The sequence below is a fragment of the Eschrichtius robustus genome, chromosome 14 (assembly GCF_028021215.1).
Source record: "Eschrichtius robustus isolate mEscRob2 chromosome 14, mEscRob2.pri, whole genome shotgun sequence".
NCBI lineage: Eukaryota > Metazoa > Chordata > Mammalia > Artiodactyla > Eschrichtiidae > Eschrichtius > Eschrichtius robustus.
The window spans coordinates 15966230-16088125 of record NC_090837.1 but is presented as its reverse complement, the minus strand read 5'-3'; the positions used below and the strand labels follow the sequence as shown (position 1 = coordinate 16088125).

The window sequence follows — 121896 nt, the reverse complement described above, 5'->3', positions numbered from 1 at the left end:
TAAAGAAGAGTGTTTCCTTAATTTCTCTTTCAGATTTTTCATCTTTAGTTTATAGGAATGCAAGAGATTTCTGTGCATTAATTTTGTATCCTGCTACTTTACCAAATTCATTCTCTCTAGTAGTTTTCTGGTAGCATCTTTAGGATTCTCTACATATAGTATCATGTCATCTGCAAACAGTGACAGCTTTACTTCTTCTTTCCGATTTGGATTCCTTTTCTTTCTTTTTCTTCTCTGATTGCTGTGGCTAAAACTTCCAAAACTATGTTGAATAATAGTGGTGATAGTGGGCAACCTTGTCGTGTTCCTGATCTTAGAGGAAATGGTTTCAGTTTTTCACCATTGAGAACGATGTTGGTGGTGGGTTTGTCATATATGGCCTTTATTATGTTCAGGTAGGTTCCCTCTATGCCTGCTTTCTGGAGGGTTTTTATCATAAATTGGTGTTGAATTTTGTAGAAAGCTTTTTCTGCATCTATTGAGATTATCATATGGTTTTTATCCTTCAACTTGTTAATATGGTATATCACATTGACTGAATCATTGCGTTCCTGGGATAAACTCCCCTTCATCATGGTGTATGGTCCTTTTAATGTGCTGTTGGATTCTGTTTGCTAGTATTTTGTTGAGGATTTTTGCATCTATGTTCATCAGTGATATTGCCCTGTAGTTTTTTTTTGTGTGTGACATCTTTGTCTGGTTTTGGTATCAGGGTGATGCCGGCCTCATAGGGTGAGTTTAGGAGTGTTCCTCCCTCTGCTATATTTTGGAAGAGTTTGAGAAGGATAAGTGTTAGCACTTCTCTAAACGTTTGATAGAATTCGCCTGTGAAGCCATCTGGTCCTGGGCTTTTGTTTGTTGGAAGATTTTTTTTTAAATTTATTTATTTAATTAATTTATTTTTGGCTGCATTGGGTCTTCGTTGCTGTGTGCGGGCTTTCTCTAGTTGCAGTGGGCGGGGGCTACTCTTCGTTTCAGTGTGTGGGCTTCTCATTTCATTGGCTTCTCTTGTTGTGGAGCGCGGGCTCTAGGCACGTGGGCTTCAGTAGCTGTGGCATGTGGGCTCAGTAGTTGTGGCTCACAGGCTCTAGAGTGCAGCCTCAGTAGTTGTGGCACACGGGCTTAGTTGCTCCACAGCATGTGGGATCTTCCCAGACCAGGGCTCGAACCCGTGTCCCCTGCATTGGCAGCCGGATTCTTAACCACTGCGCCACCAGGGAAGCCCTGTCGGATTTTTAATCACAGTTCTAATTTTAGTGCTTGTGATTGGTCTGTTTATATTTTCTGTTTCTTCCTGGTTCAGTCTCTGAAGGTTGTGCTTTTCTAAGAATTTGTCCATTTCTTCCACGTTGTCCATTTTATTGGCATATAGTTGCTTGTAGTAATCTTTCATGAACCTTGGTATTTCTGCAGTGTCAGTTGTTACTTCTTTTTCATTTCTAATTCTGTTGATTTGAGTCTTCTCCCTTTTTTTCTTCGTGAGTCTGGCTAATGGTTTATCAATTTTGTTTATCTTCTCAAAGAACCAGCTTTTAGTTTTTTTGATCTTTGCTACTGTTTCCTTCATTTCTTTTCCATTTATTTCTGATCTGATCTTTATGATTTCTTTCCTTCTGCTAACTTTGGGGTTTTTTTGTTCTTCTTTTTCTAATCGCTTTAGGTGTAAGGTTAGATTGTTTATTTGAGATTTTTCTTGTTTCTTGAGGTAGGATTGTATTGCTATAAAGTTCCCTCTTAGAGCTGCTTTTGCTGCATCCCGTAGGTTTTGGGTCATCGTGTTTTCATTGTCATTTGTTTCTAGGTATTTTTTGATTTCCTCTTTGATTTCTTCAGTGATCTCTTGGTTATTTAGTAGCATATTGTTTAGCCTCCATGTGTTTGTATTTTTTACAGTTTTTTTCCGGTAATTGATATCTAGTCTCATAGCGTTGTGGTCAGAAAAGATGCTTGATACGATTTCAATTTTCTTAAATTTACCAAGGCTTGATTTGTGACCCAAGATATGATCTATCCTGGAGAATGTTCCATGAGCACTTGGGAAGATGGTGTATTCTGTTGTTTTTGGATGGAATGTCCTATAAATTTCAATTAAGTCCATCTTGTTTAATGTGTCATTTAAAGCTTGTGTTTCCTTATTTATTTTCATTTTGGATGATCTGTCTGTTGGTGAAAGTGGGGTGTTAAAGTCCCCTACTATTATTGTGTTACTGTCAATTTCCCCTTTTATGGCTGTTAGCATTTGCCCTATGTATTGAAGTGCTCCTATGTTGGGTGCATAAATATTTACAATTGTTATATCTTCTTCTTGGATTGATTCCTTCATCATGCTGTAGTGTCCTTCTTTGTCTCTTGTAATAGTCTTTATTTTAAAGTCTATTTTGTCTGATATGAGATTTGCTACTCCAGCTTTCTTTTGATTTCCATTTGCATGGAATATCTTTTTCCATCCGGTCACTTTCAGTCTGTATGTGTCCCTAGGTCTGAAGTGGGTCTCTTGTAGACAGCATATATACGGGTCTTGTTTTTGTATCCATTCAGCCAGTCTATGTCTTCTGACTGGAGCATTTAATCCATTTTCATTTAAGGTAATTATTGATATGTATGTTCCTATTACCATTTTCTTAATTGTTTTGGGTTTGTTTTTGTAGGTCTTTTCCTTCTCTTGTGCTTCCTGATGAGAGAAGTTCCTTTAGCATTTGTTTTAAAGCTGGTTTGTTGTTGCTGAATTCTCTTAACTTTTGTTTGTCTGTAAAGGCTTTAATTTCTCCCTCGAATCTGAATGAGATCCTTGCTGGGTAGAGTAATCTTGGTTGTAGGTTTTTCCCTTTCATCACTTTAAATATGTCCTGCCACTCCCTTCTGGCTTGCAGAGTTTCTGCTGAAAGATCAGCTGTTAACCTTATGGGGATTCTCTTGTATGTTATTTGTTGCTTTTCCCTTGCTGCTTTTAATATTTTTTCTTGTATTTAATTTTTGATGGTTTGAATAATATGTATCATGGCATGTTTCTCCTTGGATTTATCCTGTATGGGACTCTCTGTGCTTCGTGGAATTGATTGACTATTTCCTTTCCCATATTAGGGAAGTTTTCAAGTCTAATCTCTTCAAATATTTTCTCAGACCCTTTCTTTTTCTATTCTTCTGCGACCCCTATAATTCGAATGTTGGTGCATTTATGTTGTCCCAGAGGTCTCTGAGACTGTCCTCAGTTCTTTTCATTTTTTTTTTTCTTTATTCTGCTCTGTGGTAGTTATTTCCACTATTTTATCTTCCAGGTCACTTATCCGTTCTTCTGCCTCCGTTATTCTGCTATTGATTCCAGCTAGAGCATTTTTAATTTCATGTATTGTGTTGTTCATCATTGTTTGTTTGCTCTTTAGTTCTTCTAGGTCCTTGTTAAACATTTTTTGTATTTTCTCCACTCTATTTCCAAAATTTTGGATCATCTTTACTATCATTACTTTGAATTCTTTTTCAGGTAGACTGCCTATTTCCTCTTCATTTGTTTGGTCTGGTGGGTTTTTATCTTGCTCCTTCATCTACTGCATATTTCTCTGTCTTCTCATTTTGTTTAACTTACTGTGTTTGGGTTCTCCTTTTCTCAGGCTGTAGGTTCATAGTTCCCGTTGTTTTTGGTGTCTGCTCCCATTGGGTGAGGTTGGTTCAGTGGCTTGTTTAGGCTTCCTGGTGGAGGGGACTGGTGCCTGTGTTCTGGTGGGTGGGGCTGGATCTTGTCTTTCTGGTGGGCAGGGCCGTGTCCGGTGGTGTGTTTTGGGGTGTCTGTGAACTTAGTATGATTTTAGGCAGCCTCTCTGCTAATGGGTGGGGTCGTGTTCCTGTCTTGCTAGTTGTTTCGTAGGGGGTGTCCAGCACTGGAGCTTGCTGGCCATTGGGCGGAGCTGGGTCTTAGCGTTGAGACAGAGATCTCTGGGAGAGCTTTCATCATTTGATATTACATGGGACCAGGAGGTCTCTGGTGGTACAGTGTCCTGAACTCAGCTCTCCCACCTCAGAGGCTCAGGCCTGACCCCCGGCAGCAGCACCAAGGCCCTGTCAGCCGCACGGCTGTGAATGGGGCAGTCTCCATTCTGAAGTCAGATTATGAGGGTCTACAGTAGCTGTTCAGCTATAAGAGGATGACTTGGGAGCCCTTTGTCTACAGGGCTGTCTGCAGCAGCCGGTGGCTAAAAGAGTAGGTCTCCGCATGTGCTGCCAGAATCTTAAATGTTCATATAGAGATCTTCACTGGGTTCAGTCACGGATTTGGTACAGATGGCCTCAAGAACACCCTACTCTCTCAAGGCTGTGTGCTTGAAACAGCTCCTAAGCCTGAGGGTCTACAAGCTGCAGGAAGACGAGACCGCCCAGGGCGGCCTGCAAGCTGTGATTCTTGCCACGAACCCTCCTCCCTAAATGTTAATATTAAGGTCAACATAGTGGTTCACTCCCTCACTCAATTTTCTCATAAGGAAGTTCATGCAAACACCATCAAAAAAAACCAAAACCAAAACCAAAACAACAACAACAACAAAAACACCCTGCAAATAACTTGGATATCTACTAGCATAGAAATTGACTAAATAGTGAACATCCATACTATGGAATATTATGTAGATATGGAAAAGACTGGGTTACATCTCAGTGTTCTGTCCAGAATGGGTGCATCGGCCGAATGTGGTTATTGAGAACTGGAAATGTAGCCAGTTCACACTGAGATTTTACACATTGGCTGTAAGTGTAAAATACACACTGGACTTCAAAGGTTTAACAAGAAAAAAGAAGGTAAAATAACTCAATTTTTAATATTTATTAGTTATATGTAGAATGATATTATTCTGATATATTGGGTTAAATAAACATATTTTTCAAATTAATTTCACTTGTTTCTTTTTACTTTTTTTTTTTTTTTAAACATCTTTATTGAAGTATAATTGCCTTACAATGGTGTGTTAGCTTCTGCTTTATAACAAAGTGAATCTCTTTTTACTTTTTAAAAGTGTGAATACTGGACGTCCCTGGTGGCGCAGTGGTTAAGAATCCACCTGCCAATGCAGGGGACACGGGTTCGAGCTCTGGTCCGGGAAGATCCTACATGCCGCGGAGCAACTAAGCCCGTGTGCCACAACTACTGAGCCTGTGCTCTAGAGCCCACAAGCCACAACTACTATGCCCGTGTGCCACAACTACTGAAGCCCATGCGCCTAAAGCCCGTGCTCTGCAACAAGAGAAGCTACCACAATGAGAAGCCTGCGCGCCACAAGGGTAGTCCCCGCTCGCCGCAACTAGAGAAAAGCGCATGCGCAGCAACGAGGACCCAGTGCAGCCAAAAATAAATAAATAAATTTATTTAAAAAAAAAAGTGGGGCTTCCCTGGTGGCGCAGTGGTTGAGAATCTGCCTGCCAATGCAGGGGACATGGGTTTGAGCCCTGGTCTGGGAAGATCCCACATGCTGCGGAGCGACTAGGCCCGTGAGCCACAATTACTGAGCCTGCGCGTCTGGAGCCTGTGCTCCGCAACGAGAGAGGCCACGATAGTGAGAGGCCCGTGCACCGCGATGAAGAGTGGCCCCCGCTTGCCACAACTGGAGAAAGCCCTCGCACAGAAACGAAGACCCAACACAGCCATAAATAAATAAATAAATAAATAAAATTTAAAAAAAAAAAAAAGAGTGAATACTAGAATCTTTAAAATTACATGTATGGGGGCTTCCCTGGTGGCGCAGTGGTTGAGAGTCTGCCTGCTAATGCAGGGGACGCGGGTTCGAGCCCTGGTCTGGGAAGATCCCGCATGCCGCAGAGCGGCTGGGCCCGTGAGCCACAATTACTGAGCCTGCGCGTCTGGAGCCTGTGCTCCACAGCAAGAGAGGCCGCGATAGTGAGAGGCCCGTGCACCGCGATGAAGAGTGGCCCCTGCTTGCCACAACTGGAGAAAGCCCTCACACAGAAACGAAGACCCAACACAGCCATAAATAAATAAATTAATTAATTTAAAAAAATTACATGTATGACTCACATATTTGTATTGGAAAATCAGTGCTGGTGTAGAGAGATGTTCATTATATTTTAAGAGAAAAAAGTAAATCACAGAGTTTTATTTTTATACATATATACACACATATGTACATATATACACATATGTATGTGTATGTATAATATGTACATATTATGAACCCATAAATATATACACATATTATGACTGCATTAAAAATATCCCTATATATGTTATGTGTTTGAGTTAGCGTGGGTGTGGGATATGTGTGTGTGTTCATATAAGTATAGAGAAAAGTGTGGAAGGATACACACCAAACCATTAACCCTGGTGGGGGTTGGAGAAGGGAGGTTATATACATTGTAGAGCAGGGAAAATTACTGTTTTTATTTGACCTGTTTCAAGGAGCTCGTGTTGTTTTTGTAGCTGAGAGAGAAATTAAAATAAAGTATATCTAACTACCAAATGTAAAATAGATAGCTAGTGGGAAGCAGCCGCATAGCACAGGGAGATCAGCTCGGTGCTTTGTGACCACCTAGAGGGGTGGGATAGGGGGGGTGGGAGGGAGGGAGATGCAAGAGGGAAGAGATATGGGAACATATGTATATGTATAACTGATTCACTTTGTTATAAAGCAGAAACTAACACACCATTGTGAAGCAATTATACTTCAATAAGGATGTTTAAAAAAAAAATAAAGTATATCTAAATAAATATTTCTTAAGCTTGTTATATGCCAGGCCCTGTGCTAGGCTCTGGGCATATAAAGATGAAGACCTCCAGGGAATTCCCAGGGACAGGGTTTCTATTTTATTCTCAGGAAGTAGTCAAATGGTGTGTGCAGTGAATGTTTCCTAGAGGAGCTAGTTGAATTGGAGCTGAATCTTGCATGACACTTAGTTTTCCAGATGGAGACGAGTTTAAAGGGTATTCCAGACAGAAGGAATTAAACTTTGGAAGACAGGTATACAAGAAACAGCCAGAGGCCTTTGGAAACTGCCAGATTATGTGAGGAAGTAGAGGTAAAGGAAACCGAACAGGTAGGCATAGTTCACGTTTAGAAGGGCCTGATGTGTTAACGGAAGGATTTTCATTCAGTGCTAAAGGCTTTGAACTTCCTTCATAGAACAGGACATGACTAGATGTGTATTGTAGAAAGATCATTCTAGCTGCGGAGTGTACAGAACACTGGAGAAACTGGGGAAGCAATGGTTTCTGCACTCAAAAATCTTACAGTTTGGGAATTCCCTGGCGATCCAGTGGTTAGGACTCAGCGCTTTCACTGCCGTGGCCCGGGTTCAATCCCTGGTCAGGGAACTAAGATCCTGCAAGCCTCACAGCACGGGGTGGAGGCTGGGGGAAGCTTACAGTTTACTTTGGAAAAGAGACAAATGATAACCAGCATTTATCACATGCTTGCTTTGCCAGGTACTGTTCTAAGTACTTCACAAACATTAACTCTTTTATTCTTCACAACCTACCCTATGGTGCGTAGCATTTTGATCCCTCCATTTTACAGAGAAGTAAACTGAGACACAGAGGACTCGAGTGACTTACCCAAGGACATCCAGGCAGGCAGGCAGGCTGACCTTTGGAGATTAAGAACTTAATCCTCATGATATTGTGTCTTAGATTTATAATGGAGTGTTCAGTTCTAAGCTAGGATAGCTGTCTTGGGGACCATCTAAGATGGACTGGGAGAATCAGATGATTCTATTCCAGAGGAGGTGACTTCTAGCCTGAGATCAGAGGCATGGACTAGAGTTCATGGGGAGGGGCATCAGAATTCTCCAGGGTAAGGGAGTAGATTGTTTAAAGGCCCTGAGCTGGGAGACAACATGGCTATTGAGAGGAACTGAAAGTTATTCAGCATGGCTGGGTCATAGAGTGGTGGGGAGAGAAGGGACTAGTAAAGTGAGCTGGGACAAGACCAGGTGGTTGTTAAAAATTTTTTTTGACTGCATCCTAAAAGCAATGAAAAGCCATTGAAGGGCTTCCCTGGTGGTGCAGTGGTTAAGAATCCGCCTGCCAGTGCAGGGGACACGGGTTCGAGCCCTGGTCCGGGAAGATCCCACATGCTGCATAGCAATTAAGCCTGTGCACCACAACTACTGAAGTCTGCACGCCTAGAGGCCGTGCTCCGCAACAAGAGAAGCCACTGCAATGAGAAGCCTGCACACCACAACAAAGAGTAGCCCCCACTTGCTGCAACTAGAGAAAGCCCGCGCGCAGCAACGAAGACCCAAAAATAAATAAATAAATAAATTTATTTTAAAAAAAGAAAAGCCATTGAAGTGTTCAATTTAAGGAGCAACTTGTTTTGCATTTTAGATTACTGTGGCTATTATGTGGTGAATGGATTGGAGAGCGCAAGCCTGCAGGCCTAAGATCAGTCAGGATGTTGTTTGGGTCATCTGGGGGGCCAGGCTTCAGGGGAATGGAGAGAAACAGGCCAGGCAACTGCTTGTTGAATACCTATTACCTAAATTAAACTGGCATATATTAAATACAATTTTTGTAAGGATTTTTGGATAACATCAATGCTGAAGCAGTTAGCATACTGTATGAGAATTCTTTGTATAGGAATGAGATGGGGAGCATTGGGAGGAAAAAATGAGGATTTTGGAGCTCTATAGATGTGGGTTTGAACTCTGGCTCTGCCATTTACTAGATCTGTGGCCCTTAATGAGTCACAGGAGCATTCATCACGTAAAAAAGCTCTACCTTCTCACTCTGGTCTGAGCTACCTCATCTCCATCATCTCCAATATTACAGTATTCTGGTATTCTGAACTGGTCTCTGTTTCCAGCCTTGCCCTCTTGATCCAATAACTCAAAGTACCCAAAGTAATACTTTTAAAGCATAGATTATATTCCTTTTCTGCTGAAAATCTTTCAGTGGCTCTCCATTTTACTGTTCATTTAAATAGCCTCTACAACCCCATACCATCTCTACCCCTTTCTCACCTCCTTTCTACTATTCTCTTTACATCTCCTATACCCCTTGCACCTCCTACTGTGCTCCAGCCAGAGACTTCTTCATTTTTCTTCAAATACAGGAGGCAGCCTCCTGCCTCAGGGCCTTTGCACTGGCCTCTCTCTGAGCTTTAAATGTTCTTCCCCTAAATTATTCCCACTGACTGCTCCTTTACTCAAATGTCATCCTTAGTGAAGCCTTCCATAACTAACCTATTTAAAATAATATAAAGGGCTATGGAAAAAAGAAGGGAAATGAGGACCAGAGTATTATCTTGTGTGTTTTATTTATCTTGATTACTGTAGCTCCTCCCATGAGAACACCAGGATTTTTGTCTTTTCAGTTCACTGTTGTATCCCCATAGTCAAAAATCAGTGCCTAGCAGATAGAAGACACTCAGATGTGTCCTTCTAATGATATTTAATACAGCTAATAATCACAAAGCACTTATTAAATAGGCCAGGCCTAGTTCTATACATTTTACGTATTTAATCCTCCCCATAATCCTACGAAGAAAATACAATTACTATTTTCATTTTACAGAAATGAAGGAATGGAGGAAACTGAGGCTCAGAGAAACCAAACAACTTTCCTAAGGTTACACAGCTAGTAAGTGGAGCGACTATTTGTGGAATGAAATGAATGAAATTCGACTTGGCGCAGGAATGGAAATTGACACGGTGGGAGCGGATGCGATCAATTCACGCGACTGCGTGCAACTTGAGCGCGCAATGCACCGCCTGACGCCAAGATCTAAAAGAGGATGAGAGGGTGCTTTGGAAACAGCGCGGAGAAGGCTCCAGTGAGCCACCGAACTGCCATCACCAGCCGCCGCTCAGTCCACGGCGGCATGGAAGCAGGAAGTAGCGGCGGGCGTCGCATGGGATGACGTCACAGAGGCGCCGGCAGCGAAGGGCGGGGGAGGAGGAGGAGCGAACCGGGCTTGGGGGGCGGCTGCACAGTCTCTGGGATCCCCAGGCCTGGAGGGGGGTCTGCGCGCGGCCGGCTGGCTCTGCCCCCCGTCCGGTCCGGAGCGGGCCTCCCTCGGGCCAGCCCGATGTGACCGGGCCCAGCGGAGCCTGAGCTAGGAGCGGGTCCGTCGCGGAGCCGGAGGGCGGGAGGAACATGACATCGCGGAGGTGAGGAGCCCCGAGGGCCCGGCCCGGGCCTCGGCCCGGCCCCCGCCGCTTTCGTTCTGCCCCGCCCGGGAGGGGGCGGCCCGGCTGGGCTTCGGACTCCCGCCCGGGGTCGCGGGGGCAGGCTCCGTCCCAACCCCCTAGACCTCCCGGGCCCGGGGGTCCGGCCCCACCGCGCCCCCACCCCTCGGGTCCCCATTCATTTCCTGCCTCCCCGAGTTCCGGCTCCCGCAGCCCTGGGGATGCCCGTCTGGACGGGTCAGGTAGAACCGCCCGGGGAACCGCGGACGCCAGCGGCCCGGCTCGGCGCCGCATTCCTGACCCATTGCCTCATGAGAATTGCCTCATGGTGATTCCGAAATAACCCCGCTCACTTGGGGAGGCTCCTCGGCCTCGGACGCGGGAGGGGAGAGTAGGGGCCAGTTGCGCGGCGCCAGGCCCCCGACGGTCGAGCCGCTCTGGGTCCCTCTGCCTCTTGCGCGCATTTGGGGGCTTTACTCAGGATCCCTGACCCCTTTATATGTCTCTTTGCATCTCCTTTCCCCCCCACCCCTCACGTGCCAGAAATGGAAAAACTGACTGTATCTGCAGCTATTAGAAGTATTTCCTTCCTCTGCGATCTTCGCTTTGGGAGATGGGAGGGAAGGGAGCTGTATCTCTAGTTATTTAATCCTTCACAACCTTAAAAGTCAGGTAACATTAATCACCCCCGTTTTACGGATGTGGAAACTGAGGCTCAGAAGAAACATGCTAGTAAATGATAGGATTTGAACCTAAGAGTCAGAAGGAAGGTTAGTGAATTAATGAGATCCGGTGAAAGCTCAGGGTAATCATACTACTAATAGCTAACATTTATTTAGGTCTTACTGTATGCCAAACAAGTTTAATCCTTACTATAAGTCTATGAGGTAGGTATTGTTATCCCCCTTCTAAAGATGAGTAAAGTGAGTTTCAGAAGTTAGGCAACCTGGGCTTCCCTGGTGACACAGTGGTTAAGAATCCACCTGCCAATGCAGGGGAAACGGGTTCGGGGTTCGAGCTCTGGTTGGGGAAGATCCCACATGACCCGGAGCAACTAAGCCCTTGCACCACAATTACTGAGCTTGTGCTCTAGAGCCCGCGAGGCACAACTACTGAGCCCATGAGCCACAACTACTGAAGCCCGCACGCCTAGAGCCCGTGCTCTGCAACAAGAGAAGCCCACGCACCACAGCAAAGAGTAGTCCCAGGTCCCCGCAACTAGAGAAAGCTTGTGCGCAGCAACGAAGACCCAATGCAGCCAAAAATAAATAAATAAAATAAATAAATTAAAAAAAAATAAGGCAACTTGCCTAAGGTCACTCAATCAATAAATGATGGAGCCAGAACCCCTCTGTTAATTACCAGGTTACTATTATTTTATAAGTATTGCCAATAATTTGTAAGCCTTAATTTTGTTAAACAGTAGTGTGATCTACTGTTTTCAGATAATGATCCTGCTATTTTGTATTTCCACTCTTTATATACGATTCCTATATAAGACCCATTGTTTAGACTTCATTGTCCTGTTATGGTCACTGTCTTAGACATTTGAGAAACTGTTTCAAGCTGTTGGAGTTATTTGAATGAGAGACTTTTCAAAATATTAGGAATGTCTTCTCAGAAATACACCTGCACATTATTCATTCATGGAATGAAAAGAGAGAGAAAGAAGAAAACTGAAAACTTAGGAAATGAGTGATTTGGACAGGTCTGTTGGCAAGTGCTTACAGATCTGGGTAATATATAATTGCATTTCAGCAGAACAGTGTATAGCCTCAAATGTTCTAATTCCTTAGGGAGCTTTTAAATAAAACAGTTGTCTATTTAATCTGTCAAATAGTCATTGAGCCTTTTGTTCCTTGTGTCTGCTCTTCCAGACAAGTAAGGATCTGCTTCTTTTAGGAGACAAAGACTGGGGGCTGGGAGTGGGGTAGGGGCTGGGTAGTAATAGACCCTACATTGTCCAGCTTGTTAGTTTAGAAGCCAGGAAGTGTGGGTATAGCCAAAGCAGCAAGTGGTAAAGATGACAGTTTGAAATGGAGTAATTCCTCTTCTCCTCCAGCCCTCCCTTACCTATTATGGAAAAGAAATGTGTGCCACCTAAAAAGCAGATTATGAATGTAACACACATAATTGGGGATGATTTATTATTATTTTTCAGATCATAGGTCTATTTTATTATTTTAACCCAGCTTTATTGAGGTATAAATGGCATGCAACAAATTGCATATATTTAAGTGTACAATTTGATAAGTTTTGACACGTGTATACACTCGTGAAACCATCACCACAATCAAGATAATGAACATATCCATCACCCCTTTTGATGGCTCCTCGTGCCCTTTATAATCCCTTCCTTGTTGCCAGGCAAACACTCTTCTGCTTTCTGTTACTATACATTAGTTTGCATTTCCTAGAATTTTATGTAAATGGACTTTTATGTGTGGCTTCTTATGCTCAGCAAAATTATGTTGAAATTCATCCATGTTGTAGTGTGTGTCATATAGTTCCTTACTTTTTATTGATTAGTAATATTCCATTTTATGAATGTACCACCGTTTATTTATCCATCCACCTGTTGATGGATGTTTGGGTTGTTTCAGAGCTTGGCTTCACAAATAAAGCTGCTCTGAATGTTCGTGTACAAGTGTTTGTATGGATGTATACTTTCATTCCTCTTTGGTAAATACCTATCAGTGGTATGGTTGGATCACATAGCAGATGTATATTTAACTTTTTCAGCAATTGCCAAACTTTTTCAAAGTGGTTATACCATTTACATTCCCACTGGCAGCGTATTAGAGTTACGGTTCCTCCACATCCTGGCCAACACTTGGAATGGTCAGTTTTTAAATTTTAGCCATTTAAAGGGTGTGTCATTGTATCTCATTGTAGTTTTTTTCCCCATATCAGCACTTTTTAATTTTTTAATTTTAATTTTACTTACTTAATATTTTAATGGAGGTATAATTGACATAGAACATTATATTAGTTTCAGGTGTACAGCATAATGATTTGATATTTATTCATTGTAGTTTTAATTTGTGTCTTCCCTGGTGACTAATAATGTTGATCATCTTTTCATGTGCTTATTTGCCATCTGTATATCTTCTTTGGTGACACGTCTATTTGATTAAATATTTTCCCTTTTTAAAATTTACTTGTTAAAAAAAATAAAATTTACTTGTTTGTTTTCTTATTGAAATTTGAGAGTTTCTTATTCTGGATACAAGTCTTTGATCAGAATTGCAAATATTTTCTTTTAATCTGTGGCTTGTCTTTTCATTTTTAAAAGTGTCTTAAACAGAGGTTTTTAATTTTGCTGAAGTCCAGTTTATCAATTAAAAAACAAAAGGATCATGCTTGTGGTGTCATTCCTAAGAAATTTTTGCTTAACCCAAAATGTCTCAAATGTTTTCTCTTTGTTTTCTGTAAGTTTTATAGTTTTAGGTTTATGATCCACTTTGAGTTAACTTTTGTATGCGGTATGAGGTGTGGCTGTATCTTCTCTTTTTTGCATATGGGTGTACAGTTGTTCTAGCACCATTTGTTGAAAAGACTGTCCATCTTTATTGAACTTGTACCTTTGTTGAAAATCAGCTGTCCATTTATATGTGGGCCTATTTCTAGACTCTCTTCTGTTCCATTGATCTATTTGTCTTTCCTTATGCCAATACCACATGATCTTGATCATTGTAGCTTTATAACAAGTCTTGAAATCAGAAAGTGTTAGTCTTCGAACTGTGTTCTTTTTCAAATGATTTTTAACCTCAGAATTAATTCATTCAACAAGTAGTTATTGAACCAGGCAGGATGAAGCAATAGAATAGGCAAAGATCGTTGTTCTTATGGCTGAGAGAGAAAGTGGACAAACACATGAATAAATGAGACTATTTCAGGTAGTAATAACTGCTGGGAGGGAAAAAAATAAACCGAATGTGGAGAACGTGGTTAGTTTTGATAATGGGTTTAGGAAAAGTCTCTGAGGAGGTGATCATATGAGCTGACTCCTGAATGACTAATATTCTGAATTTTGTGTTGTTTAATTATCAAAGTAATTCTTTTTGGTTCATGGGTTTAGGGTTTAGAGTTTGTATGCATTTAATAATTACAGTGTCATATATTCAGTATGCTGATACATCTCAACATCACAGGTAAGGAAAGGAAGGTATGAGCAATTATATGATTCTCCCTCCCACCCAGGTAATATAGCAATGCTAGTGCTGAGTTTAGATTTTGAGATTGCTTGGCTGCCCTACTCTGCCTTGTTTAGCTGACAAAACTGGCTGTATTCTTCAGCATCTGGTACATCTTTTGCATTTGCTTTTGTTCCTCTGGAAGGTAGTGTCTGAGGGCTTGAACTGAGAGGGCAGAAAATTTAGCTTGTTCTCAGACTCTAGGCTTTTGATTTATCTGATGCAGGTCAGGTACATTTGTCCCAGGCTCTCCTTAGTGGCCCTGTTTGTTTCTATCCTGTGGGAGTAAATAAACTTGCCTTACTGAAAAATAATAGTTCTACGTCTTTCCAGTTGAAACTGGGTTGTCTTTATTAATGTCCTGCCCCGATGTAAGCTTGGGTTTTTGTCCAGAGCTGCTCAAATGCAGGGGCCACTGCTAAGATCACTTACCCTTCTTGCATGTGGTCAGTATGGCGAATGTTAGAGAGTCGCACAAGAGCTGGAAAAGCAGAGCCAACCCTTGTTTGTAATTGTTACTAGCGGGCCTTGGTGTACTTTGTTAGGCAGCTATGGAACAATAGAAGATACTGTGCTTATTCCTCTTTCCCTTTGGGAAACACAGACAGCACTTGCCCTCCAATGCTGACCTTTTGAAGGAAGGGGAAAGCAAATACTGATGTTTGGCAGGTTCTGTGGCAGTTGTGGCCTGCAACCAACAGTTTGAGACCCTCCCCGAAATGGATTCAAACACCCTAAAATGCAGCCGAGTTCATTACTGAGTTTTGGAGGGTTGTGTGCATTTAGCAAGCTTGTATATGCTGTGGTCCTTGGCAGCACTGAAATATGAAAGATACGATTCATGTTCACAAGGAGCATTGAATTTAGAGAGGGAGACAGACTTGTAGGCCAGCATCAAATGAGTTTGATGAATGTAGTACCAAACTGAAACTGAAATTTGCCATTATAGAGCATACTGTTTAGAATACATACATACTTGTATACTGATATACACATTCATGCACACTGTATATATGTCTGTCTATACGCACATACATATACACACACGCAATACGTTTATTTTAAAAATAGTAGACTGTAGATCCAAGTCTGTGTCATTCCATTGACCCACTCTAATGAAACACTGACCCATTCATTCAAGAACTTGTGATTTAACTTATTTATCGTGGGATTACTAAGTGCGGGGGGCACTGTGCTAGGCATTGGGTGTTCCAGGTTTTAAGGAAACAGCAAGTGCGAGAGTGCTGAGGTAGGGAGTTCTTGGAGTGCTTGAAGGACAGAAGGGAGCACGTGGCGGAGCTGAGACTGGGGCTGTAGGTGGGGACTAGACCACACAGGGATTTTTAAGGTCCTCACTGTCACGTGGACCATGGAGAGGAGTTTGGGTTGTATTTTAAGAGCAATGCAAAACTATAGAAGGATGTGATCAGGGGAGTGGCATGAGCTGATCTATTTAAAAATATCCCTCTAGCTGCTGTGAAGGGAGAATTGTAGGAGGCTGGAGTGGACCCAGGGAGAGCAGACAAGAGAGAGAGAGGCTTTGAACAGGGTAGAAGCCATTTGTGGAAAGACTTTTGGAGGCAGTTTCCATTTATTGTCTTGTCATCAGAGCAGAGATGCTGACCAGTGAAACCCTATGAAAAGATAATGATTTATAAAGACATAGCTATCCACTACCATTAGAAAGCTAGCTGCTTTAACTTTTTTTCTAGCCTCTGTTACCTAGAATGCTTGTCCCTATCGACTGCCCCTCCCTTGTGACTCATCCTTTTCCCATAGAAAATTAAAATTTAATTGGAAAAGAGGAATATTCTTGTAATCTGCAGAAAGTACCAAACTCTAAACTTTCTCCCCAAGGACAGAGAGAATGATTTTTCTGGAGCAGCGGGTAAGAAAGCTATACCCAGTATCACTTTATATTTAGGCAAGAAACTGAAATAAGACTTTGGATCCCTAGTTTAAATTCCCTTCTTAGCATAGCAGCCTTGAGAATAAGTTCCTGAAATTATTGGCCTGCTTGACTGTTTCCCCACATCACTGGGGGAAGGGGACATAGATAAAATATTCAGCATCATTGTATTTTCTTTTTGGTTCATCAGCATTTTTTTTTTTTTTTTAAACTCACTTGACATAAATAAGGTCCTGGTCTCAGTGAGCTAAGCCTTTGCAGAATCTGTATTCACTAATGAGGGATTTAGATTTCTGGTAGGATTTCTGGGCAGATAGTTCGGGTTTGTAAACTCTCTTGGAGGCAGGGATTCTGTTTTTCCTTTCTTCAGGCCCACTCAGCACAGAACTGATTTGTTTTAGACATTGATTTGAGGCTCTTTTTCACAAGTGTTGGTGTTGTGTGTGTGTGTGTATGTGTTTTCAAGCTCGTTCTGTGAGATGGGTGGTACCGACCTGGACCATGTTATGACCTGAGAGTCTTAATAAATAATAGACAGTGCCAGAGGATGACCGATTAGAAGGGATTGTCAAGCTCTGGCAGGTTTGCAGGAGTTAGAATGTGCAAGAGGAGAATGCTCTTCCCCCCCTTCCCTGTGTGACTTTTTCGCTATGCCCTTCCTCTCTCTTTTCTCCTCCCTGGTTTTTCGTCATTCCCCGAAGTTAATTCAGGCAGCAGTCGTTCACCAAGTGCCCACTGTATACATGAGGAAGACTAGAAATTTATCTGTTTTTTCTCATCCTGTATGGACCCACCTTGTTGACAGACCCAAATGTAGATATACTAATTTGCCCTTTTCCGCTCCTTTTAGGTAATACAGATATATTTACATTACTTTTTGGGGAGACTAACCTCTGCTATTTGAATTCACACTAGGTGGGAGATGGGGGCAGGGTTTAGAGATGTACAGCCTCAGTACCTAATATCACCAGTGTAATATTCCTTGAGGCCAGCTCTATAATATCATATTAGTTCTATTAACTCCACTGTTCTTCCTTACCGTCTCTCACTAAGATCTCAGGGGCTGAATGAACTCTAACTGCTCTTGTGTTAGCGATAAGCATGTTGCAAATCACAAAACTGCCAGTAATTGCACTACAAATATTAAACATGTAATTGGGAAAGACTTTTTTGGTAAATACAAAGGCTTTTTGAAAAAAATAGCCAAGAAAGGAGAGTTTACAGTATATCAAAACTCAAGTGGGTGGGTTATGGAATAGAACTTTCAACTTCTAATTATATACTGTTTGAGATAATGTAGGGACAGCCCCTGAGCTGTGAAGTTCAGTTTTTGAAAAGGCAGTGTAACATAAATGATTCATATCTCAAAATGGTCTGTGCGAAACTAACATAATTATGCAGGAGAAGAATCTATCCGCATATCTTCCACCAATAATAATAATGACAACAACAGCGATAACAAATGTTTATTAAGCCCTTACTCTGTCTAGCCTTTGTGCTAAATGCTGGTTACTAAGTTTCCCCTGTAAACATCACTCTCCTGTGTTCACTCTTCTGTGTGTGTGTGTGTGTGTGTCTGTATGTTCACTCTTTTTTTTTTTTTTTTTTTTTTATTTATTTATTTATTTATTTATTTATTTATTTTTGCTGTGTTGGGTCTTCGTTTCTGTGCGAGGGCTTTCTCTAGTTGCGGCAAGTGGGGGCCACTCTTCATCGCGGTGCGCGGGCCTCTCACTATCGCGGCCTCTCTGGCTGCGGAGCACAGGCTCCAGATGCGCAGGCTCAGTAGTTGTGGCTCACGGGCCTAGCCGCTCCGCGGCATGTGGGATCCTCCCAGACCAGGGCTCGAACCCATGTCCTCTGCATTGGCAGGCAGATTCTCAACCACTGCGCCACCTGGGAAGCCCTGTATGTTCACTCTTAATAACATGATAGGTATAATTAGAAGTTGGAAATGAAATAATAATGGTTTATTTAATAAAGGGCTAAAGAGACCACCTGCCTTATCTCCTCTGCCAATCTACCTGATGGGTGCTGGTTGTAGTTACCTAGCGTCACCTTCAGCAGTGGAAGTCACTTTTATAATGTCCCTCAGCATCAGCAGGATACTCTACATAAGTGTTATTTTTGTAAAATATACAAAGGTGAGAACACATGGTTGTGAATGAAGACCATCTACAGTCAGAATTCTGCTTTAGAAATTTTTAGAAATAAATAGCAGAGTGTAATGGTTAAAAGTTTGACTTCTGGAGTCTACTTTGCACACTGGCACATGGCAAACAGTAAATGTAGCTACAATTTTAACCAGCCATAATATATAATGGCCAGTAAATTATTTTTTTCCTTGCTATCAGAGCTAGTTGATAATTGAGGGGAAAAAAAGTATATGTAATAATACAAGCATGGAGAAGTCTTTTCTATTTTATAATTCATAAATTTTTATTAAATATAAAATATTATTAGTAGTAAATAATAATTCTGTCTTCTCTTTGTCTCCATACTCTTTCTTGATGTAAATTCTCATCTCTGTCTTATTTACTTTCTTCTCCCAGTCATCCCTGCTTTTTAGTACCTATTGCAGGGTCCTGTTAAAATCTGTGCCTTTATTGTGTTTTATTCTGACCTAAAACTAAATTCCTAGTTCCAAAGGTGAAACTCCTTGGAGTTTTTTTCTGTGCTAAGCATTTTATGTGTATTAATTTATTTCCATTTCACAACAGTGCTGTGGGTTAAGTTTTTCTAAACATAGCAAGAAACCCAGAAGCCATAAAGGAAAAAGCTGATAAATTTAACCATGCCAAGATGAATTTCTTTGGGGAAAAAAAATAACCACAAGCAAGTAAAAAGGGAAAAAAGCTAAGACAAATATTGTCACATGTATAATAAAGGATCATTTTCTGGTTCTATCAAGAAGAGCCCCTTTAAATCAGTAAGAAAAAAAAAATCCAATAGAAAACAAACAATGACAAGCTGACAACTCACAGAAAAGGAAAAAAAAAAGTGGTCTGAAAGCATGAAAAAGTGCTAGTCTCACATAGAAATGCAAACTAGAATGGTACCATTTTCCATGACTCAGATGAAAAAGTTTGGTAATATACGTAGTATTGGCAAAACTGGGAGAAAACGGGCTTTCACGCTTAATTTGTGGGAGTCAAAACTGGTACCTTCTTTTGAGTGTGGTTTGGCAAATTTGTCAGAGTGAAAAAAAAAACTCTTGTCAAAGCAGTTTTATTTCTAAACTTTTAATTTACAGATATACTTGTAAAAGTGTATAAAGATGATTATAAAGGGTGTGATATGCTGCATTATTTGTAATAACAAAAATCTATGAATAATATAAATGTCCTCTAATAGGAATTAAATTATGGACAGTACATTCTTATAATGGAATAGTGTATAGCCATTAAAAAGAATGCTCGCATGGAAAGATCTTTGCGTTGTAGTAAGTGAAAAAATTGGGGTGTAGATCAGGATTGCATTTGTGTATGTGTGTGTTCCACACAGGCTGGCATAGAGAGAGTAGTGTGTTTGCACACATACACATGTAGGTAAGTAAGTATATGTATGTATATGCACGGGACATTTCTCAAAGATTAGGAAACTGCTAACTGTAGTGACTTCTGACGACGCAAGGGAAGCTTGGGCTTTTTCTCTGAATTTCATACCTATCTGTGCTGTTTTAGTAAATGAATTTTAAAAGGTTTTAGAAAGTTTATCTTTGTGTTCTCAACAAGATTCTAAAGGACAATGAGTCTATAAAAAATTAGAGCTGCCTGAAGTAGTTGGCTGAGATAAGGAAAGATGAAACGGGAATGAAAAACAGGAAGATAAATAAAAAGATCTTGCTAGAAGCAGTAAAGAATGCCCTTGAGGCAGCCCTCCCAGTGGTGAGGTTGTGGACAAACCTGAGAAATTCTTCTAGAATCAATTTTAAAAAAGAAAGAGGAGATAACAGTGGTGACAGTAAGGGAACAGATCCCCCATAGGTGGTGGCGGCCCAGGCTGGATGACCGGTATTTAAAAATGAAGCAACCTCTGAGCCTGCGGTATTTCATTTAATGAAGACCAGTAATGGAGGAAGATGCTGGGAGAGAGCTGTAGAGGGGAGACAGAATGGTTTTTCCCTTTGTTAACTTCATTAACCTGATAATTGTAGGTTTAAGAACTTTTTTTTGAAATACTGCAGTATAACCATTACTATAATTTTAAAATAATTAGAATCTTATTAGAATTAGGAGCAAGGTGTCTGCCTTCCGTATCACTGAAGTAGCTGTCTTTATCTGGTATAGGTATCGGTGTTATATTTGCTTCATGAAAGGAAGTGGTACGTTTTCCTTTCCTTTTGACTGTCTGGAATAATTTATAGAGCAGTGGGATGGTCTGGTCTTTGAAAGTTTGATAGAATTCCATTTTGAAACCATCTGGGCCTGGTGCTTTTCTGTGGGGTAGTTTTAAAATTGCTTTCTCTATTTTTATATAGAAATTGGTTTGCCTAAGTTTTCTCTCTAATGGACTCAGTTTTGGCAGTCTGTATTTCCCTAGATAATTATTCACTTCATCTAGATTTTATAATTTATTTGCACAGCAGTCTGCAAAGTAGTTTCTTTAAAAAATTTTTTTTCTTCTGTTTCATGCTTATTTCCCCCTTGTCATTTCTTGTTTTGTGTATTTGTGATTTTTTTCTTGTTTTTATACTCCTGAATAAGTTAACTAGTGGTTTGTCTATTTTGTTAATTTTAAAAAGCAGGATTTTTATAATTAGATCTACTACTTTTTTGTTTTCTTTTTCTTTGATTTTTGCTTATTTATTTATTTATTTATTTATTAGCTGCGTTGGGTCTTCATTGCTATGCGCGGGCTTTCTCTAGTTCTGGCGAGCGGGGACTGCTCTTCGTTGCAGTGCGCGGGCTTCTCATTGCAGTGGCTTCTCTTGTTGCGGAGCACGGGCCCTAGGCGTGCGGGCTTCAGTAGTTGTGGCTCATTGGGCTCTGGAGTGCAGGCTCAATAGTTGTGGCGCATGGGCTTAGTTGCTCCACAGCATGTGGGATCTTCCCGGACCAGGGCTTGAACCCATGTTCCCTGCATTGGCAGGCGGATTCTTAACCACTGCACCACCAGGGAAGTCCTCTATCTTAATGTTTTATACTTACAGTTGACCCTTGAACAATGCAAGTTTGAACTGCACAGGTCCACTTATGCACGGAGTTTTTTCAATAAATATGTAGTACAGTATGACACAATCTGCCATTGGTTGAAACCATGCAGTTGGAAGCAGAACTGTGGATATAGAGGGCTGACTATAAAGTTATATATGAATTTTCAATTGCGCAAGGATCGGTGCCTCTAAAGCCCATGTTTTTCGTGGGTCAACTGTAGTGTTTCCTTGCATTGTTTCTCACGAGATGTGTGTGTGTAAGTACGTGTGTGTGTGTATGTACATATATAATTTTTTTCTAAGATGTATATTTAAAAATTTTTTGTTGAAAACAGTTTTTTGAGGGGGTATTTAGGAAGGTTTGTATTTTTTTTAATCTAGTACTTACACCTTTTTGAATGTCCTTAGTCCTCTGTTTTGTTATTTAACTTTTATTATCAGGCTTATCAGATTTTTTTCATTATCCTTAAACACCCATCTATTGCCTATTGCCTATACAACAATGAGGTTTTTTCTGTTTTCCTTTTCCCATTTTCTAGTTGTAGTAGTTCTACTGTGTCACAGTATATAACTGTTGTACATTAGTTTTCTACTCTCATTCCCATCTTTGTTTTAGTCTTACATGACATTTATAGATTATTAAATGCTCACCATCGGTTATTTTGTCAATGTTGCTTGTTACCATTTGGTTAGATAAAGTTTATCCTCTAGTAGATTCATCAGGAAAGACTGATAAGTACAGCATTCCCTTAGTTGTTGTATGTTGAAACTTGTTTTTTCTGTAGCTCTGATAGTTGAAGGATAACTTAGCTAGATATAAAATTCTTGGTTTACCCTTTTCTTTCATTGAGTTTTTAAAAAATGCTTGTTCATGTATCAACTTGCTTTATATGTTGGCTTTGAAAAGTCAGATGCTAATCTAATTTGTTATAGTAAGTTATTTGTTTTTCGTGGAGGCCTTGATTTTTTTCCATTTGTCTTTAAAGCGTAATAGTTTCATTAGAATAAGTGTCAGCGATTATTCTGGGCTAATTTTCCCAAGTACCTGGTGGACCCTTCCAATGTATAGATTCACATCTTATTTTATTTGTTTTCTCAGTTTAGGTTTAAATATTAGTTCTGTTCCATTGCATTTCCCCCCTCCCCTTCCCCCAATTATATGTATGTTGTTTCTTCTTCGCTTGTCTTTCATATTAACCATTTTCTTTGTGATCTCTTTTACTTCTTTCTTCATCATATTTTATTCTCTTCATTGTTTTCCTACCTTTCTTTAATGCCACTTATTAGATTTTCATTTGAACTTATTCTCCTTTGGGCGCCTAGTAATTTAGTTTTCATTTCTGAGATGATTTTCTTTTCCTATTTCTTTCTGAGTTTGATCAACTCCCTCTTCATTTTTTCCTACTTTTTGTCCATTTCTGTTTTTAACTTTTAAATTTCTTATTCAGAGTGTTTTTTCATATCCCCGAATCTTGTTTGAGTATACTTAATTCAGATTGGAGTGTTGTCTTATAGTTTTCTTCTGCATCATGGGTGTTTGTCTGGGGTAATTTTCAAAAGCTGACTGATGTGTGACTCTTCTTTTTTGTAGTAACTTTGTATAGACTTATTCACTTTTTTCCTATTTATTTTGTGGCTTTTAAATATTTTAAAGGTTCCTAATTCAATGGCATCTTCTTCTGTCAGTATAGAAAAATCCAGGGTTTTTTTTTTTCGTGGATTTGTGTATGTATTTGTGTTTGTGGTAGGGGAGAGGTTATTTGTCCTCTGGGTTTTTTGCTTGTTTGTTTGCAGGTAAATAAATTTCCCCCTTCTACTTCCTTTCCTTTTTGTCACCTAATTGCCAAATGGATCCTGTCTCTTTTTTGCCTTTTTCTTCCCCAGAGACCATGCGTTTCTAACACTACACCTTAAATCACTCCCCTTTCCTATAAATAGGGCTCTGATTTACAAGAAAACTTTTTCAGTATTTTCACACTCAAGGTGGACTTTCTCTTTCTGGAGGTGGTTTTACAGCAATTTTAGGCCTGCCACTAGCTCCCCTGTTCTCTCTGACATGCAGTTTTTCTCAGAATGCCCTTGGCTTGGCACAGAGGGTTGCAGTAAGAAGATGAGAGATCACTACTGAGATCTGGTATGTCTTCTTTTTTTACTTACAGGTAATTTGGAAGTTTGGGCATTCTCTGTCTTCTACTTATGTTGAGGGCATGGTTAGGTTATTGTGTGGTTTTACTTGTTCTTTTTTAAAAATTCCATATTTTTAAAAAATTTCCCCTTAGTTTTTAATTTTTTAAAATTATTTATTTATTTATTTATTCTGGCCACACTGTGTGGCATGGGGATTGAACCCGCACCCCCTGCATTGGAAGCGTAGAGTCTTAACCACTGGACTGCCAGGGAAGTCCCCCGTATTGTTTTTGAAGGATATGTGGGAAGGTGTGAATTTAGGCAGTCATCATTGTCCTTGGCTACCCTGAAATCCAGGCACTGTTATAGACACTTTATAAATATTAACTCATTTTATCCTCTCAACACCCTATGACACAGTGCTGTTGCTATTCCCATTTTATAGATGAGTTAACAGTTTAAATAACTAGCCTGGGGTCACACAGAGCTGGGATCTGAACCAAAGTAGTCTGGTTCCAGAGTCCGTGCTCCTACCCATAAAGCTTTGCCACCACATGCCAGCGATTCTCAGCTTTTTCACTTCTGGGGTCTCCTCTTTTTTTTTTTTAAACCATAAACCCAGTATTCTAAAGAGAATTGTTTCCTAACCTCTATTCATCATATAATAATTAGTTTTCCCTTTTTGTTGTAGAAGAAAACATATATGCCACTCAGCTTCAGACTATCACACCAAGTAACATAATTGTTTTGTAGCCAAAAGCAAAAGAGATTTGACATTTTAACTAGCTTATACAGATAGACAAATTGAAGATTAATGTAAGATTTTCACTATACTTTTTGAAAAGTTAAAAGTAACTGGAAGTCTTCCGTTATTGCTTTTTGATTCCTTAGGGCTATGGGGACTCAGGTGGGAACCATAGATTAAAGAAGGTGTGGACAAGATTTAAAAAAAAAAAAAAAGGGTAGTTTAGTAATCATACTGTATGCAAAAGTATTGGATGCTGGAATGATAGGTATCTTATAAATTCAGGTTGAGTTTTCCCTGGGCAAAATTCTGCCTCGATCTTCTGACAGGCTCTCAGGGGGAGTAAAAAGCAAACTAATATGTTTTGATCTGAACCCTGTGATTTTTCTCTAGGATAATCAGAATGATGTTTAGATTTTCCCCAAAATGCTAGTAAGATGCTATAGGAAAAATTAAAAAGAAAATAAATTTCAGTTAATGTAAACAACAGGAATGTTGATAGACTATGTCTAGATTCTTGCCTTTTCTGATTATTTCTTGTCAGAACAATCTTATAGTTATTGTTATGATTGTCAGTAATATCTAACCATTAGTGCTTAATATGTACCAGACACTCAGATGATTAAGCATCTCATATTTAACATGTACCAGGGCTTCCTTCCCTGGTGGCGCAGTAGTTAAGAATCCACCTGCCAATGCAGGAGACATGGGTTTGAGCCCTGGTCCAGGAAGATCCCACATGCTGCGGAGCAACTAACCCCGTGCGCCACAACTACTGAGCCTGCACACCTAGAGCCCGTGCTCCACAACAAGAGAAGCCACTGTAATGAGAAGCCCGCGCACCACAACGAAGAGTAGCCCCCACTCGCCGCAGCTAGAGAAAGCCCACGCGTAGCAACAAGACCCAACGCAGCCAAAAATAAAAATTAAAAAATAAATAAATTTTAAAAAAAAAGATTTAACACGTACCAAATCTAACACTTGATTTTTCCTCTCCCCACCCTTTTTCCACATCTCGTACACGGTACCGCGCCAACCTTCCATTTGCCCAGACGTGATACCTAGGAGTTGTTCTTACTCCTTTCTTTCTTTCCCATCTCATATGTAATAAATTAGGAAATCCTGTTGGCTACCCTTAAAATATTCCCAGTTGGACCGTTTATCACTACTCCTTCCACCACCTTGGTCCTTGGTACCATCATCTCTTGCCTGGATTATCACAATAGCTTATTTAACTGATCTGTGTGCTTCTACCCTTGCACGATAGCTTGAAGATGATTTAAAAATATAAGTCAGATCACGCTGCTCCTCTGCCTAAAACCCTCTAGTCCTTTCTCATTTCACAAAAAATAAAAGCTGAAGTTTTTACAGTGTCCTCCGAGGCCCTGCATCATCCGGCTTTTCATTACCTCTCTGGCCTCATCTGCTGCTCTGTCCCTTGCCTGTTCTGCTCCAAGCATACTGGCCTCTTGAGTGCTTGAGCATGTCAAATACGGTCTGCCCCCATGCCCTTGATCTTGTTCCTCCCTCTGCCTGATATGTTCCTTTCCTATATGGCTGCGTATTGCTGCCTCATTTCTTCCAGGTCTGATCAAATGTTACCTTATTGCTAAGGCCCTCCCCACCACCCTATATAAATAGCATCCACCTCAGCCCCAATCCCACTGACCATGCCCCCAGCCCCCTCTACTGTGTTAGCAGGATCTCAAGCCCCTACCATGGGGAAGACGAGGAGGCGGTGACCAAAGAGAGGAAGGGAGAGGGGTTGTGTTGGTGTTCTTATTTGCTACTCTACTAATAAGCATTTTAGCTGTGACGGTGTGGGAAGTAGTGCTGACAGAGTCCTTTATTTTTCATTGGTCTATTTCTCTCTCTCTCAAGATGGTTTCACCCAAATATCACTGGCGTGGAGGCAGAAAACCTACTGTTGACAAGAGGAGTTGATGGCAGTTTTTTGGCAAGGCCCAGTAAAAGTAACCCTGGAGACTTTACACTTTCTGTTAGGTAAGTTGGAAGAAAAAAAGAGAATCCTGAGAGTGTTTTCCAGGGGGGAAATGTTAAGACCACATGTGGACAACTTGCGACCCTCATTTAGAGTCTGAAGGTCTGCCTGCTGCCCTGTGGGTGAGGCCTTGCCAGTGCCCTGGCCCACAGATCAGGTGTGATTCAGGCCTGCTGTGGGGTTCAGGACGTGGCCTCCTGGGAGTGAGAGACTCGGGGAGTCAGCAGAAGGGGCTTGAAGGGGGGCTTTTCTCTCTTGAGAGACCACTGAGGATGAGCTGGAGCATAACATAAGTTCTTAAGGCCTGGGTCGATCCTGGTTCAATCCAAAGCAAGGCTCAATCCTTGTTCCCTGCACTTTTTCTTTCCCGTCTGTTGATTACTGAATGGGAAAAATACTTCCTAAGAGTTTCTTCAAACAGCCTCACAGATGTAGAAAACAAGCTTATGGTTACCAAAGGGGAAGGTGGGGCGGGGGATAAATTAGGAGCTTGGGATGAACAGATACACACTACTATATATAAAATAGATAAACAACAAAGGCCTACTGTATAGCTCAGGGAACTATACTCAATATCCTGTAATAGCCTATAAGGGAAAAGAATCTGAAAAAGTATATAACTGAATCACTTTGCTGTACACCTGAAACTAACACAACATTGTAAATCAATTATACTTTAATTTAAAAAAAAAAGAAAGAAAGAAAGAAAGAAGGAGAAGAGTTTCTTCAGATCACTTTTCTTTTTCAAGAAATAAAACATCACTGAGGAAGTTGTGGTCCCGTTTGTTCCCCTGCCCAGTCCCATTCCCCTCCCTCTTTCCTCAGAGGAAACCACCATCAAGAGGTTGGTATATCTCCTTCCTGAACATGTTTTTATACTTGTACTGCATTTGTACTATGTGTGAATGATATGAGGTTGGTTTGTGTGTTTTTAGAATTCATATCCATGGCTGAGACTACCTTTAAATTTTTTTTGAGTTCTGTGCTGATACATATAGATCTAATTATTAACTTTAATGGCTATATAATATTCGAAGGTGTGCATATACCACAGTTTATCCCATCCTCTATTGTTGGACACTGAGTTGTTTTTAGTTTGTTTAAAATTGTTTTGAACAGTATTGCCAACATCTGTTACATGTCTCTTTGGACACATGTGGGAGAGTTTTTCTAGAAATTGACTTTCTCTTATGTACTTATTCTCCGTTCTCTAGCTCATTCCAGGAGCCAGAACTGAACTGCTCTATGAATTTGCTTTTATTATTATTTTTTTTAAATAAAGAAGTAAGGAAAACATGTTCTGAGGATTTATTTAGGACCCCTTTGGGATTCGGGAAGTCCCTTTTTGGTATCGATTAGTTTCTCAAGGAGCTCACATTGTTGGCTTTTACTTCCGTTTTGCTACAAGGAGAGGGCAGAAGCCTTCATGAATTTTTCCAGGCTTATTCTAGCAGACTTCTAACCTACAGTTGAGTGACATTTGACCTGTAAGAGTTTGGATGGAGATGATATAATAATAACAACAATGATGTTGAGGAGGAGGATGATAACAAACGTTATTGAGGGCTTGACATATTCCAGGCCATCTTGCTAAGCACTCTCCACATATCATTTTATTTAATCTCTCCAACAACCTATGAATAAATACCACTGTTACCTTCATCTTAGGGGTGAGTAAGCTGAAGCACAGAGGTTAATTTACAAAGCTGGTTTCATAGCTAGTAAGTGGCAGAGCCGGGACTACAGAACTGGTGAGGTTTTGTTTTTTTTTTTTCCTCAACTTTTTATCTTGAGAAATTTCAGACCTATAGGAAAGTCAAAAGTTGAGTACAGTGAATACCCACATTCTCTTTACCTGTTAACATTTTGCCATGTTTGCTCTTTTTCTCTGAGTGTGTGTTTGTGTGTATGTATATACTCTCCCCTCCCCCAACCTTTTGAAAATAAGTTGCAGATGTCAGGATGCTTATTTTTACCTCTGCGCACTTCAGTGTGCATGTCCTATGAACAAGGACATCCTGTATAACTACAGTATCATTATTATATTTGAGAAATTTTAAGTGATTCCATAATGTTATCTAACACACAGTCCATATTCAAATTTCTCTCGTCATTTCAATAGTGGATTTTGAAGCCATCCCTTTATTTCACATCAGGAAGCACATAATATCTGTTTGCCCCGTCTTCTGGAGTATCATTGCTTCTAGGCCCTTATAGTAGACAGAGCTGGGAAATACTTATATATTTAAAACCAAATTTTAAATATATCAGTATCAATAAATATATAAATGTATATCAAACAAGTTTGATAGCTCCAGTTCAGCCCAGTTTCCTTACCTTTTCCCATTCCGTATTTGTGTTTCCCTTCTGTAGAGAGAACCGTGTTTCACAGCAGCATCAATGTATGACCTCATTTGCCCAATCTTATAATACAAAGATAGTTTCAGAATTACTATACCATTATCATTTCTAATTACAAACCCATTAAGTAAAGTTCATGATTTATCTGGAGTGTTTCTGTTCACAGCATATATCCCACTAAGGGTGTACGATCTGTACTGTGTTCAAAAGCTACAGGAATTAATTTTCTGTGTAGTTATGAACTTACTGCAAAGTTAAAGTCATTTCTTTCTTTCTGTATTCAGTTTTTTGGTTTTGTACTCATTTTTTTGATCCTTGTTGATTTTATTTTTTGAATATGTGAAACATTTACAAGATTTAAAAGTCAAACTGTATAAAAAGGTATATTCTGACAAATCTTATTCTTATCCCTACCCCGTGTACCTTATTTCCATCCCTGTAGGTAACCAGTTTTATTAATTTATGGTTTATCTTTCTGTGTTTCTTTTCACACGTGAAGTGGAATACTAAATCTATTTCTTTGTAGTTTACTTTTTTAACTTACAGAAATCTTTTAGTGATCTCTCTCATTTTTTAAATTAACTGCATAGCATGTAACTTTATACAATTTCCTAAAAATGGGAATTTAGTTATTTCCAATATTTTACAATGATAAATAATACTGCATTTAATATGATAACATTTTGCATATGTTTTGTGCTTTTGGAAATGTATCTTCAGAGGTGAATTCCCGGGAGTGAGATGACTGGGGCAGAGAGTCAATATATATTGGTATAGTTTTTCCAAATTCCCCTCCACAGTGATTGTACCATTTTGCATTCTCACCAGCAGTGTCTGAGGGTCCCTGTTTTTCCACAGCTTCCAGCTGAGTGTTGTCAAGCTTTTCACTTTCGTCAGCCTGATAGGTGAGAAATGGTATCTCAATGAATTTTAATTTCTCTTATGATTGAAGCTGAACATCTTTTAATAAGGTTAAAGGTCATTTGTATATCTTTTTGTTGAACTGTCTTAGAACCAGTGCTTTTAACAACTCTTAAACTGCCAAGTTTCACTTTATATATGTTTTCTTATGTATATGATGTATATTATAGACACTGAGATGCATGTGTGTGTGTGTGCATGCATAAATGACAAGTTTATTGTTCTAGTTTTCTACAGGTGATCTAATCTTTTTGTTATGTGCCCATGCTGAAAATTTGATGATTTAAGTTGCCTTAGTCAAGGAAGAGCCCCTTTTTTTAATTTTGAGGAAGAAAAATACAGAAAAATACAAAAAATTATGTCCAATTACTCATATTGTATTTATTGCCAGTCATTTTTTTCTTCAAAATAAAATGTAAAAAAAAGCAAAATTTCCATTTTTCACCACCCTTCCTGCTGTTCTTCTCTTTGCCACAGAGACAGCTACTTTCTGAGTTTGGTGTATTTCTTTCTAGTTCGTTAAAAAAAAAGTGCATATAATATAATAAGTAATATAACATAAAAGTAATATAATAATAAAATAGAATATATATGTATGTCTGTGTCATGAATAATGTATAATATTGCTTGTGTGCGTTCTGAAATTTTCATAAATGGTACATGCTGAGCATATCATTCTGCATTGTGCTTCTTTCATGCAATATCATGTTTTATTTTGGCTGCGCTGTATGGCTTGCGGGATCTTAGTTCCTCAACCAGGGATTGAACTTGGGCCCCTGCAGTGAAAGCGCCGAGTCCTAACCACTGGACTGCCAGGGAATTCCCAGTATCATGTTTTTGAGATCCATCTATGTTGCTTTATAGTCCATACCTGAAATATCTGTTTTTGTGATATGTTAAGTCAAGGTTAGAGATAGAAAGCTGAGGTGTTAAAATAGAATCAGGTGTAGCTGGAGGAGAGAGACCCGAAGTGCCTTTTTTACCCACTGGAAAAGACTGTAACCAAAAATTAGAAGTAGGTATTGTTATTAACATTGTAGGACAATTTTTCTTACTTTCCTTCGTTTCCATTTTCCTTTATCTTTAGTAGAAGTGTGTTTATATTTAACAGAGGCTTCATCAATAACACTATAGGGTCAGACTAAAAAATAAATATAGGTCAGTGATTACCATTTTGGGGTTGCCAGACCCCTTGGGTCCACAAAGATGATTATGGGTGTCCTTGAGATGTACTTAGTAGTACAGAAAACCAAATGGAAATCATCAAAGTGCCTAGGCTAACTAAAATACCAAGTTTTAGAAACTTTTGGCCAGTGTTGTCAATTCATTGGGTTGACATACTAGCTATCTCACTTTGGAAACTCCGTTAATTATATGTCTTTAAAATGATTTTTAAAGATACAATTATGTATAGTATCTTAAGTGTATAGTGAGATGAATTTTGACAAATGTGTTTATCAATGCAACCAAAACTCCAATCAAAATCTTGAGTATTTCTATCACCCTAGAAAGTTTCTTGGTGCCGGTTTCTATTCTCCGTCCCCCTAGGAGGCAACCAGTCTTCTCTTTTCTATCCCCATTGACTAGCTTATTCTACAATGTCATATAAATGAAGTCATACAGTATATATTCTTTTGTGTCTGGCTTCTTTCTCTTAACGTAATGTTTTTGAGATTCACCTAAGTTGATTGTATATATCAATGGTCCTCTCTCTCTTTTATTTAAATTCCTGTGTGATATTTCATTGTATGAGTATTTGTGTATCCATTTTGGCCATAAATATTTGACCTTTCAATTTTTTCTACTACAAAAAGGCTGCAATGAATATTCTTGTACAAGGCTTTTGGTAGCCATGCAGTTTCATTCCTTTGGGGCAAAATACTAGGAGTGGGTTTACTGGATTATAAGGTAAATGTACGTTTAATTTTAGTGATATTTGTCTTGATTAATTAATGATGAGAAAAATGATTGTCACTTAATATACGCAGAGCCCTTTGTGTTGAAGTGGTTGACTGTGTGGTTATTTCACTCACTGCATTTGTTTAGGAAAAGCGTAAACTTGTACATTCCTTGGGTTTGTTTCAACGTTTAGGTGAAATCTGATAATGAATATGAGATCCATTTTTACTAGTATAGCTCTTTATTTGTCTTTTCCCCCCACTTTTCTAATGGACTATTTTAGAAGAAATGGAGCTGTCACCCACATCAAGATTCAGAACACTGGTGATTACTATGACTTGTATGGAGGGGAGAAGTTTGCCACTTTGGCTGAATTGGTCCAGTATTACATGGAACATCATGGGCAATTAAAAGAGAAGAATGGAGATGTTATTGAGCTCAAATATCCTCTGAACTGTGCAGATCCTACCTCTGAAAGGTCAGTTACATTTTCGTAACTGCAGAGTCTGCATCTCTCCCGTGCCATAGGTGTGAGGTGAATGCATTATGGGGGTTTGACTTCTGTTTCTCAAACTGTAATCTTAAAAGTGTTACTAAAGTAAGAGTAATAGGATCAGATTATTCTGAGTGGCCTTTTCTTGCAAAAACTTCAGTCAGTGTTACTTACACTCGTTCTACAGAAGTCTCAGACTATTCCTGTATATACTTGATACATGCAGTAATTTTAAGATTATTGAACTTGAGCGTTATTGAACTTTGAGCGTTAGGAGAGGAAAACAAATGATAATGGGAACACCAAAATAGCAGTTCCCTGTAGTAGCTTCTGACCAGCTATTCAGCAGTGCCACCAACAGATGTCAGTTTAAGCTCAGAAGTGGGAAAGCAGAGAACTCGGTCAGATTTTTCATCAGTTCTTTTATGTTATATCCACAAATGTGTGAGAATGACCCTAATTAGAGGGAATTGTATTATTTCAGAGATCTTTCCCCAGTGTTGGAACTAAGCTGATAAAAGCTGGGGCTTGACTTAACTTGCATTGATTTTATTGGTTTTCTGCATTCCCAGTCTCTTCTCTCTGACCCAGTACCAAATCAGGGTCTCTTAATTAGGTTTGAATATTTTCTGTCTTCAAGTAGGTTTCTTCTACTTATACCTTTGTGTCACTGGTATTTTATGCTGATAATAGTTTTCCAGCCAAATTATTAAGCAAAAGGCTGTCAGCCAACTCTGTGCAGTTTATTTAATTTTACTCTGTTCAGGTGAGGGTAGATGAAAAATACCTCGAAGTATATTCCTTTAGTGTTGAGCCATTAGCACTATGTGCTATGATCATGCTTGTTTCCTCACCAAGATCCTGAGGGAAAAAGCCACATTATTAATATGACTATGTTAAGATGTTTTCTATAGTAGCTTAGAGTAGCATTGTCTCAAAGTTTGACCTCAGACGGCCTACGTTAGGACTCTGCTGTGCTGGTTAAAAATGCAGATTGCTGGGCCCCATTCAGACTTAGTGTATTGGTATCTCTGATTGTGAGGCATGGGAATTCACATTTTTAGCAAAATCCCTTGCCTCTACTCCAAGTCTTATGTGCATTAAAATTTGAAATGATAACCCAGTAGATAGTCCAAAGATGTTGACAGCAAACTTGGAGGCTATTGAAGTATAGATTGGAAATCTGGAAAAGCTTGGAATGCTTGAACTAATTTATAATGAAGATCCTTTTTAATGTAGTGTTTGCATGCCAAAGCAAGGGCAAACATTCAAGTGATTCTCTGTCGCTACCATAACTCTCTATTATAACTTCTTTAAATGACTGTGATTAAATAGTTGGTTCTTTTAGGGTTTGGCAGTGGAGAAATGACAAACTGCCTTTTTAAAAGATGGGGGATTTAAAAGAAAATAGGAAAGATTGAGGATATTTGCCTCCAAATGACTGTGGGCTCATTTAAGGAGTTTAATGGTCATTTTTTTTTTTTTTTTGGCCACACCACGTGATTTGTGGGATTTTAGTTCCCTGACCAGGGACTGAACCTGGGCCATGCCAGTGAAAGCCCAGAATCCTAACCACTAGGCCACCAGGGAACTCCCCTAATGGTCACTCTTAATATCTTTGTCATTTTTTTCCTGCCTGCTTGGGATGCAATTCTGGCTTATGTGGAATGGATCAATCTCTTGGAGGAACGTGCCTGTTTTTAATTGTGTTGAGTAGAGGTGACTATGTATGGTAGTTTTGTGAAAGAATGTTGTGAGCCCATGGCAGAACTCAATTGATTTTTCATTTAAAAAAATTTAGGTGGTTTCATGGACATCTGTCTGGGAAAGAAGCAGAGAAATTATTAACCGAGAAAGGGAAACACGGTAGCTTTCTTGTGCGGGAGAGCCAGAGCCACCCTGGAGATTTTGTTCTCTCTGTCCGAACCGGAGATGACAAAGGGGAGAGCAATGACGGCAAGTCTAAAGTGACCCACGTTATGATCCGCTGTCAGGTAAAGCCCGGATTGAACTGTGGGTCTGGCGAAATGTCATCTTTGGGTGGTTTTTCTGCTGGGAGAAGACCGACACCATTACTTCCAAAGTCATTTAGTTAAGGGCTTCTACACTTTTAGTACCTTGTTAATTATAACTGTTTCATCATTTCAGAACTTTATTAAATTACTTATTTCCTCTCTATCTCTGGCAGATTAAGTCATGCCTCAGTACATCACCTTCTGCCCTGCAGTATTTTTTTTTTTCCTTTGGCTGCATCACGCAGCTTATAGGATCTTAGTTCCCTGACCAGGGATTGAACCCAAACCCTCGGCAGTGAAAGCACAGAGTCCTAACCACTGGACCGCCAGGGAATTCCCAGCCCTGTAGTATCTCAATCTGTGCTTGGTTATAGCTGGAGTCTGCCTCTGTCTCAATTTCGAAAGCGATGGCCTCAGCTTCTCCCTTGGGTCAGCACAGTCTAGCCTGTGACTACATGTACTTTCATATTATAGAATTCTGGTTAAGGCTGGGAGAACTGAACTCACCATTTCTTGTTTTTAATGTGATGGCTGGACCAAGGAGGTTGGTTCTTGGTCAACTACATCAAACTTTGTTTTGACATAGTTTCCTAAATAGCAACTGTCTATTCACTTATTGCTTCAGTTTTTCAATAAGATTAAAAAAAAAACCCAAAAAAACCCAGCTTTATTGAGATACAATTCACACACCATACAATTCACCCTTTTAAAGTGGACAATTTGGTGGTTTTTAGTATATTCACAAATTATGCAGCCAACAACATTAATTCCAGAACATTTTCATCACCCCAAAAAGAAACCCTGGGTTCATTACCAGTCCCTTCCCGTTTTTCCCCCTCCCCCCAGCTCTTGGCAACCACTAACCTCTTTGTTTCAATGGATTTGCCTATTTTGTATATTTTATATAGATGGAATCATGTAATATGTGGCCTTTTGTGACTGACTTCTTTTACTTAGCATGTTTTTCAGGGTTTATCCATGTTATAGCATGTGTCAGTAAACTATTGGCAAACATTTTGTTGTATGGATATATACCACATTTTGTTTATCCATTAAAAGATTAATGGGCGTTTTGGCCCATTAATTATTATGAATAATGCTGCTATGAACATTATGTACATTTATGTATTTATCATTTTGTGATATCCTCTATTTGATGAGATATCATGTTCATATTTTCTTTTAATTTATAGTTTCCTTTAGTTCTTTGAATATATTTATACTAGCTGGTTTAAAGTCTTTGTCTGGGCTTTCTCAAGGACAGTTTCTGTTGAATGCTTCCCACCCTTCCCCCCCCACCCCCAAGTATGGATGATATTTTCTTGTTTCTTTGCATGTCTCATAAGTTTTTGTTGGAAACTAGGCATTTTAAATAATATAATATAAATCCTTTGCCCTCCTTTCTGAGACAGTATTATTTGTTGTTGCTACTTTTTATTGTTCCTGTAGTTGTTGTTGCTGTTTGTGTGTTCAGTGACTTTCCTGTCTTTGTCTTGTGTGGCCACTGAAGTCTTTGCTTGGGTAGCTTAGTGATCAATTAATGATTGAACAGAGATTTCCTTAAATGCCTTGAAACATTAAATCTCCCAGCCTTTGCCAGGGAGGCTGTGTGTGTGTGTGTGTGTGTGTGTGTGTGTGTGTGTGTTGGGGCACGACTGCTTTCAGTGCTCTGGCACCTTAAAACTCTGCCTTAGCCTTCACTTCCTGCTTGCACAGAACCTCAGGATCAGCTAGAGGTAAAGATTAGGGCCTTTTTGGATCTTTGCTGGACTTCACACAGCCATGTACATGCACATGCACATGTCCTTCTAGATTCTCAAGGATATGTTGGAGGTCTTCAGAGCCCGCTGTGGACGTTGCCTGGATTTTCCTTTTAAGTTTTTGATCAATCTCTTATTTGCCTTGACTGGTATTGCTGCCTTAGGCCGCTGTGGTATTAAACAATTGCTGCTAATTGTTTTTGGGAGATCCCCTGAAGGCAGGCTGAGTAAGCTGTAAGGCAATCAAATAAAGACAAGCTCTGAAAATAAGGCTTTCCCAGGGATCTGCTAAACAGATCAGATAGTGATAATTGTCTAGGGATAGGTCTGGAAAGAGCTCCAGATCCATCTATCTACCCCAGTTATGCTAAGCTGCTTTGTTTTCACAGCTATTGTGGTTATGAGACTATTGGTTTTCAAGGCTACCAAGAAGCTGGGGAGAGGTAGGTGGGAATAGGGCAAGTTAAAAGGCAACAATTTGTTGTTCTTATCAAGGTTCAATCTTTTTCTTGAATAAATGCTCCTTGAACTTTATTGGTTAATTTTCAGAGTTCTGAAAAAGTTGATGACAATTTTTGTCAGGGTTCTTGTTACTTTTGTGAAAGAGCAGATTTTCAGAGGTCCTTACTCTGTCATTCTGAAAGTGCTTCTTCCCCGCTCGCTCGATTTATTTTTAAATAAAAGGTCATACCCAAATATCTTCATATATCATTTCTAGGGTTTTGTATTTTCTAAGTTTAACCATTTTCCTGTTGTTTTCCTGAAACAGCCTATTCTGGTCTCCTTGTCAGAAAAAATTTCCTGGTCTCTGTTTATAATTTCCCTTTTAAGTTTTCATTAGAAGATGAAAGTAAAGGCTTGTATATTGGGCTTCAATGCTGCCTCACCAGCCTTAGAGTTTGTTGTGTTTCAGAGAGAAGTAGTTATTTATCTTCTGTTCAGCAGCCTTGTGTATAGTCACTTAGCCTAGAGTATAAGTAAACAGTAAATATGGTTTTTCTTTTTTTTTTTTCTAGCTATTTAGTTAACTTATGAGGGAGAAACTTCTTTGTGGCCTAGTTAGTGTTGGATACTTACTTAGAGCTTCTCACACCTCACAATGAACTCTTTTACATTGGATCTGCTTCTCCATTTTCATCATCTTTGTTGCTTCCCTTTCTTTGTGCTCTTACAGCTCTTCAATCTTTCCATTATTGGGGGAGAGTTAGTCTCTGTACTTGAGTTGGGAAAAACAGTAATTTAACATAAAGGCCATGAACATAATTTTTTTTTTTTTGTCTTGAAAGGAACTGAAATATGATGTTGGTGGAGGAGAACGGTTTGACTCTTTGACAGATCTCGTGGAGCATTACAAGAAGAATCCTATGGTAGAAACATTGGGCACAGTACTGCAACTCAAGCAGGTAAGCATTTTGGAAAGCTAAACTCCCCCTCCTTATAGAGTTTAAGTCCGAACATAGAATATTCCAAACAGACAGAAGTAGAATAGTATCGTGAACCTCCATGTACCCATCACCCAGCTTCAATTACGATCAACTCATCAAATCTTGTTTCATTTATTACTCCACTCACTACCTTCTTCTTGTAATATTTGGAAACAAATTCTAGATATTACATCATTTTCATGATTATCTCCATATGTAATTCTAAAAGGCCTTATGGAGTTTTTAAAGCAAAGTTTTTATCACATTTTCATTGTAGATGCCCCTTTGGTTACCTTTAGGTGATCATACCTTTACATTTTGGAGTTACTGCTGTTTCAAAGCTCACACTTATTACTTAGTGGCAAATGATACCATCTCTAACATTGTGGTCTATTTATAAAGAAAAATAGGTTTGAATTTATATCAGCAAAGCGTGTGGAGATTGAAGAAAGATATATTTCCTGAAAGAACAGAAAGGAAAGTGAAACTCTATTTGAAAACTTTTACTGTGAACTTCCTGTCCTTGCCTCTATGAACACCAACATAGAAGTCTTTTTTTTTTTTTTTTTTGCATTAACATTTTTTCTGTAATACTTTCTTCATTTCACACCAACTGCTGAATTTGATTAGCCCCTCAACACAACTCGTATCAATGCTGCTGAAATAGAAAGTCGGGTTCGAGAACTAAGCAAATTAGCTGAGACCACAGATAAAGTCAAACAAGGCTTTTGGGAAGAATTTGAGGTAAGTTATTAAAAAAATTTTTTTACATGATTTATTAAATCCTGTTCTTAATGGAAGAGAAGTTGGTTTCATGTTTGGGATTGGATCTGAAAGACTCGGATCTGCGTCCTTTCTTAATTTGGCCATTGATTGACATGGAACAAGTTGCTGAGGGGGCTTTTTCAAATAGAGTGGCGTTAAGTTCTGGGAGAAGGGAGTTGGCAGTTAATATTAAATGGATGAGCCAATAGCTCCATTTGGGTCTTTTGGTTTGGACTGCTGGCAAAACCCCAGAAAAAGAAAAGAATCTAATTCTTCGGAAGATTTCCAGCATTGGCTGGGGTCTTTAGAAAGAATCTATAGCTTTACTGCAGTGAATAAGTGAAAGACAGTTATCTCATGGTGGCTTTAATCTGGGAGTTGAAATTTATAACTTTGAGAGGTTAAGTGAACTGATTTCTTTCCTGAAACCAGCTTGGGTAGGAGAATGTCTCCAGTGGGAGTGGGCTGTGTTCCTGTTGCACTGAAGTTTGTCACCTGCCAACTCATTGTAATCTTATTCTCTCCGTTATCATCTCTGTGACAGAAAACTTCGTCCAAAACAATTTTTTGTGTGTGTGTGCCATATTTACCTTCATAGTTATTCTTAGCATGTAGCACAGTGCCTGGTACACAGCAGAAACTCCATAAATGTTTGTTGAATGAGTATTTACATTTAGCTAATATTTATGTTATTTTATTAATACTACTCTGTTTATGGGAATGATTATTCCATACTTTTTGTAGGACTTTAGAATTCATAAATATTTGTGGAATGAATGAACAAATGAATGGCCACATGAAGTCCTTTTAACCACAGTATGTCAGATCAACTTGGTGAGATATTATTTCCATTTTACAGACGAGGAGCCTCAGACTCAGGGAGGTTAAATAAATTGTCCAACTTCTGTACCACAAATATTGATTGAATTGCAGCACTGAGGATGTGTACAGAATAGAACAGTCATGGTCATTGCTGAACATTGCTAACCAGGGACTTGACCTCACATTTATTCTTTTATACCAGCATTGGGTTAGTCACCAAGGACACCATGGTGAACAAGATGGACAGGGTTTCGTCTTTAAGGAGCTTTGAGTTGAGAGAGGGATAAGTACAGAAATTTTAGAAATCTTACATCAAAATTTGAATGAAAAGCCTATTTTTAAAAACTTTTTATTATGCAAAATTTCAAATATATACAGAAGCAGAGCAAATTGTATAATTATAGCAATATATACCTATCACTCAGCATTAACAATTTCTGATATCTGGCCAGTCTTTTTATTTATTAATAAATTAATTTAATTAATTAATTTATTTTTGGCTGCGTTGGGTCTTCGTTGCTGCACGTGGGCTTTCTCTAGTTGTGGCGAGCAGGGGCTACTCTTTGTTGCGGTGCGCGGGCTTCTTGTTGCGGTGGCTTCTCTTGTTGAGGAGGAGGGCTCTAGAGCACAGGTTCAGAAGTTGTGGTACATGGGCTTAGTTGCTCCGCAGCATATGGGATCTTCCTGGACCAGGGATCGCACCTGTGTCCCCTGCATTGGCAGGCAGATTCTTAACCACTGCGCCACCAGGGAAGCCCCTGGCCAGTCTTTTTAAACTACACCCCACTTAACTCCCCCAGCCCTGGCTTATCTTGAAGCAAATCCCAGATGTTATTTCATCTGTAACTATTTCATTAAAAAAAATTATAACCAGAATATCATTATCACTCTTAAAACTATTAACAATAATTTCTTAGTATTAACACATATCAGTCACTGTTCACATTTTCTTGATATACACACACACACACACACACACTTGCAGATTGTTTGAATTGGGAAGTGTTTTTTCCCCACTTGATTATGAAAAAAATTTGAATATACAATAGATTTGTATAAAGAACCCCCATGTACCATTATCAGTTTCACCAGTTACCCCAGATATCACATGAAATATCATAAATATTTCAGTATTCATGGAATTCTTAAAAAATTAACCAAAACACTACTACCACATCTAAAAAAATATAATAAAAGTTCATCAAATAGCTAGTCATTGTTCCAATTAAGCTAGTTGTCTTTTTTTTTTAAATTTGTTTGTTGTTGGATCACTTTTCAAATAAGTTCCCCATGGATCTCTGTTTTTAAACTCTGTTCTTTTTGTATCGTTTTGTTTTGTGTTGCCGTGAGGCTTGTGGGATCTTAGTTCCCCAGTCAGGGATCGAACCTGGGCCCTTGGCAGTGAAAGTGCAGAGTCCTAACCACAAGACCGCCAGGGAATTCCCACTGTTTTTAAAATCTTAAGCCTCTTTATATTCTTACTCCCCTTTCAGCCTCTCTATTCCATCCTTTCCCCCTCCCTTCCTTTCTCTTCCACTCCCTTTTCTTCTCTCTCTGTATTAGTCCATTCAGCTGATATAACAAAATACCATAGACTGGGTGGCTTATACACAACTGAAATATATTTCTCAGAATTCTCAGAATTCTGGAGTTCTGGAGGCTGGATCTGAGATCATGGTGCCAGTATGGTCTGGTGAGGGTCCTCTTCCAGATTGGCAACTTCTCATTGTATTCCCTCCTGGCAGAAGAGGTGAGGGAGCTCTGTGGGCCTTCTGTATGAGGGCACTAATCCCATTCATGAGGGCTCCACGCTCATGACCTAATCACTTCCCAAAGGCCTCACCTTCTAATAACCATCACCATGGGCATTAGGATTTCAAGATAGGAATTTTGGGGGGGCACAAACATTCAGACCATAGGACCCTGTTTTTTGTTACTGTTTTTGTTATTGGAGAAAGCAGGTCCTTTGTCCAGAGAGTTACTTATGATCTGGATTTTTCTGAGTGTGTCTCTGTGGTGGATTTTAACACCTTTCTCCCCTGTATTTCTTGTAAGTTGATCTATCTAGACACTTTGTTAGATCCAGTTTTTCTTTGGCAAGACTGCATATGAGATGGTATGTCAGGAGGTGCTTATGTCCTGTTGCTTCTCTTTTTATTTTCTAAGCAGCAACTGGTAATTATTGCCTAGATCCATTCACTTATAAGGTGTGTAAGATCGTGGTATTCTTAACTTTATCATTCGTCATTATTAGCTGGAATATTTCTATAAAGATAAGCTTTTTGTCACCAAGGCAGGATATATGCCTGATTCTTTCCTGTTTACTAAGTAGTTTTCAAAATAGCATTCTCCAAAAAAAATTTTTTTAATCTATATGTACTCATGGATTTTTTAAACATATTTAGTGTGCTTCTATCTATGGCATTTATTATCATTTCTGTTGCTCAAATTATTTTAGCTTTGACCAGTGGGAGCTTCTGCAAGCTGGCTTCTACTCCTTCCTATACAACTCTAGTAGTTTTTGCTAGATTCCTTACTTTCTGGTGTAATAAGTTGTTACAGTGTAATACATTTCCCGTGTCAGAACTGGAATCAGTCATTTCTCCAAGGAGTGAGTTAGCTTTTCTCTCATTTTCCTCCCTTTCTTCCTTCCTTCTTTTTCTTCCTTTCCTGGGAAGTGGTATTTAGAGACTACAGTCTGGGAGCCAGAAGTGTTTATTGTTGTCAGGTTGGTTATTTCCTTCTCAATGGGTGAAGCTAGAAAAAATTGTTTTCTTTAAATAAATTATGAGTCCAAATGGTACTTCCAATTCAAATTTAGGACTCAGACTAATAAGACTTCCGCTACCCCCAATAATATCATTACTGAAAACAGTTTAATTTTTTTTCCAGCTTTTATTTTTTAATCCTTAGGGTAGATCCTTCAGAGATGTATAGTCAAATTACTGTGCTTTCAACTCATTTGTAATAGTCTTATCTATGTGGTTATGTACGAACTGGATATACGACTAGGTTATTTGTTTCATTTTATGTTTGGATTTCAGAAATTTCTTTCTATAAAATTTTATTTACAATTATATAAAATATTGCCTTTGATTCTAAAGTCAAATATAAAAAGTACATTCAAAGAAGTTTATCTTCTATCCCTGTCTTTTCCTCCTTATATTTATAGCCATTTAAAAAAAAGTTGTAGTTCATCATTACCTTTCAAAAAGTATAAGCAAATATATATCTGTAATTTCATAACCCATCCTTTCATGGATAAATAGTAGCATAATTTTACATACTTTTTTCCAACTTCTTTTTTTTATTACATTGGAGATCACTCCACAGTATTATCTACAGATAGTCTTCATTCATTTTTACTGCACAGTACTCCACTGTGTGGATGTACCATAGTTTATTCAACCTATTGATGAGCATTTGGATAGTTTCCAAATATATTACAAAGAAGATACAATGGATAGCCTTGTGCATGCATATTTTTCTCTTTTCGCTGATTATTGTTAATATTAACATTTTTTTGGTATTGTGTGTTAAAAAAAGTGATGATTGTTACTCATCTTTAATTTTTTTTTTTTTTTTGGCTGGGCCATGTGGCTCGCGGGATCTCAGTTCCCGATCAGGGATTGAACCCAGGCCACGGCAGTGAAAGCGCAGAAACCTAACCAACTACACCACCAGGGAACCCCCTACTCATCTTTAATTTTTATTATATATCCTACATGATTTTGGTTAGCATATTTAAAGTCTGAAAAGTATTTTTAATTAAAATTAAAAGATATCAAACCTTTTTGCTAAATATAAGAAGTGAGCTATTTTGTTTTGTTTTTTTAAATTATTATTTATTTATTTATTTTTGGCTGCATTGGGTCTTTGTTGCTGCACGCGGGCTTTCTCTAGTTGCGACGAGCGGGGGCTACTCTTCATTGCGGTGCACGGGCTTCTCATTGCAGTGGCTTCTCTTGTTGCAGAGCACAGGCTCTAGGCGCACGGGCTTCAGTAGTTGTGGCTCGCGGGCTCTAGAGCACAGGCTCAGTAGTTGTGACGCACAGGCTTAGTTGCTTGGCAGCATGTGGGATCTTCCTGGACCAGGGCTCAAACCTGTGTCCCCTGCACTGGCAGGCAGATTCTTAACCACTGCGCCACCAGGGAAGTCCCAGTGAGCTATTTTGTAATCTAGTCCCATTTTTATGTTGCACTTCAAAATAGCTGAGGCCATCATTTGCACAGACCACTTTTCCTATAAAGTGACTATGAACTTTAAGAAAATTACAACAGCAAATTGGGTATCTGGTGCAGTGGTGGATTCTTTAAGTTCACTTAGGCAATGCTTAGAGAAACAAAGTCAAACCTTCCTACAGCTTGTGGCAGTAGGGAGTTTTTTATGATCCCTTTGGTGGGGTCAGGATAGAACTTAGAAGGAAATCCTAGCCTGACTTTTCTGGCCATGGAAAAAGGTTGATTCTAAACGCTGACCTGATGGTTTCAGTCTGTGACATCTGAAATTCAGTTCATCTGTTATACATTATTAGCAACAAAATGGGGGAAAACTGAGTTGGCTTTCAGGGGAAATGGAAAAAAACAAGATCACATCTGTACTCTACTAAGTCCTCTGTAGAGGTCAGGCTGGGGTGATAAATTGTCAGGCACTAAATCAGGGCATTAACGTTTCATTTAAACTGAAGCTAGATCCAAGTAGCTGATGGCCTGCTTTCTAGATCTCTTATGTACCTGCTTCTTAAATCCAGTCAGTTTTCAAAAAATTGCCCTTTAAGGTTGGGGCCAGGGGAATAAGGCTGAGAACAGAATGAACCATTATAGAAGAACTTAGGTATGTGGAAGCAGAGACTCATTAAAATCTGAATCCTCTGAAGCTGAAGTTTGATCCAACAGCAAGGCATTATTATTTTAGTGGTTGTACCTTAGTTGTTTCCCAGAAGGTGATAAATTTGGGATCAGTTCCTTCTTACTGTGTGTTCTGATGGTCTTTAAAGTGAACTAAAGCTCTAAATTGCAATGCCACTGATAATTTAACTCTGATAGCTATGTTTTGTTTGTCTGTATGCCCGGCTTCTGGTTTTCTGTGAAACTCTTTGTGTTCTTTTGGGTAATTCTTCCCTAGAAGACACTTATAAATTACTTCCGATTTTGCTGCATCTTAAAATACAAAGTCTCTTGTGAAGCTCTTTGGTTCTTTTCTCCTTTGCTCCTGAAATAAATTCAGGTTGGTGGTTTTCTTCTAGGATATGTGGTATGGTCAAAACATTGCAAACCCAAGTTTTTAATTTTTCCTATAGAGTCCCCATTTTTTTTCCTTTCTTTCCCCAATTTTTTTTACTGTGGTAAAATGAGATTGTCCTTTTCTGTAAACATCTTTTGTCTCCTGCATATCTCTGCCATGACTGTAAAGAAGTGGAAAGTATTTCTAGGTTTGTTGAAATGAAGTGAAGTTCTGTCAAAATGAGATGGACACTAAACTATTAAACTATGGAATAAGATATCTTTTTTATTTTTTTAATTTTTATTTATTTATTTATGGCTGTGTTGGGTGTTCGTTTCTGTGCGAGGGCTTTCTCTAGTTGCGGCCAGCGGGGGCCACTCTTCATCGCGGTGCGCGGGCCTCTCACTATTGCGGTCTCTCTTGTTGCGGAGCACAGGCTCCAGACGCGCAGGCTCAGTAATTATGGCTCACGGGCCCAGCCGCTCCGCGGCTTGTGGGATCTTCCCAGACCAGGGTTCGAACCCGTGTCCCCCACATTGGCAGGCGGACTCTCAACCACTCCGCCACCAGGGAAGCCCCTGATCAGGCAGGTTTTTTTTTTGTTTTTTTTTTTTTATGGCTGTGTTGGGTCTTCGTTTCTGTGCGAGGGCTTTCTCTAGTTGTGGCAAGCGGGGGCCACTCTTCATCGCGGTGCGCGGGCCTCTCACTATCGTGGCTTCTTTTGTTGCGGAGCACAGGCTCCAGACGCGCAGGCTCAGTAATTGTGGCTCACGGGCCCAGTTGCTCCGCGGCATGTGGGATCTTCCCAGTCCAGGGCTCGAACCCGTGTCCCCTGCATTAGCAGGCAGATTCTCAACCACTGCGCCACCAGGGAAGCCCCCCAGGCAGGTTTTGATCCTGCAGTTTTGTCCCTGCGATGTGCAAGTTACCTGAAACCTGAATTCAGCCCTTGTGTGTCACTGTGAGAGGTGTATCGCATGGCTACATTTATAGGGTATCCGCCCTCTCTGTGCCTGTTCTTCCCTTTTGAGTCTCTAGACCTGAGTTGCCAGGGGGCCCTGTGAGCTGAGCCTGGACATCATCTGACTGCAGGACCCAAGTTGAGGATGGAAATCTTGCTGTTGATAGTTCTTCGGCTGCCAGTCTTTGCCTTCACCCTCCTCTTCCATCTCACTGCCCCCTCTGTATCCAGAACCCCGGCTCTCCACACACCTGCTTCGTTCTTCTTTCCCTGCAGAAGGTTTCTTTGCTTCTTGACTTACGAACTTTACTTCTTACCCCTTTCAGATATTGAAACTAGCAACTTTCAGTCATTGTATCAAAGTCTCAGCGATTTTCACTGGCTCAGACGCCATCCATCTCTGGTCCAAGGACACCATCACATAGAACAAAGACATCTTCGTAGACCACTGTGTTTGGGGAAAAATAGTTCTCAGATGAAGGTTACAGGGAGTTGGGCAGACACCCCCAAAATATCTCCCCCAAACAGTAGCCATTGGTGGTGGCAGTGATTAATTTGTTCATTCATTTAACAAATATTTATTAAGCACAGACTCTATGCTGGAGTCTCTGTTCTAGGTTCTGGGGATGTAGCAGAGAACAAGTCATAGTCTTTATCCTTGTGGAGTCAATTGGGAGAGACAGTAAACAAAGAAGCAGGTAAGTATTCATTATGTGAGATGGTGATAAATGTTGTGAAGAAAATAAAGTAGGGGAAGATAAAAAGAGTGTGCTGATGGGGGCATCACCATTTTACATAGATCTCTCTGACAGAGTGGCATTTGAGTGGAGACCTGACGGAAATAATGGAGCAAGGCATGCAGATAACCTCAGGAAGAACATTCCAGGCAAAGGGAACAGCAAGTGCAAAGGCCCTGAAGTGGGAATGTGCTTAATGCACGTGGTGCACCATCAGCAGACAGGCCAGTACCATCAGAGAAGGGTGAGCAAGAGGGAAGTGTAGGTGGAGCCATAATGGAGGGGTCAGATCCTACGGGGCCCCGTGGTCAGGGTAAAGCCGTTGGCTTTTACTTGGAGTAAGATGGAAAATCTAAGGAGAGTTTTGAGCACAGGAGTGAGGTGATCACTCAGGTTGCCACACGGAGGACAGTCTGCAAGGGGAAGGATAGAAGCAGGGAGATGGGCAGGGAGGCAAATTGCAATAATTTGAACAGAGAAATGATGTTGGCTTTGACCAGGGCAGCAGCAGCGGAGGTGCTTGAGAACTTGAGACTTTTTTGAAGGTAGAATTGTCAGTATTTGAAGGTAGAGTTGACAGATTGTATGGTTAAGACAGAGGTGAGGCAGGATAAGGTGAAAGTTTTTGGCTTGAGCAATTAATTAGTAGGATGGAGTTACCATTTGCTTAGATGAGGAAGAATGGAAGGAATGGGTTTGGGGGAGACTCGGAGGGATGAGTTTTGGGGGAAACTGGGAGGGATGGGTTTTGGGGCAGGTGATCAACTTCCATTTTAGACATGTTAAAGTTTGAACTGCCTATTACATACCTAATGGGAATACGATTCTTCAGCTAATTCAATTGTGTTACAGGTTGGATTGTACTAGAATGTTCTTCCTTCCTCACTTCACCTCGCTAACATCTCTTCACTCTTCAGTTCCCAGCATCAGGGTCATTTGTCATTTTCTCAGGGAAACCTTGATCCCTGTCCCTATGCCTGGGTTGATTCTTCTGTTATATGTGTACATAGCAGCAGATCCTTTCCTTTGTAGAGTTTACCATCCTTGGAATTCATGAATAATTTGTGTAGTTATTGGTTTAATGTTTGTTTCTTGTCACTGTGAATCCATAGAAGCAGATGGCGTTATGAGGTCTGTTGGAATAAGAAGAGGTCTTGTTCAAATGAAACTGTTGGTGAAAAAATAAAGAGACAAACTTTGATCCTGCTGTTTTATGTCTGCTGTGTGCATATTATCTAAAAAAATAGTCCGGGTCAGTTTGTGGGCCTCGCAAGGACAGATAGTCCTGTTTTGTTCACTGTAGCCCCAGAATCCAGCAGAGAGCCTGGCACACAGTAGGCACAAAATAAGTATTTGTGTTGTGTTGAATCTGAGCTGTTTTCCGTAGCAAGAGAGACTTGTATTGGCTTCAGACCCTTTGCTTATATTCAATAGGGAACAGCTTTCTGATGCTTAAAAAGTGTGGAGGAATGTTCCAGGCTTTGCTTTGAGATGTTCCTCTTTATTCTCATGCAGTTTTCATTTGGAGCCCCTGTTTGAGGCTTGGTGAATGCACATTTTAGTCTCTGAGACCCCTCTACACACTTGCTTAAAAGGATGTCATTCAGGGTCTCAGTAATGAATTTCAGGCAGATTTTAGTTTTGAACCCTCTGTTTCTGATTTAGAAAGAAACACGATACACACAGACAAACCTTCCACAACACCTTTTTAACTGGGGTTCTATTTTCTCAGCTCTTTAAAGCTTGTTTTCCTTAGTAATTGGGTTTTTTTTTTAAAGCCCAGCCTCCTCCTGTTATACAAGCCTCTCTTCCCTGTCGTGGTCTGAAGCTGTGCTCCGTTTGCACGGGCATCGCAGGCATTTCTCTGACAGCCACACAGATGTCCTGGATTCCACCAGCAGCTCTGCCAGCCGACAGAGGAGCTAGTGCCTTTCTTCAAACCCACAAATTCTACTTGGAGATGGTTAGGTTGTATGGAGACAAGGCTTTAACTGCACCCCAAAGCTGTGACTCAAAAAATAATTCTTGCTGGTGCTCTCTAGCAGAAATCTTCTGCTTGGTGACTAAGCAAAGCCACATTGAACAACCCCCCCAATCAGGGCTCCAGCCTCATGATTAAAAATGCTCCGGGAGGGCAGCCTTGAGCTGTCACCAGGCTTTTCCATCCAGGCCTGCGCTCCCAGCTGCTTAATAGAAGGGCTGCCACCTTCCGGTGGGCAGAGCATCACAGTGGCTAAGGGGTTTTATTCCACAAGCTCCATTCTGGAGAAATTCCTTTGTTTCCTTTGAACTATTTCTCTTTCAGCCCACTCCCCCCCCCACCCCCCCTTGCTTTTGTTCTGTGCCCCTCCAGTGTCAGGTTTTTCTCTTTAGAGTTGTTTTCATTTGCTGGAGATGCTTGACATCTTTACAGAGAATTGAAGAACCGAAGGTGCTTCCAGGTGCTTTCACATCTCTGCTGTACCTTCCCCTTTGCCTTTGAACAACGTTGCTGCTTTCTGCACTGCGGGCCTGTGCTGCAGCCTCCATTTCTTCTTAGCCCCTTTCTTCTTTAACCTTGGAATGTGACAGCCCCCAGTATACTGAAGTAACACTTTGAGAAGACACCAGTGGCTTTCTTATTAAGATTAAAAAATAGTCTTTTCTCTGGCCCCTTTCTTCCGTGAGCTGCTCTTGAGACAGCTGTCCAGCTCCTCATTGCCACCATTTTCTTGTTTCTCTGACCTGCAGCAGCATGTGCCTGGTTTATTCCTTCCTCCCCTCCCTTGTGCTCTTCTTGCTGTTCGTTGCTTTTTCTTCTCCCAACCAGTTAACTCTGGTGGTTCTCCAAGACGTGGTCTGGGCCCTGTGCTTGTCTTGCTTTAAACTTGCTCTTCTTCCCTGAGGAGCACATCCATTTTCACCCTAGTCTGATTACCACTAAGTTTGTGTTGCTTCCAGGCTCTGGTTCTACCTTTTGAATTGTGCCTTCCATGCTTCTTCTTGGCTGTCATATCTCTTCAAACTCAAGCATTTGAGTTTGAACAACCAGACCTGTTATTTTGTTATTTTCCCCTTCAGACCACGTATCCCCTTTTACTTCTCATCTCTGGTGGTTGTCCTGTGTTTTCTCTGACCCTGTAGGCTGGAATTCTCAGAGCATCCCTTAACACATCTTTCTGTTCTTTCTCCCATACCTTGCCATTCACCAGGTCCGGTTGATTTTTCTTTCCTAGTTGTCTTTGTGGTCTTAGAGGAAGGAAAGAAACTAGCATTTATTGTCTGCTTGATGCTGCATTTTGGGCTAGGGAAATCATCTCACTGCATCCCCAGATCTTATGGGGTAGGTAGATCTTGTGTCCCCGGTGCTCTGAGAGATCAAGGCACCTGCCCAGGACTGCCCAGGTGGGCAGCAGCAGAGACAGGAGTCTCGCCTGCTGCCAGGGGTGCAGGCTCTCATCGCCTCACAAGACACCAGCTGCTCTTTTACTCTCAGCCTCTGCCCTTCCATTCACCCTTCGTGCTAATCTACTCTCCGCATTTCTCCTGTCACTCTTCTGCTCAAGAACCTTCAGTGGCTCCCGATTTCCCACCAGAGGCATAGCATTTTCATTTTGAAGATGAAGACACTGAAGCCCAGAAGAAGGGAGAAAGTTGTCCCCAAGGATGTGGCTAGCAAGTAGTTGGCTGCGCTTGGAACTTCCAGAACTTCTGACTCTAAGTCTACCATGCTGTGCTTCTCAGCCGTTGAAGATCTCCTGCCCAGTTCTCAAGGCCCCCCATCTCCCCACCTCACCTCATTTCCCACCACTGACAGAACACAGCTTCCAGACTCTTTGACCAGTTTCCTTCACCCTAACTCTGAGGCCACTAACTCTGGCCTCTTAGCCACCTTTGCTTATGTCCCTAACTTGCTGGGATGTTTTCCTTTCTTCCTTGCACCCATCTTAGCCCCTCACTTGCCTCAAGCCTCACCTCCTCCCAGAAACCTGCTTCACTTAGTTTTCATGGATCTCACTCCCTAAATTCCACACCACATAATTAATTACACACTTAATCATAGATTATTAATGATAGATTTGTCTTGTACTGTTTGCTGCTGTTGCCTATGTCAGAACCTGTTCTCCTCTGGGGACCATGTCTTCTAGATTTGTTTTTCTACTTCACCTTGTTGGAGGAAGGAGGTGACTTAACTTCAAACAAGCACCTGGAAAGGAACCAAATCTTGGATTGGTTTTGTCCCTCACGGTGCTTTGTAAGTGCTTGTCCATCAGTTGGGACCTTCTCTGGTGATGAGAATCTCCAGCTGCCCTTTCACTCCTGGATGATGCCACGGACTCACTGGGGATGAGCCTCTCCAACTCCACCGCGGGGAAGTGGTGACAGGCCGTGCAGCGTGGCATCTGGAAGTGGGGTCTTTCACCCGCCGGTGGCGCCTGGTGACACCACAGAGTTTGCAGTAAAGAGGACGGAGCGAGAATTCCAGTGTTCCTCTGTGCGGAGGGCAGATGCCAAAGGGAGACAGGAGTTCATGCAGACCGGGAAGAAGGCCCGGTCTGGCACCTGCCTACGTGGTTACTGCTGTCTTATTATTTGTGGCCCCCACACCAGAGAGGCCATCTGCCTGACAGCCATCCTCAGCCCTCTTTCTCTCCTTCAGGTGACCAGCCATGAGTCAGGTAGGGGGAGAGTTAATAGGAGCTTTTACATTTTTATTTTTTGTAATTTATAAAAACCTTTTATTATTGAAGATTGCACACACGCCGAAGTCAAGAAAATAGGACAATGAACCTTCTTTTTCCCAACACTCAGCTGTAACACTTATCAGTGTTTTGTTAATCTTGTCTCCTCCCCTTGTAGCTTTGTTTTTCTGTTTTGTTGTTGTTTGTGGCCACCCCGCGCAGCATGTGGGATCTTAGCTCCCCGGCCAGGGATCAAACCCGTGCTGCCTGCTGTGGAAGCGCGGAGTCTTAACCACTGGACCGCCAGGGAAGTCCCTGTAGCTTTGTTTTTAAAAATACTGTACAGTTTGGTCTGGCCTTAATGGTTAGTGGCGTTATTTTTTTTTCCTTTAGCAATTTGTCCCCATTGCTCAGAGCAGTGCAGGCAAATGGTTCTCAGGCCACTGTCCTGGCACATGGGCCTGCCTGGCTCTACCCATTCATTTGTTGTTTGTCTGTCTTTCTTTGATCCTGTTTCTCCACTTGCATTCGTGACATTCTGGTCAAGAGCCAGTTCCAGTGGTCTTTAATCAGAGGACTTTGGAAGCCTGTGAGGGTCTCTTTCGGTCATCACGGTGACTGGGGATGCCGCTACTGGCATTTAGGCTGGAGGCTGGCAGAGGTCCAGGTGTGGGGAGCACAGATGTTCAACAGCCATAGATGTGAGGGACCGTTCTGCATTGTGAACACCTGTTCCATCCACACTTGGTCATGCTGCTGGGCACGCCTAATGTACAGTGTGGATTGGGGTTTGCCTTTCTCTTCATGCCTTTTATAAAGGCTTAAAAGTTTGATGTAATCCATTTGTTGATCACCGTTGATTCATGTAATCAGGTCCTTTTTGAGGGTTCATCCTTGGTTGCAAACCCTTTGGTTGTTTTACTTGGGAAAATGGGGTATCTTGCAGCCTGTGCCCCAGCTTTCTAGTTGCCTGTCCCACGCCTTATCGCTGGCATCCTGCCAGGCCCAGTGGAGAATGGGGATGGAGACAGTGACATTCAGCTGCAGGTCATTCACAGCTTTTGGTGCCCTGGGGGCAGCTGAGAGGGAGGCTGTGGAAGATCAACCTTGAAGGGATTGTAACCTCCTGGGGGCAGGGCTTGTTGGCTATTCTCCTTTCTCTTCCGGCCATCAGCCTGCTGCTGGGGAGGAAGCGCCCCTTAGCAGGCGGTAGCTGATTATCTCGGGTGCAGTCGGGGAGCCTCTGCAGGCAGAACATGGAAAGTGACAACTTCTGAGTTCTTTTTATTTTCAGTCTCACTCGAGAAGGATGGCAGCCTTCCACTGTGGGAAATGAAATGTGTTCAGGCGACTTGGGCCCCAGGCGCAGATGAGAATGGGCTAATGGGCACTGAGGAAGGAGCGGGGCTGGAGAGGGAGAGGCACACTGTTAGTCATTACTAATACGTGACAGCTGCCAGCCGCCGGCAGTTAGCACCCTACTGCGCCCGGGACACGGTGCCTCTGGGCCTGTCCTTTCTGGAACACTCCAGGGCCCAAACTGTTTCAACTTGTGTGCTGTTCAAACCTCAAATCCGCATGGAAGAAGCAATTGGTAACTTAATGCAGGATGAGGGAAGCCAGAGGCTGAGCTGAGTAGATGGTCCAGCCAACATGCTATGGGTATTGGTGAGGATTTCCCTGGCCTGGAACTCTGGATTATTCTAGAAAAGTGTTCTTGGTGTGTGAGATGATTTTCGGTGGCACCCCATTACAGTAAGATCGAATTAGCGAATGAGGAAGGTTTTTCTCTTTTTAACCCTTACCCATTCCTTTTGACGTGGCTTAGGAGAAGGTCTGAGTACAGTTTTAGTATGCCTCTAACACCTACCTCTAACACCTGCCAGTGTCCCTTTTTCTTTACAGAGTCTCAGGCATGCTACAGTATCCAGGTAGAATTTGACAACATTTTGTTTTTATTATATTCCTTTTTCTGGTTACCTTGCATAAATGGTGAGTGATACTGGTTTTCATGTGTGCTAGTAACATGCAGTTTCTTTTTGAAATACATTTTCTGAAGGGGAAAAAAGAGACTGTTAATTTAAGAAAACAACTGATATAACAGGTGATGTGCTGAGATGGCACAGCATCTTGAAGATGCTTTTCAAATGACTGAAGATCGGGAAATGCTGTTTTAATATTTTGCCTACGTGGTTTTCCTTTACGTTGAAGGCCAGGCCGACAGTGTCAGCATAGGATGCTGTGTGGGCCCTGTAGTGCCGAGGCCATCGCCACGATGGTCTATGGTTTGTATGTCTCCCTCCACCCCCTTCTGTATTTATTTGTTCATTCAGCGGATACATTTTGAGTGCCTACTTTGTGCTCGATGCTGTGCTGTTTGCAGGCAAACAAGGGTGGTCCATGCTCTCTAATAGAAGAGACAGATTGTAAAGACGTAGCTGGGATTCAGTGTGATGAGTGTACTCACGGAGGGAGGTGCTGCAGCCCTCGCACTGGTATCGTGAGCCACAGGGAGGTCGTGCTGAGCGGGTCAGGAGAGCTTCCCAGAGGAGGAGGTATTTGCGGTGGGTCCTAATGAGTAAGTAAAATGTAACCATTCATAGGTACTCAAGGCAGAGAAAGGGAATTCTAGGCAGAGGGGATGGCATGAATAAGAACATGAAGGCCTGAAGAAATATGGTGAGTTCAAGACCCTTGTGTATATTTGGTGTGGCTAGAGTGTAGACAGTGCGCCTTAACTCTTAACACCAACCCTATGGGGTAGGTAATTAGGATTAGCCCCACTTTACACTTGAGAACACTGAGGCACGGACAGGATAGTAACTTGGTGAAGCAGCAGCTGAGGTTAGAGGCAGGCCTCCATTAGCTCACAGAAGGTTTCCTGAGTTGTTCTGAAAAGCGTGCATTTGATCTTGAAGGCAGAAGGAGAAATTGAAGGTGATTAAACAGGGTGGGACTGGGTGAAATTTGCCTTTTCTAGAGAATGCTCTGGCAGTGTGCCCTCCACAAGTGAAGCATCATTTGAAGTTTGTTTCATAAGTGAACACTTGAATGCTTTGCTGTCAAGTTTGTTTTGAATCAAGCACCTAGTTATTTCCTAGCATGTGTCCCGCCCTCCCCCCACCCCGTTGTAGCTTTTGTTGATGTTGTTTCTCTTCACTTGGTTGATGTTTAAGTGATTGATTCAGTTCATAGTGTTTGAACCTCACCTTAATGTCTAATAATCAAGATCAAACTTCTTCCTAACACAGCAATATTGCACCGTAAGGCTGGCTCACAGTTCAGAGGAAATGCCAGCTCCAAGGAGGCAAATGGCTGTAATTACTTAAAGTGAACTCATTTAAGAATTTTGAGTGACTGTTTGATTGTCAGAGTTCTGCATACATTGTATTTTATTTCTGTCCAGGTTTCCACTGGCTAAACACTTTGGTTATGAGCTGTGTGTCAAGGCCAAATATTGCATTTTGAAACTGAGAGTCAAAACTAACAATTTAAACTCCTGACTTTCATACCTGTCTGTGAAATTCAGATAAATGAAATGGAAGTATAACAGGGCTGCTGTGTTATGAAATACTGACTCTGCCTCTCCTTGTAGAGAAATCTCTAAGGGAAAATCATTTTAGCATATATAAATATATTAAAAATATATATAACACTTTTCCCCCCCCCTTTTTAGTCTTCCTTTCACTTTCTTGATTTGCCCCATTTGTAATTTCCCATTCAAATTAGGCTTGTTTGAAACCAAGGGTCCCCTGAAGAGGCACTTCTGGTAATTTTGAAAATGAAACCTACTCCTTGAAAATGCTTCAGCCTGGCTTGTCCACCTTCCTGTCTGCTTCTGCAGCTGGTGCTTCTCACCACGTCCCCACGTCCTCTCTTCCCCTGGGGCCAGCTCCGCTGTGGCTGCCTGGCTTAGGCTCTTGCCCTGATCGCGTTCCCCACCTCCTTTCCCTGCAGAGGTGTCCTTCCTGACCCCTCGCTTTGGGAGCCCGAGAGTTCTCCTCCTCCGCCTCTGGCTGCGGAGAGGATAGGGGCCCCCTCCCCTCAGAGCATAGGGGAGCGGGTGTCTGTGCAGACGCAGGCTGGCTGCCCAGGGCACTGACACGGGTTTGAGGCATAGGAGGACTCTAAAGCCTTGCTAACAAAGCTTGCATGCCCATGATCTAGTGGTACCAGAACTACTTCTACTGTCCCCCAGGATCCAAATTCGAGAACTGACTTTCAGCTTGCTCTGAATTAATCAGTGGTAAAAGGCAGATCATAACATCCTCAAGAACATGGATCACATGTATTATTTGGATGCTGTATACCAATGCTCACTGGCTTTCGTTCTTAATAATTGTTATTTTAAAAGGTTTCTCTTCTTATAAATATTTATTTATTATGCAAATTTAGGCAAAAAACAGTTTAAAAAAAAAAGAAAGAAAAGAAAAAGAAAAAGCATAATCCCACTGCTCTGAAAAAAATAATCCCCGTTACTTTTTTGGTGTATATCCTTCTGCCATTTCTTATATACACAGGTGCATGCAGACATATGGGCTTATGTAAGACACTGTTTTGGAAGTTTGACCTGCTTTTCAGTTAATACTTACTCTGATCATCATTCCAAGGCATTAAATATTCTCTAGGATATCTTTTAAATGTCTGTAGAACATCTTCTGTATGAATGACCGAAAGTGTTTATTTAGGCAGCCCTTTCTGGTTGGACATTTATGTTGTGTCCAGTGTTTCTGCCACTCTTGATATCGCATTAAGGTGAGCTTTCTTGTAGCTATTGCCCACGACTCTTGAACATTTCCTAGGATAAATTCCCTAAAGTGGAAGTGCTGGGTCAAGCTTTTTTTTTTGAAGCTTTTGGTGCATAATAATATTTACTTTTGTTTCTCTCTAGACACTACAACAACAGGAGTGCAAACTTCTCTACAGCCGAAAAGAGGGTCAGAGGCAAGAGAATAAAAACAAAAATAGATATAAAAACATCCTGCCCTGTAAGTATCCTGCCCTGTAATATATTTCTCCATAATAGTCACTCTTGGAGGTTTTGATTCCCAGTGTCTCAGTAACTTTTCTGGGGGCCATGTGCTTTCTCAGCGGATCCAAGGCCTTAGCTTCTTTTAATTGTAAGTAGTTTCCAAAATAATCAGCTGTTTTGGGGATGGATGGCCTCGTTCACTGAGTTCCTGTGATGTTGATTACGGAGTAAAATTGCCACTGGGAGGCTTAGTGTGTGGTTGTTTCCTTCTGTTAATTAATTTTGTCTGCGTAGGAGAGATCATCTCAAGGCTTGCCATCTCCCAGGGTCTCACCATCAGCCTCAAGGGTCCCAGGCTTGTGTCCTTGCTTTGCAGTGCCCAGCCCTTGGGTCTTGGGGACGGCATGCCTCCTCTCTGGGGCTCTGTTCCCTCATCTGGGGAACAGACGAGCTCCTCCTGGGGGTTCTTCCAACTGTTCCCTTCATCTTTTCCGACATCCCTCATCCCTTGAGCTCGAGTTACTGGAGATTCAGGTGCATGCCTATGCTTTGCTCAGACGCAGACCTTGTGATATTCATAGAGCAGTACCTCCTTTAACACCCAGATGCTACCAGGTAGAGCCTGAGTTGAACTGTAGTGAAAAAGAGGCCCAGAAGGATGTAGGCCTTGGGTGAGGATCCCAGAAATGGCAGCACACGGTTGTCATAGCTCACCTCCCCTGAGTGCTGTCTCTGTGCCAGGCTCTGAGTCCATGTCTCACTTAATCCATATCCCATGCACACAAAGCAGGAGTTCTTATTATCCCCATTTTAGGGACCATTTTAGCAAGGTCACAAGTGGGAGTGAGTGGGAGAACTGGTACTGGAGCCCCCAAAGTCACTGCTCTTAGCCCTGGGCTCTCATGCAGGGTCTCCAGAGTGGGCTGGGTAAGACAGTCTGCTATGGGACAGGGAAGGAACATTTAGAACGTCTCTTGATTTACATCCTTTATCTAAAAAAAAAAAAAAAAAAAAGAAAGAAAGAAAATTTTAAATCTGATGTGCAGCCTGATGGCAGAGCGTGCATAATGTTTTTACCCAATTTAAAAATAAGGCTTGGGCTTCCCTGGTGGCGCAGTGGTTGAGAGTCTGCCTGCCAATGCAGGGGACACGGGTTCGAGCCCTGGTCTGGGAGGATCCCACATGCCGCGGAGCAACTGGGCCCGTGAGCCACAATTACTGAGCCTGCGCGTCTGGAGAGGCTGCGATAGTGAGAGGCCCCGCGCACCGCGATGAAGAGTGGCCCCCGCTTGCCACAGCTAGAGAAGGCCCTCGCACAGAGACGGGGACCCAACACAGCCATAAATAAATAAAATAGTGTTTAAAAAAAAAAAAAAAAAAAGCCAGCTTGTATATCACCTGCTCTTTAAAAAAAAAAAATAATAATAAGGCTTGTGTGTATCTATAATTGTATATATATTTCAGTGTTCAAAAACTTTATTATTGAAGTTTATTGGGGAGCATGATCAGATTGGAGAGCACTGCTCTAATGTCTCCTCAGGTCAGAGCTATTTTGTCAGATACTGTAAACCCATCCCATGTGTGCGTGTGTGTGTGGCATAGTCTTTCTGTATACATAGGTGCGCACACACAGTGTATATGTATATCACATCCATATAGATATTTGTAATGTGTGCAGGTGAGGATGGGAGAAAGTGGAGGCATTTCTAATACTGAGGAGAGACAATGAGGAATTTGTAGAGAATCATTTTGAGCCACAGCATGGTCCTAATGACGTTGGGGAAGCATTGCCTCTTTATGTCTTAAGTTTTCATTTCTGCTCAGGAGGTCTAAATGGTACTCATTAGTAAGATGTGGGGATGTAGGAAAAGATGAAGGGAACAGTGGTATGAAGTATCTATTGATAAATAGAATATTATTGCCCTTTCCTCCCTTAAAGATCCCAATCAGATGTTTCTTCTGATTAACATCATATTCTTTAAAGATGGGGAGTCTGAAGCAAAAGAACATTATTCTAGTAAGACATACAACTTTATTACTATTTCTCAGTGTAAAATGTGTTGCTTAGGTAGAACACTCAGATTTTTTTAAAACCAGTAACGTACTTTTGTATAAAATTTGGTCAGTAGATACTATCATCAGAATCCTGTTGTCTAGATACTGTATTTAATTCTATTTAATTTAATTCATTAAAAAGAAAACCCTTTTTATTACAGAAAGTTTAAAATATATTCAAAAGTAGACAGAATAGTATAAAGAACCCACACGTACCTATCACCCAGCTCCAACAGTTGTCAACTCCTGCCCAATCTTGATTCATCTATATTCTGATACACTTCTGTCCCCGAATTATTTTGAAGCAAATCTCAGACATCATGTCATTTACGTGTAGTTTACTCTTCCTCTAAAAAAAACCCAAAAAACCAAAAATACCTTCTGTTTCGAAATAATTTTAGACTCACAAGAAGTTACAGAAATATGTAGAGGGTTCCCATGTACCCTTTACCCAGCTTCTCCCAATGATAATATTCTATATATCCATAGTACATTATCAAAACCAGGGAATTGACATTGCTACTTTATTCTCTTAAAGAAAGCATTATGAGGCATCATATTCAGATTATTGTTTAGGATTTAGTTTTTAATGTTGTTTTATCATGAAATGAACAAAACTTGGACTCGTTGAGGATGAACTGATTTGAACTGATTTGTCCTGAAGAGGTCTCAGTACCTTTGTGACCGTGGTCTCTTTTTCTTCCAGTTGATCACACCAGGGTTGTCCTACACGATGGTGATCCCAATGAGCCTGTTTCAGATTACATCAATGCAAACATTATCATGGTAAACTTTGTTTCTTGTGGTGTTTTCTGACTGTATATTGCTAGCCAGTTTTTGTATTTTAAATCCTTCCTCATGGCCTGAAAGCAGTTTTCAAATGTTTGAAGTATTTTCTTCCTAAATTTCTAGCCTGAATTTGAAACCAAGTGCAACAACTCAAAGCCCAAAAAGAGTTACATTGCCACACAAGGCTGCCTGCAAAACACCGTGAATGACTTTTGGCGGATGGTGTTTCAAGAGAACTCCCGAGTGATTGTCATGACAACAAAAGAAGTGGAGAGAGGAAAGGTATGCTATATACTCTACTTTTTTGAAGTATTGGACATGTCAGGTTGAACATGTTAAGAACTGAATAGGGACTTCCCTGGTGGCGCAGTGGTTAAGAATCCGCCTGCCAATGCAGGGCACACGGGTTCGAGCCCTGGTCCCAGAAGATCCCACATGCCGCAGAGCAACTAAGCCCGTGCGCCACAACTACTGAGCCTGCGTTGTGGAGCCCATGTGCTGCAACTACTGAAGCCCGCGCGCCTAGAGCCCGTGCTCCACAGCAAGAGAAGCCACCACAATGAGAAGCCTGCGCACTGCAATGAAGAGTAGTCCCCGCTCACCGCAACTAGAGAAAGCCCGTGGGTAGCAACGAAGACCCAACACAACCAAAAATAAAATATAAATAAATAAATAAATTTATTAAAAAAAAAAAAAAGCTGAGTAAACACAGTAAGCTTACTCTGACCCTCTGGGAAAAAGGGAGTAGGAGAAATTTGATTATGACGTACTTTGGTGTAGTTTTCTTTATGTTTCTTCTTCTTAGGGTTCATGGAGCTTCTTGGGTCTGTGGGTTTATAGTTTTCTTCAAATTTGAACAATGTTTACTATTTCTTCACATATGAACTGCCAACCCACCCTGTCCTGGGATACCAATTACACACATATTAGGCTGTTTGAAGTTGTCCTGAGACTTTCTTCATTTTTTTTCAGTTCACTTTTTTCCCTCTGTGTCTGGGATAAGTTAGATAAGTTTCTTCTGCTCTACGTGTTTCAGTTAATCTTTTCTTCTGCAGTGTAAGAGTCTGCTGTTCATCCTATCCAGTGTAATTTTCACAGTAGACATTGTCCTTTTCATTTAAGTTTTATTTGAATCTTTTTAATATATTCTATGTCTCTCTTCTTAACATGTCCATCATTTACTGTACCTTTTGAACATATGAAATATATTTATAATAACTTTTTAAATGTCCTTGTTACTAATCCTATTATATATGTCATTTCATTTTTCCATTTTAGTGGTTTAAGGTAGGAGAGTAAATCCAGTCTCTGTTACCCCATTGTGTCCAGAAGCAGAGGTCATAAAGGGAGTGTAAGAAGGCCTGTCTGGTACCTTCAGGGGATTAGAGGACTAATCAATAAACATTGATTTCACTTGTCATGTGAACTATACTCAGGACTTCTAAGCATTTAAAAAATTAATTTGAACTATCCAGACAATATATTCAGATAAACGTTCAAACTCCTTACAATTAAAATTACCTTTGTCACCATCCCTCGTCCACCCAGTTGTTCCCTCCTCCAACATAAACCCTCTTATCAGTTTGATGTGTATTCTTCGACACTGTCTTCTTGGCATTTGCATATGCATGTGTATAATAGGCATTATATACCTACATTTGCACATGTACATGTATTTACATACATACATGCACCTATAGAAGCATATAGTGCTATTTTCTGGCAAGTACTGTATGAAAAAGTGCTGTCATACAGTAACTTTATTGTGTATCTTGGTTTTTTTTCCCCCCAGTAAATATATGTTCTAACTTCTTCTGTTAGTACATATTGGCCTATCTCATTCTTTTTAGTAATCGCATGGTATTCCATGGTATGGATGTACCACCATTTGTTTAACCGTCATATATTAGGCATTTAAATGTTTCAGTTTTTGCTCTTATAAACAGTGCTGAAGTGAACAATCTTGTTCTTGCTTTTGTATGTGGCAAGTGTTTCTCTAGGTTAGATGTCAAGAAGAATTGCTAGGTCATAGGGGATATGCATGTCATAAATTAAAAAAAAAATTTTTTTAATTTTATTTTTCTTTTTTTCTCCTATCTTTTTTCTGTTTTTGAAATTTTTTTGTTTATTTTTTCTTGTTTATTTATTGTTTTTGATTTTGCATGTTGCAAAGTTTAATAAATTCTGCCAACTACCCTCTAGAGTGGTTGTCCCAGTGTACACTCCCCCCAAGCAGCATATGCCTAGTACCCATCTCCCTGCACTCTTCATGACACTTCAGGTTTTTAAAAATTATAACATCCCACACCTATAGAGAAGCAGACAAATCTCACTGAGTGACAGCTGTATGTGTTATCCCAAAGTGAACCCATCCATTGTGGATTTTTTAATATGGAAAGGTTCTCTGTTTTTGTTTGTGTTCTAGTCAAAGTTCTTTTTTTTAGATATACTTTAACTGTTTTATGTAAAAGTTGCATGGAATGTAGCAGTCATACCCTATAAAAAGACAGATGGGTGATTTTGGATTTTAGCCCTTCTAGTGTAATTTTCATACCAGTTGTGAAGGGCAGTGTGATTTTGTAAGATTTTCGTTGTTGTACTGCTAGTTGTTACACTTCTGAATACCTTTGAGGCCAGGTCTGGTCATTGTGAAACAAAGGCTTCTGCTAGCAGCTGCCTGCAGTAACAGTAGATGTTCTTGAATTAACGGACAAGTTAAAATGTCTTCGTAGTTTCTGCTTCAGGTGAGTGTCACCTGCTCTAAGTATGGAAAGGAAAACTGAGCCCTCCGTCCTGCCTGTTGCCTGATTGCAGTTGTAGGAGGCCGCCTGTTCTCAGAGGACTTGGGAGCTGTGAAGAGAGGGTTCTCGGGTCACTTCAGAGGGATCAGGATTGGTCCCTCTCAGAAGAGCTGCCAGAAACTCCTAGAATAGACAGACGTTGGGCCAAGTCACTCTGCCCCCCGCTCCTTACCTCCTTCTCCCGGCCTTTGTCTGTTTTCTCATTCTTCCTCTGTACTCTGCTGCTGGAGAGGAGGACATGATGGGCTTTCATTCTCCCTGCGAGCGTTTCTGGTAACTTGTTCGCTTGTTATCCCCTCCAGTGCACAGAAGAAAAACCAGGCTCTGAATTCCCTTTGATTCCTGGGCTTTAATTTAAGAGCTAAAGTATTAGCACTCACAGTTTAGAATTTGTTTGCCAAGGTTTACATCAGAGTTTGGGAAACTGGGAGGAGGGCACAGTAGATTGCAGATATGCAGAGTCAGCTACAATGTTAGGAGTTGTGATTTAATTTGTCTTCTTTTGAGCGACCAGCAGTCCTCAGAATTGATTGGAGAGTGACAGCATTGCATACATTTAATAGTCAAAGTGTTTATTTGGGGATAATAAAAATTGTGTCAAATCTGTCAAAGAGGTTTTTGGATCTACAGAATCGTGGAGGGAAAGCTGAATTCAGAATAATACATAGAAGACCACATAAGCCATGCCAAGCAGAAAAGTAAACACTGTCCATTAATTCTTCTGTTGACCTTTCCTCCTGCCATGTTTTTTTTCTTTCCCTCAGTCATTGACTTTGGGGATGTCTGCAGCTGCTCTCTGATTTCTTGTTTTATAACAGTGAATTTCTCTGTCTTCCTAATGTACAAGGTAGATTTCTCTTGCTGATATTCGTGTCTTGGTTGTTGTTGAAAGTGAGTGGTGTGGGTGACTGCTCCCAGGAAAAAACAAGACACAAAGGCATTCTCTGCCCAGGACACATCACCAAATATGGGCAGACTCATCTCTCATTGAGCAAAATATCTTCCTCTTTGGCAGCCAGAATGATTCCCTTGGTGCCATATTCTCCAATCTGCCTGCTCTGAAGCCAGCAGCTATTGCAGGCTTGGCGTTCCCAGGCACCCAGTTAAGCGAAGGTGACGTGTGTAGCAGGTATCAGATGGATCTGGATATAGAAAAAGCAGCTGGTTCAAAACCCCATCAGCTGCCTTTCTGTGCTGGAGTTATTCACACTTGGGTTAGGTAAGGCGGGGAGACCTCCTACACCGGCACGGAAATGAACCAGACAGTCTGGCTCATTGGGCAGCCCATCCACCTCCAGAGCCCCTGCTTGCCTTCCCTGCAGAGTGACTGGCAGATCTCCGGAATTCAGGACTGAGCGCATGCTAGACAGCACCTTCACACAGGGTAGTCCCCTTCTTTCTGCCTCTTTGGTTCTTTAGAGAGAAATAAACAAACACTGACTCTCCTTGGACCTGTGGCTTAAATTAGACAATTTTGCAAGCAGCGGCTTTCTCTTCCCACTTCTCCCTGGTTCTCCACACACCTGCTTTTCTTTTTGAATTCTTCTTTCCTTCTTTCACAACCCAACAGTTAGATACCAGACAGGCCATTTTCCATGTTAGTGATCATCAAGGAAGACTTGAACGTTGGTTTTCTTTTGGTTTCGGCTTTCATGTCAGACTTCACAGAGATTAACTGTCTTTTCTCTGATCCCTTCCAGAGTAAATGTGTCAAATACTGGCCTGATGAGTATGCGCTAAAAGAATACGGGGTCATGCGCGTTCGGAACGTCAAAGAAAGTGCTGCTCATGACTATACGTTAAGAGAACTTAAACTTTCGAAGGTTGGACAAGTAAGTATATTGTCGTACTTTAGAGACTTTAGTAACTGCGCGTGGTGTACACTAATCCAGGGTTGTGCGGTTACTCCTGTCTGCATACCTTCAGGCCTTCATTCACTCACTGAATAACATCCATCTATCAGGCGCCTTCTACGTGCCAGGCACCGTCAAGGTACTACTGATACATCGCAAACCAGACCGGCACAGTCCCTGCCCCCACAGAGCCTGGGGAGGTGGAAGGTTAAGGAGTAAATAACCAACTAAGCTTTCCGACTGTGCTCCAGCTGTGAAAGCCACAGGATGGTGTGTTAGAGAGTGACTGGGTACCCGAGATGGAGTAAAGAGGGAGGGCCTCTCTGAGGGGGTGCCACGCAAGCTGAGACCTGAAGGTAGAGCAGCATCCAGGGGGTCAGGAGAGGAGTGTTCTAAGCAGAGGGAGCAGCCAGTGCAAGGGCCCTGGGGCCTATTTAGTGACCAGATTCCATGGCATCAGCTTTTAATTGCTTGTAGTTCAGGTTTGTCCCTGGGGTGACTAACTTGAATCCAACAAGATTTGGATTCATTTTAATTTCATGGTGAGAGGGGCTTACTTTCTCAAGGTCCTTTGGGGACAGAAAGGTAAGCGAAATAGCCTTTGTCCTCAGGGAATTGCAGTCGTGTAGCCGAGAGAAGCCACGTATACAAAGTCCTGTGCTGTCGAGCAGACACCGGCTGTCACACCCGTCTAAGGTGCTGGGGTTCTGCTGAGGCTGGGCTTCCTTCCAGCCGGGGCATCAGGGAGACCGTCTCAGAAGAGGGTGGGCCTTTAGGGCGGGGTCTCTGTGGGAGAAGATGGTGGAGGGAGGGCCTCCCAGATGAAGTGTCGTTGTCAGCCAGGGTTCTGAAGTGCCACCGTCAAGGAAGTGGGGTTTACAGGGAATGAAGGCAAGTGGGGAATTGAGGGAGTAAACTTGGGTTGAGAGAGGTTGGGACCAATTTGGGAAGAGCCTTAACTCTCATGTGAAGAAATGTAAATTTTAGGGACTTCCCTTTTGGTCCAGTGGTTAGGACCCTGTGCTTCCATTGTAGAGGGCCTGGGTTCGATCCCTGGTTGGGGAACTAAGATCCCACATGCCGCAGGCATGGCCAAAAAAAAAAAAAAAAAGAAATGTAAATTTTATTCATTGGCTGGTGTAGGACCCGTGACGGTTCTTGTGCCAAGTGGACACATGTGTGGAGACAGGTGCCAGGAAGGTGTCCTACAGCCCCCCGAGGGAGGAGTGGGATGGGGTGACTCCAGTGGCCAGGACGCCTGTAACCAGGAGGGCTCTGCAGAGGTCTAGGTCTGATGGCCTCTCTCCACGTTTTGCTTCTTTTTCCTTCCTTTGGAAATGAATATGATATAAAATGCCAGAATAAACTCTAGAATAGAGACGCGAGGGATGTGACAGACCCCTTGGGTGGGGGTGAAGTCTGCAGGGTGTGTAGGGATAGTTTGGCTATTGGAGGAGGAGGAGGAATCAGACATCGTGGGGTTTTGAGTCTGAGTGGACGGTGGCACTGTGGCAGAGGTCTGAAAAGCTGGAAGATGTACAGGATGGTAGGGCTTGAATCGTTTGGGTAAAAGATGGTAGGGGCAATGGAAAGAAGGGGACCGACTGGAGATAATTGTGGATGTAAATGTGAAGGGATTTGATGATGGCGTGAATGAGGGGCGAGGGCTGCAGCAGATGTGAGGAGGGAGGGAGGAGGAAGCGCAACCTGCTGGACATGTAAAGTTTGAGACGCCTTTCAGACGTCAAGGCGAGGATGCCAGGGAGGCAAGGGTGGAGGCTGGACGAGGAGGCGGATGGGATCTAGAGCATCGTGGATGGGTTGGTTTTGATCGATGGGGATAGTACTTCTTGGCCACAGGAGGGAAAGAGGAGAAGGTGGCCACAGATACAGGGAGGGGAGCTGACAGGGATTTGCTCTAAATTCTCTATCAGACCTGAGGCAAGGCCATCCTTTGACATTCAAAGGGAATAAGAAGAGGCGAAATGTTTGAGGAAAGTGAGGAAAGGATGAAATAGTCATTGTGTAGCAAGGCAAGAAATCCAGTAAATTTCTGGGCAGTGCTGAGTGCCCATTGAGGTGGTGAAGATGAACATTCAGTGATACCAGTCACCTGGTGTGAGTTTTCTCCAAGGACACTCTGTTCCTTGGGTACAAAACAGGGAAAGTGGGTGGTTTGGTTCATCCAGGCTTGGGGCTTCGCTGGGGCAGGGCGGGGTGTGTGTGTTTGTGTGTGCAGTGGATGGAGAGAGGGTGGAGGGAGTGGACGTCTGTGATGGAGAGTGACTGTCAGGAGATTGCGTGGAATCTGAGCTGGGCACGCCGCCAGCGAGGGCGGGAGGAGGCAGGCGGAGGGTGGAGGAGGGGCTCAGTGGTCTGGTGAGTTCCAGGAGGTGGTCGGGGGACTGAAGTGAGCTGGAAGCCTCGGCAGTTGTGGTCCAGGGTGGGATGTCAACCTTCTGATGTCAGCGGGGGTGCAGTTGTGGGGAGAGGGTGGAGGTTCAATCGATTGCAGAGACTGAGAGAGGAGTCGTCAAGCAGAAATGAGACAGAGATTTAGAGGACATCAGACAAAGATTCCAGATAGGTTTTTCTTCAGGTTTAGTGATAAACTACCCATCTTCTCATCATCAGGTGTTTCTCAGTAGCAGGTGGATTTTTCTTCAGTTTTAGTGATAAACCATCCATCTTCTTGTTATCGGAGATTTGGGAGGAGCAGGTACGGGAAATGTTGGCGTTAGGGTTTGTGTTTTGCACCCTCGGATGCAGGTGCTGACATGGGACCGATCATTTCTCCGGAATTGCTGGTCACAGATTATCTGCTTTTTTGTAGAGCTCGTTCCATGTTTTCTAAAGTGCTATCACATGATCTCATTTAAAGCCTCCTAATTGCCTGGGAAGGAGGGGTGGGAGCAGAGACCTCAGTGGCCATTTACGAAGGAGGAGGAGCAAGGGTGCTCCGGGTGCTGGATCTCTCTCGTTCCCTGTCCTTTCTGTGACCCTGGTAGCCCCCTGAGTTTTAGCTCACTGGTAACATACAGAAAAATCTTTTTCTGACTCAGCAGATTAAATGCACATAATTCAAGAAAGGATCTTGATTGTGGTTCAGATTCCCTGGATGTTCTGAAGGTTACTGGTGGTGGACACTGGTCTAGTTACTCTTTCTCTAAATCCCCTTTAAAAATGTTACTTAGCTTGGATTGTCTCCAGATATGTAGGAAGAAGATGTAGTGACGAATAGTGCTGTTACAGTGATCCAATCTGGGTAGACCCAGAACACGATGCGTTTTGGTTTTTTGTGGTCTTGGTACCCTTGTTGACCTTTATTAATGTCAGTCCTCAGAAGAGCACTGGTGTGCTGAGTCTCTTAACTGTCTGCTGCGCAGTGGCTGTGTGTTTAATTGAGGTTGTTTATTCCTCACGATGGTGTCGTGACTGAGAGAGTCTTATCTCCACCGGCAAATGAAGAAGTTGAGGCTTAGAGATGCCCAGGGGCCGCAGTGAGTGTGAATCCTGAGATTTGGGCCTAAATCCACCCATCTGATTGCAAAGCCTGTCTTCTTATCTGCTTTGCACCAAACAGAGGTTTAAATATATTATAATAAAAGTGTGTGTTGGGGGAGGGGAGGAGGGCCAGGTACAAAAAGACAAAGAGGAACAAGTGCTTGAGGGAATACCCGTTTTCTCATCCGGTGGGAGGAGAGCCCTGAGTCCCAGAGGCCTCAGTTGCCTCCCAGGTAGAGCTGCACTTGGATGAAGAGGATCAGGGACCTCGTCTGCCCCTGGCTGAGGATTCAGAGACTGGTTCAGGCTGTAGTTTCCTGAAGAACAAATAGCCGTACGAGACATCTTGGTTCTTATGACAGAGGCCAAGGGTTGCCTCCAGGATTGCTCAGCCAGACCCAAAAGGAGGAGAGATCTGGGAAACTTGTGAAGGGGACCTGTAAACAGTGTGTGAGGAGGCTCTGTGCGGGCCCGGTCCCCTGGCTCACGTAGGATCTGGGAAAGATGGGGACCAGACGATTCCTCAACCCCTTGATTTATTTAATTCTTTTCTGGTTTTTCTTGGCTCTACTCCAGGGGAATACGGAGAGAACGGTCTGGCAATACCACTTTCGGACCTGGCCGGACCACGGAGTGCCCAGTGACCCCGGGGGCGTGCTGGACTTCCTGGAGGAGGTCCACCATAAGCAGGAGAGCATCATGGACGCGGGGCCTGTGGTGGTTCACTGCAGGTGACCAACCCTTCCACCTCTAGGACGCTGCCTGTCCCGTGTCCTGACGCCCAGGGGGCTTGTTTTTACCTGCCCATCCCCAGCTCTTTAACTGAGGGAAAAATTTAATCTCTGTTTGAGGCATTAAGGGACCACTTTGACCCAAAGTACATTTCTTCTAGATCCTACGGGACCATCGTGTACCTGGGGGTGGTGGGGCAGAGGGTGGTAAACACAGTCCTTATTCTCAAGGAGCCCTTAGTCTGGTAATGTTTGCTTGGTTTTCTTTGTTAATATAGTAATTTAGGATTCATCTCTTTGATTGTGCTTCTGTTCTCTTTTTCCACGGAAATAAGGTATACTTTTTCCCCTGACAATATACTTGTTTGCTTCAGAAGATTCGGACCGCTCCCCATCCAGGCTTCTAGAAGCCAGGCCCATGGCCTCTGTACCAGAGTTCGCAGGCTGCTGGTACCCAAGCTTAGGTTTCATGATTATACTGGGGAAAGTCTGGTTTCCGAAATCTCTTTCATATGCAAGTAGATGTGTGGGTTATTTATTCAGTTCTTTAAAAGCTCCCTTTTATTGAGCACTTGCTCTGTACCAGCATCTGAGCTCAGTGCTTTTCATCCGTTACTCATATTTGATCCTCACAACAACCCATTTCATAGATGAAGAAACTGAGGGTCAGAGAGGTTAAGGGAGTTGCCTCAGGCACATTGTGCTGGAGAAGCTGGGCTCCAAGTGTAGGATGGACTGAGTCCAAAGCCCTGTGCTCTTTGCTAATATATTTGCAAATATAAATAGACAATCTTATAAACACTCCCAAGAGCAGACATTGTTTCTGTTAATATTAATAGCTTGGTTTTGGTTATAAAACCCTCATGAATGACTCAGTTGTCCTCGCTCTTCATCCTTCTGCCCACAGTGCTGGAATTGGCCGAACAGGGACGTTCATTGTGATTGATATTCTTATTGACATCATCAGAGAGAAAGGTAGGTCATCTGGAGGACAAGAAGCTACGGTTCCTGTTTTCAGTTTATGGAAGGAAAGTGCTAGTGAAAATAGCCTGTAGAAGAGAATTGAATGTTAAAATATTTTCAAAAAAATCTAGGCCGGAGACTTCAGCTTTCAGTATGTTTGCCAGAGAACAGAAGTGATGCTGTTTGAGCTTTTGGCATAAAACAAAGCCTAGGAGCTGTGGGTGCCACTGCTCTGATCTTTTGTTGAACATGCAGCTGCCTAATCCTTGCTGATGGTATGGGATGGTGCTGTTGGAACGTGAGGGACCCCTCACTGCTGACCCTTTACCCTGTAAATTTCTAGGATCCTTGGTATTGGTCAGAAGGCCAGTGCTGTAGCCCTTGGAACATGTTCGGTTAGAACATTAAAGACTAAATTTGCTTTATCTCTGAGTCTGCTAACAGTTGTGCATTAAACCACTTCACATTGTCTCTGCAGTTTATCCTGATACTCCATGGTGTTTGCTTTGTAGGTGTCGACTGTGACATTGACGTTCCCAAAACCATTCAGATGGTGCGGTCTCAGAGGTCAGGGATGGTCCAGACAGAAGCACAGTACCGATTCATCTATATGGCCGTCCAGCATTATATTGAAACACTACAGCGCAGGATTGAAGAAGAGCAGGTACCAAGCCTAGAAGGCTGGCGTGTGTATTTTCAGTGGTTTTTTTCTGGGCAGCTTGGTTATACTCTCCTTCCATGCAAAAGGACAGGCTCTGATAGATAACTGTCTTTCTTTGAAAGGGAGAAACAAGTTCCCAACCAGGAAGGGCCTCTCTGGAAACAAATTATTCCCTACTTCACAGCTCTGATTTTTCAGTATGGAGTAGCTCAGGAAGGGGCACCAGGCCTGACAGATTGGGGAAACAGCCACAGAAAAATTGGGATTTTCCCAGGCTCACGTGGCAAGCTTAGAACGCAAAGCCTCAAAGTTTCCAGCCTGTTCCACTTTTGGTCCAGGCGATATTCATCCTGATTCCATCTCTTAAATGAACGCCTCACTCTTAATAGCACATGGGGGTTTGAACCACCAATTTGGTCGAGTTGGAAACAGTAAAATTTCAATTTTAATAAGTCATGCATAATGAAGAACAATGTGGCATTGGTGCCTTTCCATTGGAAGCTCTTCGTAACAGACACAAAGCTGAGTTAAAGAGGATTGAGGAGGCTGCTCTTTTGGGAGTGTAGGCTTATCTCCCTCCCCAGCCCCAGCCCCAGCCCCAGCCCCAGCCCCAGCCCCAGCCCCGTCGCTGTGCTGCAGACTGCATAGTGTCTAAACACCAACAGTATTTGCCTGCTTTACCCTGTTTATTACCTTCCAGAAAACTCAGCTTCTCAAAATTGGACCTGCCACCTGATTGAAAGATTTCTAGCCTAGCAGCATAGCAGCCGCGTTATCAAAGCGTGGTTAGCCAAAGTTAGTTAGTTAGTTTAGTAGGTTCTCAGTCCACAAAGAAATACTCACTAGATTGTTTCCTTGTACAAAAACGTCTTCAGAAGCAGTGTGTGTATAGAAAGGTACCGTCAAATAGTTAACAAGCTACTGGTTTTGAACTTTACTGCTTTAAGTCTGACTTTGTGTGATTGTAAGTGCTATGAACTGTTTAGATGGTTACTGTAGGCTATTTTATATTTGTCTTCCAGTTATATTAATTTGGGCCAGGAATACTTAAAGCATAAAGTTGCCCAAAGAGAAGGACTCCTAATAAATACAAGAGAGTATAGTACAGTTGGTACAAATGGGAAGTTATTCGGGAATATCTTGAAGAACATAATGTAGTCTTGTTCAGAAAAGCTGGGGGGAAAGCTCTCTATTTCACTCAGAAGCTTTGGTTTTTCTTCTTGTTTTGGAGAATTTAGGGACTTTCCCTCCCAGCTTTTCTGGCACTTCAGATCTTCCCATTACCATATGTGGTCCCTCTGACCCTGAATTTGAAGTTGTAATTTGGATTTAGGAACTACTTAAAAAAAAAAAACAAACCTTTGTTGCTGCTCTTTTATTGGAGGTGAGGGGTAGGAGAGGTAGAATGTAGACAGAATATAGTCTACAGAATGTAGACTATAGAAACTGAATGTCCCTGGTAATCCCATCCCAAGAGTACTAGAATGCATGCATGCATTCATCCACTCAGCCAATACTTTTTTGGTGCCAATATGTGTCAGCACATGAACTACTATTTGGTATATGAGCCTTTGGATTTATGTAGCCTAAATATATGTAGGCTTAGATTATATTTATTTTTAAAAATTAGATCCCGTGATATGTTGTTTTCTGCATTGTATTGTTTGATTCAGTGTAGGAATTTGCTACTTGATTTAGTGGTAAAGTAAGAAGTACTTTATTTTAGCAGAAGGTTTAAGTGGCAGACTTAAGAACATTAAAACCACCTGATTTTTAAATTAAGCAAAAGAACAAAACTCATTTAGGATAATTAATTATTTTGAAATACAGTCATTTCCAAAATTATGAAGCATTAAGGACCTTTGGGAGTGGAAGAATTGCTACAGAGGGATAAATGAAAAAAAGAAAAGGCAGTAGAGAAACAGACAGCATTGCAAGGAGGAAATGCAGAAACAGAGGTGGGAATCTAGAGGAAATGCAAATGAGCAAGACTGAGAAAATTCTCAGCTCTTTATAAATGGATCTTCTCACACTCTGCTGTTTACTTGGAAGTAGATTTCTTTTGTTAACTTCCATTTCAGAATTAAAACAATTTTTTTTTTTATTTGCAGAAACAGTATAATGGAATTCCCTTCACCCACCTTTCCTGACTGTTAACATTTTAACACATTTACTTTATCACTGATTCATATTCTCTCTCTCCATATGTATATATACACACACACATATATAAATAACTTTATATATACCTATATAATTTTTTAAATGAAATGTTTGTAGGTTGCAAACATTAATGTCCCTTTGCCTCCAAATACTCTGATGTGTATTTCCTAGAAATAAGGACATTCTCTTATATAAGCATAGTAAAATTATCAAAATCAGGAAATCAGCACTGATATAGTAGCTATTTTCAAATCTATAGACCGTGTTCAGATTTTGCCAGTTTGTCCTACTAATATCCTTCGTGTGGTTCAGGGTCACGTGGTGCATTTAGTTGTCATGTATTTTTAGTCTCCTTTAATCTGGAGCAGTATTCAATCTTTATCTTTCATGACCTTGACATTTTTGAAGGGTTCAGACCAGTTGCTTGGTAGAATGCTCCTCAGTTTGGATTTGTATGATGTGTTCTCTTGATGAGATTCAGGTCATGCATTTTTGACAGGACGGTCGCAGAAGTGATGCTGTGTCCTTCCTGGTGCATCACATCATGAGCTCCCTCTTGGTTTGTTTCGCTCCTGGCGGTGTTAACTTTGATCACTTGATTAAGGTGTTGTCTGTCTGATTTCTCCACTGTTAAGTTGCTGTCTTTCCCTTTTTAGGTAATATCTTGTAGGTAGATACAAGAAACTATATAAATGAACAATTTTTCATCATACTTTTTGCCTACCAGTTTTACATTCATTCACGATTCTTGCCAGGAAAAATTACCACTATGACGTTTTCCCAATGGTGATTTTCTCTTTCCACCATACCCTTTTCATTTATTAGTTGGAAGCCTCCTATAAGGAATAGCTTTCCCATCTCCCTTATTTATTTACTCATTTATTTATTTATTTATTTATTTATTTATGTCAGAGGGGGTGATAGTCCATTACTGTTACTTATTCTGTTGCTTAAACTGTCCCAAATTTGCCTAGTGGGAACCTTTTCGAGTTGGTTCCTGTGTTTTTTTGATATGTTCCCATTTTTGATTACTTCCTTACTCTTTTTGACACCACAAGATGATCTAGGTTCATCTTGTACTTTCCCAGCCATTTTTCTAAGGAGCCCTGATTCTTCTTATTGAAGAGTGGTATTTCAAAGCCAAGATGTGGATACTGGGTATGTTTGTTTGTACTGGTATAATATTCTTTGAATTGCTAATTAGCAAATTAATTACTCCTCTTGTCCAGCTCTCTCTATATAATCCCTCTCTCTCTCTCTCTCACACATATGTGTGTGTGTGTGTGTGTGTGTGTGTGTGTGTATGTGTATACATACATATATGCATGAGGCCATGTCTCCATTTGTCCTGACTGTTTTATTTGTTTCCCTAGCCTTGTGCTTCTTCACATATCTTCCATAATCTCCTTGGTTGAATAAAAAGGTGTTTTCACATTTGTTCATTTGTTTATTCATTCCTACATTAATTAAAGTCAGTTGTATTATGTGCCAGGCACTGTGCCAGATCCCGGAAATATAAGTAGTCATGTTCCTGAAATGGAAATAAATCCGTATGATGGAGTAGAAGGAGTTAGAGGGAGAGCATGGGGCGTGTTGGGTGAGATTAGAAAAGTCAGCAGAGGCCAGATTTCGAGGGGGCAGGTCTTGCAGGCCATATTGAGGATTTAAAACTTTATCCTAAGGAAAATGGGAAATCACTGAGGATTTTGAAGCAGGGGAGTGACATAAAAAGATCCTCGGGTCTTCCCTGGTGGCACAGTGGTTAAGAATCCCCCTGCCAATGCAGGGGACATAGGTTCGATCCCTGCTCCGGGAAGATCCCACATGCCGCGGAGCAGCTAAGCCCGTGTGCCACAACTACTGACGCTGCACTCTAGAGACCTCGAGCCACAACTACTGAGCCCGCGTGCCGCAGTTACTGAAACCCACGCACCTAGAGTCCGTGCTCCGCAACAAGAGAAGCCACCTCAATGAGAAGCCTGTGCAGCGCAATGAAGAGTAGCCCCTGCTCGCCACAACTAGAGAAAGCTCGTGTGCAGCAACGAAGACCCAACGCAGCCAAAAATAAATAAATAAAAAATAAATACATTTATGAAAAAAAGAGATCGTCATTTTAAAAAGAGGGCCCTGGCTTGAGAGGGAAGACTGGGTGGGCACGAGGCTTGAGCAGCTGCAGGGGGACCAGCGTCAGTGAGAACCGATGGTGGTTTGGACGGGATAGCAGGGACTGATAGTGAGCCCAGGGAGAGTAGAACCAGTAAGATTCTGTGATTAGATGTGGAAGGAGCCAGGGTGTTTGTAATCCTGACATTTGAGCCCAGAGCACCCTGGATGCATCGTCGTGTTGCTCCATAACTTAGACAAGAGCGTTTTCATTTTACTCTCTCCCTGCTCTTGGCTTTTGGGCTTTTTTGTAATTTAAGGTTTAAGAATGTAACTGGGGTTACTCACGTGGAAAGATAGTTAATACCAGATGATTTTAGAGCCTCATGGTTGGTTCCTCCTTTCAACCTTGGCTGTGTGTCAGTTGACAAGACCGTAAGATTTGTTATAAACATTGCAAGAGACTTGATAACCATGCTATGTCATTGAATTCCAGTGGAGGATAGATCAATTTCAGATCATTTTTTAGACCTCCTCTGAAATAAATTTCCCTCCACTCCCCAAAGCAAAACAAAACAAAATGAAACAAAACAGCCCCTACCCCCTGAGAATTTTTCTTGATCTATAAGACAGCCTGGGCTGTCATGGTTCCAAGCAACAAACCCATCTGACTTGTGAATCAGTTTTATTTCTTGTTTTTCCAAAATAAGCTAAAAAGCTCCAGCATTTTTATGTTATTCCTCAAGCTGCTATGATTTTTAAAAATAATTCCTGTTCCATTTGCATTAATTATTCCTCATTGGAAAATTCTTTTGTCATCACTTCATGTAGAAATATTGATTTTGATTTTCAAGAAAGTGTGTAGTAGGGAGAAAGAAATGGGGGGATGGAGTTTCAGTCATGCAAGATGAAGAGGTTCTAGAGATCTGCTGTACACCAATAGCAGGTGGTTAACAATATTATACTGTACACATAACGTTTTGTTAAGAGGATATCTCTCATGTGTTTTATTTTAAACCACAATTTTTAAAAAAGTGTTGAGTAGAAAGCATCTTTATGCTTCAGTTTATTTATTGTATATTAAAATTTTTTATTTAAAAAAATGAGTTAGGATTTTAAAACTTTTAAATAAGTGATGTTCTCTGTCAATTCTTCCAGCTAATATTAATTTTAAATTATATTGTATCTTTAAAAAAATTATTTCTTATGTAAGTCAGCATTTCAGTGCTAAAAAGTGTGTGGCAGCTATTCAGAGGTGATTATTCACAAGGGCTTTAAATTTTTAAAACCAGTTCAAAAAATTCAAATACTATATAGACTCAGTGAAACATTTTCTCCTCGGATTTCTTTTTTGCAACTTCTTCCCTAGACTATAAGTTCTGTAATGACTGCAATTTATAATAAATTGGTTTGGCTGCTTTAACAGAGGCTAAATAATAGTGCCTTAAACAAGATAGAAGCTTATTTCTCTATAGAGAAGTCCAAGCTGGCAGGCAATTTGGGGATCAGAGGGTATAGGGCGGGGACCTAGGTTCATCCAGGGACCCAGGTACATTCGGTCTTGTCCCTCTACTGTCCTTTAGGACGTTTCCTTTTCCACCTGGTTGCAGAGAGTAGGAGGAAGTGGAGGGCAAGCAGCTGCCTGTTAACGTAGGAGTCAGACTTTCTCTGTCGAGGGTCAGACGGTGAGTCTCTTAGGCTTCCCAGTTGCATATGGTCTCTGTTGCATACTCTCTCTCTTTTTTTACAACCCTTTAAAAACTATTAAACTTGTGATGAAGTAACTATTCTTACAAGCCTTGCCAAAGGTCTGGGCTAGATTTGTCCCGTAGGCCATTAGTTTGCCAACCCCTGTTTTAAGGTTATGACTAGAAATTGCACACCACTTCCTCATCTGTTAAAAAGGGCTGGGCCTTCCCTGGCGGTCCAGTGGTCAAGACTCCACGCTTCCACTGCAGGGGGGCATGGGTTCGATCCCTGGTAGGGGAACCAAGATCCCCCGTGCCGTGTGGCGTGGCCAAAAAAAATAAATAAATAACATAAATAATAAATAGGGCTAATAATAGTATCTATTTCAAAAGGTTGTTATAAGGATTAAAATGAGTAATATATTCAAATAGTGCCTGACACAAAGCCAGTGCTTAGAAAATTTTAACTGTTTTTACTGTAATAATAATTGATATTTAACTCTGTGAAAGAGAATTAGCATATTTTTCTTTTGTCTCCTGATTTTTGTCATTGTTTATGACATTTATATCATAATTATGACAGTTGTTCAGTGTTAGTGCTGTATTTAGATCAAAACTCTAGTCCTTTTATCGTGGTTTCTGTTTCTCTGAATTCTTTGTTTTGATTTTGATTTATCTCTGTTGGCTAGATTTCATTACTAGCTGTTTTTTTTTTTTTTTAAGATAATTGCATTCTAAGTTTTTGCATGCTTAAAAATGTCCAAACATTGGTTTTATATCTAAAGGGTAACTTAGCAGGGTATAAGATTCTTGGGGGTTTTTTTCCCCACAGGATTTTTTGGAATTACGTGGCTGTGTTGGAGTCTAAAGTCAATTTGATTATCCCCCCTTATATGTGACTGACTTTTTCTGCCTGGAGATCCAATCCAGGCATATTCTTTATCGTTGATGTTTGGGAGATTGATTGTGAAGTTTTTCCTTTTAAAATGCAGATTCAGATTTTTTTTTTTTCCTTTGAGATTTCAGGAATATTTACTTGCATTATGTTCTAGAATACTTTTTTCTGTTTTATTTGTTCCCATCTTCAGAAATTCCATAATATATATCAAATCTCTTAATAGCTTTCTCCATCACTTTTATGTATTTAATTAATAGTTTAAAAAATATGTTTTCCTCTAGACTGTTTACAATGTCCCTTTCTATGTTTTTAGTTATTTAATTTTTTGCTACCTCTAATTAGACTTGAACTTACTATATTTCGTGTCTTTCTTCTTTTATTTCCTTTCGTTGCTTCGCCAGCTTGCTTTTCATCTCCTCTGTTGTCATATAATCTCTTATTTATGCTCCTTTTTAAGAAAGCTCATGTCTCTAAAGTCTTTGATATTAAGGCAGAACTATTTGTGTTCATCTTTTCTTCTTTCTTTGTTTAGGTTCTTTTTTGATGTGTTTTCTCCATCTGCCTTTTGCTCTTTGCTCCCTTTTTTCCTTTTTATACCTTCCCCCCTTCTTTATATAGGTTCTGTGCTGACCCCTTCATTATCGGATAGTCCATAGCGAGGGGAGGCAAGGTGGCTGAGGAGGTCCACAGCTTTGCTTGGGTTTGTTGTCTCAGTGCCCTGTTACCTTTGCCCTGGGAGCACATCCATGTGTTGGTGTTCAGGGGGTCATTCTGACTCTTTGCAATGCCTGTAGAGTCAGAGGGGTTAATAATGCTTCCTCCTACCCTGCCTCTCCTCTAGGCCACCTCAGCTGGGAGGGTGGCAGTGGACGGCAGAAAGGGCTCTTCAGACTGTGGGCCTTTCTACTGTGTTGAACTGGCTCTTGACAAGGCTTCCCCCACTTCTCCTGTGGCCTGCCATGGCTCAGCCCCAGGTCTTTCACTCCTGGGATAGCGACATTCAGGGGTTTCTTTTTCCTGCTACAACCTGAGGGGTATGTGTTGCTTCTCAGCTTCCTTCTTATTTTGGTCCACTTTTCACAGTACTATATCAGAGACACTTTATAGTTTGTAGATTGGAGTTGTAGCATTCCCTTGTTTTATGTGTAGTAAGATTTCCCATTTTTTATTTAGCTGTTGTTTTTGGTGAGTTTTGAGCAAAAAGTTTGAGGAAAAAGAAATTCCCCTGGTGGATTTAAATTTCTTTTATGCTTTACATTTTATTTTGAAAAATTTAAAACATTCAGTACCACACCCATAATAGACCATTCCCTTTTGTCACATTTCTTTCAAATCTTTTTTCTTTTTAAAAGCAATCAAGTGTAACAGCTATATGGCTGAGATTCCGTTTGACACCCACCCCCAGGACCATCCCTCATCTTCACCCTCGGAACCCCAAGGCAGTAACTAGCCTTGCAGTCTCTTTTTGTATTTAAAAATTTTTTAATACAAATATCTGTATACAATATATGACATTGTTTTTATGTTTAGAATGTTTAGCAAGATGATACACTGTTTCATTGTTTTGCAATTTGTGTTTTTCCACCTAACATTGTGTATGTAATCTGTTTTGATACACACATACACACACACACACACACACACTTTTCCTCTTCACTGTTGCATATTATTTCGTGCTACGAATGTGAGGTATTCATTGTGAGGTATTCAGTGTTCTCTTGGCGAACATTGTTAGGAATAGCACGTCGCTGGACATCCTTGTCAGCTCTTTCTAGGCTTGGGTGCGTGAGTTTCTCAAGAAATAAACGTTCAAGGTTGTAAAATATATGTGCCTTTTCATCATTACCAGATACTAACTAGTTAGTACTATCAGTTCTGACTAATTGTGTACCAAAGTGATGGCACCAGTTCACCCTCTCAACAACAGTGAATGAAAGTCACTGCTGTACGTCAGTATTTGATATGGATACTTTTTCTAACATTTACCGTTTCTTGAATAATCCTGTAATGAAGGCAGCATTATAAGCATTATATAATGAAGATAACTTGATGGATTAGATTTTCGGAATTGGTTGTTTCTGGGTGGATTTAGGAGGAAAGAGTGATAAATCATCTAACTAGGAGTCCTACCTAATGCAGTTCATTCTGTATCTGAGATGAGATTACATTTTACTGGTTTTCTCTGCCTTTTTTCCCCCAGAGTATCATTGGGCTGAAAATAAAGTTTTAAATGTGCTAGGGTTTTTTCTGGAGTGGGGGTGGGGTAGGGACGATATGATAAAGTGTATTATTCTGCTAAGAGTGCTGCCATCTTTTGTACCTGTGTGCAGTTTTTACTTGGAGTGCATTTATTTCTGAAACTCTTTTCCCACCTGTTCACTTGAAAATCATTAAATGTGTTGCAAGTGAACTATGAAATGATTAGATGCTAATGTGGCAAAGAACGTGTGAATTCTCTCTTAGTTCAGAAACAGGTACATTTCGTTTAATACAGTAAGTTGTTAATGCATGACTCTCTGCTTTTGAATTGTATGGTTCAAAGGTCCTTTTCACCCATATGATGTATTTACATGAAGGAGATGAATTCCCTGACATTTGGTCAACATACCAGTATTCAGGGTCCAACTTGTCTGTCTGTCAAACTCTCTCTCTCTCTCTTTTTTTCTTTTTAATGAAATGCCTTTTTGACTTCTTCATTCCCTCAAAAAAGTCACAGTTCTTCATATATGCAATCTTCACTTTTCAGAAAAGCAAGAGGAAAGGGCACGAATACACAAATATTAAGTATTCCCTGACGGACCAGGCAAGTGGAGATCAGAGTCCCCTCCCGCCTTGTACCCCAACGCCGTCCTGTGCAGAGTAAGTAGAAATGAAGGAAAATCTTTTTACGTGAACATAATCCTATAGAAAAGCTTAAAAAAATGATACGTCTTTGCAGCACATGCCTTTCCTTGGTGCACATTGTTGTTGCCTAACTGGTTCTTGAGTGTGCCAGTGGCTAGCTAAACTAAGTTTTAGTTGACCTAAACTGAAGGCTGCTTGCCACACTGGCTAGGAGTCTACGGGACTGTACGTATATCAAGTGCTGATTCTCCAAGGAGAATCTAATTTTTTAAAAATATTTTATTTATTTATTTATTTGGTTGCTCTGGGTCTTAGTTGCGGCAGGCGGGCTCCTTAGTTGCAGCTTGCCGGCTCCTCGGTTGTGGCATGCAAACTCTTAGTTGCGGCATGTGGGATCTAGTTCCCTGACCAGGGATCGAACCCGGGACCCCTGCATTGGGAGCGTGGAGTCTTAACCACTGCGCCACCAGGGAAGTCCCAAGAATCTAATTTTTCTTTTGATGGGGTGTGGATTGTTGCAGAGGTAGGTAACACCCTTTTTGACGAGTCAAGACTCTTTGCTATGTAAAAGTAAGTAAATTGACCATCAATGTGTCAACACAATCATGGTCTAATTTTCCACAGTCAGCAGAAATCTACTGTGGGTATTTAAACCAGGTTAGCAAACTACAGCCCCCAGGCCAAATCTGGGCCATGGCCTGCTTTTGTACAGCTCATGGATGGTTCTTAAAGGGTTATTAAAAAAACACACACACAAAGAATAATACATGACAGAGACTGTGTATGGCCCACAGAGACTACATTATTTTCGGTCTGGTCCTGTATAGAAAAACTTTGCCAACTCCATGTTTAAACTAAAACATGTGATAAGAAAATATTTGTTAAATCGATTATGTGAATAACAATTGTAAGTTATTATTTTTCTGTATATCCTAAAGTCACTCTCTGGTATAACATTTACTTTTTATTTTCCCCTAAGAGTCTTATCCCTGTTTGCTTCTGATGTGGATTTTTAAACCCCTGTTGGCCTTAATACTCTATATAAACATTTTTGATAACATATATGAGGCTCGTATTTACATTTGCTTTCTATTTAACGTTGAAATGAAATTATATAGCAAAAGTATGCTCTCCACCAAGCTGCCTCTTCCTTCTGCCTGCTTTTTTCTTTCCCAGTGGACCGATGGGGAAAGTTGATTTTAAATTGCTATCTGCAGTGATTTGCAGTGGAACCAGCATGTCAGGGCTCCGAGTCCTTGCCAGAAAGCTTTCCCCACATGTTGGCTCAACAGAATTAGCTCTGACGACTCCCTTTTTACCAGTGGCCTGCCTGTGACTAACTAATAGGTTCTCTGCCTCTCTGTTCCCGTTGTCCCCCTTGTAGGGTGCAGACCCAGGAGACCCTGGCCCCTGCTGCTTGTTTCAGCTTGTTCCTCTCTGACCAGCCCAGAGCTGCTAGGTTCCTCGTCCCCCTGGACTGTTCTGGTCTCCACTCTGCTCAGCAAAACAGAGTCTGGGCTCCGATGCATTGACCCTCCACCCTGGGGCCCTAAACTGCCGGTCAGCTTCATGTTCACCTTCATGTCACCGGATTGGGGGCTGAATGGATCGGTAGTCCCTGCCTGACCGTTCCTACGCTTTGCCTTTACATTGCTCTGGCCCATTCAGATCCTTCTGCCCACAGTGAATACCATTCCTTTCTCTATGCACATGTCCCACCTTCCTTCAAGGTCTAACCCAATGCTTCATCGTACAGGCCTGCCTCGCTCCACCCTCCTGGAAAACAACTCTCCTTCCGCCAAACCCCGGGAGCACAGGGACTCGAGGCTCTTACTTCAGAATTATTTTGCTGTGTGTTTCTGTACGATATCCTCTCCTGTAATGTCAGCTCCCGGGGGCAGGAGCTATGTCTGCACCGCATACGGTCCCCAGAGAATAGAGTATGTGCATTATAACTATCATGTAAGGTTCAACAGTATGTCTGCGTTTTTATTAGTGTCATCTTCTTTTTCTTCTTTTCAGAATGAGAGAAGATAATGCTAGAGTCTATGAAAATGTGGGTCTGATGCAGCAGCAGAAAAGTTTCAGATGAGAAGACCCTCCAAGACTTCAAGCACAGAAATAGGTATTTCAACAGAAGTGCTCTACTGGTTAATTGTTTATATCATTTGTGGCACTGTGAAGCAGGCAAATAATTTGTGACTGTTTTAACAAAGTGAACCATAATTGAATTTTAAAAACCAGCCTCTTTTTTCTTCTGCCTGTATTTCTTTTTCCAAGCTGGATTCATTAAACATTGAAATCAAATACAGAATTAATTCTGTGAAGGGCAGGGTTAGCACTTACAGAAAAATGGTGATACTGGTGATGAAGAGCAGGTATCATCATTCCTGCAATTTTTATTAAAGTAGGTTAACCCACGCTGTGCTAGGAGATGATCTGTAGGGATCTAGGGACTGTGGGGACATGGCACTGGATGGTCAGAGTCAGGATGCCTGAGTTTTCACCCCAGTGGGCCTCTGACTGGCTGGCTGTATGACACAGGGCACTGGACTTCCTGGGCCTCTGACTGGCTCAGCTCCACATCCCTTCCAGCTCTGATGCTGGGAATTCGTCTCCCTTGTACGTCTCCTTCCTTCCAATCACCTTTTTAGACAGGGACCCAATTGTGTGATGTATGTTTAAAAGGTAAGTTTTTAGCGTTTCAAGTCGAAATTCCCATTTCAATGAATAGTATATTTAAAAGCTCTAAATCTACTTTAAAATGGTTTACTGCCTTGCCAAACTTTTAGATGTATGCTCCTTAAGAATTCTAACTTATTTCTTTGCCAGATGTGGACTTTCACCCTCTCCCTGAAAAGATCAAGAATGATGCAAGAAAGTTTACATGAAGAATGAATTTGAATTTGGAAGGCTTGCATTGTGGTTGACTACCTTTTGATAAGCAAAATTTGAAACCATTTAAAGACCACTGTATTCTAACTCAACAATACCTGATTTCCAATTACTCGTGTCCTCAGATAAGAAGAAATCATCTCTATGATGTAGACAGTGTTATATTTTATGGAATTTTATTTTAAATTGAAGAAGCAGTTAAATTGTGCTCTATATTTTCCAGATGATGGTGATTCAAATTCTAGTTATTGGCCTTTTTTTCTTTTGATAACCTCAACAAATTTAGTTTCCCCCCTGCTTTGTGGGGGATGATAGGGCACTTGTAAGAGGAAACATGATTGGGGATAATTAAGTAAGAGCACCCTATAGAAGTGAGAACAATTTCATTTATCATCACTTATCCAGTAGTGGATAATTCATTTTGATGGCCTCTTATTTTGGCTAAATAATAATTAAGCCAGTGCCCCAGACTGTCTTCCCTTGCATTGCCATTAAAAAATCATGGGGGCGGGAATCATGGGAACTTAGGATAAAAGGCATGGTTTCTTCTTAGCAGTTGACCATTTACCATTCAGCCTGTTGACTGAGAAACTCGTGGTGGGAAAACGTTTGTCATCTTTTCTTTTCATTTGAGTAATTGTCTTGTATTTAGGAAAAAAATGCATCTATGGATAACCAGTTTTGGGTTATCACTTGTTGCTGACAAACCACCTGAAAACTGAGCGGCTTAAAACAACAACTTGCTTTTCCCCATCTCTTCAAACTGGGCTGGACTCAGCTGAGCGGTTCCTCTCCTTGTCTTGCTGGTGTCACTCGTGGTTGGCAGGATGGCTGGGCCTCTCCATCTGCATGCGGTCCTCAGGTCTCACCTTCTCCACGTGGCCTCGCCCGCAGAGTAGCTGGACCACATTTATGACAGCTCGGAGGTCCCAAGGGTATAAAGCAGTAGTGGCCAGGTTTAAGACTTAAACCCAGAAGTATCACAGCATCACTTCTACTGCCTTCTATTGATTAAAGTCAGTCCCAGGCCCAGCCCCGATTTGGGAAGAGGGGACCGCACGAGGGCATGAAGTGGAGGTGAGGTTCCTTGGAGGCCCCCAGTGTAACAGACTGTCAGAACCAGTGCCATGGAAAAACAGCTAAAAAAAGAGGTTAGCAAAAGTAGAAGCTGCTAGTGACCTTGGGAAGCTGAAGCTGGTTATGATAGCTGGTGTAAGCTGGAAGTCAGGCAGAAACAGAGGGCCTTCAGCGAGCTTCCTGAACCAGTTCTGCTGGCTCTTAGCATATGTTCTGAACCACCGCTTTGGGAAACTGGTCTCTTAAGGATGGGTGTGTTCGGAAGGGCAGAGCATTTGAAAGCAGAACCACCTCATTGCCCTGGCCGCTGCAGAGGAAGGTGAATGGGGTGCTTTCTTCACGCCCCTGGTTTCAGTTGGGCCCCACACCCATGCACGCAGTCAAGGCTGCAGTGAGGAGGAGCAGTCCTCATGAGGCCACTAATCAGATTGAATTAGCAGTAGCTCATTTTTGTTTTAACCAAGCAGTAGGATTTGCTAATGTTCTACCTGAAGTGCCTTCTCCAAAGACATCCCTCTTTGCCCTGTGTGTTGAATCATCATTCAATGAGTGTATTTCAATTAAAGCATCATTGGTGGACTTTGTAAAGATAATAAAATGCCATGGCAGCTTTGCCATTAAGTCATGATCTTCTTAATTGGATTCTTCTTGCTTTGTCTCCAGAAAAGGAAGGACTAGATCCAACCCTGTTAGTAGCTCCTTTCTGAGGTCTTTACCTCCTTGGAAACCCTGAGGTTGTTTGGGGAGAGCCTGGCTGCCATTTTCACAGACAAAATTACATGACTTCCCCCCCACCTCTCCCCCCATCCATCCATTGAACTTAGAATTGTTGAAGGTAATTACCTTCTAAGAGGAATGTAAATGACTGCTGTCTTCTTGTCAAGCCTGTAAAGAGATTCCAGTTCAGTACTTGCAACAAGGATCTTGAATCCTGTTATTTGTATTGCATTGTCACATTGAATGGTTCTCCTTTTTGCGATAATGTTTTGACTCTGGACTTTGGGGGCAAGGTCTTTCACCAGCATACAAAGGTTTGATTGTACAATATATCTGCTGCATTAACGTCTCTGCCTGTAGCTTAAGATCAGTTGTTTTTGTACTTGGAAACACCTGATCTTGGCCAGCTTCGTTTGTAATAGGACATTGATTTCATTTAGATTTCCCTCCACGAAGTCGGCAACTATTATGTGGTGTAAACTGATGCCAAGACAAGATTAATAGTCCCTAGGTTGCTAAGGTTTGTCGTGTGTTTGGTAAAGGTGATTGCAGGTTCTCCGGTAAGATTACACAGGATGGATTCAGGTGGAGGGGCTGTGAAGATGGGGGAGGGGGAGGGGAGCTCGAGGTGCGGGTGTGAAAAAACAGTGGAAATGGAAGTTCCAAAGAGGTGGTTTCTGAGGAAGTCAGAGGGCCTGGGACCACAGCAGTCAGTAATAGTTGAATCAGGTTACCTGGAAAATAGGTGTGATAGCTACATGTCTGCAGTCTGCTTCTGGGTTGCTGGTAGACATTAAATTTGCACAATATTTCCATAGCTGGCTAAGTATTTTAAAATTACAAGCATAGGATTTTATATTTGGGGTGAAGAAATTATCTGGCATGTGGTATTGGGTTTTTTTTAAAAAGACAAATTTCAGAGTCTTAATAGCCTGTTGTTTTTTTTTTAAAAAAGCAAAACAAAACAAAAAGACACCTTGTATCCAGTGTGTGGCCCTCCTGAAAATTCTGGTCATCTCTCCCTTTGAAATCGGTAACTTTACAAATGTAGCTAAATGAGGATGAGAAAATACATGTACTACTTTCTTGGTGTTCGTGCATTCTTTACGGAGCCCAGTTGCTTTGGAACAGCCAAGAAAATCATCAAGGTTATTTTTAGGGGTTATTAAGGGGTTACTAGGGTTTTTAAGAACTAATATAATGTCCTGGGTTATTTCTAGTTCAGAGGAATGTGGAAAAAGGTATGCAATTGTGAAGTGTTCTGTTGTAGCTTGTTAATCCGTAAGGGAAACTTAGACTGTAGACGTAAGTACAAACCCAGTGCAGTTTTTGTTTTTTTATGTTGTTGGGGGAATAAAGTTTTACATCGTAAGCACATGGCCTCCCTGATTTCAATATGCCTTTATTAGGATCTGTATTAGCCCTTAATTTCGTTAAAATCTTTTTTCCTCTTCCTCTTGAAAAATAAGTTCCAAAATATAGTTTATTATATCTTCCATCCTTAAAAAGTTTGTTCCTTTTTTACTATGGGCAGTTCACATAAGGCAAAAATATTAAACAGTTGGTTTTAGTGTGTTGTATAACTTTGCTGTATATCAAACTAATTTTTACAAGTTTTCATCCTAAACCTCAAATTATGTAATTAATAATTTGCCTGTTTATTTATGACCTAATTGTGATTCTTTTATTAATAAAAGCTAATGGAAAAGGATCCTTTATTAAGTCGATGACTAGATCTACAGTTAATTTTCCTGCAGTATATGAAGTATTGTACCAGAGTATTAAAAGATATGTAATATTTTATTGATAAATCTCTCCTTTAAAAGGAATACGTTTTAGGATGTCATCATTTTGATGTGAATCATGTAAATGTTGATAATATGCACTGTTTATTATACATTAGTGTTTCAAGAGATTCACTTAATTGCCTTTTTGCCCACGTATATTATGTAGTCTATTTGCAATTGTTTTAAAAAAAAGTGACATTAAAAGAATAGTTTATGTAGAGGAACATTAGTGGATGTTAATTGTCTCCCCACCTGTATTTATGGGTGTTAGTTCAACTGCTTTGCTAGTTGCAAAGCCGTATTATCAGAGTAAAAGTGTATTTGTAAACTGTATGGGAACTAAAAATTAGGAATAAAACCATTTTCTTATATTATGGTATTTGTCATTTACTTCATCTGAAATGTCCAGGAAAAACTGGGATTACAGGTCCCTCAACCTCTTACACTAGCCAAATGCTGACATTTTGCAGCTCTTATCTAGAAGGGAACCTGGAATTCAGAATGAATGAATCAGTTCCTCAAGCATTTATTGAGTGCCTATTTTATGAGTAGCATTGGGAGACAGGGAATTTTATTTGGAAGAACTTATGAGTAAAGAGCGAGTAAAAAGTATGTCTGTATAACGTATACAGGACACGATTAGACTTCCCTGATGGTCCAGTGGTTAAGACTCCACGCTCCCAATGCAGGGGGCTCACGTTCGATCCCTGGTCAGGGAACTAGATCCCGCATGCCACAACTAAGAGCCAGCATGCCGCAATTAAAGATCCCACATGCCACAACCAAGACCCGTAGCCAAATAAGTAAATAAATAAATAAATATTATATATAAAAAAAGAATCTGTGGGTGGTTTATGGACAAAGAAATTCATGTGTTGCTCAGACTTGATGTCGCGTCTCTACCTGGTAAGGCCATAGACCGTTTTGGGTACAAATTCTCTTCCATTCAGCAAAGATTAAATCCCCACTAGAGGCTAGGGACTGGGAAATGGACGAATAAAACAGTTATACAGGTAGTTATAATTTGATTAGAGTAAACAATAAGGGTATTAACTGAAATTGATGGTTACATAGAGGAGTGAATTACAGGGAGTTAGGATTCAATGGTGAGGGTCACTTAAGCTTATTCTTCACCAGTGGGGAACCTTGTGTGTGTGTGTGTGTGTGTGTGTGTGTAGAGAAAGAGGGAAACTGTCCTTTCATTTTCTTATGGGTTCAGTCAAGGCCAGTTTCTTTGGATCTCTTTTTAGAAATGAACATGCAAGGCAAATAGCTATTTCTCTGTTCAGTTCTTGCTTCTCCATTCATCTCTGAACAAAGAATAACTCTCTCTGTCATGATCTATACCAATGGCAGTTCTAGCACTCTTTTGGACACATTTTGCAACAAAATATAGTACATATTTTATGATTTCTTTATTCTCTGTCCATGCATCTATTTACTGCATTTTTAACCATTCAGTTCTTGATGAAATGTAAATTCACTGTTTTGGATAATCTAGGCCAGTTTTGCTAGGACTTCCTAGTATAGAGTACAAATTATGGTTTGGAATGAGCCATTTCGTTCTGAATGTAATCATTATTGAGATAACATTTTTCAAGGGAAATATCAAGTTCATGTCATAAGGCAAAGGATTTTTTTTCCTGCATTGTAAATGTTTTCATATAAATTTACAAAGTCAATAAAGTTACATTGTAATTTAGTTTTACAATTAATGAATCATCCTTTATTAAGAAAGATAACATCTGTTCATTCAGGATTACCCTAGATAACTCAGGTGATCTAGGTCTTCCAAGTGATGGTATTTTTTTTTTTTTTTGCCCGCACCACGTGGCTTGAAGGATCTTAGTTCCCGGACCAGGGATCGAACCTGGGCCCTCGGCAGTGAAAGCGCAAAGTCCTAACCACTGGACCGCCAGGGAATTCCCGGTGATGGTATTTGAATGTGGCCTCATGATTCATGAGGTCTCGTGTGCTTGTCTTTACTTTGTTTAAAAAATTTTTTTAATTGTAAAATATGGGTAACACAAAATTGGCCATTTAAACCACTTTTAAGTATACAGTGCAGGGAATTCACATTATTGTGCAACATTAAACCACGATCCGTTGCCAGAACTGTTTTCATCATCACAACTGAAATTCTGTACCCATTAACCAATATGTCTGCTTAAAAAAATTTCCCCCCCCTTAGGCTTAAAGCTCTTCTGAACTTAAAAATTGTGTGTATTTTCTTTGAGTAGGTAATATGTTCACTTAGAACAAAGTGTAAAAGGTTCAGAAGAGCATACAGTGGGAAATCTCCTCCACACCTGTCTCCCGTGAACAGTCTTTCTCATTATCCCCAAGGACCGAGAGCAACTTTGAAATATGCCCCACTGTAAGTGCTGGTTCCCAGGGTTTACATTTGTTACTTGGATGTAGAATGTTGAATTGTCCCCCAGTGAGGCTGACCCTAGTTATAGCCCTACCAGCTTCTTTCCTCACACCTTTATCAAACTACCTTTCAGACTTGAGCCCTCATCCGTCTGATAGGTGAACAAAGATAGTTCAGTGTAACTAAATTTGCATCTCTCTTAAGAAGGAGGCCAAGCATCTTTTCAAATGCTTTGTGTATGCTTTTCTGTGAACTCTTTAGGTCACTTGCCTTTTTTTTTTCTTTCGAGTTCTGGGTCTGTCTTGTTTTGTGTTTAGGAATAAAGATACTTAATTCTCTATGACTGACTGACGACTGAAATTACGGAGTCACCAGGATCAATTTCTATAAAACGTTCCTTAGGTGCATATGGGATACACCTGTCTGTGCATTTTGGTTTGGGCCTTGCTGTGATTGTCATTCTCAGTGGGGATGAGCGAAAGCATTCTTGCCATCACCAGGATGCTAAAGCTCTATACCAGCTACCATGTGAGACTGGTCTTAATTATCTGGGCCAGTGAGTTGAGAATTACTTCAGATTTTCTTTCAGATTCAAAAGTGCCAAACAATAATGCATGCGTGCATCCATTCAACCACTTTTTTTTTTTTTAATTTTTGGCTGCGTTGGGTCTTTGTTGCTGCACACGGGCTTTCTCTAGTTGTGGCGAGTGGGGGCTACTCTTCGTTGCAGTGCGCGGGCGTCTCATTGCAGTGGCTTCTCTTGTGGAGCATGGGCTCTAGGCGCGCGGGCTTCAGTAGTCGTGGCACACGGGCTCAGTAGTTGTGGTGCATGGGCTTAGTTGCTCCACGGCATGTGTGATCTTCCTGGACCAGGGCTCAAACCCGTGACCCCTGCATTGACAGGTGGATTCTTAACCACTGCACCACCAGGGAAGGCCCCTCAACCACTTTTTAATGAGTACAGTGAGCCATTGACTAGGTGCTGTGAGGAATAAAAAACAAGTATCTGTCTTGATCCCTGTCTTAAAGGACTTGATGGCCCATTTAGGGAAAGGAGGCACACACAGGCTGAATACAAGATGGAAAATAAAACAGCTATGGATGAGCCCTGGATCAAGACTAAAAGAATAAAAGGAAATGATGATAATACCCTTCATTTACTAAATGACAGTTAAATGTGCCAAACACTACCAGAGATGATTTCAAAACCTGCAAGGCAGGTACCCTCCCCCATCTGTTTTGCTCGCAGCCATGTTCCCAGTGCCTAGCATGGTGCCTGGGTAGCTCAGTATTTGTAGGATGAATGGCTGATCCCTATTTTACAGATGAGTAAACTGAGGTTCAGGGACACGAACTGACTTATCTGAGGTCCCACTCAGTAAGTGGGGAGCTAGGATTTGTTGAGCCCAGGTGGGTCTGACTCCAAAGTCCATGCCCCCTCCTTTTCACCACACTGGCCCTTGAGGAATCCCGGGAGAGACTGAGGGCTTCACACTTAGCTGGAGGTGGGACCCAGTGGAGCATTCCTGGAGGTATGGCGGGCAGGCAAAGCCACAGAACAGAAGAGCACATGGTTGGGGGTGGGGGAGGGGGAGGGCTCAACTTGGCTGGAGCCCATACCTGGAGGCGGGAATGGGAGGTAAGGTTGGAAAGGCAACCTGGGGCCTCGACCAAGAAGGTGGCCTTTTTTGTTTTGGGCAGAAGATGGACAACTATTTTTTTAAAACTGTTTTTTAAAAATTGAGATGTAATTCACATTCCATACAGTTCACCTGTGTAAACTGTACCATTCAACAGTTTTTAGTATATTCACAGGTATATACAACCAGCCCCACAGTCAATTTTAGAACATTTGCATCACCCCCAAAAGAAACCCTGTTCCCTTCAGCTGTCACTCCCCAGCACCCCCAGCCCTCTTATACCTAGGCAAAAACCCCCCAAAGCCTTTTTAATCAAAAATTTTGGGTTAAATCATAAGATTTCAGGGAGACCTTCCCCATCTGTCTTAGGTCATGTTCTCGAGAAGTGGAGCCTGCAACAGGAACCCCTGGGCAAGTGATTTGCAGAAGGAACGCCCTCCGGAGAAGGGGAGAGAGGGAGGCAGGGGAGGGTGGGGAAAGCAGGACTTGGTCGCAGGTGGAGGTAGCTTCACTCTGATTCCCTGGGGGCAGCTGTGAGCTCTGAGCAGTCACGCCTGGCACCAGGGGAAGGCTGCACCTGCCCCTTTAAGATCTGGGCCGGCAGTCTCAGCATCTACTCCACTGGTGCAGGACCTGGCATGACCACCACCCTGTTATTTTGGCCAGAAACCTAGGGATCGTCCCTGACCCCTCACCCACTGCGTGTCCAACCCAGCAGACAGTTCTGGCCACTCTCCTAAAGCATATCTATGCCTGGCCTGTTGCATCTCCCTACCTTTACTACTGCCATCCTAGTCAAGCCACTGCTGTTTCTGAAGGTCAAGGAGACAGGGCAACAGTATTCCTGGAACTGCTGGAAATGCAGAGTCTCAGGTCCCCCTTCAGCCCTACTGACTCAGAACCTGTATTTTTTTTTACAAGATCAGCAGGGGACACGTGGGCACGTTTGAGATAAGCTGCGCTGGAGGATTTCCATGTGGAGAGAAAGGTCGTTGGAAATTATACCCGTGCTTGGGTCAGTTCACGTCTGCAGACAGAGATTTGGGAATCTCTTGATATCACAAGAGTAGCCATGAAGAGTAAGAAAAATCCAAAGACTGGCTCTCAAAGAACAAGACAAACGTCATCCCATAAGGTCTTGAAAACAGCTTCAGATATTCTTAGACATTGCACCTACCAAAACCGAGTCTGTGAAATCCCAAGCATATGTTAAATCCATCTAACTATGGGAAGAGAAGGGGAAAAAAAATGTAAAGGAAGCAAACTCTAAAATTAAAGTCTGTTTGGGAGGTGACAGATGTCTGGGTCCAGATTTCTCGACTTGTAAAAAGTAGTTGTTTTCATCTTCATTCATACATGTTTGATGGTTGCTTCCCCTATTACCGTTATTTTTTTTTTTTCTCATACGAAAATCAATTTCCTTCTTTCTAAAGGTGGATTCTCTCAAATGTTAGTTTGTATGAAGGCTTTAGAAAATATCTAACAAAGGTTTGAGTTATGGACAGAAAAGACTCCTGAGCTTCGGCCATACAAATGAGCCTCTAGCAGTGGCCTATTGTGAATTGATTTACTGCGTTTAGTACCTTTTCCACTTTTGAGAATGGACTAAGATCCTTGTTTGGGACCACATAATTCCTCTCTTTATTTTTTATTTATTTATTTTTTTGGCTGCACTACACGGCCTGTGGGATCTTAGTTCCCTGACCAGGGATCAAACCCATGCCCTCTGCAGTGGAGGCACGGATTCTTAACCACTGGACCGTCATAGAAGTCCTAATTCCTCTCTTTAGATATAAGAATAAACCATCAAGTTTCTGCTAAGGGTAAGTTAAAATATATGTTTTGATACAAGGTGTTAATTACGTTTGAGTTTTAGGCTCCAGGAGGAGATGGAACATTCTATTCCAGGCATGTTGATTTAGTGGGAAAAATCAGGGCTTTGGAATCCCACAGTCTTGAGTTTGTTTCCTGGTTTTTTGTCACCTCCTGGCTATAGGATCTTAAGACAAGTCAGTTCAAGCCTTTGATCCATAGATTCCTCTTTAGGAAATCTACCTTGTTGTGAAGGGTTGTTGAGGAGTTTAATGGCAGTGGGTGACCTGGCACATAGTAGGTGCTCAATAAACATCTATGTTCTTCCTATAGGGCTTGGGAATGTCTTGCAGGCCCTTGACATAGCCTGTTCCTGTGTTATATGAATTTACCAGCTGATGGCACGTAGCAGGGATGATGTGAACGAAATTCATGGGTTGCATTAGAGTTTACACAGCCCTTCCAAGAGGTAATGGTTGAGCAAAAACCTTTTACTTTTATTAGTCAGTAAGTGGGAAATTGCTTCAGTTTGGGAAGGAGGTTGATCTGAAAGAGCTGAGAATGGGGACTGGCTGACAGTAAAGACCAGGTCATGCGTTTTGCACACGTGACTTTGGCAAGTAACTTAAGCTTTCAGAACCTCACTGAGAATGGGGTGACAATCATAATATACTGCCTGTGCAGATAAAATGAGCTAACAGACATATACAAGAATGATTGTTTGTAGGAGCAAAACAATGGAAGACCCTTAAATGCCCCTCTACAGAAGAATGGATGGGATCGATTGTGGTGTTTTCCATGCACTGATTGATGTGTAGGGAAAGAAGAGGAAAGGAGTGGATCATGTCAACATGGACGAATCGTAACAAAGGGACAAGCAAATCGTGGGAGAAGATGAACGGGATGAGATCATTTATTTTGCATGCTCAGCCACATGCAAAAACAAATAATACAATGTGTGGAGAAGAAAATCATTTGTAGTCAAACTCTGAAGGAAAATATGGGAACGATAACCCCCCACTCTCTGGATAGTTGTTGCTTTGGCGTTGGAAAGGGATGAGGCTGGATGAGAACAGAGAGGGGCAAGTGGGGCTCCAATGGCTTCCAAGATGCTTATTTGAGCTGTTTTTTCATGTTATTAATTTGTATGTCTTATTATATAACCTGTTTACATTATAAGAGCATATGTTCCGTATACTTTTGGATTTTATGACATTTTATAATGTATTTACACTATAAGATTATATGTTCCACATTTTTTATGGATTTTATAACATTTTATAATATGTTTATATTATATGTCCCATATATTCTTTTGAACATTTGAAATGTTTCAGGATGAAACATTAAAAAGATTACGCTAATAAATGTGGCAAGCACCTTGTGAATAGTGCATTGCTCAAGTCAGCGTGTGTAACAGCCAGTAGCTGCTGTTTGTTGAGTGATTGCCAGATGCAGGCACCGTGCCAACGGCTTGACCTGCATTCTCCGACTACATCCACACACCACCACACCCCGTAGGTGCAGTTATTATCTTCATTTGACAGATGAGTAAATCGAGGCAGTTAGCCAACACACATCGACTGAGAACTTATTAAGTGCCAGGTCCTGTACTGTTACACTTGCGTTATCTTACTTCATCTTTTGGCAACCCTGGAAACTCCACTGAAAGCACAACTTTGATCAGGGGTCGGCAAACTTCTTCTGCAAAGGGCCAGAGAGTAAATATTTTATGCTTTGTGGGCCATGCCATCTCTGTCACGACTCTGCAGCTGGTGTACGACAGCAGCCAGAGATAATGTGTAAATGAATGACCGGGGCTATGTGTCAATAAAATTTTATTGGTGGACACTGAAGTTTGAATTTCATTTAATTTCCATGTGTCATAAAATTTCCTTTTCCTTTTGACTTTCTCCAACCATTTTAGAATGTAAAATTTTTCTTCACTCACGAGTTATTAAAAAACAGGCAGCAAGCTGGATGTGGCTCATGGGCTGTAATTTGCCAAACTCGGCTGTAGACCATCAGTTTCATGAGGGCAGGAAACTTCCTGACTTTATTCAGCACTGTACTCAGCACACCATCAAGTGCTCAGTACACATTTGGTGGATGAATGAGTGATACACACTGATATCTCAAAAGTCAGATGATGGCAATGTTTTCTCTCCACTTTGGGCAACCATCTTGGACATAACTAGGGTGAGCATTTTTTCAGGGGGTGCTGTTAATAATGATGTCTGTCCTGGGCAAACCAGGGTGCATGGTGATCCCAGCGTTCCCCATCAGGGAGATGACTCTTTATCACAGTGACAGCAGGACACCGGCCATGTCCTATATGTGTGAGTGCTACTGATTTTTCCCACAATTTCTAATTTGAAGATTTCAAGCGTGCAAAAGAAATGCAAGAACGATACATTAGTACAATGAACACTCACATAATTGTCACCCTGATAGAGCCATTTTTGACATGGTGCCACATTTATGCCATCTATCTGTCACCTACCTACCTACGTACCTACCTACCTATCTTATCTATCTACCTACCCACCTATATCTATCTACCTATTTACCTACCTATCTTTATGTCTATCTCTATCATTATTTTTCCTAAGAATCAGGTGCAGACATCATGACACTTCATCCTTCAGCGCTGCGGTGCCCACGTCCTAAAAACATCCTCAACTTTCTTCGTAATTACAGTACCGTGTTCACCCTCAGGAAATTTAACATTGACACAACACCATTGTCTAACATACAGTCAGTATTTTAATTTCCTCAATTGTCCCCCAAATGTCTTGCTTTTTTGGGAAGCAGGATGCAATCAAAGATCACGCATGGCATTTAGCAGTCCTTTTGATTCAGTCTCCCGGAATTTAGAACAGTTCCCTTCCCTCTTTCTGTCTTTCACAACATTGGTATTTGAAAAGCACAAGCCATTTGTCTTGTACAAAGTCTGTCGGTTTGGATTTGTTTGATTGTTTCTTGTGATTAGATTGGGGTTAAAGATTTCTGGCAAAAACGACGTGGGCAACGTTGTGTCCTTCTCGGTGTGTCCCATTAAGAGGCACATGGTGTCATTTGTCCTGTTATTGATGATGTTAACCTTGATCACTTGGCCAAGGTGATATTGTCTAATTTCTCCCCTGAAAAGGAATCTTTCCCCTTCATAATGAACATCTGCCATTTTTTAACTCAAGGGAAATATCATTCAGTAGAAGAAATCACTGAAGAGTGTAAACAGGAAAAGACAAACAGGTACAAGGGGTCCTGTCTGGCAGACAGTTTGCCCAGCTTCCAAGTTCTTGCAGGCTCAGGCGTAACTGAATGTAACTGGTGCACAGCTCCCGGCTCCTTGCTTCGTGACTACATGCACAGCAGCACCCTCGCCCAGCAGCTGTGGATTTATTGACTGTGTTAGCTTTCCACGATTCGGGAGGGCTGCTGGGGGCGGCAAATCTTGCCTTGGCCGTTGCATTCGTTTTCACTTCATGTAGCTAGAAAGATAGAGCACGTGGCCGGCCACCCTTCCTCTCTATGGCCTTTCTAAGGGCAGCTGTTTGGACACGTGCCACCGTGTTCCAGGCCACCCTTTCTCTCCCCTGATGATTACAGTGGTCCCCAAATGGTCCCTCCAACATCTGCCCTGCTCACTTCCTTACCCCAGTCCATTCTCCTTCAAGCAGCCCCAGTGAACTTCTCAAAATTCAAATCAGATTATTAACCCTCTCCTTCTTTAAACTTTGCCTATTGTCTTTAGAATAAATATCTAAATACTTACTCTGGCCTACGCTGGATGGTCTGGTCCTTACCTTTCACTCAGAACTTATTTTCTTCCACTCTTGCCTGTCCCTGGTCTCTGCACCCCAGCCACAATGGTTTTCTTTCTGTTTCACAAAAGTGCTTGTGCCTCAGGGCCGTTGCATATGCTTCACTGTTCTACCAGAGATAGTCTGCTTTCATTCTCCCACTAAGGTAACTACTTGTGTTGTATGCTCACTAGAGACTGGCTTAATTTCTGGTATGGCTGGATCCAGAGGCTCTAGTAAAGTCACTGGAGATTTATCTCTTGACTCATTGTTGGCTCTATTCAGGCTGTTTCTTTCCTCATGGTGGCAAGATAGCTGCCAATATCTCCAAGCCTACATCATACTCCCTCAGCAAATCCTATGAAAAGAGAGTACCTCTTTCCTAATAGTTCTTATAAAAATTATGAGGTTGACTTTAATTGGATCACCACAGCTCAGATACCCATTCCTGAGTGAATCCTTATGGCCAGGCAGATGGAATACACACACTCACTGGTCAGACCTGGGTCATTGGAAGGGGGTGTGTGTTGGCCTTTCCTAAGCCTCATGGACTGAGAGTGGGGGTGGTCCTCAAAAGAAAACGGGGTGCCATTACCAGAAGAAAGGGTGTGGGTGCTGGGCAGCAAAAAAACAGTGCTCATTACTGACTGTTGTAAGGATTTAAAGAGATCATATTTGAAGCACCCCTAGCCCATTTTTCTGGAAGATAATAAGCATTGTATAAATAAAAGCAAAAAGAAATGACAAAATGAGAGTCAGCAAGATTTGGTGTGCTATGTGGATGGATGGGTTGGAGATAAGGTACTTGGAGGCCTCAAGTCTGGAGTCTGGGTTCCTGGGAGGATGGACAACCTTCAAGTAAGAACAATGTGGGGAAGGGCTGGGTGGTAGGAGGAGCGGCTAGTTTGCCCTGTTAGAGCTCGTGCGCGTGTGCATGCGCACGTGTGTGTGTGTGTGTGTGTGTGTGTGTGTGAGGTGTAAGTGGCAGTCATTAGAGGCCATTAGTTTTCTTTTTTAATTGAAGTATAGTTGATTTACAAGGTTGTGCTAATTTCTGCTGGACAGCAAAGTGATTCAGTTATATACATATAGACATTCTTTTTAAAAATTCTTTTCCTTTACTGTTTATCCCAGAAGATTGGATATAGTTCCCTGCACTATACGGTAGGACCTTGCTGTTTATCCATTCTAAATGTGATAGTTTGCATCTATTAACCCCAAACTCTCAGTCCATCCCTCTCCCTCTGCCCCGTCCCCGGCCCTTGGCAACCGCAAGTCTGTTCTCTATGTAGAGACCATTAGTTTCAGTTCCCTGTTTTTTCAGGTGAGGAGCACAGACCCTGTAAGACAGAAAATAATTGGTTCACCTCCCACAGCAACAAACTCTGTCTCCTGGTTTCACTCCCCCAAGCCTGATGTTTTTATTTTTATTTTATTTGTTACTTTCCCTTTGTCTTGAGGGATGCTCATTTGAATTTATTTTGAAAACCAAAGGAGGATATTGCAGGCATTTTCAGTGGCGAAAAGAATTGCATTTCCTGAGGCTAACTGCGACACTGATTGCAATCTACCAGTGTTCAGAAGCCCTGAGAGGTTTGCTAAAATCTTCACGTTTATGGCTGTCTTTTTCATAAGGGCAGTTTGGAGAAGATGAAAATAGTTGAAGCTACTGCAAATCATTTTGTGTAACGGCCATTGACTGCTTCTCAAGTTTTTATGAAATTTTTTAAAAGCCTTCTTTTACATTTCAGGGCTTTCCATGTCCAGCGCCTGAAGATATGAACCCACTTAACAGAGCTGAACTGGGGCTCTTGGTTCTGCACGTCTAGGAGAGATTCCAGTCATCCTTATGTCCAAAGAACCTCCAGCTTGGCTGGGAATGACATCTGTATTAATTTGCCTGTGCCCTTGGGCAGGCCATCCTCATGACCTCTGTTCTCCCCTGTCATTGGAATAGTGGGTATGATACGAAGGATAATTTTAGATGATACAAGTTTGGAGCTTTAAATATCACCGGATCACCTGGTTAAGGTGTTCTACCTTGTTCGATTTTTTTTTTTTTTTCCTTTTGGGCTGTGCCCCAGGGCTTACAGGATCTTAGTTCCCTGACCAGGGCTCGAACCCGTGGAATTCGATCAGTGGAAGCGTGGAGTCCTAACCACTGGATTGCCAGGGAATTCCCTTCCTTGTTCAATTCTATTTCAGTCTTTTCCATGAAGAAACATCCAGCTTGGTGCTAATATAGTTTTAATGCCTGGCATTGGCTAGTCTCTCTTTCAAACAAATAAAATTTAATAACATTGCTGTTTTTTTCTTTTTAAAAATTTTATCTTTTTAAATTGAGGTATAGTTGATTTACAATATTATATAAGTTTCAGGTGTACAAAATACCCCCCTGCCAATGCAGGAGACACAGGTTTGATCCCTGGTCCGGGAAGATCCCACACGCCTCGGAGCAACTAAGCCCATGAGCCACAACTACTAAGCCTGTGCTCTAGACCCCGTGAGCCACAACTACTGAGCCCACGTGCCACAACTACTGAGGCCTGCGTGCCTAGAGCCCATGCTCCATAACAAAGAGAAGCCACCTCAATGAGAAGCCCGTGCACTGCAACAAAGAGTTGCCTTTGCTCGCCGCAACTAGAGAAAGCCCATGTACAGCGACGAAGACGCAATGCAGCCAAAAATAAATAAATAAATGAAATAAATTTATTAAAAAAAAATAGTGATTCACAATTTTTTAAAGGCTGTACTCCATTTATAGTTATTATAAAACATTGGCTATCTTCCCAGTGCTTTATAACATACCCCTGTAGCTTATTTATTTTATACATATTTTATACATAGTAGTTTGTACCTCTTAATCCCCTACCCCTATATTGCCCTTCCCCCCTTCCCTCTCCCCACTGGTGACCACTAGTTTGTTCTCTATATCTCTGAGTCTGTTTCTTTTTTGTCATATTCACTAATTTGTTGTATTTTTTAGATTCCACATATAAGTGATATCATACAATATTTGTTTTTCTCTGTCTGACTTATTTTACTGAGCACAATACCCTTCGAGACTATCCCTGTTGTCACAAATGGCAAAATTTCATTCTTTTTAATGGCTGAGTAGTATTCCATTGTGTGAATATATATATATATATATATATATATATATATATATAATACATATATATAATATATATATATGTATTTTATATATATATAGTATTTGTGTTTTCCTTTTCCCTTTGTCTATGTAGCCAGTGAGAACTAGTTTTCCATTTATTTATAACACTAGCAACCACCACCACTAACATAGTGCCTACTAATTCCAGGAACTTTTCTATAGATTTTACATGCATAACTCATTCAATTCTCTTAAGAGATAAGTTATTTTTAGTATTCCCCACTTTAGAAAAGAGAAAATCAAATCACAGAGAGGTTGAAGCACTTGCCCAAGGTCACACAGCTAGTACATATCAGAGGGGGGATTTGAACCCAGGAACTCCGCCTCCGGAGCCTGTGCTCTTAACCATTCTACTTTGCTGATGCATGACATAATGTTTCCTTTTAAAACGTATGTACCAAAAAAAAAAAAGGGGGGGGGAGGTGAGAGTCAATTATATAAAATAGATAATAAAGCAAGCATGACAAGGACACAGTAAAATTGTGACCATGGCTTTGCATAACTGAAACTTGGGAAACGCTGAACACTCTAGAAACCTAGAATTCTGTAAACGAGGAAAATGCCTGCATCAGGGAAGAAGCCAGATGGGGCCTCCTGAGTATATTCTAAGCCACAGCAGTGGTAGCTCACAAAATTGCTTGTAGAAAATGAGAAATGTCTTCCTTTCATAGCCACGGAGCCTGGTGGCATCCACTAAGGGCGTCAGGCGTGCCGGACTCCTTCAATGCGACCTTGCTCGAGGCTGAGATCTAGCGTCCTTTCGTGGAGGTGCCGGCCGCCTCTGGAAGGACCATCATGTGGCAGCTGGTTCAATGTACTGTCTGTGGAATGAGTGTGGGGTGTGCCGGCTGACCTTCGGCCAAAGTAATTAATGGGTTTTTTTGCACAGTACAGTCAGCTCACGTCCTCTTGGGTGGCAGAGATGGGATGGAGGGGTCTGCACACAGCACCAGAGACAGCTGTGGGCAGCGCTCCTCACCTTCTATGTCATCCCATCTCCCTCTGTTTTTTTTGTTTGTTTGTTTTTTTAAAGACATTTAGTTATTTATTTATTTGGCTGATCGGGTCTTTCATTGGTGCGCGGGCTTTAGCTGCAGCGAGCGGGGGCTGCTCTTCGTGAGCGGGCTTCTCATTGCGGTGGCTTCTCTTATTGTGGAGCACCGGCTCTAGGCGCGCTGACTTCAGTAGTTGCAGCACGTGGGCTCAGTAGCTGTGGCTCACGGGCTCTAGAGCACAGGCTCAGTAGTTGTGGTGCCCGGGCCTTAATTGCTCTGTGGCATGTGAGATCTTCCCGGACCAGGGATCGAACCCGCGTTCCCTGCATTTGCAGGCGGATTTTTAACCACTGCAGCACCGGGGAAGTCCCATCTCCGTCTGTTTTGCAAACAAACCCTAACACTGACCTTACTCTAACTAACCTCAACCGGAATCCTCCGCTTCTCCCCTGTATCTGCTCGTTTATCGGCTCATTCCCTTTCCAGATTTACTCAGGTATAATTGACAAATAGAAGTTGCATATATTTAAGGTCTACACCGTGATGACTTGATATACATATACATTATGAAATGATGACCAAAATCAAGTTAATTAATGCATTCATCACCTCACACAGTTACCATTTTCATCCACTCATTTATTCACTTACTCGTTCATTTATTTTTTTCTCCTGTATTTATTGAGCACCTACTATATCAGCTAGGGTTTCAGCAGGAAAGAGAAGGCACACTTTAACTGGGTAATTGAGCAGAGTCTGGTAAAAAGACTATGTACAATGATGTGGGTGTGGTCAAGGGAATTAAAGGGCATATTGAGGCACTGAAGGGCTAGCAGAGAGAGGAGTGTTACCACCTCTCGGGCAAAGGGAGGGAGTGCAGTTGGGAGGACCCAGCGACAGGTGGCGCTGTGGAGGAGGGGTCGCTGATAGAAGCAGGAGGTAGGGGTGGGGGTGGTTGTCAGAGCAGGGAGGGGCCAGAAGGAAGCACCCGGATCTCTTCCTCCTCCTGCCTTCCTGGCACATCCTAGATCACTTCCTATTGCCTCTCAAACTTGCAGATGGAGTGTCATTGATTGCCATGTATCAGCACATATATGCTGTTACAGTAAAGAGGAAACTAAAATATTTCTTTTACCTAATGCCCCTTCGAGAGGGGAAGAACAAAAGGCAGATCGAGAGGTCCTTGTCTTAGAAGCAGATGAAGAATGAACATTTTTCTTTGTGGAAATAATGCTCTTCTTAAAGCTTTAATGTGCAAACGATGTGTGACTGTGGCAAAAGAATACTATCTAAGACATCGTTAGGAAACAAACCTATCTGATTTTGTTCTATATTATGTCCGTAAGGCAGAACTCACTCACTGTACTCACTGTAACTCACTTCGAGGCTCAGAGAGGGCAAGCAGCTTGCTCAAGGACACACAGTATGTTTGTCAACGCAGTTCTGGAGCTGAACCTCAGGTCTCCTGCTTCCTCATGGTGTGCTTGTTCCATTTTGTCATCATCTGTGAAACTGTCTTCATTTGCTGCCTCTCTCTGGGGACAAGCCCAAGTCCTCACAGTCCCTGGAAGAAAGTGCAGTGTTGTTATTTAATCTCTTCAGCTGCATTTCATCTTTTCCAAGTGTTAACGGCATTTCCCATGATGCAATGCTCCAAACAAACGCTGGCTTATCTTCTTGGCCCTTTGCCAACTCAGAGAGTTCAAAAAATGGTGATTTTGTCATCTATCCCTGAATGAAAATTTTTCATTCTAGCTGCCTCTGCCACAGGCAGCTTGGTCAGATCAGAACCTGTCACCTCGCCTCCCTCCTTTGGTGCCACACCCCAACTTTCCCATTTGTGAGGGATGCCATCGTATACTCAGGCTCCCAGGCTGTCAAACCTCAGACTGGTCTTTTAATCTTTTCTCTTTTATTCCCTTTATCCAAGTCATTATGAACTCCTTTGCTTTTTGCTTTTTACTGAGCAGTATAGACTAGCAGTTTTAAAAAAAAAGTGCATGGCGGTGGGGAAATGTTGGCATCAGACAGATCTGGGTTCAAATCTTGGCTCTGCTATTTGTCTGTGTTTTACCTATGAGACGTTGGGCAGGTTCCATAACCTCATCAAGCCTCAGTTCCATGTGCCACCCAGATCCCCATTGAATGGAGGGCTTGTTGCCCTCACTGCTGGGGGGTGCTGACAGCCGATGGCCCTTAGCTGTTAATCCCTTCAAGGATCCCTCAGCTGCAGAGCCACCTTGCTCTTTTCCCTTCCCGGGCCAGCCCACAGCTCAAGGTGGAATATGAAGGCCTGGCCATCTAGACCCAACTTTGAACATCATCAAGAAAGGAAGGAAGGAAGGAAGGGAGGGAGGGAGGGAAAGAAATAGAGAGAAAGAAAGAAAGAAAGAAAGAAAGAAAGAAAGAAAGAAAGAAAGAAAGAAAGAAAGAAAGAAAGAAAGGAAGGAAGAAAGGAAGGAAGAGAAAGAGAGAGAGAGAGAAAGGAAGGAAGGAAGAAAGAAAGAAAGGAAGAAAGAAAGAAAGAAAGAAAAAGAAAGAAAGGAGGAAAGAAAGAAAGAAAGGAAGGAAGGAGGAAAGAAAGAAAGGAAGGAAGAAAGGAGGAAAGAAAGAAGGAAAGGAGACCCTTTGCCTCTCAGGCAAAGGAATGGGGTTCTTATTAAGGGTATTGGCATCCACAGTAATAATAATGGAACTTGGTCTCTGTTGTATCAAACATTTTGTCCTTTCCCCATTTATCCTGAAAGCTAACTTTTTTTCAGGTTGTCTCATTTTTACAAGACACCCTGCTGGGAGGGAAATCCCACATGTGAGGGGTGCATTTCCTGTGATTTGCAGGGGAATGACTCAGATTTTTGCATATTTTTAGGGGAGAGTAATGCACAAGCAAACCTAATGTACAAAGGCCCATCCCACTGTGGACCATTCCAGGCTTTAGTTCCCTCTAGCTGTTCTTCTAGGGTCCTGATTATCTTGCTTCCTCGCTCCTGCTGCTCCACAGAGTGGCCTGCCCCTGTCCCCCCAGCAAGTTCATCCAGTTGAGAGGATGATACTTACATGATTTGAATAATAATTTTGCATAATAGAGGCTCTCATTTAAATGATGTAAATTTCCTCCTGTCCTCTGTCTAGATTATTATTCATCCATTCAGTGAGATCACTTTTTAGGGATGTGATAGAAATATTTACAAAAGACAGAGAATCAAGTGCGGAAGCTTTGATGATTTCTAGCAAAAAATGAAAAAAAAAATGGTTTTGCTTTGTTTTGTTGGATACATTTGAGGGTGGAGGCTGCAGCAGAAGGCATAACCTTTGTATGAGACTCAGTGGATCTTAATGCACTATTTGCCCTGAGTCAGTTGGTGGGGAGTGGGGAAATTGGGGTTGGAGGATCCATCTCAGTCTCTGGATACCTCTTGTGAGATGTACCTGAGGGTTCCCTCCTACCCTCCCCTTCTTCCCTCTCTGTATCTTCTATGTCTTCTGTGGATGCAGACCTGGTGAGTATTTACGTCCTATTCTAATGGAAGGAACAATGAATTTGGGGTTGGGCATAGCTGGTGTATATCTGTCCAGGTTCTTTGGTTGTAAACAACAGAAACCAACTCGGGCTCAGTTAAGTCAAAGGCATTAATCAGAAAGCTCAGGATGTAGACTGTGGGAGAGGGGACATCCAGTCAGCTCAGCATGGGTTCCATGCTCACTTCTTGGCTTGGGGTGATGGAGGCATCCCTAACATTTGCAGGCCCCAGGGCAAGAGTGCAAAGGGTGGCCCATATATCATTTATTTGTATTTGAAAATTATATATCAGGCAAATAAACTTAATAAAATATGAGCTATCTTTATACCTTGGCACATATATGGGTTTGAATTTAGAATCTTGGATTCCTGAGAGTCATGGGCCAGAATGTGATGACTCAGGAAGAGCTCATGGCCCACTCACCCTTCTCTACTAAACTTTGGCTCTGTCCCATACCCCAAGGGGCCTCGGGTAGATGCCCAGTCCATGCATCCAAGCTCTGTTTTCTACCCCCAACACACAGCTTTCCCTTGGCCCAGGCAGGTGATGTCAGTGGAAGCAATGGCCTTCTTGGTCCACCTTTCGTGTCCTCACTCTTGACCAGTCAGGGTCCCATCAGGAAACAGCTGGCAGACCCTCATCAGGATAAGGGTTTAATAAAGGGACTATTTATAAAGGTTCGGGCAGGCTGTAGGAAGTCAGGATGGATAGTGCAGAACATCAGGGCTAGTATAGCAGAGCTGTAACCACTCCTGCATCCAAAAGACTGGGGAGGGAGTGGTTCTGGAATCTGGGATGGAGAGGACCACATGGGCAGGAGTTGTGGCCTTCAGAGGAGGGTTACAGTCAGCCCTAGTGACCCCACAGGGAGAGAGCCAGTAAAATAAATAATACAATCACATGCTCTTTCTGCCTTCTGATCTCCTGTTGGCACCTCCCATTGGCCACACCCAACTGAAATCCAGAGGGCACAGGAGCCCATTGGTGCCACCCACAGGCTCAGCCTCTGGAGTGTGACACATGTGAGTACAAACAGTAACCTAGACATGATGGTGGATGTTGATGGCTTCCTGCTCTTAGTGCTGGGAAACAATGGGGGGTGGGGTGGGATGCAGGGCAAAGAGGAGTGTGCAGACCCCTTTTGAAGATGGGAGCTGCAACCCAACTCTGGCCAATTATCACCCTCAAGGGTGTGGGCTAGTATTGCCAGGTGCTCTGAGTTTTGACAGCAGCAGGTAATCCAGATTTTGAAGATATGACATTTAAAGATTTAAATGCATTGGCAACTAATTTTAAAAAAGATTTTAAAGCATAGTGCAGGAGATATGGGGATATATGTACATGTATAGCTGATTCACTTTGTTATAAAGCAGAAACTAACACACCAGTGTAAAGCAATTATACTCCAATAAAGATGTTTAAAAAATAAATAAATAAAGCACAGTGCAGGCCCAATAAATCCCATTCACAAACCAGATTTGGCCTGAAGCTGCTCTAAACAGAAACTAATTTGAGGCTTTCGTCTCCAGTCCAGTCCCTAGGAGGGAGAAACTCTATTTGACCTATTTTGGTTCAGTTGTCCCTTGCTTGGTCCAATCAGCCACAGCTGGGGAGGGGTCATGTCCCCACTGCCCACTCAGCTAGGGACAGAAGAGTCTGTCTGAGAGCTGGGCAAGTTCCCTTGAGGGCAGTAATGATTTGTGGATCTATTGCAAGGATTTACTCCTGAATGATCAGGAGGTATGTATTAGTTTCTTTTTGCAGCTGTAACAAATGATCAGAAACTTAGTGGCTTAAAAAACACAGATTTATTATTTCACAGTGCTGGAGGCCAAAAGTCCAAAATGGGCTACAATCAAAGTGTCAGCAGGGCTGTGTTCCTTTCTGGAGCTCAATCCATTTCCTTGCCTTTTCCAGCTTTTTGGAGGACAACTGCATTCCCTGGCTCCTTCCTCTGGCTTCAAAGCCAGTGGTGGCTGGTTGAGTCTTTCTCATGTCACATCACTGACACTGACTCTCCTGCCCTCTTCTTCCACATGTAAAGGACCCTTGTGATTACATTGGGTGCCCCCAGATAATCGAGGAGAATCTCTTTATTTTAAGGTCAGCTGGTTTGCAAACTTAATTCCGTCTGTAACTTTAATTCCCTTGTCATGTGAAGTAACATATTCACAGGTTCCAGGGATTAGGATGTGGACATTTTAGGGGGTCTATTTTTCTGCATATCACAAGGTGGTATCTGCACTTTGCTGGTCATCTGTAAAATGGGCATAATTTTGCCTCCTTCATGGGCTGTGAAAGGGTTCAGATGAGAGCACACCTAGCCCATTCCTTGGAACATGTTGGTCCCTTTCCCTTCCCCTTCTTGAGCTATTAGTTTTAATCTGGATAAGCCTCAGTTTCTTCATCTGTTAAATGGCAAAGATACACCAGTCCCACCTACCTCGAAGGGTTGTTCCCTCATTCATTCATTCACCCACTCATTCAGTATTTATTGAGGGCCTATTATGTGCCAGTCACTGTGATAGGTGCTGGGACAGAGCAACAAATAAGGCAGACATGAGGTTTATTTGCAGGTGGAGGAGAAAATAGTAAATAAGGAAACAGATAATCATAATTTCATATAGTAATAGGAGCAAGAAGACAAATAAAATGGGATAAAGGAACAAAAAATAAAGGAAACAGTGCGGGGAGGGGCAGCGGGATGCTATTTTAAATACAGAGATCAGAAAAAAACATGTCTGAGCGACATGTGAAATGACAGAATGTTTGTTGATTGACTTAATGACATTATGCTGATTTCCAGCTTGATTATGGCAGAAGTAGATAAGCTGATTGGTTTTTTTCTTTTTTAATTTATTTATTTATTTTTGGCTGCATTGGGTCTTCGTTGCTGCGTGCAGGCTTTCTCTAGTTGCGGAGAGCGGGGGCTTCTCTTTGTTGTGGTGGGTGGGCTTCTCATTGTGGTGGCTTCTCTTGTTGCAGAGCACGGACTCTAGGCACGTGGGCTTCAGTAGTTGTGGCTTGTGGTCTCTAGAGCGCGGGCTCAGTAGTTGTGGCGCACGGGCTTAGTTGCTCCGCGGCATGTGGGATCTTCCCGGACCAGGGCTCAAACCCGTGTCCCCTGCATTGGCAGACGGATTCTTAACCACTGAGCCACCAGGGAAGCCCGATAAACTGATTGTTGGTAATCTGTGCGAATTACATAAGATTTCTTCCATAAACATTTTACGGTTTTCTGGCTTCCTTTTTCTGTGCTGAATTTTACCATTTTTTAAAGAAGTGACCCAAAGGGCAGATTCATCCATCCTTTTAGAATGGCACGGACATTTCTCTGAATTAGCTCATATTCCTCCTGGAGGGCTCTTAAAGCAGCAGAAAGAGAGACCCTGACAGCCTGGTCCATGCTCTGTCTGTGACCTGCCCTCCATGCTCAGCTGCTGGGGGCCTCGACAGTCTCATTAATGTTGGAAAAGCACTTTGGGTTCCCAGCTGAAAGATACCAAGAAAGGCAGGGCTTAATTATTTTGTTTTTCCCACATCTTCAGTGTGCAGAAAGGCCATCAGAGGCAGCCAGAAACCTCTCCATCGAGAATAAGAGGCTGCAGTTAATGGAGGGAGGAGAGGAGACTGGCAGGGGCAGAGAGAGAGGTGGAGCCCAGAAAAAGTATTTCCTGGCCTCTCGCTGAGGACAGATGGGTCATGTGCTGGTCAGTCCCCTCCCTCCTATGCTTGTGACCCATGTTTCTAGGCTGCCGGTGACATCAGCTTCTTAGGGTCCATTCTGGTCAGACCCATTTCCCTTTTCCATATCAGAACATGGCTCTGTGACCCCACCCCCTCACCCCAGGGGTCTTTAAGTCTTTCAGGGGCGGTCAGTGTAGTCACGAGGAGATGGACACTGGCTGGAGTAGATGATAATAATAGCTTTGAGTTACTGTGCACCAGCTCCCTCACTGACTTCCCACCACAGCCCCCCATGGGAATGATTATCCCCATTTTACAGATGCGGAAACTGAGGCTCAGAGAGGATAAGTGATATGCCTAAGAGAGTGGATGAGCTGGGATTTGAACTCAGCTCTACCTGGATTCAGCATAATCTGTTGGCTCTACTTTCAAAATAAATACCTGCACACTTTTCCCCAACCCCACTGCTATCACCTGGTCCAGCCACTATTACATCTCAGTAGCCTCTGCTCTGGTCGTCCTGATTATGTCCTCCCCACCACCTTCTACCCTCCAGTCTGTTCTCATCACAGCAGCCCCAGGGACACTAAGTCCTCCTCTGCTCAAAACTCTTCTATGGCTCCCATCTTACCACAGTAAAAGCCCAAAGCCTCACCCTGGCTGACAAGCCCCCTACGTTCCTTCTTTGTCCTCATCTCCTGCTCTTTATCCCTTTGTTCATTGTACTTCAATCACACAGGCCCCCTTGCTCTTCCTTAATCATACCAGGCACACTCCTACCTCAGGGCCTTTGCACAGGCTGTTCCCTCTGCCTAGAATACTCTTCCTCAAAGAGCCACCTAGGCTCATTTCAAGTCTGTGCTCAAAAGTCACCTCACTGACCTTTCTCTGACAACCCTTTTAAAAATTGCAATTTTTTCCCCACTACCCCTGATTTCTCCCTCTTTCCTTATTTTTCTTCCTGGCAGTTCTCATTATCTAACACACTCTATCTCTTACTTATTTTTGTCTGTTGTTCACCCTTCCCCTCTAAAACGTCAGCTCCATGAAAGCAAGGTGTTTTGTCCGTCATGCTCTCTGCTGCCTCCCCAGCGTCAAGAACAGTGTCTGTCACACAGTAGGTGCTCAATAAATATTTGTTGAATGAACGACTCCAAAGCTATCATTCTGTCCACCACACATACTGCTTCCCTAGACTGGCTTCCTGTCTGTAAGAATTCCACATCCTTGCCAATACTTGCTATAGTCAGACATTTCAGTTTTCTCCAATGCTTGGGTATAAAATAGTATCTCACTGTGGTTTTCCTGTGCATTTCTTGATATGCCTGGGAACTCAGGTGTCAACATGTCTGAGGAACAATGGAGCTGTGTCCCCCACCTCGGTCAAGTCCAGACCTCCAAAGTAGACCATCTCTCGGGATTTCTTTTTTTTTTTTTAAGAAAGAAATGGAAAATTTTACTTAAGCCAAATTAGAGGATCATAACCTGGGAAGAGCATCTCAGAAATCTCTGAGAACTGTTCCCGGGATTTCTTGATAAAATGGGAAATGGGTCTTTGTTTTGGGTTATAATAAGACAAGTGACTTATGTAAAACAAAAGTTAGCATCTGCTCTGCACACCGGCTTTAATATTTAGGGATAATTTAAACCCAAGGAAAAGGCAGAGTTATTAATAACAGTTGAGGGGAAGTGTGAAGAGAGAGTATGTAAATCTTCAATTCAAAAAGCTACTGTAGTTAGCATCCAAAATAAGACCATGCTTAGCATGCCGTTCTGCTCATTTGCAAATTAAGAGATGTATTGTTTTAAAAATAATTAAGTCTAATTTTGCATGTTTGGGAGATGGCTCTCCACTGGCTTAAAAATCTTTATTTATCTGCAATGTTCTGAATATAGTTTAATCTCCAGCGCTAAGCTAAGCATTTGCTGCTTTATGTACTCTCAAATGCTCACCGAGGCAAAGCTGGTATCGCTAGAGGAATGATGTCTGGGGGCCCCGGAAGTTATATTTTGGGGTCCTCTGTAGACCCCAGAGCACGGATCTTAGCAACCGCTGAGTCCAGTTTTCTTCATTTTACATGTAAGGAAATGGAGGCTCAGAGAGGTGAAGGGACTTGTCAAAGGCCACACAGCAAATCAGTGGCAGAAATGGGATTAGAATGCAAGCCCCTTCCAGCCTCAGTAGTTGTATTTTCCACTAAGATTGTGTGTTCCACACTTCAGTCACATTTTCAACATATCCATGTACTCTCTATACTATTTTCACTTAATGTTTTTCCCTTTAAATCAATTCACTTTAAAAACTGTAAAGGTGTTTATTTAAAAGGAAATCACTGCACAAGTGTAAATTGAAAATCTTATTACTCAAAAAAATAGAAAATAAATGACAATTAAAACAAGACAAGCAAAATCATGTTATAAAGCTCTAGTAAGGCAACTGTGATTGATACGACAGCAACTCATGTAAAACAAAAGTCGGCATCTGCTCTGCCCATCAGGTTTCGTATTTAGGGATATTTGGGGCTCCTGAGAACTCTGGGCTGAGACTCCCCCTCTCTTTGTTAAAAAGAGGCAATAGCAAGTGTGAGAGTGGCGTACAGAACCTGTGGTACCAACCCGAGACTTCCTCCTTGTCATGCTCAGGATTGGAAGGGAATGGAAAAGGGATGAATTTCTGCCAAGGTGATTATGCACCATGTAAAATCATCTCAAGCACCACCACAGTTCTCACTTTAGATGAATCTGGACTGTGAGAGCTTCTCTCTCTTTCCTTCTTTCTCTCCCCGCTTTGCATTGAGATGAGGCCCAGTAGCAGATGTTGTAATAGGGACAAGGTGGGCACTCAGCCGTTAGCTTGCCACGGTTACCGCGAGACCATGACCATTACCGCGAGACCATGACCATTACCGCGAGACCTCTGGCACGAGAGCCGCAGGGCAGCGGTTAGAGGTCTCTCTCCGCCAACGGTCGTCCTGGCCGGTGGTGGTCCTCGCGCGGTAGAGTGCGGTAAGAGGCAGATGGCGGCCTTCTCCCCGGGGCCCTTCAGGCTCTCCGGCCTCAGGGCTGGCGGGTGAGCTGGGGACCCCGGGAAAGGCTGAGGGCTGTGTCCAGCAGAGCTTCAGAGCCCTCGCCACGGCCGCCCTTTGGCTGGGCTCAGGCCTTGAGGCAGCAGTGGACCTCTCCGCCATCCCCGCCTCTGCAACCTAATGGCGGCGGCAGCGGTCTCCGTGGGGCGCAGTCTGTGGAGGCCTCAGGAACCGGAGTATACGGACACTGCCATTAAGGTAACAGCTTCAGCCAGCTTCAGTCCCTCCGTTCAAATTTCAAAAACTGGTCCAGCTTAGATCAGTTGTCTACCCTTAGGAGGTGGCCAGAGGTCAGGGTTAAGTTGCAAGGACATTGCACATCATTACTTCAGGTCCACCTCTGTGGTTGTGTTGCAGGAAGGGGGACCCCTTGCAGGGCCGGAGAGTGGGCTCTTGTCTAACACTCGGAAATGAATTGTCTGAGGAGACACGTGTGCTGACAAAGCAAGAGACTTTATTGGGAAGAGGCGGCCAGGCACAGAGCAGCAGGGTGAGGGAACCCAGGAGAACTGCTCTGCCACGTGGCTCGCAGTCTCGGGTTTAATGGTGATGGGGTTAGTTTCCGGGTCGTCTCTGGCCAATCATTCTGACTCAGGGTCCTTCCTGGTGGTGCGCACATCGCTCAGCTAGGATGGATTCCAGCGAGAAGGATTCTGGGAGGTTGGTAGGACATATGGACTGGCGTCTCCTCCCTCCTTTTGACCTTTCCCGAATTCTTCCACTTGGTGGTAGCTTGTTGGTTCCATGTTCCTCACCGGGACCCCCTGTTGTAAGATAACTCATGCAAGTGGTTACTATCAGGCCTGGCCAGGGTGGGCAGTTTTGGTCAGTGGTTCCTCTAACTGTTGGGGCTATTCTCAGAGAAGGGCAATTGGGGTGAGCTGGGAAATAACCCAGCTGGTATTTGCTACAACATGTATTCCTATTGATCCTATACAAATGACTCTATTCAGTTTAAATGAAAAGCCTGAGGGCCAGCTGGGTCCTGGGCGCCTGGCTCCCTCAGTGATAACGGCTGGGCAGGATCTGGGGACTTGCCCCTGAGGGCGCCAGCAGCTGAGATCTGTCTCTTCAGCTGGGCCTGGGCACTGGCAGGAAGACTGAGACTGGGTGCTGGACTAATAATGCTCCCCGGCAGGGTAACCGGCTGGTGCAGGAACCCCCTTCTCTTAGTCAGGGCCTGGACCTCAGAGGGCGAAAGTTGAGCCTCGGGACCTTGCCCTCTCTTGTCAGAACAGAAAATAACTTTTGTTTTGGTGGGGGTTTACAGGAAGATCGTGACCTGACCGTGCCCTGACCTCAAGAACAAAGGGTCTGACACCAAAAAGTTTGTAGCAACTAACCACGCCCCTCCCTTACCTTTCCTATAAAAGGGCTTTGCTTAAAGCTTTCAGGGAGTTCGGGGTTTTTAAGGCATGAGCCACCCATCTCCTTGCATGGCCCTGAAATAAACATTTCTCTGCTCCAAACTCCAACGTTTTGGTATTGTTTGGCCTCACTGGTTGTCAGGCACACAAACTTGCGTTCGGTAACAGTAGATGAGGTATAAGGGGAAGCATCAGGTAGAAGCTTTCAGGAACCTTCTTAAAAAGACAACCATTTGGACCCTTTGCTTTTATTTCTTCATCTTTTCCTTTTTCCCGTTGGTTGGAATTTGGTTGTGATGGCTGGAATTAGGCAGCCATAATGGACAATGAAGTGACCATGAGAGTGGAGTCTAGTGGAGCAACAAGGTGAGCCTGGCCTCTTGAGCCTCTGGATTTAGTGCTTGATTAATTGATTGATTTGTAAAAGAGAAATGAGCTTCCATCTTGTTAAAGTTCCTGTTACGTTGGGTCTTTGCTGTTCATAGTCAAAGTTCATTCTAATACAAAAGGAGAACGAGTGAACTCTGGATTACTAACTAGACGACCTGGATTCTAGTCCCATTTCTCCAATTCGTATTCCATGCAAATTTGGGGGTGAAAAAATAGGCTCTACTTTACAATGCTCAGCTTTCATTTTAAGCTTCCAATGGGCTTCACCCCTTGGGAACTCTCAGTTCTGCTCAGAAGTGCCGGGTATTTCTATTCTGAGGCAGTCATGTGGGCAGGGTACCCAGGGAAGGAGCAGGGTGGGGACTGGTTCCTGCCTGAGTCTATCTTAGATGTCACCCTGTTGAGTAGGCGATCGAGGTAAAATTGGGACCCGGGGGTGTGAGAGCATTCTGTGTTAGAGGGATAGCAGTCCTTGATAGCTGCTAAAAGGCATCACACAGGGAGCACGTCTGTCCTTGAACTGCCTTATCTTTTTCCTTCTGAACCACACCAAGCATGTATCCATAAATGCATAAACAGCCCATTCTTCTCTTCCCCTCATAACATCCTCAGCAGCTGCACAGTTGTTATGTATTTTAAATAAAGCATTTAAAACCTCTCAGAATTTAGCAACAATCACCATGGATACTCATCACTGAAATCCTTTGTTACCATGGCAACATTCCACCCTTTAACCCCACCCCCGCCCCACCCCCATCTTGCCTGTTTACCCTGAAACTGACACATTGGTTATGGTGAATGATAGGAAAAAAATTTGAGAGGAACTTCACTTCCAAGGGCATAGACGCGTGAAATATCTTGCCAGAAAATAGGTATTTTTCCATTATTGTAATAAGTATGTTTCATTCTCTTATTTCATCACGGATAAATGACTACTATTGTGCAGGGGAGAGGAAGATCAGTGATGAATTAAAGCTAAAACGATCCCTTTGTCATATCCTGTAGGTGATTTTTAATAGCTGTTCTTGTTATATTGAAAACGTGGTCAATAGCCATCCTGGAGTATTAAACCATTGATACCATTTGACCCACTTCCTGCAGTTTTCAAAAACACTCCAAGACAACCCTTTAGAAGGAACAAACAATCTTTCCAAAGCTCTCACAGCAGCCTTTATGGAATGGTAAGAAAGGAGAAACAACCCCATGCCTGATGTTCGGGGAGTGGTTCCGCTAAGCAATCAGAGCGTAAAGCAGCGTGATCTTTTGTAGCATTTACGAATGACACATAGGCTGTGGCTGTATGTACGTTTGCTGGTTCAGAGAAATAATGTTGAGCAAATGGAGCAAAATACAGTTGATCCCATGATTATAGGCAAGTGCTCTGAGAATGTTTGTATGCTCCCTAAACAACACTGGGGAGAATTTGGAGATTCTGAACTCCCTTTGTGTCAGTGACCTTTTTAAGAAACTGAGTATGCCTTGGACCATCTCCCCAGAAAAATCCCCAGACACACAACATTTTACATATAATTCTAGGAGACTCGTTGGTCCCTTGATGTCCATCAAGGGTCACCCCCCGACACCAAGGTCCGTCACCTCCCGGTTTAGAGCATCATGTTCATTTAGATCAATCCTGGCCATTAAGTTATTTAATTCCATTAAAAAGCCAAACGCAAACTAAAACATGTTTGGAGATTTCGGATATACTACTTATTTGCTGTCTGTTCCCCCCACTAGAATGTAAGATCCATGAAGGCAAGGGTTTTTCAAGGTCCTGTTTACTGTCTGTATCTCCAGTACCTAGGACGTGTCTGTTCTGGGAATACTACTCAGTATTTCTTGAAATTATTTAACAGTATGTCCAAATGCAAAGTATTATTATTAGAATCATGACTGTATGGGAAGCATCCATGTTATTGCATGTTGTTGTAAACTATTCATTTACATTGCTGTACAGTACGATATTCCATTGTGTAAATATACCACAGTTTGTTCATTCATACTACTATTGGTGGGCATTTGGGTTGTTTCCAGTTTCTTTGTTTTGATTTTTTGTTATTATGAATAGCACAACCTTGAACACTCTAGCACATGTCTTTTAGTGAACAAATGGATGCGTTTCTCTTTGGAATATGCCTAGGAATGGAATTGCTAGATTACAGTGTATATGTATGTTTAGTCCTAATAGATATTGCCAAACAGTTTTCCAAACTGGTTGTACCAGTTTGCACTCCTGTTCAGGTAACTCTGCATGTCTCTCCATCTCTAAGTCTATTGCATCATTCCATGGCCCTGTATTCCCTGTAAAGCCGCTTGTGGACATAATCACCGCTTTTTCTGACCCCCTCAGTGCAGTTTCTTTCTTTGTTTTGAACAGTTTCATCTAGGCCCATATGATTTAGCTCTTGAGAAAGCTCTTCTTTCTCTCCCAGTTCCCTTGAAATCGATGCTAATGTTTGTTGAATACGTGAGTGACTGATTCAGATCTTCTGGAACAAATCCCAAATGTTTGCTCTCCCATGTTTATTTTTGGACCATGTGTTAAGAAGAAGACTCTGAGCCATTTGAAAATACTGAATTAAAAGCACATTGCCAGCTGAAAATGACCGCATTGCTCTGACACTCAGATTATGCCATAATTGCTGCCAATCAGGAAAAAGATCTGCCCCTGGTATAGTAGGACCAAAGGTAATTTCTGGAATCTGCTTCCAGAATGGGGTTGGGATGTCACATGGAATTCCAGTAACCTGCCAAGGTGAGCTGTGAGGTTTGTTTCTATTATCTGTTATTTCCCAGAGATTAAATGTTTCACTCATTGTGGGCCACAGCAGGCTTTGATCTTGTCTTCAAAGAACATGGGAGTGGGAGGAAAAACACAGAACCATACCGAGTGCCTAGCATAGGGAAGGCCCCAGGTTAGATGCAGTCTCCTTAATTTAATCCAATTCCACAATAATACCAACATTCTCTTCTCCAGTTCCCTCTCAGAGAATAGCATCTTCATTCACCTAGTTGACAAAGCCAGAAACTTAGGAGCTATCCTTGATGGCCCTCTCTCTCTCTTCCCCATATCCAATCCATCACCAAACCCTGCAGTTCCTACTTCTGAATATATCTCAAACCTTCCCACTCTCTCCACCCCCACTGCCACCATCCTGGTCCAAACTATGGCCATCTCCTGCTGGAACCACTGCCAGCAGGATCCGAGCTGCACTTGTGCTTCCACTCCTGTCGCCTACAGCCTCTTCTCCTCCCAAAGACCAGAGTGAGCTTTGAAACTCACTCTGCTTAAAATCCTTCAGTGAGTCCCTGTAGCAGATGTTGTGGGTGCCCTGCTCATATCCGCTTGGCACACTCCATTTTTGGGCATGCAGACCTGAGAGCTTCCAACAGCCGCACCTAAGATTCGTAGGCGAGGGCTTCTTCTGGCTATTTACAGGGCAGGCTAGAAGTGCCAGGAGTTAGCACCCCTCCCTTCTCCTGGAGCATGTATCAACCCACAACTGGTGATAGTTGGGGGATAACAATAAGATCCCAGATCCCTTGCTCCTTGGTTGAGGATACATTGAGTGGGGATTTGAGCTCTGTTACCCCAATGGCAGTCTGCTCAGTGATGCACTTTTATTTGCTTCCTTCCATTGCCTTCCCCTCTCCTCTCCCAGTGCTTCCTGAGGCCACCTCCCCAAGTAATTTATTTGCACTCACATTTTTGTGTCAGGGTCAGCTGTTGGAGGAGGTCATTGAGAGGACGTGACCACTGGTTGGTGGTCCCAGGCAATCAGAGGCTCCTCACCCCCTTCCCCGACCTTGCAGTGTACATTCTGCCCACTGTTCCTGCAGTGAGAGCCATTCTCGAGGACAGCCCAGCCTTGAGAGAGTAGGTGTGATTGAGACCGTCTGGACAGTATATATAACTGAGCCCAGTTGTGGCCTCTATATAAACGTTTCAGACTCTGGCAGGCAGGTGTGGAGATCTCCCCCAAGACATGCCTCGGAAGTAAGTTCCCTTGCTTGTTAAAACTGCCACCTACCAGCCTGAATGCTGTGTCCTCCCAAAATTTGTATGTTGAAATCCTAATCCAAGATGTGACAGTATTTGGCGGTGGGGCCTTTGGGAGGTGATTAGGTTAGTGGGGCCCTTGTGACAGGATTAGTATCCTTATAAGGAGAGGGAGAGATAAGAGGTCTCTCTCTGTGCACACACCCAGGAAAGGCCATGGGAGGACAGAAGCAGGGAGAGGGTCCTCATCAAGAACTCCACCATGCTGGCACCCTGAACTCAGACTTCCAGCCTCCAGCACTGTGAGAAATAAGCGTTTGTTGTTTAAGCAGCCTAGTCTATGGTATTCTGTTAGAGCAGGAATTCAAAAGGCATGGATTTGTCCTCCAAGGAAGTCACAGTCCTATTCACCTCCAAGGACTAAGATAAGGGCTGTAAAAAGACCTGCAAACACCCAGTTGTTCACTAACTTACGACTGGATCAAGAGAAAGTGTTATCTATCCATACAATGGAATATTATTCAGCCATAACAAGGAATGAAATACTGATTTGTGCTACAACATGGATGCATCTTGAAAACATGCTAAGTGAAAGAAGTCAGTCATGAAAGACCACATATTGTATGATCCCATTTATATGAGATGTCCAGAAGAGGCAAATCCATCAAGACAGAAAGTAGATGAGTGGTTGCTAGGGGCTAGGAGGAGAAAAAGGAATGGAGAGTGACTGCTCACTGGGTAGAGGTTTCCTTTTGGGGTGATGAAAGAGTTTTGGAACTAGATAGTGGAGATGGTTGCACAACATTGTGAACGTCATTGACTTGAACCCTTTAAAATGGTTAATTCTTTGCTAGATGAATTTTATTAAAAAAAGAAAAAAGGCCTGTGAAGAGAAGAATGATCCCTCATGGGGATTATTCCAGCTAATGCCAGAGACCTTTGCTGCTGGTGCCTAGTTCCATGTCTCATGAGGGGCCGCTGTGTTGCCCAGTTCCGGGGACGCCATTTACATGGTATTTATTCCACACGAGTGGCACCCCTTAGAGTTGTGAGACGTGGCAGCTCCGCTTTTGCGGTCAGAAATGGATCTGATGTGCTGGAGTCCCCAAGCCTGTGGCTTTCTTCTCTGGCCAAAAGGCTCAGGAACACAGCTCTGATGATCCTGACTCCAATTAGGAAAGCAGCGTTAGAGACTGGAGCACATGTGCCTGTATGTGGCTGGTGAGAGTCCCCAGGCAACCCCGGAAGGATGGCTTCTTCGCTCCCTACAGAATCTCTATCCCAGGGTTGTCGGGCTGGTTCAAAGGGCAGACTGAGGAGTGCTTGGTAATTGCATTGAGCCAGGGAGCTTGCTTCCCAGTTACTGGGCATTTCAATTTATTTGATGTGGGAAAAGTGTCTGCACTGCTGAACTGCCTCTAAGCTGCAGTGGGAACAGAGAGAGCACAGGCTCCGCACTAAGATGGACTGGAAGCCAACCAGAGACACCCCTCTGTTTCTCTTGGTGTTAGCCATTCCCTCCTGGGCACAGCGGGGCCAGATGGGCACTTCAGATTAATCACTCTTGGGACTTCCCTGGTGGCGCAGTGGTAAAGAATCCGCCTGCCAATGCAGGGGACACGGATTTGAGCCCTGGTCCGAGAAGAAGCCTGTGTGCCACAGCTACTGAGGCCTGCACACCTAGAGCCTGTGCTCTGCAACAAGAGAAGCCACCGCAATGAGAAGCCCCTGCACTGCAACAAAGAGTAGCCCCTGCTGGCCACAACTAGAGAAAGCCCACGCGCAGCAATGGAGACCCAGTGCAGCCAAATATAAATAACTAAAATAAATAAATTTATTAAAAAAAATCACTCGTATCAAACTGTCATTGATGTGTGATAATGCTAAAAAGAATCAGCTTTATGGAGGTGTGATTTCCGTGTAACAGTGCACCCATTTTAAGTGGACAGTTTGATATATATATTTTTTTATTAATTAATTTATTTATTTTTGGCTGTGTTGGGTCTTCATTTCTGTGCGAGGGCTTTCTCTAGTTGTGGCGAACGGGGGCCACTCTTCATCGCGGTGCGCGGGCCTCTCACTGTCGCAGCCTCTCTTGTTGCAGAGCACAGGCTCCAGACGCGCAGGCTCAGTAGTTGTGGCTCATGGGCCTAGTTGCTCCGTGGCATGTGGGATCTTCCCAGACCAGGGCTCAAACCCGTGTCCCCTGCATTGGCAGGCAGATTCTCAACCACTGCGCCACCAGGGAAGCCCGTTTGATATGTTTTGACAGATAGCTACATCTGTATAACCACCACTACAGTAAAGATACAGAACCTTTCCATCACCCCAGAAACTTTCCTTATATCCCTTTGCCCTTAATCACCACCCCGTCAGTCCCTGAAAACCATTGACTGATCTGCTATCTATCACGACAGATCCCTAGAATTTGATATAAATGAAATCATACAATATGTAACATTTTCTATCTGGCTTCTTTTGTTCAGCATAATGTTTTTGATATTCATCCACATTGTTGAGTGTATCAGTGGCTCATTCCCTTTTCATCACTAAAAAGTATTCCATTATATGGAAATGCCAGAATTTGTTTATCTATGCATATATTGATGGGCATTTGGGTCACTTCTAGTTTGGGGCTATTATGAATTGCACTGATATGTGGAAATCTTTGTATAAGCATATGCTTTCAGTTCTTTTGGGTAGATGCCCAGGAGTGGAACTACTGGGTCGTTTGATAAGTGTATGCTGAGCTTTATAAGAAATTGCCAAACTCTTTTCCAGAGTTGTATCGTTTTGCATTCCCATCAGCAGTTCATGAATGTTCCAGTTGCTCCATATCCTCACAAACACTTAGTATTGTCAGTCTTATTAGTTTTAGCCCATCTGGCAGGTGTATAGTGGTTATCTCATTGAGGTTTTAATTTGCATTTCCCTAATGATTAATGCTGTTGAACACCTTTTCATGCACTTATTGGCCATTTATATACGTTTCTTTTTGAACTGTCAAATATTTTGTTCACGTTTTAATTGGGTTATTTGCATAATATTGAATTATAAGATGATATATTCCAAAGGCAAGGGATAAAGTTATTCAAGATTCTCAGTGTGATGGGAGGGGTTCCTAGCCTCCCTTTCTGTCTGGGGTCTGGCCAGGATAACTGAGAAGGGAGCCTTTGGTAATGTAACTTAAGGTGGAGAAAGAGAGATTAAAAGCATAAATCTCTGTAGCATAAAGCACTCAGGACGAGGTTAACCTCAAACTTTAGTATTCATGAGAATCACCTGGAGGACATGTTAACCATAGATTCCCTGGGAGCCTCACCCCGAGTGTTTGACTCAGTAGCTCTAGGGAAGAGCCCAGGAATCTGCATTTCTAACAAGCTCCCATGTGATGCTGATGCTGCTGGTCTGGGGACCACACTTTCAGTTACACCTTAAAGATGCTTGAGGGTGAAGGTAGACCACAGTGAGGACCTCTTACTCCTCCCTTTTTTCCAATTTGTAGTCTCTGAAGCCCTTCCCTCCTCCTCTGTCCGACCACCCATCCCACGCTGCAGAGTAATTGGACAGAATGGAATGATTGACAGCCCACATTGTCAACCTATAGAGGATCAAAGTGGTCCAAGGCCTAAGGAGAAGAGCTTTCCAACTGACCTCATAGGGGTAGACACACCTTAAGGAGTGCCCTAAAAGTCAAGAACAGAAGGCATAAACTAGCTGAATCTGGCCTGGATATGTGTCTCTTTTTTGGGGGAAGGGGGTTGCCTCCACTGTGTTTAAGATTCTTCTGAATTAGTTATCAACATGCACAAATGACAGTAAATATAGGATCATTTTTTTTTAAATAAATTTATTTATTTATTTACTTATTTTTGGCTGTGTTGGGTCTTCGTTTCTGTGCAAGGGCTTTCTCCAGTTGCGGTGAGCGGGGGCCACTCTTCATCGCGGTGCGCGGGCCTTTCACTGTCTCGGCCTCTCTTGTTGCGGAGCACAGGCTCCAGACGCGCAGGCTCAGTAGTTGTGGCTCACGGGCGTAGCTGCTCCGCGGCATGTGGGATCTTCCCGGACCGGGGCACAAACCCGTGTCCCCTGCATTGGCAGGCGGATTCCTAACCACTGCGCCACCAGGGAAGCCCATAGGATCATTTTTTTAGGGCCAGTGGTTGCAACCAAACTCTAAAACTTTCATGTGAAAGATAAAATTATGCTTATTAAAAAAACTCTTAGTGACTTTGGTGTTTAATTTTAAGAGCTATAAATATATTTGGGGGCAGGCAGTGATACCTGGAGAGACACCAAGAGCCTGCTAGGAGGAGTGGGAGTGTATATAGATAGGCTGGTATGTGCACAGCACACATTTTTTCTTATATGTGTGTTTATTGAGCTAAAAGACCGCACAACCCTAATTGAAAACTTAACAGGAAAGACACTCTGATTTTGAAAATTTATAAACTACAGAGTAAAATATAAATAAAGAAACCAAAAAAAAAAAAAAAAAGGAAAGAACACTTATGGTTGCCAGTAATTAGGGATGGATGAAATAAGAAATATTTTCGTTCTTAGTTAAACCTTTAGAAATTTTCCAAAGTGCTTAAATGAGAAAGAAAAAGGAGGTGGAGTGAGTGTGGGAAAGGGCACTGCCAATTCAGATGAAGGTAAAAATTTAAATTCTTATTAAACAATCCCCCCAAACTGGCGTTCAAGCAGGCTGTCAATAAAAATGCTCCTTTCAAAAAGATGGTTTGGTGTAAAGCACTTTTTCCCCTTTATGCTTCCCCTTACCCCTCAGGCATCTGGGATATGAAAACTGGGTTCTAATTTCAGTTTTTCTGTTTATTAGCTGTGTGACCTTGGACGATTCACTAGACCTTTCTGATCCTCACTTTCCTGGGATAGTGAAAATTACTTCTTGGGGAAACTGGAGAAAACTCAGCATTAGACCTTAGGCGGAACTCAAAAGATCCACAGGCTCCAAGAAGACCTTGTAAACGAGCGAAGTGGGCCTAGTGGAAACTGACCAGTCAGAAGAAACACCTGTTTAAAGGACCCACAGCTCCTGAGCTTCCTGCCTCCAGGAAAGTGGGCTTAGTATGGCCTAAACTTTCTGTTTATCAAAGAGGTACTGAAAATCCCCATATTTATGTGCTCTCTCAGTTTTAAATGTTGGCAATTAATTCACTTAAAACACTGACTAAACCAAACAGAACATATTCTGCAGGCCACCCTTGGCCACAGTCTTCTGGTTTACATCACTTGCCTTAAACAGGAAGAGAATGAGATGATTTCCACACTGGCAAGATGTTCTTTTCCATTCCACCTTTGGGGATGGGTGTCTTGCTGAATGCAAGCGGGCAATAATAATAGCTGCCATGATTGAGTGCCTACTGTGTGCCAGACACTTTTCTAAGCCTGTTACATAAAACAATGCATTTAATACTTCCAACATCAACTCTATTTCATTTGGTCAAAGAGGTTAAATAAACTGGCTGAAAGTCCACTTTAGGTGCTGTATAAGTCACTGATTAAAAATCTTGCTCATTCCAGCCAGCAGTTCCTTTTGAGACTAGAGATGACAGTTGAACCCCCCCCTCACCTCTGTCCAACCCCACCTTTCCTGATTTTCCCTTTGAGGACCCTTAGGAGGGGAGGAAAGTGCTCCTAGTAGAGGGACAGCAAGTGGCGATCCCCCCCTTCTGCCAGGGGCCGAAGACCACTGTGTATTTGGGGATCAGGAAAATGAGTGAATGACTGAATGGAAGAGGGAGGAGTAGGTGAATGGGTTCTGCCAGCCGAGAAACCCAACTGCAGAGACAACTTTTCTTGCACAGGCGGTGGTGGAGGGGGAGGGAGGTGGTCTCGATCTTTGAGCTTACCCTTTATGAGCTTCCCCTCGTCCACTGCTCCCACATCTATGGTCAGAGCACGCACGCGGGTGTGTACGTGTGGGGGGGGGGGCGGGGGAGGGAGTTGGTGATCGAGGGTCACGCGCAGGTGGCTCTGCCGCGGTGGTGGTGGCGGTCGCAGAGGCGACAAGGCTGGAGGCGGAGGACGAGGGACGGCGGGCCCACAGTCGCTGCGGGCGGGTAAGGTGGGCAGGGCGGGGGCTGCGGGAAGGGGGGCGGGCCACCGCAGGCCCTGCCTCCCGGAGCTGCAGCCCGCGCTGGGTCGGAGGTCGTGGGGGCGTTATCTGGGGGCGGGAAGTGGGGGTCGCAGGACGATGTCCCGGGGAATGGGGCTGCTGTAGCTGGAGGATGCGCTAAAACTGAGGGTTGGGGCGACGACGGAATTGGACGGCGGGGAGAAGGCTGGACTGGCGGGACCCGACCGGAATTTGGGGGGCGGGTCCCTGAAAGGGTGTGCTAGTGGCAGCGCCCAGGCGCGGAAAACAGGTGGTCGCCAGCGCGAGCGGTGCCTGGGGCGCAGCGGCGGTGCCTCCAGTGGTGTCACTCTTTCCCAGATGGGCAGGGGGTTAACACCTGGTCCGGGTAGCCACGCGTGTTGGATGTGAGCCTTCTTCAGCGGTCCTAGGGGTTGCCTGGCATCAGCTGGGATACCTCTCCCTCCTTAGGCCTTGGTCAAGGGTCTTTCTAAGGGATAGGAAGAGGGGAGATCCAGAAAGTGCTGATATCTGGACGCTTAAGAGACAGTGGGCATCTGCCCGTGTGTATCAGATTTTTACCCCCATCTTCACTTCTTACCCCAGGGATGGTGGTTTTCATAGTAAGAGGGGTGCTTCCTGGCCTTGCCCATTGACAGTGTTCTTTTAATTTCACCTTATAAACCAGGGATTGCAAACTTGGGTGCATACAAGGACCAGGGGATAAATAATGATACCAACCCTTACTTGGTCCCAGCTGGGAACCAGGCACTGTCTGGAGAGCTTTACAAGATATTCATTTACTTAATTCTCACTGTATGTCACTCCCATTTCACAGATAGGAAAACTGCTGAAAGTCACTTGACCACAATCACATGGGTAGGAAGTACCAAGTCAGGACCGGATGGGCAGGATGGGTCCAGATTCCAGGCTCTTAACCACTGTGCTGTGCTGAGCCAATGGACTGTGGGGCCAACTGGAGCCCCACCAGAGAGCCTCACGTTGCCAGGCAGGATTATGGGCCCAGAGTGGCCAGATAATCTGATTTCTTGAGAAGCTAGAACTTGGGACAGTTATGTAAAATCACCTTTATATTTTGACAATTAATTTAAACTTAAAAACACTTTTTATAATGAAAAATTTCAA

At 42.3% G+C, this 121896-nt stretch overlaps 1 protein-coding gene across 2 annotated transcripts; it reads left to right on the top strand.

Annotated features, from left to right (window-relative positions):
* The first annotated feature begins 9885 nt into the window (after window positions 1–9885).
* On the top strand, window positions 9886–85174 carry PTPN11 (protein tyrosine phosphatase non-receptor type 11). 2 transcript variants are annotated; one of them, XM_068562179.1, is made up of 16 exons: window positions 9886–10104; window positions 26136–26258; window positions 31724–31915; window positions 33732–33924; window positions 36992–37108; window positions 37760–37873; window positions 55191–55287; window positions 58033–58112; window positions 58239–58397; window positions 62617–62748; window positions 66850–67004; window positions 67912–67979; window positions 68480–68631; window positions 78227–78339; window positions 80347–80449; window positions 81157–85174. In XM_068562179.1, exons 1-15 carry the CDS (start codon window positions 10091–10093, stop codon window positions 80414–80416), a joined length of 1779 nt encoding a protein of 592 aa, XP_068418280.1. In that variant the 5' UTR covers window positions 9886–10090; the 3' UTR covers window positions 80417–80449; window positions 81157–85174. The 2 variants fall into 2 exon arrangements, with proteins under 2 accessions (XP_068418280.1, XP_068418279.1); XM_068562178.1 differs by having other exon boundaries at window positions 9887–10104; window positions 31721–31915.
* Window positions 85175–121896: the final 36722 nt, after the last annotated feature.

Bases quoted from the DNA above. Each gene is read 5' to 3' on its own strand.
- PTPN11 (XM_068562178.1), top strand. The intron at 33,925-36,991 runs GTAAAGCCCGGA...TTGTCTTGAAAG, and splicing joins ACGTTATGATCCGCTGTCAG to GAACTGAAATATGATGTTGG. The intron at 37,109-37,759 runs GTAAGCATTTTG...GAATTTGATTAG, and splicing joins CAGTACTGCAACTCAAGCAG to CCCCTCAACACAACTCGTAT.